Below are 133777 nucleotides of genomic sequence, written 5' to 3' on the forward strand. Positions count from 1 at the left end.
TGTCATTGCACATGTCACAGGTACAAGGCAACGAAATGCAGTTTGCATCCATCAAGAAGTGCTTTAGCCATGATATAGATATATTACAATATATATTAGCAATAATATAGGTATGTAAGTATATTACAGAAATGGGTCTATTATGATATGTTATAATGTACACGGTATGAAGGTATGTTATGAATATGCTATAACTATAAGTATGTACAGGCTATGAACAGGATATAAACATGAAAAACTATACAGAATATGAAATTAAAAAAACTATACAGAAATATGAGATATACAGCTATACACAAATGTGAAATATGCAGGTTATAAACAGTTGTAGAATTAAAAATTATCGTATTGTACAGAATGATGTGAGCTGCATCCACAGAAGAGAGGCCTGAGAGATGATTCCTGTTCAACCTTAAAATTCTATAGGAACCACAAGTACACTTAATATTCCAAAATTAAAATCTGGATTTCAAAGCGAGTCAGTGAAGACAATCAAATAAACTGTCATGACAAAACTCTGTTCAGACAGTGAATGGACTGATTCTTATATAGCGCCTTTTTACTCACCCATATTACTCAAAGTGCTCTATACAACATGTCACATTCACCCAATCAGGCCAGATGTAGCATGCCATCACATAAACAGTGCCATCTTACCATGCCAGAAGTCAGCCAGCAGTGCCGGCTTCACACTAGATCCAGGCAACACCCGTCTGCTATGTGGGATGACTTGTTCTTTTGGCGTTTTAGTTGTGGATTATGTTTGGGCTGTGTCTCTTGCCCTTTCAGTATAGTATTGTTTTCTTGTGCTTCTAAGTGTCCCTTTGTTTCTTTTTAGGTTATGTAGTATGGGTTAGGGATATTTTGTATGTTGTTTTTGTTTAATAAATCCGCCTTTTGGATTATTCCCTGATGTGCCTGAGTTCTGTTATTTAGTGTCACTTTGAAAGGCACACAGCCAGCATTGACATATAATTGTTCTTTCAATTTTTGATAAAGATTACAGTGAATTGAGATGTAACTTGGCCCAGAGATACCGTAGGTCGCCCAGAGTAAGACGGTGTTGAAAGTTGGACATCAACTATTATGGATGATTTTTAATGAATTTTTGAATATGATGCAATATTTAAGTAAGTGTATTGAATTCAATATACATGTCCTTTAATTTCTGAGGAATCTTACAGTAAATCTGGATGAAACTTGGCACACAGGTACAGTAGGTGTCCCAGAGAAGGAATCTGTTGAAAGTTGGACCTCAACTACTAAGGATGATTTTTAATGAATTTTTGAAATAGACATAATTGTAGTGTATTGACTGTATTGCATTGAATATAAGTTTCCTTTAATTTCTGAGGAATTCGACAGTAAATCTGGATGAAACTTGGGACACAGGTACAGTAGGCTTCCCAGAGAAGGAATCTGTTGAAAGTTGGACCTCAACTACTAAGGATGATTTTTAATGAATTTTTGAAATTTGACATAATTGTAGTCTATTGACTGTATTGCATTGAATATAAGTTTCCTTTAATTTCTGAGGAATTTTACAGTAAATCTGGATGAACCTTGGCACACAGGTACAGTAGGTGTCCCAGAGAAGGAATCTGTTGAAAGTTGGACCTCAACTACTAAGGATGATTTTTAATGAATTTTGAAATTTGACATAATTGTAGTGTATTGACTGTATTGCATTGAATATAAGTTTCCTTTAATTTCTGAGGAATTCTACAGTAAATCTGGATGAAACTTGGCACACAGGTACAGTAGGTGTCCCAGAGGAGGGATGTGTTGAAAGTTGGACCTCAACTACTAAGGATGATTTTTAATGATTTTTTGTAATAGACATAATTGTAGTGTATTGACTGTATTGCATTGAATATAAGTTTCCTTTAATTTCTGAGGAATTCGACAGTAAATCTGGATGAAACTTGGGACACAGGTACAGTAGGCTTCCCAGAGAAGGAATCTGTTGAAAGTTGGACCTCAACTACTAAGGATGATTTTTAATGAATTTTTGAAATTTGACATAATTGTAGTGTATTGACTGTATTGCATTGAATATAAGTTTCCTTTAATTTCTGAGGAATTTTACAGTAAATCTGGATGAACCTTGGCACACAGGTACAGTAGGTGTCCCAGAGAAGGAATCTGTTGAAAGTTGGACCTCAACTACTAAGGATGATTTTTAATGAATTTTGAAATTTGACATAATTGTAGTGTATTGACTGTATTGCATTGAATATAAGTTTCCTTTCATTTCTGAGGAATTCGACAGTAAATCTGGATGAAACTTGGGACACAGGTACAGTAGGCTTCCCAGAGAAGGAATCTGTTGAAAGTTGGACCTCAACTACTAAGGATGATTTTTAATGAATTTTTGAAATTTGACATAATTGTAGTGTATTGACTGTATTGCATTGAATATAAGTTTCCTTTAATTTCTGAGGAATTCTACAGTAAATCTGGATGAAACTTGGCACACAGGTACAGTAGGTGTCCCAGAGGAGGGATGTGTTGACAGTTGGACCTCAACTACTAAGGATGATTTTTAATGAATTTTTGTAATAGACATAATTGTAGTGTATTGACTGTATTGCATTGAATATAAATGCCCTTTAATTTCTGAGGAATTCGACAGTAAATCTGGATGAAACTTGGGACACAGGTACAGTAGGCTTCCCAGAGAAGGAATCTGTTGAAAGTTGGACCTCAACTACTAAGGATGATTTTTAATGAATTTTTGAAATTTGACATAATTGTAGTGTATTGACTGTATTGCATTGAATATAAGTTTCCTTTAATTTCTGAGGAATTTTACAGTAAATCTGGATGAACCTTGGCACACAGGTACAGTAGGTGTCCCAGAGAAGGAATCTGTTGAAAGTTGGACCTCAACTACTAAGGATGATTTTTAATGAATTTTGAAATTTGACATAATTGTAGTGTATTGACTGTATTGCATTGAATATAAGTTTCCTTTAATTTCTGAGGAATTCTACAGTAAATCTGGATGAAACTTGGCACACAGGTACAGTAGGTGTCCCAGAGGAGGGATGTGTTGAAAGTTGGACCTCAACTACTAAGGATGATTTTTAATGATTTTTTGTAATAGACATAATTGTAGTGTATTGACTGTATTGCATTGAATATAAGTTTCCTTTCATTTCTGAGGAATTCGACAGTAAATCTGGATGAAACTTGGGACACAGGTACAGTAGGCTTCCCAGAGAAGGAATCTGTTGAAAGTTGGACCTCAACTACTAAGGATGATTTTTAATGAATTTTTGAAATTTGACATAATTGTAGTGTATTGACTGTATTGCATTGAATATAAGTTTCCTTTAATTTCTGAGGAATTCTACAGTAAATCTGGATGAAACTTGGCACACAGGTACAGTAGGTGTCCCAGAGGAGGGATGTGTTGACAGTTGGACCTCAACTACTAAGGATGATTTTTAATGAATTTTTGTAATAGACATAATTGTAGTGTATTGACTGTATTGCATTGAATATAAATGTCCTTTAATTTCTGAGGAATTTTACAGTAAATCTGGATGAAACTTGGCACACAGGTACAGTAGGCTTCCCAGAGAAGGAATCTGTTGAAAGTTGGACCTCAACTACTAAGGATGATTTTTAATGAATTTTTGTAATTGACATAATTGTAGTGTATTGACTGTATTGCATTGAATATAAATGTCCTTTAATTTCTGAGGAATTTTACAGTAAATCTGGATGAAACTTGGCACACAGGTACAGTAGGCTTCCCAGAGAAGGAATCTGTTGAAAGTTGGACCTCAACTACTAAGGATGATTTTTAATGAATTTTTGAAATTTGACATAATTGTAGTGTATTGACTGTATTGCATTGAATATTAGTTTCCTTTAATTTCTGAGGAATTCTACAGTAAATCTGGATGAAACTTGGCACACAGGTACAGTAGGTGTCCCAGAGGAGGGATGTGTTGACAGTTGGACCTCAACTACTAAGGATGATTTTTAATGAATTTTTGTAATAGACATAATTGTAGTGTATTGACTGTATTGCATTGAATATAAATGCCCTTTAATTTCTGAGGAATTCTACAGTAAATCTGGATGAAACTTGGCACACAGGTACAGTAGGCTTCCCAGAGAAGGAATCTGTTGAAAGTTGGACCTCAACTACTAAGGATGATTTTTAATGAATCTTTGAAATTTGACATAATTGTAGTGTATTGAATGTATTGCATTGAATATAAGTTTCCTTTAATTTCTGAGGAATTCTACAGTAAATCTGGATGAAACTTGGGACACAGGTACAGTAGGCTTCCCAGAGAAGGAATCTGTTGAAAGTTGGACCTCAACTACTAAGGATGATTTTTAATGAATTTTTGAAATTTGACATAATTGTAGTGTATTGACTGTATTGCATTGAATATAAGTTTCCTTTAATTTCTGAGGAATTCTACAGTAAATCTGGATGAAACTTGGCACACAGGTACAGTAGGTGTCCCAGAGGAGGGATGTGTTGACAGTTGGACCTCAACTACTAAGGATGATTTTTAATGAATTTTTGTAATAGACATAATTGTAGTGTATTGACTGTATTGCATTGAATATAAATGTCCTTTAATTTCTGAGGAATTCTACAGTAAATCTGGATGAAACTTGGCACACAGGTACAGTAGGCTTCCCAGAGAAGGAATCTGTTGAAAGTTGGACCTCAACTACTAAGGATGATTTTTAATGAATTTTTGTAATAGACATAATTGTATTGACTGTATTGGGCTGTTCCATCGTAATGTGTGCGCGCGCGTGCGCGTGTGCGCGGGTCTAGGCTCTCAATCGGGATATAAAGCGAAAAGGCGCTACCGTAAAGACTGGTGTAAAAGCGCAAGGAAATTTATGCGGCGGATAAGAGGCGGCTGGCTTGACCGCGGCTCACAAATGACGGCTCACTTTACCGCGGTGATGTCACTGCTGGCTCACATGAGCTACCTCTGAGAACCCCACAGTTTACTCCCCAGCTGACTGGCGCGAAAGAGTCGTAAATCACCGGCATTGTAAAACTTTAAATTATACCAGGGCATGTTAAAAACAAAACACCAAACAGATGGACTGGATATTAAACGGTATCAAACGACTAAATGAACACAGGGTTACAATTACATTCTACCATCGTCACATCGAGAGTTTATTCATTAATCATCAGAGTTCAACAATGTTACATCCAGTTGAAAACAGCTTCACTAACGCCAGCAAAACAGGCTAACAGTAAATAACAGCACAAAAACAGCCGTGCTTATCGACAGCTCGACATATCCTCAACAACTCACCTCAGCATGGCTGCCATCGGTCACATTTTAACTCTCCGTTTTACAGCCTCTTCCAGAAAACGAACGCTTACGCGGTACACTAAACACATATACAGTATATTGATTTTATTTGGTTTTAGAGTTTAACGTGAAATCTTTTGCTGCTGAGCAGCAGAGCTCCAAAGCGTCCCCTGTAACCATGGTTACGCAGAGGCGTAACAGTGTTCCAACTGTGACGTCACAGAGGAGAACCTATGTCAGACTGATACCTGGATCAGCCTGCAACTTTTATTGGCACTTTTCTGTTGAGATCCGGAGCTCGACGCCCTGGCACCCCGGGATCAGATGAGCTGCTGTGTTTTTCACGAAGAAAAAATAATTAACATGGAATAACGTCAGTCTCAGATGGAAAAAACAAAGATGTAAGCAACAGAGGACAGCAGATTGAGGAGATTTCTTCAAACGGTAAGGAGCTTCTACCAAGTGATATCTGATAAGGTTAAAACTTCAAGCTTAAATCTAAAGTCCAGATCCATGCTAAACTTTTCTGATTACTCAGTGAATCTGTTCATATGTTGCTGTTTTAAGCAATCGGGTAATTTAATTGTGACAAATGTCTTAGACAAAAAATGCAGGATTAATTAAAGGCTATATATGACTGCTAGGTTAGGACGTGGTTAGGAGCAAATACTTAAGAGAGAGAGAGATATTTTGCTCTGATAGAAATCTTAATATTTATGGGAAAAATTTTCCTCCATTACATTGTTTGTGGCCAATACAATAAATTGTCTCCTGGCTTTCAGGTGCCCCTGAGCCAAATTTGCAAAAATACCAGATTTTACAGTCAAGGAACAAACTAGAGTAAAGAACAAATTGCCTATTAGACAGTAATTTGGAGCAGAGGGGCAACTTCCTGAAGCCATTAAATGATTTGAGAGTAAAGATCATGCATCATCATGGTACGAAAAATTATATCCAATGTGTAGCAAAGATACAAGAGGGAGACACTGAAGTGACAGAACACTGAAGTGACAAAAAAGAGAATTCAAATTTTACAGTTTTTGCAATTAAAGTGTGAAAAGTGTAGCATGCATTTCTATTCACCCCCCTGTTCTTCATAGAGCCACCTTTTGCTACAGTTACACCTGCAAGTCTTTCGGAGTATTTCTCTACCAGCTTTGCACATCTAGAGACTGAAATATTTGCCCATTCTTCATTGTAAAACAGCTCAAGCTCAGACAGATTGGACAGAAAGCGTGTCTGAACAGCAATTTTCAACTCTTGCCACAGATGCTCACTGGGATTTAGGTCTGAACTTTGACTGATCCTTCTAACACATGGATATTCTTTGATCTAAAGCATTCCATTGAAGCTCTAACTGTATATTTAGGGTCATTGTCTTGCTGGAAGGTAAATCTACATCCCAAGCTCAAGTCCTTTGCAGCCTCCAACAGGTTTTCTTCCAGAATTCCCATCTATTTAGCTCCATCCATCTTCCCATCATCTCTGACCAGCTTCTCTGTCCCTATAGAAGGAAAACATCCCCACAGCACGTACGTACGTTCAGGGTGATGAGCAGTGTTATTTTTCCCGCCACATGTAGCGCTTTTCATATAGACCAAAAAGTTTAACTTTGGTCTGATCAGAGTACCTTCTTCCACATGTTTGCTGTGTCCCATACATGGTTCCTGGCAAACTGCAGATGGGACTTTTTATGACTTTTGGTCAACCTGCCTTAAACTTATCTACAACTTTATCCCTGACCTGCCTGGTGAGTTCCTTGGTTTTCATGAAGCTGTTTGTTCATTAATGTTCTGTAACAAACTACTGAGGCCATCACAGAGCAGTTGTATTTATAATGAGACTAAATTACACACAGGTAAACTTGTCTAATTTGGTTGACTTCTAAAGGCAATTGATATCACTGGATTTTGTTTAGGGGTATCAGAGTACAGGGAACTGAATGCTAATCAACATGACACTTTTCACATTTTATTTGCTTAATATTCTGAAAACCATGTATCATTTTCACTTTACTGTTATGTGGTACTTTGTGTTGGTCTGTCACAGAAGATCTAAGAAAAATCCATTTACGTTTGTTGTTGTAAAGTGACAAAATGTGTGAAAGTTTTTCAAGGTACTGTAGGTCTACATTCTTCTTCTTCTATGGTAGAGCAGCCTGGGCAGAGTAAGACCCAGCTTTAAAATGCCACCATCTGTTAGCACAAATGACTGTAGAAAACATTAATTATTGCAATAGCACATATTTTTTTGGAGGGGGGCGGTGACAGAGATTGAAAATTTACTGATAAATGTCATGTGACAACCTATATATATGATGTCATTATGGGATAATGACATCACATATATTTAGAATCTTACCACCAGTTTGATCCTTTGATCCTTAAATCCATAAATAGGGGTGAAAAGTGACGACTTTTAATCCATTAATTGCAGCAATTATGTTTGCAAAATTGAAACATTCGCCAGAGAAGTATTTTGAAACATCTGGATCCTTTTTGGAGTAACTGTTTACAGATTCCAACATGTCTCAGAGAAAACAACCCTACAGATTTCTAAGGTAAGTTTTCTGTCTTTCTTTCTTTCTTTCTTTCTTTTCTTTCTTTTTTCTGACTCACACAGACTCAACCTCCACACGGCTGCCGTCTCCTGTAACCCTGCATGTTTCTAGGGTTTGTTTTCTTCTTTTTTTATGTTGTTCTTTCAGTTTTTGTCTTGAGATGAGGTTTGAAGTGTCTGTGGTGCAGCTGGTATGGTCTGTCTCGAGACAGTGCAGGCTGCACCCACCTGTAACAGGTGGAGACTCACCAGGACATTCAGAACTCACAAGTTTTGACTTTCTAAACTCTTTTGAAGAGGGTTTCTCTGAGAAGGGGAAGGCAGTGAGGACTGGGGAGCGGACACCCGTATAAAGGGTGGCCAGGCGGCCCGGTCCGGGTTTTTTCTTCTTTCTTTCACTCGCCTGGTGGGCGGTGCCACCCGATCACAAGGGCTGGCAAGGCTTTCGGAGCCTGGGGAGCGGACACCCGTATAAAGGGTGGCCAGGTGGCCAGGCGGCCCGGTCCGGGATTTTTCTTCTTTCTTTCACGCGCCTGGTGGGCGGTGCCACCCGATCACAAGGGCTGGCAAGGCTTTCGGAGTCAGAGGAGCGGACACCCGTATAAAGGGTGGCCAGGCGGCCCGGTCCGGGTTTTTTCTTCTTTCTTTTACGCGCCTGGTGGGAGGTGCCACCCGAACACAAGGGCTGGCAAGGCTTTCGGAGCCAGAGGAGCGGACACCCCTACAAAGGGTGGCCAGGCGGCCCGGTCCGGGTTTTTTCTTTTCTTTCACACGCCTGGTGGGCGGTGCCACCCGATCACAAGGGCTGGCAAGGCTTTCGGAGCCAGAGGAGCGGACACCCGTATAAAGGGTGGCCAGGCGGCCCGGTCGGGGTTTTTTCTTCTTTCTTTCACGCGCCTGGTGGGCGGTGCCACCCGATCACAAGGGCTGGCAAGGCTTTCGGAGCCAGAGGAGCGGACACCCGTATAAAGGGTGGCCAGGCGGCCCGCTCCGGGTTTTTTCTTCTGTCTTTCACACGCCTGGTGGGCGGTGCCACCCGATCACAAGGGCTGGCAAGGCTTTCAGAGCCAGAGGAGCGGACACCCGTATAAAGGGTTGCCAGGCGGCCCGGTCTGGGTTTTTTCTTCTTTCTTTCACACGCCTGGTGGGCGGTGCCACCCGATCACAAGGGCTGGCAAGGCTTTCGGAGCCTGGGGAGCGGACACCCGTATAAAGGGTGGCCAGGCGGCCCGGTCCGGGTTTTTTCTTCTGTCTTTCACACGCCTGGTGTGCGGTGCCACCCGATCACAAGGGCTGGCAAGGCATTCGGAGCCAGAGGAGCGGACACCCGTATAAAGGGTGGCCAGGCGGCCCGGTCCGGGTTTTTTCTTCTGTCTTTCACACGCCTGGTTGGCGGTGCCACCCGATCACAAGGGCTGGCAAGGCTTTCGGAGCCAGAGGAGCGGACACCCGTATAAAGGGTGGCCAGGCGGCCCGGTCCGGGTTTTTTCTTCTTTCTTTCACACGCCTGGTGGGCGGTGCCACCCGATCACAAGGGCTGGCAAGGCTTTCGGAGCCAGAGGAGCGGACACCCCTACAAAGGGTGGCCAGGCGGCCCGGTCCGGGTTTTTTCTTCTTTCTTTCACACGCCTGGTGGGCGGTGCCACCCGATCACAAGGGCTGGCAAGGCTTTCGGAGCCAGAGGAGCGGACACCCGAATAAAGGGTGGCCAGGCGGCCCGGTCCGGGTTTTTTCTTCTTTCTTTCACACGCCTGGTGGGCGGTGCCACCCGATCACAAGGGCTGGCAAGGCTTTCGGAGCCAGAGGAGCGGACACCCGTATAAACGGTGGCCAGGCGGCCCGGTCCGGGTTTTTTCTTCTTTCTTTCACTCGCCTGGTGGGCGGTGCCACCCGATCAAAAGGGCTGGCAAGGCTTTTGGAGCCAGAGGAGCGCACACCCCTACAAAGGGTGGCCAGGCGGCCCGGTCCGGGTTTTTTCTTCTTTCTTTCACGCGCCTGGTGGGCGGTGCCACCCGATCACAACGGCTGGCAGGGCTTTCGGAGCCAGAGGAGCGGACACCCGTATAAAGGGTGGCCAGGCGGCCCGGTCCGGGTTTTTTCTTCTTTCTTTCACACCCCTGGTGGGCGGTGCCACCCGATCAGAAGGGCTGGCAAGACTTTCGGAGCCAGAGGAGCGGACACCCGTATAAAGGGTGGCCAGGCGGCCCGGTCTGTGTTTTATCTTCTTTCTTTCACACGCCTGGTGGGCGGTGCCACCCGATCACAAGGGCTGGCAAGGCTTTCGGAGCCAGAGGAGCGGACACCCGTATAAAGGGTGGCCAGGCGGCCCGGTCCGTGTTTTATCTTCTTTCTTTCACACGCCTGGTGGGCGGTGCCACCCTATCACAAGGGCTGGCAAGGCTTTCGGAGCCAGAGGAGCGGACACCCGTATAAAGGGTGGCCAGGCGGCCCGGTCCGGGTTTTTTCTTCTTTCTTTCACACGCCTGGTGGGCGGTGCTACCCGATCACAATGGCTGGCAAGGCTTTCGGAGCCTGGGGAGCGGACACCCTTATAAAGGGTGGCCAGGCGGCCCGGTCCGGGTTTTTTCTTCTGTCTTTCACACGCCTGTGGGCAGTGCCACCCGATCACAAGGGCTGGCAAGGCTTTCGGAGCCAGAGGAGCGGACACCCTTATAAAGGGTGGCCAGGCGGCCCGGTCCGGGTTTTTTCTTCTGTCTTTCACACGCCTGTGGGCGGTGCCACCCGATCACAAGGGCTGGCAAGGCTTTCGGAGCCAGAGGAGCGCACACCCCTACAAAGAGTGGCCAGGCGGCCCCGTCTGGGTTTTTTCTTCTTTCTTTCACGCTCCTGGTGGGCGGTGCCACCCGATCACAAGGGCTGGATAGGCTTTCGGAGCCTGGGGAGCGGACACCCGTATAAAGGGTGGCCAGGCGGCCCGGTCGGGGTTTTTTCTTCTTTCTTTCACACGCCTGGTGGGCGGTGCCACCCGATCACAAGGGCTTGCAAGGCTTTTGGAGCCAGAGGAGCGGACCCCCCTACAAAGGGTGGCCAGGCGGCCCCGTCCGGGTTTTTTCTTCTTTCTTTCACGCGCCTGGTGGGCGGTGCCACCCGATCACAAGGGCTGGCAAGGCTTTCGGAGCGAGAGGAGCGGACACCCGTATAAAGGGTGGCCAGGTGGCCCGGTCCGGGTTTTTTCTTCTGTCTTCCACACGCCTGGTGGGCGGTGCCACCCGATCACAAGGGCTGGCAAGGCTTTCGGAGCCAGAGGAGCGGACACCCGTATAAAGGGTGGCCAGGCGGCCCGGTCCGGGTTTTTTCTTCTTTCTTTCACACGCCTGGTGGGCGGTGCCACCCGATCACAAGGGCTGGCAAGGCTTTCGGAGCCAGAGGAGTGGACACCCGTATAAAGGGTGGCCAGGCGGCAGGGTTCGGGTTTTTTCTTCTTTCTTTCACACGCCTGGTGGGCGGTGCCACCCGATCACAAGGGCTGGCAAGGCTTTCGGAGCCAGAGGAGCGGACACCCCTACAAAGGGTGGCCAGGCGGCCCGGTCCGGGTTTTTTCTTGTTTCTTTCACACGCATGGTCGGCGGTGCCACCCGATCACAAGGGCTGGCAAGGCTTTCGGAGCCAGAGGAGCGGACACCCGTATAAAGGGTGGCCAGGCGGCCCGGTCCGGGTTTTTTCTTCTTTCTTTCACACGCCTGGTGGGCGGTGCCACCCGATCACAAGGGCTGGCAAGGCTTTCGGAGCCAGAGGAGCGGACACCCGTATAAACGGTGGCCAGGCGGCCCGGTCCGGGTTTTTTCTTCTTTCTTTCACTCGCCTGGTGGGCGGTGCCACCCGATCACAAGGGCTGGCAAGGCTTTTGGAGCCAGAGGAGCGCACACCCCTACAAAGGGTGGCCAGGCGGCCCGGTCCGGGTTTTTTCTTCTTTCTTTCACGCTCCTGGTGGGCAGTGCCACCCGATCACAAGGGCTGGATAGGCTTTCGGAGCCTGGGGAGCGGACACCCGTATAAAGGGTAGCCAGGCGGCCCGGTCGGGGTTTTTTCTTCTTTCTTTCACACGCCTGGTGGGCGGTGCCACCCGATCACAAGGGCTTGCAAGGCTTTTGGAGCCAGAGGAGCGGACCCCCCCTACAAAGGGTGGTCAGGCGGCCCCGTCCGGGTTTTTTCTTCTTTCTTTCACGCGCCTGGTGGGCGGTGCCACCCGATCACAAGGGCTGGCAAGGCTTTCGGAGCGAGCGGAGCGGACACCCGTATAAAGGGTGGCCAGGCGGCCCGGTCCGGGTTTTTTCTTCTGTCTTCCACACGCCTGGTGGGCGGTGCCACCCGATCACAAGGGCTGGCAAGGCTTTCGGAGCCAGAGGAGCGGACACCCGTATAAAGGGTGGCCAGGCGGCCCGGTCCGGGTTTTTTCTTCTTTCTTTCACACGCCTGGTGGGCGGTGCCACCCGATCACAAGGGCTGGCAAGGCTTTCGGAGCCAGAGGAGCGGACACCCGTATAAAGGGTGGCCAGGCGGCCGGGTTCGGGTTTTTTCTTCTTTCTTTCACACGCCTGGTGGGCGGTGCCACCCGATCACAAGGGCTGGCAAGGCTTTCGGAGCCAGAGGAGCGGACACCCCTACAAAGGGTGGCCAGGCGGCCCGGTCCGGGTTTTTTCTTGTTTCTTTCACACGCCTGGTCGGCGGTGCCACCCGATCACAAGGGCTGGCAAGGCTTTCGGAGCCAGAGGAGCGGACACCCGTATAAAGGGTGGCCAGGCGGCCCGGTCCGGGTTTTTTCTTCTTTCTTTCACACGCCTGGTGGGCGGTGCCACCCGATCACAAGGGCTGGCAAGGCTTTCGGAGCCAGAGGAGCGGACACCCGTATAAACGGTGGCCAGGCGGCCCGGTCCGGGTTTTTTCTTCTTTCTTTCACTCGCCTGGTGGGCGGTGCCACCCGATCACAAGGGCTGGCAAGGCTTTTGGAGCCAGAGGAGCGCACACCCCTACAAAGGGTGGCCAGGCGGCCCGGTCCGGGTTTTTTCTTCTTTCTTTCACGCGCCTGGTGGGCGGTGCCACCCGATCACAACGGCTGGCAGGGCTTTCGGAGCCAGAGGAGCGGACACCCGTATAAAGGGTGGCCACGTGGCCCGGTCCGGGTTTTTTCTTCTTTCTTTCACACGCCTGGTGGGCGGTGCTACCCGATCACAATGGCTGGCAAGGCTTTCGGAGCCTGGGGAGCGGACACCCTTATAAAGGGTGGCCAGGCGGCCCGGTCCGGGTTTTTTCTTCTGTCTTTCACACGCCTGTGGGCAGTGCCACCCGATCACAAGGGCTGGCAAGGCTTTCGGAGCCAGAGGAGCGGACACCCTTATAAAGGGTGGCCAGGCGGCCCGGTCCGGGTTTTTTCTTCTGTCTTTCACACGCCTGTGGGCGGTGCCACCCGATCACAAGGGCTGGCAAGGCTTTCGGAGCCAGAGGAGCGCACACCCCTACAAAGAGTGGCCAGGCGGCCCCGTCTGGGTTTTTTCTTCTTTCTTTCACGCTCCTGGTGGGCGGTGCCACCCGATCACAAGGGCTGGATAGGCTTTCGGAGCCTGGGGAGCGGACACCCGTAGAAAGGGTGGCCAGGCGGCCCGGTCGGGGTTTTTTCTTCTTTCTTTCACACGCCTGGTGGGCGGTGCCACCCGATCACAAGGGCTTGCAAGGCTTTTGGAGCCAGAGGAGCGGACCCCCCTACAAAGGGTGGCCAGGCGGCCCGGTCCGGGTTTTTTCTTCTTTCTTTCACGCGCCTGGTGGGCGGTGCCACCCGATCACAAGGGCTGGCAAGGCTTTCGGAGCCAGAGGAGCGGACACCCGTATAAAGGGTGGCCAGGCGGCCCGGTCCGGGTTTTTTCTTCTGTCTTCCACACGCCTGGTGGGCGGTGCCACCCGATCACAAGGGCTGGCAAGGCTTTCGGAGCCAGAGGAGCGGACACCCGTATAAAGGGTGGCCAGGCGGCCCGGTCCGGGTTTTTTCTTCTTTCTTTCAAACGCCTGGTGGGCGGTGCCACCCGATCACAAGGGCTGGCAAGGCTTTCGGAGCCAGAGGAGCGGACACCCGTATAAAAAAGGGTGGCCAGGCGGCCGGGTCCGGGTTTTTTCTTCTTTCTTTCACTCGCCTGGTGGGCGGTGCCACCCGATCAAAAGGGCTGGCAAGGCTTTTGGAGCCAGAGGAGCGCACACCCCTACAAAGGGTGGCCAGGCGGCCCGGTCCGGGTTTTTTCTTCTTTCTTTCACGCGCCTGGTGGGCGGTGCCACCTGATCACAACGGCTGGCAAGGCTTTCGGAGCCAGAGGAGCGGACACCCGTATAAAGGGTGGCCAGGCGGCCCGGTCCGGGTTTTTTCTTCTTTCTTTCACGCGCCTGGTGGGCGGTGCCACCCGATCACAAGGCCTGGCAAGGCTTTTGGAGCCTGGGGAGCGGACACCCGTATAAAGGGTGGTCAGGCGGCCCGGTCCGGGATTTTTCTTCTTTCCTTCACACGCCTGGTGGGCGGTGCCACCCGATCACAAGGGCTGGCAAGGCTTTCGGAGCCTGGGGAGCGGACACCCGTATAAAGGGTGGTCAGGCGGCCCGGTCCGGGTTTTTTCTTCTTTCTTTCACACGCCTGGTGGGCGGTGCCACTCGATCACAAGGGCTGGCAAGGCTTTCGGAGCATGGGGAGCGGACACCCTTATAATGGGTGGCCAGGCGGCCCGGTCCGGGTTTTTTCTTCTGTCTTTCACACGCCTGTGGGCGGTGCCACCCGATCAGAAGGGCTGGCAAGGCTTTCGGAGCCAGAGGGGCGCACACCCCTACGAAGGGTGGCCAGGCGGCCCAGTCCGGGTTTTTTCTTCTTTCTTTCACGCTCCTGGTGGGCGGTGCCACCCGATCACAAGGGCTGGCAAGGTTTTCGGAGCCAGAGGAGCGGACACCCGTATAAAGGGTGGCCAGGCGGCCCGGTCCGTGTTTTATCTTCTTTCTTTCACACGCCTGGTGGGCGGTGCCACCCTATCACAAGGGCTGGCAAGGCTTTCGGAGCCAGAGGAGCGGACACCCGTATAAAGGGTGGCCAGGCGGCCCGGTCCGGGTTTTTTCTTCTTTCTTTCACACGCCTGGTGGGCGGTGCTACCCGATCACAATGGCTGGCAAGGCTTTCGGAGCCTGGGGAGCGTACACCCTTATAAAGGGTGGCCAGGCGGCCCGGTCCGGGTTTTTTCTTCTGTCTTTCAGACGCCTGTGGGCGGTGCCACCCGATCACAAGGGCTGGCAAGGCTTTCGGAGCCAGAGGAGCGCACACCCCTACAAAGAGTGGCCAGGCGGCCCCGTCTGGGTTTTTTCTTCTTTCTTTCACGCTCCTGGTGGGCGGTGCCACCCGATCACAAGGGCTGGATAGGCTTTCGGAGCCAGAGGAGCGGACACCCGTATAAAGGGTGGCCAGGCGGCCCGGTCCGTGTTTTATCTTCTTTCTTTCACACGCCTGGTGGGCGGTGCCACCCTATCACAAGGGCTGGCAAGGCTTTCGGAGCCAGAGGAGCGGACACCCGTATAAAGGGTGGCCAGGCGGCCCGGTCCGGGTTTTTTCTTCTTTCTTTCACGCGCCTGGTGGGCGGTGCCACCCGATCACAAGGCCTGGCAAGGCTTTCGGAGCCTGGGGAGCGGACACCCGTATAAAGGGTGGTCAGGCGGCCCGGTCCGGGATTTTTCTTCTTTCCTTCACGCTCCTGGTGGGCGGTGCCACCCGATCACAAGGGCTGGCAAGGTTTTCGGAGCCAGAGGAGCGGACACCCGTATAAAGGGTGGCCAGGCGGCCCGGTCCGTGTTTTATCTTCTTTCTTTCACACGCCTGGTGGGCGGTGCCACCCTATCACAAGGGCTGGCAAGGCTTTCGGAGCCAGAGGAGCGGACACCCGTATAAAGGGTGGCCAGGCGGCCCGGTCCGGGTTTTTTCTTCTTTCTTTCACGCGCCTGGTGGGCGGTGCCACCCGATCACAAGGCCTGGCAAGGCTTTCGGAGCCTGGGGAGCGGACACCCGTATAAAGGGTGGTCAGGCGGCCCGGTCCGGGATTTTTCTTCTTTCCTTCACGCTCCTGGTGGGCGGTGCCACCCGATCACAAGGGCTGGCAAGGTTTTCGGAGCCAGAGGAGCGGACACCCGTATAAAGGGTGGCCAGGCGGCCCGGTCCGTGTTTTATCTTCTTTCTTTCACACGCCTGGTGGGCGGTGCCACCCTATCACAAGGGCTGGCAAGGCTTTCGGAGCCAGAGGAGCGGACACCCGTATAAAGGGTGGCCAGGCGGCCCGGTCCGTGTTTTATCTTCTTTCTTTCACACGCCTGGTGGGCGGTGCCACCCTATCACAAGGGCTGGCAAGGCTTTCGGAGCCAGAGGAGCGGACACCCGTATAAAGGGTGGCCAGGCGGCCCGGTCCGGGTTTTTTCTTCTTTCTTTCACGCGCCTGGTGGGCGGTGCCACCCGATCACAAGGCCTGGCAAGGCTTTCGGAGCCTGGGGAGCGGACACCCGTATAAAGGGTGGTCAGGCGGCCCGGTCCGGGATTTTTCTTCTTTCCTTCACGCTCCTGGTGGGCGGTGCCACCCGATCACAAGGGCTGGCAAGGTTTTCGGAGCCAGAGGAGCGGACACCCGTATAAAGGGTGGCCAGGCGGCCCGGTCCGTGTTTTATCTTCTTTCTTTCACACGCCTGGTGGGCGGTGCCACCCTATCACAAGGGCTGGCAAGGCTTTCGGAGCCAGAGGAGCGGACACCCGTATAAAGGGTGGCCAGGCGGCCCGGTCCGGGTTTTTTCTTCTTTCTTTCACGCGCCTGGTGGGCGGTGCCACCCGATCACAAGGGCTGGCAAGGCTTTTGGAGCCAGAGGAGCGCACACCCCTACAAAGGGTGGCCAGGCGGCCCGGTCCGGGTTTTTTCTTCTTTCTTTCACGCGCCTGGTGGGCGGTGCCACCCGATCACAACGGCTGGCAAGGCTTTCGGAGCCAGAGGAGCGGACACCCTTATAAAGGGTGGCCACGTGGCCCGGTCCGGGTTTTTTCTTCTTTCTTTCACGCCCCTGGTGGGCGGTGCCACCCGATCACAAGGGCTGGCAAGGCTTTCGGAGCCAATGGAGCGGACACCCGTATAAAGGGTGGCCAGGCGGCCCGGTCCGTGTTTTATCTTCTTTCTTTCACACGCCTGGTGGGCGGTGCCACCCTATCACAAGGGCTGGCAAGGCTTTCGGAGCCAGAGGAGCGGACACCCGTATAAAGGGTGGCCAGGCGGCCCGGTCCGGGTTTTTTCTTCTTTCTTTCACGCGCCTGGTGGGCGGTGCCACCCGATCACAAGGCCTGGCAAGGCTTTTGGAGCCAATGGAGCAGACACCCGTATAAAGGGTGGCCAGGCGGCCCGGTCCGTGTTTTATCTTCTTTCTTTCACACGCCTGGTGGGCGGTGCCACCCTATCAGAAGGGCTGGCAAGGCTTTCGGAGCCAGAGGAGCGGACACCCGTATAAAGGGTGGCCAGGCGGCCCGGTCCGGGTTTTTTCTTCTTTCTTTCATGCGCCTGGTGGGCGGTGCCACCCGATCACAAGGCCTGGCAAGGCTTTTGGAGCCTGGGGAGCGGACACCCGTATAAAGGGTGGTCAGGCGGCCCGGTCCGGGATTTTTCTTCTTTCCTTCACACGCCTGGTGGGCGGTGCCATCCGATCACAAGGGCTGGCAAGGCTTTCGGAGCATGGGGAGCGGACACCCTTATAAAGGGTGGCCAGGCGGCCCGGTCCGGGTTTTTTCTTCTGTCTTTCACACGCCTGTGGGCGGTGCCACCCGATCACAAGGGCTGGCAAGGCTTTCGGAGCCAGAGGAGCGCACACCCCTACGAAGGGTGGCCAGGCAGCCCAGTCCGGGTTTTTTCTTCTTTCTTTCACGCTCCTGGTGGGCGGTGCCACCCGATCACAAGGGCTGGTAAGGTTTTCGGAGCCAGAGGAGCGGACACCCGTATAAAGGGTGGCCAGGCGGCCCGGTCCGGGTTTTTTCTTCTTTCTTTTACACGCCTGGTGGGCGGTGCCACCCGATCACAAGGGCTGGTAGGGCTTTCGGAGCCTGGGGAGCGGACTCCCGTATAAAGGGTGGCCAGGCGGCCCGGTCCGGGTTTTTTTCTTCTTTCTTTCACACGCCTGGTGGGCGGTGCCACCCGATCACAAGGGCTGGCAAGGCTTTCGGAGCCTGGGAAGCGGACACCCGTATAAAGGGTGGCCAGGCTGTCCGGTCCGGGTTTTTTCTTCTTTCTTTCAAACGCCTGGTCGGCGGTGCCACCTGATCACAAGGGTTGGCAAGGATTTCGGAGCCTGGGAGACGGACACACGTATACAGAAACAGAAACTGAGTGATACTCAGCACTTTATCATTGAACTCTGCAATGTCCAAAAGGCCTTTCATACAGTAAATGTGAACAAGAGCCGGGGTCCTCATAATATTAGTGGCCGCCTAATTAAATCTTGTGCTGAAGAACTCAGTCCTATATTTCAGGTTGTTTTTAATCAATTCTTGAAAACACAACATGTGCCCTCTCTTTGGAAAGAAGCAGTCGTGGTTCCTGTCCCTAAATCTAGTTGTCCAAAAATGCTAAACGACGTCAGGCCTGTTGCAGAGGATGGCTTTATCAATCCTTAAAAATGGTTCCCATCCTCTACGGGGTGAATTTCAGCTTCTTTCCTCAGGATGGAGGTTTCTATTTCCAAGATGCAGGACAAAGCGTTATAAAAACAGCTTTGTCCCTGTTGCTGTCACTGAATTAAATAAGAACTGTTTTTGATTCGAAACATTAAATTACTATATATGTGCCACAGTGAGGTTTATATTTTTCTAGGTATGTGTGTTTTTGAAGGGATGCCAAATGCTATCATTTTCCTGTAAAGCAAATTTACCTTGCCTATGGGTATAAATACCTTGACCTTGATAGAACAGAACTGCCTGTGATATTCTGGCCTGCTGTGTGGTGCATCTGTTATCTGGCCTTGCTGTACAATCACAACATGGTATTGCATTAACAGAATTCATTTGTGAAGGCAGTGGTGTATTAGTCATGTTCTTTATTTTTCTTTTTGGTCCAAGGACATTATGATGTGCACCATGCGATACACAGATGTCAAACATGCCAGCAGCGGTGCAGCCCTGATTTAAAGGACCTGATTAGGAGTGGATATTGGCCAGCATCTGTCAACATGTCTACTCTTTACACTTTAGACCCTTGAGCTCCTTCCAGGAATTAAAAGTATTTTCTCCATGATTCTCCAGGGAAGCTTTTGCAAAACGGTTGGAACGTTGTTGTCTGTTAAAGTGAAGTATTTCTTTGAAATTGTTTTTCAATAAGCAGATGCAAATATTTATTTCTCTGTTATATTTCTGTACATACAAACTGGGCATGCCAACAGCAATGCACTGCAGCACAGCTTTCTTGATGAGGAAGACCAGCTGTGCTGTGATGTCAGCTTCAGCTGCCCAGCATGCACACCTGAAATGTTGGCGGTTTCAGTTGATGGTAACAGAAATCTATATCACTTTCAGAAAAACGAAAGGTGCTCATTGTTGATGTTATTTGTTTTTGTGTTTTTATGCATATATTTCTATATACCTTCCATGGTTAGACTTTATTGCTTCTCTGATGTTGCTCTGATGACTTTTTTGATGGCATTTTTGTTGCTGAAGACAGCCTGCATTTGTCTGCATTTGTTGACACTTTACAGAAGGCAGTGAAAAATGTAGGCCTAGGTTGCCATCTTGTGGCAGACTGTTGTTACTACAACATATGAAATTGTGTTTCTATTGGAAATATAATTCAGCACCACTGAGCCGCTCTCTCTGTTACAAACTGAACCTGTTTTTTTAGACATATAAATCACTAAGCACAGTGAAGCTTTTGGTTTTGTAAAAGTGTTTCTTATTCAAAATGTATGTTGATTTTTATAAGGTTTAAGAGCAGTTAGCAGTGCATTCATGGACATCTTTAAACTATTAATTGAAAAATCTTTGGTCATGATGGCATGAACTAGAAACGTGAGCTCCAGGTGAGACTGCACAGAAGAACAAGTGTCCTTAAACTGCATCAACTGATGACGTCTTACAATTTTATTCTACTGTGTGTTTTTATCATTGAACGTTTATGTCTTTGTGTACACATACTAACACAAGCTACTGTGACTTAGAGAAGCTCAGCAACATTTTATTAAGTACACAAACAGTTCCAGGTGCTGGACTGTTTGAAGGCCCCACTTTGGATGTGAAGGACGTTCAGTTTTTTGTTGCAAAGTGTTTGCAAGAAATACACTATTATCACACCACAGTGAGCCAGTTGCATGAACAGCAGCCTAATCAGACTTCTGCAGAGTCTCAAAGTTTTTTTTGGAGTCTGCTTCTTGTGTCCAACAGGAAGAATTCTGTCCATAAACAAGGGATTTTAAAATGTACTATTTCTCAGTTTTTTCGTTTTACTTTTGTAAAGTAACCTAAAATTATTATTGCCTCAAAGCGATTTATACTCTGAGCTATGGATTTTTTTGTTTTTTAAATGTGTTTCTAAGCGGCCAACAAATTGTTAATGCATGGTTAAAGTGAATTGTTAATTTAGCGTTTCTGGTTTTACTATAAACAGACTGGGGTCGCTTGTGTTTTCTTTCTTCCTCAAATGATCAGATAAGAATTGATTAAAAGAAATAATGCAAAGGCATTTTGCTGTGTTCACAGAGGGTCTTGAGGGTCCGTGTAAACGGAAAGATGCTGGCGATGGTGTGTATGGATTTGAGTATTACCCCACCACACCTGGAACATGGGCATGCAAACAGTACAATAACTGGAATACTCCAACTTGCCAATGTGACTGATCATTCTATGCTCTGTTTAGTCCCATGGAGGCTAAGATTGGCACTGAGGCTGGCTAGCAGAAGGTGAGTGTTGTGGATAGGCGTAGCTTTGGGTCACGTGGTGTCGGTAATAGTAATAGTGATTGCTATATCACCTGTTCACGTCCCGAGGGAATTTTTGTGAATGAGTGGGTGATGGGGGAAGTCGACTTTTGCTGACCGCTCAAGCTTAAAATGTTTTTGATCACTGTTTTTCTACGGATTTTAAGGATTTGAAAAGAAATAAATAACTTTTTAATCTGGAACTTTGACTTACGTTTTGAACAGCGGGCGCGTCAACATTATTCCCCTATTCAGCTGCTCGGCGACTCAATATGGAACGCCAGGACTGCCATAATGAATTAATTAAATACACCATTAAATAATTAATTAAATGTGGCAATAATTAATTAAAATGGGAAATAATTAATTAAATAAATAGTTATGACACATGTAATTAATTAATTATTGACACATTTAATTAATTATTTATGTATTTCACAATTTAATTAATTATTGACACATTTAATTAATTATTTATGATATATTTATTTATTTCATTTTGGCAGTCCTGGCGCCTGGCTTTCATCTTGAATTAATTTTATCTGTCAACCTCACCCATCAAACTCAGGGGGTCCTACGTGTTTCACTCGCCAATTCTGAATTATAACTAACATTAAAAACATGTTTAAGGAGGAGAGAGAGCAAATAAATTCAATTAACAGCTGATCTTTGGGTTTTTGTTCAGTAATCAGTGTGACCTGCGTATAAACGCATAAAAGAAATAACGTTGGTGTTTCCGTCATGTAGTAACTGCTTTAACTGTACAAAGGTTGTTCGACACTATGAAACACACACAGACTTCATGATGTTCGGCTAATATTTTTATTGTGAATATTAATCATGAGGGTAAACTGACCTGTACACCACAGAGCGAGGTCAGCATGTCCACGATATCTTCAACTCTCTGAGTTAACCCAGAGTTTCCCAGCTGACTAATCTAACTGTCATCTACGAATAATTCACGGGTCATATCAATATGATTTTACAGAAAAGCATCCTTAATACTGCCAACTATTCCAGAGACGTGAAAATCTACAGCATAAAGAACACACAAATATAGCAGTCTAACGCAACACTGTAACAGAGATGAACCGTCAGTTTGTCACAGATCAAAGTGGAATGAAAGTGATTGGTTGAACAGGTGTGATCTGTGTTTTCTGCATTTTCATCAGCGTCAGAGACTCAGCAACAGATTAGAATAACAGTTATACATTTAATAAATCACCAAATGAACGCAAGAAACGAGCAAACCTGTTCGGACAGTTTGAGTTTGTGTTCCCTCAGCTGCAGACTGTTTAAATGTTTGAGAGGAAGATTAGATATAAAGCAATCGTCAAACATAGACTCAGTCTGCGTTCACATTGATATGAGGCCAGGACGGATAATGGCTGTGTCCTGTTTTAAGATCATACATGTAAAATTGTTGTCTGACCTCCGTCGATCCAGCCGCTCAGAGTTAACTGAAGTTAACTTGGATAAATTATAGTTAAGGAGTATCACAGATAACACCCACGTGAGCTGTGTGACTGTTCACCACTACACTGAAATCAGTAGGCTATTACTGAAATACACGTGCTATTTCATAAACTATGATGTAAAGTCCTACTAACATGTTTAGTTTTAAAGGACACCTTCCTGCCTTTAGTCTAATTCATGAGCAGTTTTAGTTTTCTTCTAACATCCAGAAGTCTGCACCATGTGTTTCATAGTTTGTAACAAACCTTTGACAGTTAAACATAACATGACCGAAAAAGCAAAAAAATAAATAAATGAATAAAAAGAGAGAGAGAAAAAAAAATCACACAAATTATATGTTAACCTCATTTATTTTTAGTTAAGTAAACTCTAAAAATTCTAACAGATCGCTGGTGCTTAGAACAACTATTAAAAAACAGATGATATAATATTTCTGTCCAGGTTGCAGTCTGCATGATGAACATGTAGTGTAATGAACCATTAAACGTCTGTAAAACGGTGCAGTTCTGAAACGTAACTTTAACCTCAGCCAAACCGATTTGCTCAGTTGTAAATAAAACAGCGAAGTAAACGTGACCCGACAGACAAAACCTGAGTGAATTAAGTCCAGCGTTTAAGAGCTAAAACTCAGGTGAGGTTTCTGTCTGCCGGTGATTGGACCTCAGCCGCTGATGAAGTGGGTTCGCCTATAAAGTGCTCTGTTGGGAAATAAGCTCCAGCAGCTCTGCGCTCGGGAAAAACTATATTTCCTTATCTTGTGCAGAAAAATGTGCTGACGTTGCGTAATATCGAGCACCGGCTGCCCAGTTAAACTGTGACTATCACCAGGTAATGTGGGCGTGTTTCTTGAATTAGCAGCAGGTGTTAAACAGCTGACAGGTGAGGAGGAGCAGGCACGTGCAGAGCGGGGGGGCTGGAGGGGCTTGAGCACCCGCCCCTTTCCTGATGGGTGCCCAAAGTGCCCTTTTGTTGAGGCAACTTTTAAAATTTTTTATTTATTTATTTATTTTTTAATGTATGTGTGCGTGCGGAGTCCTGTCTGTGCCCCTCAACAATAATATTTAACTATTAATCACAGTTTTGCTAAATAAAAGGATCTGGCTTGCATCAGTCACATGATCACATTTAACCAATGATCGCCCGTGATGGCAGAACGCGCTGGTTATGAGCCGGGAACAAGCTCACAAAGAGCACGCGCATTTTTTGCAGTCCGGAGCTGTAGGAGAAACACAAGTTAACTCAGAGACACAGACTGATGCGACAAAACCAGTAAGTAGGTGTACAGCGTACACTGTGGTGTATAGCACACAGGAGTGTTAGCTTATTACGGACACGTTGGTAAGTTGTCTTGTGGCAACTGACGCACTGAAACAAACGAGCGTGCTGTGTGTGCAACAGCGTGACAACATTACCTGTCCTTTTATTAACTGCACAGGTAGTGCTGGTCATAGCTGCTGGCTACCTGTGTAAGGCTGTCATGGGTCTGTAGCTCTGTCACCGTTTTAGGAAACATATTTAGTTTTAAAGTAAGTTTCCGGGCTTTTCCTGCCTTTCTGGGGGGATTATATTTCACTAAAAAACGGTCTAATATGCATGTCCACATAATTATGCAGTATTATAATTATAATATATTAAAAAACACACGCTGTATTTTAAAGAACATACATTAAGAAGCAAATTATATTAGATTTAGATTTTAAATAAGACAAAATTTGGATTTTACAGCAGTAAAATGATTGTATCGATTGTAGAGGAATTTCTTTCGCTAAGGTATTAATCACATTATTTCATTGTTTTAACATGTCTGACACTCATACTTAAGACAAATGGTAGGGGGTGTAGCAAAGATGTTGGGGAAACAGGAACTCCAGAGGACCAGTCTTTTGTCTCTTGAGGACTCTGGGAAGTAGCAAGGGAGTGTGAACTTTAAGGTGTGAAACAGCTGTGTACTGCCTTTGTTCCTGAAGAAGGTATTTAACTGAGAGGTTGACTTTGGCTCAGAGAGACTCTGCTGACCCTGCCCCGTGGTCATGCAGGGGCTTCACAAGCTTGTTTATATGTTGTGTGCATGGGAATAAAAGAATGTTAGCTACCGCTCACCGCTCGTCTGCAGACTTTATTTAAGTGGAAAAACTTCCACAACAAAATGGCGCTGCGAGCAGGGTGGTCCGTGTGGTCGCTGAACAACGGTTCCGTGGACGGGCTGATCACCCCTGAGGGAAAAGGTACCTTTGTCCTACCAGCTGTTGAAGCGAAGGAAATGGAGGAGTCACGGAGCCGTGTGTTTCAGTCACCACCGAGATCATCGATTTTGAGGGGACTTCTGCAGATGGGTGAGTTGTAGCTAACTTTGTATACAGTTATGAGGAGTTTTTTGTCTGGCCGAGGGGGGGAACGCTGGCTGACCCCGGAGTTCGAGTCTCCGGGAGGAAAAACCTGGTGGTTTGAGGCCCCAGGCTTGTGTTGGGTACGGCTCATCACAAGGACATTGGCTCGAGCACGTTGTTGGGGAGAAGCCGGCCCAGACCTGTGTTCGGTCGAAGTACGTCACAGGGACAGCAACTCGGGTACACTGTCGGGATCCATCTCTGTGTACTATAGTGCACGGAGTGGCGGTGTTCGTTCCTTGGTCCGTAGAAGGCAAGGGCCTCACGGGGGACGCCTCGTGTAGTAAAATGGGATCTAGATCCAGTAGATCGGCAGACGTTCCACCAGGCGGCCAGAGACAAAACTCAATACGTGACTGTGGTAAGAATTGAGTAAATGTGTGGTGTGTAAGATTGCAGAGAATGGTTGTGTGGGAAACGTTGATGTGTGTGTAAAAAAAAAAAAAAAAAAAAAAAAAAAAACAGTGAGAAACGGGGTTACAAAATGTTGAAAATGGGGAACAAAAAAAAAAAAAAAAAAAGAGAGGAGTGTAGAAATGTGTGTAAAAGTTGTTTTCAACTAGTGGGAGAGGGTGGTACTGCAGGCCACCAGCTCCCCTAGGGTGGACACACACAAAATTAGCAAAATTGTTGATAAAAATAAGCAAATAGGAAGAGGGTTTGGTGTTTTTCAACGTAGATCAACTACAATCTCTCTGGGTTTTTAAGAAAAGGGAATTCAGAACCAGAGAGGGGAGAGGTGTTGTTTTAAGCAATGAGAAGAATGATCAAAATGTCTCAGTGTGTCACTTGCAGGTGAAGAACAGACCTGGATCAATTTTCCACGTGCAGCAGTTGGAAGAAAATTATAGGTTAACACCATTAGAAACACTCAAGCCAAGCTTTGGCTAAATTGTTTTACAGCTTAACTTCCACGTGTTTGTCACCCTGAGAACACAAGCTCCAAGAATCTCTCCCTGAAGACAAGAAATGCAGTTCCAGAACAACGAGATGGATCTCAAGAGCTCACAGCAGCATCCTGAGCAGTGAAGAAAAGGTCCAGCAGCAGCAGCTGTGCAAGACAGCGACAGCAAGGAGAAAAATGGCATCATCATGACTGGATGGATGGATGTGCATTTCCAACGAGCTGCACCTTCACTGTGTGTGAATGGACTTTTGAAAAGACTGCCTGAGTTGGACATTTGCCACTTTCGGCGCAAAAATGGCAAAATGAGAGTGTTAAAGACACAGGACAAAGCTGAAAGACAACTGACTCTCACTGAACTGCTGCAAGGGGCAGAGATGAGATGAGACCACAGTCAAAGGAGAAGGGGACAACATGGAGGAAGGCTGTTGTAGTGTGGGAATGAAATTTGGGTTTAGGAAACTGGGAAGAAAAAACGACTGCCTTGCGTGGAGAATTGAAAAGTGTCTGGAGCACCGCAAAGAGGAGAGGTACACAAAAATTACACAAACAGAAAAATGCATTAATCCTACTAACACAAACACACATGCAATGAAGCTCATGAAGACCAAATAGCATTTTAAGCATTTCTGTTACCATCATCTTGTCCAGTTAGCTTAGTAGGTTAAGAAGTGATACATAGACTAGTGAACTAGTATTATTTTTGGGGAAGGATGATTGAATCAGCGGTGAACAGAATGCTGCGGGAGGGTCAGATGAGTGGGGACTAATAGATTATTGAGTTTCTGGTTTCTGATGTGTGAGGGAGGTCTTATCATGACACACATCTGGGTACATGGGGAAAACAAAACTCATTTTCTAATAGAATATTGCTGTTGTGTGAGGTGTGTGACTGGTGGATGAAAGTTTTGGATTTACTGATGCATTTTCCTTTGGTATCACTTTGAACCTGGCAATTAGTTGTTTTGATCTATCATTCTAAGAGAGTACGCTTAGACAACTTCTAAAAAGAGGCCTTCATATTTTTTGACTTTTAACAGTGCACTGAGATTTTTGTTTGGCAATTTTCTCTTTTTCAAGCAGGCCTGCAAGATCGGAATCGAAAGCGCTACACAACATGTTGATCAATCGCAAGTGAGCTTCTCAAATTAAAATGGGCTCGGGAGAAAGCCACTTATTTGGGACAATCAGAAAACAAGTCCCTGTCAAAAAGGATTCAGCGAGGTAATCCAGTCTAAATTCTTTCTTTTTCTTTTTTTGAAATGACGTCATTGCTGGCAGTAGAGACTTATTGCGACACAAGAGGTTCTGCTATCAGCAATAAACACGGGGATTGACTGGACTGACAAAAACTTGACTGACTTGACACCAATATGCAAGATTGCACCTCCACCCAGAGAGACAAAGGGTGGATGTATATATGTATGTTTCTTTGTTACAGGAGCAGAAAGGTGACAGCAACATCCTGGGTTGCATGGGCTTTTGAGCCATGCTGACTTAACCTTTTAATTGCCACTTTCTGTGTCTTTGTGAATTTACCAGCGGTGTGTTATTCATGACCTTGTATTGTTTACAGTGCAGAGGTCACTGTGAGAAAGTGTGCATACAGACGCGCTGCGCTAACATCAACATCACTTTTTCCACAGCAGAGGGCTAATCATATGATCTAATCACATGATTTACAGCAGGACACACCACTGGCTAATGTTTTTTCTTACAACAGGGCCTGGAGTGAAACTACTCTAGGGGAGAAGCCCTGAGAATTTTTAAGAGACAGTGCACAACTTTATTGTGTATGTCTAATGGTGATAAGCTAACATAGGGCAAAATAGGTTTTTCCGGGGAAGTTTTCATTTTTAAATTGCAGGAACCGTGACATGAGGGATATGGAAGGATTGACTGAGGCGCAGATGCAAACTGTGACTAGGAGACAACACTTCAAGAGGACCACTGAGAAGCAGGGACCATCTGCAGGACAACAGACAAACGACAGTGGGCTTCCAAAGGATTGTCATGAGGAGATTTTGAACAGCAAAATCTTAAAATAAAATGAAAGAGTTTCGCCGTTGACGCTGAGGAAGACAACTAAGGTGTACGACGTGCTCTGCCTTAAATCTACAGCTGCGTTGGAACAGAAATCGAGGGATGGAGAGAGCGTGCCAAGCTCCAAAAGTGACAGCGCAAGGAAGATCAGCGTTGGAATTATGACTCTGTAAATGGCACAGACACCAGGAGCCATAACTGTGACAGAGACTGACCACCTAATGCTGTTTCACTCTGCCATGCAAAGTACTTTGACACTCTGGAGAAGACCTTTCCTCTGTATCATTGTTGTTTCCATTTGCATGTGAGAGCTTAGATTGTGGGGAAGATTAAAGATGAACAAAGGGTGGTGGGAGAACAGTGAAGTGAGGATACACAGTGTGAAACTCCTTTAAGTGTACAATAATGTTGATGTGATATACAGAATGTCAGGAAAGAAATTCTGGTTTTAATGTGATTCTTGATTTTAGAATCAAAGGGTGGGATTGTAGAGGAATTTCTTTCGCTAAGGTATTAATCACATTATTTCATTGTTTTAACATGTCTGACACTCATACTTAAGACAAATGGTAGGGGGTGTAGCAAAGATGTTGGGGAAACAGGAACTCCAGAGGACCAGTCTTTTGTCTCTTGAGGACTCTGGGAAGTAGCAAGGGAGTGTGAACTTTAAGGTGTGAAACAGCTGTGTACTGCCTTTGTTCCTGAAGAAGGTATTTAACTGAGAGGTTGACTTTGGCTCAGAGAGACTCTGCTGACCCTGCCCCGTGGTCATGCAGGGGCTTCACAAGCTTGTTTATATGTTGTGTGCATGGGAATAAAAGAATGTTAGCTACCGCTCACCGCTCGTCTGCAGACTTTATTTAAGTGGAAAAACTTCCACAACACTCTACAGTTTAAAAATGTAATAAGCTTTGCCCCTGCACAGAGTGGATCGTGAAACAAATGGAATCATCATAAATACTTTATTTCATATTTATTACTTCCCCCTCCTCATTGCTTTATTATTGTAGCTCTAGTAATAAATAATAATGTAAGGATTCTGGATCAGCACCGTGATGCCCATAGTATATACAGTATTCTGAAGAAGGTCTAAAATGTCACTGTGTGTGCGTGCATGTGTGTGTTTTATTTAGATGGATAAAAAAAAAAAATATTACTCATGATATAACATTGTCCAGACATGGCTGGTAAGGACATGAGAAGGAAACAGTAGGAGCTGTGTGAGGCTGCTAAAGGCAGAGCTATAACATTTTTCTGTCATCATTTTATTATAGATTAAGTGCAAGAGTTGTTAGGTGTGGATAATTAGATTATAGTTTATTGCAATAGCAAGTTGTGCCTTGTTCTCAGATAGACAGCAAGTGGAGAGTGATATATGAAATGATGGGATGGAAGGAAGAAGAGAAGCAAAGAGTGATTCACAGGCAGAGCCTAAATTATTTCTCACAGTTTTCTGTTGCCTTATGGTTCCAAGTGCTGTCACCAATCTTTGCATTTTGTTATTATCTCATGACACTTGTTTAATCAGCTACCATCTCTCCTATGGACTTTTTAATGTCTACAGTCTCAGATCAGCACAGCCCTGCCCTCCAGCACTATCAGCAGCAACACCTCAACAGCAACATTGTACCCATCAGGTAAAACATCGGCTACGTTTGCTTTGCCTTGTCGCCACCTCACAACAGTGATATAGTATGATGCGATCCCATATTAGATTCTTGATGAATGTGTGTTGTTGTTATTCAGCCTGGTTCAATGTGCCCCTTTTTAACTTTGAGCACCCGCCCCTTTAAACGTCTCTGCACGGCCCTGAGGAGGAGGATGCATGCAGGTAAACTGAGGGCCTGTTGAGCTGATCGCTGGTGTCGTGAGAAAAATGTCAGCTCGTTCTTTATGTTACAGAAGCACAGAGACACAAGACCAGGTGGAAAGAGACGATCGTTCGGTGAAAATGAGAATCTGCGAATGCAACATGTGGAACACGGAGAGTGGAATATGTAAACAAACCGGTTAACGTAACCCCCTCGGTGCACTCTGCATGCTGACTGTTAGCAGAGCTACTGAAATCTCTGAAAACATCTGAGCACAAACATGTTCTATGTTGACAACCTGACCAGACATGTGAAGATTACAGCGCGACATTCGCGGCTAAAACACTGTTAAAAGTGTATTTGGTGACAGAAAAACGGGGTATTTTAAAACTACATCACCACCATTGCTGCCTGTGATTTGAAATGCATTCTGGGATACCTGGCTGCCCCAAGTCTACACAAGCAATCGATTATCTAGGATCGACCTGTTTTGACTTACTTTGCACGGCAACCAATCAAATGTTAGAGAAGCTGCATGGGCAGCGTTAACCCCGCCCCCTGAGTTTGATGGGTGAGGTTGACAGATAAAATTAATTCATGATGAGAGCCAGGCGCCAGGACTGCCAAAATGAAATAAATAAATATATCATTAAATAATTAATTAAATGTGTAAATAATTAATTAAAATGTGAAATAATTAATTAAATAAATAGTTATGACACATGTAATTAATTATTTAATGGTGTATTTAATTAATTCATTATGGCAGTCCTGGCATTCCATACTCCTACAGCCAGCCTTACAATTACATAAGCCTGATTAAGTTTGCAAACTCAACTAGCCAATCACCTCATTCAACCACTTCTAATCACTTTTACCAAAGCCAATAGCCACTTGCCTTACTGACGACTTGGCAACACTGCTTCAAGCTAGTGACAATGGCAGGCGGGGATACGCTTTAAATAGCAGAAGCTGCAGGCGCTTACTCCTGACGCCCCAAACTTTATTAGTTGTGCGTTGCCATGTAAATAGTTTGCATTTCATGTGTATGTACTTGCTAAGTACACGTGAAGAGATGTTGAATAAAAAAAACAAAACAAAACATACTTTTCTTTTCTGTTTTATTGAAACCACTTTACAGAAAGTACAATTGTTTACAATGAACAAAGAAGTAGGTACACTGTAAAATCTAATTAGTTCCCAGAACTCAAAAAAATTGAGTAAAGCTTAGCTAAAAATGACTAAATTAGGACAACTTATTTCTTTTGAGTACTCTGTACAAGCTCATTTGTTCCCAGAACTCAAGAAAATTGGATCAAGTTTACGTAAGATGACCAAGTTAGGGCAACTTACTCATTTTGAGTACTCTGTACAGCCTTGTTAGTTCCCAGAACTCAAAAAAATTGAGGAAACTCGTTGCCTCAAAAAAACTAAGTAAAGCTTACTTAAGATGACTGTTAGGACAACTTACACATTGCAAGTCTGCAGTATTAAGAATAACTTGATATTTCTGACTGTACAATTTTAATTGTTTACCTACTGACAAACATTTCAAGTTCAACTAAATGAAAAAACAATTTGTGGTAACCTGAATATGATTAAAAATAATTAACAACACTTTTTGTAATGATGTTAAAATCAGCCCAACTTTTATTTTCAAACACAACAAAGTATAACAGCCAACATACTGGACACTGTTCTGCTGAACAACAAACAATTATATTGCCATCACTGTTATAATCTTACAATGAAACAAAGTCTCAGAAGTAATTATTCTGAAAATAAGTTTAGGCCTACCTCAAGTTTGTTTTGTACTTACATTACTTATATAATCAAAATAAAATATGTATTGTTCTGTCACAAGTGCAGTCTCTGATTTAAACACATTTGTTTTTCATTCCAACACAGGAGCTGGAATGTTGTAATGTTTTAAGGATGCTTGTTTCCAGTCCAGGCATTACTGCCTGAATGATTGTCATGGATCGAGGTGATCCAAATGTAAGTGCAGAAGAAGGTCTTTAACTTCCCTTAAGTACAGTGGCAGTGGATGTGGGTTGGAGATGCAATGAGCTTGAACCTGCAGGCGACCATCTTCACTGACCACACCATCTGTGACGGAGGACTCATCTCTCCTGCTGTCCTGCAAGCAAACAATCATATTTTTGGGAACATGAACTTAATTGCTTTCTTAAAACATTTTTTTCTGCATTTGGTATAAAACAGACTCCAATTTACACAATCTCAGGCTCCCTCCCCACCAGAGAGGTGACATTCAACGTCCCACTGTCAGTCTGGATAGCCGTGACCCACACCCAACACACAATAATGCCATGAAAGCATCATTTTAAAAAGGGCTATGCAAACATGGCCAATAACTTTCATTCTAATGATGTGCAAAATGATTTGGGAACAAAACAGATGTTGCTGTTAGAAAACTTGCAGACTTCACTATATACAGTGTAGACCCTCTAAACTAAGTTTGTAATGTGATCTTTCAAGAAATGCAGACAAACTGTTGTTTGTTTACTTACACAGCATGTCTTGTAGAATTAACTGGAGTCACCAGCAACAGCATAGTGCAGTCATATCTCAAGTCTAATAACAGAAGACAGGAAAAGATCAGTAAAGAAACAACTTCCCCAAACCAAAGCAAATAAAACAATAAGTAAAAGAGGCTGTTCTAAAGTATGATTAAAGTTCAGCCTCATTAATATAAATGTCACTGACAGTTGCTAATATATTGGAAAAGCAAAATACTTACTGATGTCTTTCTGTCCAACAACAGGAGTGCTGGTCCCGAGCCTCAAAGACAGTAAGAAGCAAGCAGAGGGAGAAAAAGCAGAACAGTTTTCAGAAACTGATTTGATCCTTAATGGCTGTGCAATCATTGTAACATAGAGATTGCTTATGTTGTTAAATAAAGGCTAGATTTGACATTAATAGATGCCACAGATGTTCAAAAGCTGCCACAAAGCATGAACAACAAATGGACGTCTCCGAAAACGTTGGAGCATTTTTGCAAATATGTGATGTCGAGCAGATATTTGAACTTTACACAGCTACATTCTCGCCTGAAAATATCTTAAAAGTTTATTTTGTGACCCAGAAAAAGTAATAAGTTTTTTAGCCGCGCTCCTCCGCCATTGCTGCGTTTACAAGTATGTACAGGCTCCAATGACCACCATCCTCCTTTTCCCCAGACTACCCTTTCTGGGTCACAAAATAACCTTTTAAGATATTTTCAGGCGAGAATGTAGCTGTGTAATGCTCAAATATCTACTTAATTTATCAAAATATCACATATTTGCAAAAGTGCTTCCATGTTTTCGGAGAGCTCCGTTATCCACCAGCGCAATAGCTGACCGGTGTTCCAGATCTACTGGCGTTTAGATCAACTGGCGTTGGTCGAACAGATGTGTGGCAGTCTTGCGTTTCAGGAGCTGCTACCGACAAACCAGCAAAAAAACGCCAAATGTGTCATCTGTGACACTTGTGAGGTTATCTCAAACACACTCCGTCAGTCTTGATGCTGTTGAACAACAAAATGTTTAAAAATGTGGCGAGTTTACCTGGTGATGTCCTCACGCGCGACGCGATCACGAAAACAGCAAACAATTAACACCACGCAGATGTTGTTCACGGGACAGCAAGAGTAAACGATCGGGAGACTCAAGTCGTCGTTATCGTTCCCCTCGCACGTTTTATTTCTCCGGTTTCAGCGTTTTTGCTTCACAACTACAGCGAGCAGTTTACTTTGTGCACTAACATGGACTCGAGTCAACCAGCGCCACCTCTGGCCAAGTGCCACAACCTACAGCCAGATCAACCTGTGACACACATCTGCAGCACGTTTGAATTCGTTTCATGCACAACACATTTGTACCTTTAAATTTGTCTGTTTGTGTGTCATGCAAATAAACCTTTGAAAAGAATGAAATGACACTAATATGTCACTAGTGTTGTAACATCACATGTTGTTAGCGTAGTCTGTCTGTGTCTTTTCTCTGCAAACAAACATTTTAGAGTTGGTTGTTATATACAGTCTGTATAAGTGTGGTTAATCTAATAAACCCATAACTAATGATAATAATAATAATGACCCATAACTATCGTAAAACTTGTAGACCGGAAGTAGACACCTTTCGCGCATGCGGGGTACCGATCGGGTTTCCGGTACGGATCGGGTAGTGACACAGCCACTGGGGAGCGCCATATTGCGACCTCCACACAAACTGGAAACACGTGACCGCCACACTAACCGGTAACACGTAGCTTCAGTTAAATCGACTTTGACAGCTAAAATGAAATTGTGTTTTTTTTACTATTCATGCTGCTGATAAATAAAATTGGTTCCAAGTGTTTTTTTAACACTCTGGGTTTATTAAAAAAAATCACCATCCCTTCAGCTTGTTCGTGGCAAAAGTGTCCATGTGTTATGTTTTTGTTTCTTTGCTACTTTTTTTGCATAAAGGTTTTTTCATAAATATAAACTAGTCATTACTTTTTACATTTTTAATCCTTCAAACACCTTTTTCTAGTACAATGCACGTGTTTGAAGACAACCTCAAAACTCACCATTTCATATATCAGCAGTGCTACTGGAAATTATTGTACAGTCGTCCCTCACTATAACGCGGTTCACCTTTTGCGTTTCGCTGATTTTTTTCTTTTTTTCTTTTTTACAGTACATTGTGTTGTGCGTTCTGACTGCTGTAGACCAACCTAGTACAGTGTCTCCTGTACAGCAGCGGTCCGTTGAGTCGGTTTCCCTGGGTCTTTTCCCGTGTTGTGGTCGTGTGTCTTATTTTGAAAGAACTATTTACGCGTTACCATAGCGACCAGAGAGCATCAAGAAGCAGAGAGGAGGACTTTACTCGCAATGTTGTTGGCGTATTTCAGGAGGACGCTGCTCATAAAGTTACACAATTACACAGCCGAATTCGCGTTTATTATTATATTTTCAAAATACCACCGTTTTTGTCTTTGTTTGTATCATTTTATATTGTCTGACATTAAACTGGTCCGTGGTGCAAAAAAGGTTGTGCTGTACACTACAGAATGCGTTTAGCTCGTCGAATTTATATAAATCTGCCCACGAAACGTTTTGCACGGTTTCGTTTTATAATACTGGACTTATGTTTCTATGATGGGTTGAACTTTACGAGTGTTTAAACAAAAGAGAAAAGTGTGAAAATGTTCATGCATGTCTGAGGAAAGTGCATAAAGCATGTAGTGAGAGGTTTTACAGTCTTAAAACATTTTTAATAATTGTAAAAAAATAAAGTTGCCTACTTCATGTAGCGAATGTAACTCCCGCGATAAACGAGGGACTGCTGTATTATTAATAGTAGAGTCTGGGACATCTAATTGATTAACATCCACACTGATTATCATGCACTATTATTTTTGTTCAAGGACAGCAAAAACTATAAAACTCTCTCTCAGCTTGTTCGTTGCCAAAAATGGCCACTTTTGTGTATGTTCAAAAAATGCTGTAAAATGTGTATTTATTAAAACATTTATCTACTTTTACCGACTTGACTCTTTAAATTAGCTTCAGTCCTTTTCATCAAAACCAAAATTTTATCTACATTCTTTTTTTACTCTTTAAATGCCAGTTAGGTTATACATAGTACCAGTAACGTTTCAGATAAAAAGGTGATAAAGTCCTAATGGTTTCATAAATCTTCCTATTTATTTTTTTTCATACAAGCATCGGGGACAAGGCTGTCTTGCAATTGTTGAGGTTCACTAGTGTGCGCCCTATTTCTTCCAGGATCACTCTCTTTATAGGTTTTAGTGGACTCCTAGTACAGTGAAGTGGTTTCATGGGACAAAGGCTTGTATTCCAAGATCTGGGAGATTGTAGAAATGAGCAGTGATGCCCTTCCTACCATCTTTCCAGAAAAATAAGTGATCTGGAAGCTGTTAGGCTTACTTACAGCAGCACTTTCTGCACCTGCATAAAGTCCAGGACACATTTACTAACAGTGTTTGTTGCTGTATGTGCTGCAGCTTTGAATCTTTTATTAATATATATTTTGTTAATATTTTGGCTATGGTGTCTTGTTATGAAATGCACAAGAGTAAAGGTGTTAGCATGCGGTCAAAGCTAAGTTTGACTGGGAAACTCAAAGCTCGATAGTCTGTATCAACAAAAATTCACTGCAGCCTGTGTAATATTTGATGCGTCATACTTTATTCCAGTCTGTCTTGCAAATACATGTTTGCGTTGCAATGTCATGCACAAACACACACAATATTAGATCCTTAAGATCAAACCTGTGTCATTCTTTTGATCCACTGCAGTGTAGTAGTCACAAAAAAAGTAAGTGCAGATCAGAGGGTTAATTCGTAAAATGTCTAAAAATATTATTGATTTTTTTTACTATAAGTATGGACATAAAACAAGCTTATTATAAAATGTTGTTCACTTAATTGGAATTCTGTACACTGAAAAAAAACCCACAACAACACATAAAAACACAAACAAACAGCCAGTGCCTTCATCTGTCCATTAAGTGTCAAACATCGCATTGACCTGTAGTCTCTGCTCGTCAGCACATGTAAAAAGAGCTCCATGTCCTCTACAAACTGAAAAACAAAGAAGAAGAAGTCCCTCTACACAAAAACACTGCAGATGACAGGCCAGGCAAACATCTGTTGACCTGTTTGAATGCCTCCTCATCTTGAAGTTTTTTTGTAAGGAGACTAAGACCACAGTGAGGGCGTTTCATTTCCATGGACTTTCCACAAGCCACAGTTTCATTCAGCACAGAGGGAGGAGCACATGAATGTTCTACCCAAGATTCAGAAAATGGTTTAGATGCTGGAGTCAAGACATGGAGAGGGAGGCGGGGCTCCACAGAGAGTTCAGTGGGGAGCGGTCCTGAATGCTGACATGACAATAATTGCCTTGCCATATCCCCACGCTGTATGACTGTCATGTTGCAGACAGGGCAGTGAAAGTGCACCGGCATATCATTTTGTCTGTAAGAGAGAAAAAAGAAGAAGAAAAACAACAACATGTGATTTAAATGCAGTTGTATAGAATGCAATCAGTTTATCTAACAATCAGATTGTACATGTTAACAAAAATATCCAAGCCATCCTTAATAATGAAAGCAAAATGGTGTGGATCATAAGAGCTGTCAGGAAATGTGGTGAACAAGAAAGAAAATATTTAACAAAAACACACTTTTTTCTCTTGCTGATGAATGAACTGAACTGTACAATGTGAAAAGCAACATTTAAGTCAACAAAGAGACTGCAGAGGTGCTGAAAAGAAGGGCATATTTATAACTTTAACTATGAGGTATACTTAATACCAACAGACCTTTGAAAGGCAAAGCATTTTTAATGTGTCCATTTCTTTGCTCCTCAATCTTTGCCCTGACAGTAGGGCTGAAAGTGGGGCACAGAGGGCAGTGAAACAGCCAACACGTGGTGCATTCCTGCAATTCTGGCTTGGAGGCAGAATGTCGCAACTGATCTTTTTCACTGCACCCAGTTTTCAAAAATACCGACAAACTCCGCACTTACTTGAGTGAACTCCATGTCTGGCTGCTGGAATTCCACTTCCAGAAGTCTCTCTGCTCCCGTAAACCTTTTAAGCCTCCAAACAGGTACACGCAGCCCTGACAGGCTATAGCTGAGTGACTGTGTCTGGGGCCTGGGCCTAATGAGTCCTGCTGAGAGCCACTCAGCAGGGACCAAGACATGGTATCTGCCATTAACACACACACACAAACAAGTATCTATAATTAATGCTCATTTTGCAGCTCACATTGTGTTTGCATGTGTCACAATGCTGATGATGTTCACATGCTGCCCTCTAACTGAATATGGGTGAGATTTCACTCCTAGAAACGGTTCAGCTCAGTTTAATTGTCAATTTGTTTCTCCATCTCACAGCTATAAACTACATTCACACTGGTAAATATGAGCAGTTTATAAAATGATATTGACCAAGATGGAATCACAGCTAGAAGATGAGCTTGGCATCAAGTGGGACTAAAATGATGCAGTTTACTGAAACTATGATCTATCCAATTATATTAATACTCAAAGTTGCTTATAGAAAAATCATGCAGAACAAAAGCTACAATTAATCTTTTGATAGTAACTCTGGCAAATACCATAAAAGGTCAGCTGATTTTGAATGCGTGAGGTGGGAATTTTAAGATTTGGTTAGTTTTATATGGAAGGAGCTGACTGAATTTTCCCTTTTGGCAGTTTTAAACTCACTAAAGTCCAAACTCCAGAAATCCTGGGAGGTGCCTTTCATGTCAATGAATCCTCCGTACATGAGCATGGCAGAGCCGAGCACCGCGGCGCTGTGGCCCTTCCTGTTGGTCGGCATTTGGGTCTGCACACAGAAAGCGAGAGAAATACATTTAGAATAGATGGTAAGCTACTAACAAGCAGGCCAGTATTCCTACATAGATCTTCTTCTATGACCTTGATTGAACAGTCACAAAAAAATGCATTAAATTTGGGCTTCTTCAACCTAACCCTAACCTTTCTCTTCCTACTTTGGTGATCCTGTTCCTACTTAGCTATATCCATTCTGTGGGGAAACACTGCAAATCCATTAATTTGACCTTTAAAGTTCTAACAAATATGTGGGTAGTGTGTGACTTCTATTCCACTGATACAAGCTAAAACAAGCAAAGGATGGCAGGAACTGTGCACAGTGTTCACTGATGTGCTTCCGAGTGTTGTGACTGCGTGATACAAAACAAACGGCAGCACACGAGGACTGAGCGGTTAATTATTTCTGTTATAAGCTGATAATGAGATCTAACCATCTGATTGTTTTCTATAGACAGAGAACATGTTATCATTTAGATATGAAAAATGCTCGGTACCTCAAGCAAGCTCCTCTTTCCCTGCCACTGCACCCACTTCTGCTTTGCTGAAACACAAATGACACAAGAAAATTAAACTAAAAGAGCGACGTACAATAAAATGGATATGATATCTTTACAACATCTGTCAGCCTTACTCCAAGACAAAAAAAGTAAGTAAAGGCTAACATACAAAAAGGAGAGGCACTTCTGCGATGATTCTGAAATACACTGACACACACTGTTGTGCAGCCCAGTCTTATGAAATCTATTGTTACAGGGACACAAACTGTCCAGTTGGCCATAGTAGAGAGGCTTTAAAAGACGTGGTAAATGTTATATTTTAACCTAAACCAAGACAGTTTTAAACCTAATCCTGTCGTTTTTAATGCTTAAATGTAACCAGACAAAATAGTTTTAATAAATAACATATTTAAAAATACCACCAGCTACCTGTGCTACCTGTCCGCTTCCTAGCATAGGTGATTTTAAGAGAAGTTGACCCCTGACCTTGACCTTCAACTCAATTGAGATTCGAACTTGTCCGAGATGTTTTGTTAACTACACCTATGGTAGCAATTTGATCTTGATGCAAGGTGACTTACTTGTTGAATTATAACAGTCATAAGATTTTCAGAAAACTTTGCTTCTGACCTTGACCTTTAGGTCCAGGTCACTGAAATTCAAACTAGCCTTGAGATTTTTCATATATTGTAAGAATTTGACAAAGTTACATCGCTTAATTTTTGGGTTATTACATTCATAAGCATGTGTCAATACCCCATCAGCCTTTCACAGCTGAGGGATAAAAATGATACAAAAACTGTGAGTTGTATAGTCTCTGGCGTGAACTGCAAAACGCTTCATGCCACCACTAACCCCGCCTACCTCCAAATGTGGAAATGTTTTGCCTTTCAAAAAACTGCAAAATATTGAGAGCAGACTGATGCAAAGTGGTGTTCACGGACATAAAAGGTTGTGACTGTTTGATGAAAGTGGGTTGACTCTGAGTGTTTGTGTGGGTGTGATGAGCTCTGGCAGCTGAATGTTGGTGTTTATAAAATGACAAGAGTGGATATCCTGTCTTATGCCAAATAATTATTTTCAGTAACTAAAGGGATGACCTGCTGATCCTGAGACCCTTCTAATACTTAGAAAAACATCTTCAGGACCTTAACTTGCTTTGATCAGTGTGATCTGTCCTAACTTTCATTAAGATTGTGGTAACACCAGTGTTGTTTCTCCACTCCACAGCTATCGCTACATTGACCTATCCACCTATTTCACATGGGGATATTAACCTTGAAAGTTTACCCAGAATGCACTTTTTCAATGCTTGTCTCTGTTGCTCTATGTCAAAGAAATGAAACTGCTGCATTTTATGCAAGTCATGACAGATCCCATCATGCTGAACCAAAACTAGATTTTTCTTTACATTGTGACACTTGGAGTGGAACGAAAACTTCAAGAGCTTATACTTCTAGAAATATCCAAGTTCGGTAAAATGTAACAATTGTGTAAAACATTTGCTTTATTAAACATATTATAGTTATTATGAAAACAAAAGAACCAATTGATTTTGAGGGTGGGGGTTTCGGGGGCTTTTTACAGATGTGATATGATTTTATATATAATAAGTGGTGAGAATTGAAAAAAACTGTGCATTAGATGGAATTTAGGTTATGTTGGAACAAGCAGAATAACAACTGAGCTGAAGTGAAGAACACAGGAAGTGTTAGAGCAGGAAATGAACACAGCTGCAGTTTTCGTCCATTTGATAAATATGTGTTGGGGTAAATCAGCTTTTCTTATGTTGTTTCTATATGCCTTTAGAGTCACCTGGACTTTGTTCACATACGTAAAACATGTTACTTCAGTAACCTGTATTGCACATGACACCGCTGTTATGAGCATGGAGACCCTCTCAGGTTTCTCTCTCAGCTTTAGTGACACAGAGGAATGAAACGTTTTACAGGGATTAGGAGGATCGACATGCAGCAACATGTTTCACCTGCTGAGCCTGAGAATTGACTACAACAGCAGTGTGACTGGCTGCCAGTGCATGCTGCACTGTAGTGAAACTCACCAATGTCGAACACCCAGAGAGCACATCTGCATGTGGTGTATGCAGAGTCCAACAGGCCTCCAAACACGTACAGGAAACCCTGAAGAGTTCAGAGCTGTTAAACATACTCTGCATGCCCACCGCTGTCATAAGATGGTCTCTCTGCTTTATGTCCAGTGATTAAAGAAATTGAAGGTACCTTGTGAGCTACCATAGAATGTCCCTCTAGCTCCTCTGGTGCCGTTTCACTATTGCAGCTCAACTCGGTCCATTCATCAGACACTGAAATACTGAACACAGCAGTGCTGTTAACTGATGATTACAAAAAGAATATTATAGGAGGCTGTTTTATGAGAATGCAGCAAAAAACATCAACAAATGTTACATCTTTTTTCATGAATGACAGTGTGTACATAAACTTGAACGACTTGCAACACTTTCTACATCTGCACAAAGGCACTGCCCAAATACCATAGAAATAGTTGGTGCTATCTTCTAATAAAAGACTGCATATAAAAGATGGAGATTTGAAGCATTGTAGCCTTCACCAGGGTAGAGCTAGAGGTGATCATAACCATACCTGAAAGGATAGATCTTAGTGAAGATCAAAGTGTTAAGTCATAACATTTGTCTGTTGCTTTTGTGCTGTTTTAAGTAGTAGACTAATTGGTCATTTAAAGAGAGGTCTTTATGTAAATGAGTACCTGAACATGGTTTTTGGCTACTCTGCCTAATATGTAATTCTTAAAAAGAGGTCTTTCTAGTGGCTACTCTGCGACCAGCCACAAGGATATCGCTTCTAAGGAAGTATTCTGTCATCCGTCTTTCTATAGATCTGCATCTTTATATATGCATGGCTATTAATGGGTGGGGGCCCTTACCCACGTTGTATTTCCAGAAGTCCCTCAGGCATCTGTTCTCTCTGCCTCCCAGGACGTAGACGTTTGCATTGTAGCTGCAGCAGGCGTGCTTGTAGCGGTCGCACGGGGACAGGCTGCTTCTCAGGGGGAGCTGTTTCCACAAACAGGGGTTATTCTGACTCATACCTGGCAGCCCTCACTCTCACTGGAACATCTTCTAAAAGAAAGTAAATGTATACAGTCATGCGTTATATGGACCCACTATCATGGCTAAAAAGTGCCAAGAACAAATGTTACAGACTGGTCACACCTTTTTAGCTTCATTGTGCGATGATATGCAGGACTAAATATCCTTCTTTCTGTTAAAAGTTGACATTTTTTAAAATTAATTCTGCTCTCACTGCCGCTACAGATACTAGAGCCGCTGACTGACTCCACCTGGATGCTGTAAGTTATTAAACGGTGCAAAAAGATGAGTTTCATCTCCGTCCGTGTGAACAGGCCCTGATCAAAGTGGATAAAACAAAGGCTGCACTACAGGAGACAGGACAAAGGAAAAACCCAAGCAACAGCTGCTTCTGTATTCAGGAGGGCTGTGGCTGGAACTGACCCTGCAACCTTTTACTTTCTAAGCTAATGCGCAAACCACTACACAATAAATGCTTTAAAAACTATCTGTACCACCAGAACATGAGTGGATATTCCCGAGTTCATATCTTAAAAGAGCAGAGGGACTACACCAAGTTTTTTGGAGCACCGCTCCTCAAACAGAGCCAGAATTGAAGTGTAATAATAATAATATAACACGATAATATAATCATAATTTACTCAACTTTCCAAAAACTCTAGTACTTATAATCCTGCACGCAACTACACTAATTTAACTTTCATTTTAGAACCCATCAGAGCTTTTCCCTCATTTGCATCTTTTTTCCGACTGCCTGCAGAGTCCTGAGAAAGATAAAGAAAGATAACTTTTATTTACATGCACATTGTGGCATTGAAGGAATTTTATGCTGTTCTTCTTCCTTCTTCCTTGTTGAATGATAACCTTCTTAACAAATGAACACATTTTTTTCTCCTGAATTAATTTACTGAAGACATTTGGTTTGAGTGCGCATTAACTTTACTCATCAAGTGAATCCTGTTTGTTCTGCATTTACCCGATGGCCAGTGACTACAGCAGCCTTTGGAAAACTGTTCTGACGCACAAAACAACTGGATACCTTTTTTTTTTTCCCCTGTCCCGTTTGGTTCTTTTGCATCAGAATTATTGTCTAAAGGCAAAGAAAGATGCCCAACGGATTTACTTGACCAAATTGACCATCCTGCCATATTGGTCTGTTTGATTCACCTTTGCTTTTATTGTTTATTTTATTTTATTTTCACTTGCTACACACGGGACAGACATGACTGGGAGAAAGAAAAGGGAGAAGGAACGAGGGAAAGAAAAACAGCGGGGAAGAGGAATGGTGATAAAGGGCAAAAAACAAAAACCAACAAAACAAACAGACAAAAAATACATATATCGATCACCTGGATCACCTGTTGAGAAAGACAAAGAGAAAACAAGCAAAAAGGAGAGAGCAATATAATAAACAACATCATTGCGATGATCTATGTGAATATAACAGTAAATACTAAATATTAATTATTATTGTGCAGCATGTAGGATAAACAGCACACAGGAGGAGAAGTAGGAGCCAAAAAGGGTGTAGTTTGTATCTGTGAGCACCCGTGTGTACACCTGTGAGCATGAGTGCGCTTGTTTTTAAAAGGTTCCTTCGTGTAATGATCTGCTAGAGGGCGTGGGGAGCCATACCCCCGAATACCAACTGGATACCGTTTTAGTACCGACTGAGAGCACCCAGCATCTGAACAAGGAACAAAGCAGAAACCTTCAAACTGACACTCAAGTTTCTCATCTACAAAGAAAGCAGGCTAAATCCAGACTGAACCCCTACTGTGGGAAGCATTTATCCAGTATTTTCCTGCAGTTTTGAAATATGAAATTTCAAGCCTATAAGAAGTTTAATGTTACTCAGTTACAGTACTGAATTTGAATCAACCAGCCGTTTGGGGCCTTACTGGTTGGAGTTTGCATGTTCCTCCAGTGGCTTGCGTACTACAGCTTCTTGCCACAGTCCAAAGTGCTGCATGTGAGGTTAACTAGAGATTCAGAAGTGCATGTAGGGTTGGATGTGAGTATGAGTGGCCATCTGTCACTGTGTTCCCACATTTACTAGCTATTTTACTAATGAATAATCCTCCTCACTCTTATTTTGAAAGTCCAGTTGATGCTAACTAGATAGCCTCATGTTCTCCCTGACGGATGGCTTCTTCATATATTCTCTTGGAGGTGGAGTTACTCCCAGTATCCTGAAACATGCCAACACCCATAGCACTCTAGGGAAACAAAGCTTCTTTTCAAGAGTTTCACTTCCTGCTTAAATAAAAACTAATACAGCTATGGGAAACACTGCGCTCAGCATGTTCTCTCTGGCTTTAATAGATGGTGTCCTGGATGGCTGATGACACACATGATCTTTTGGCATTTCAAAAACGTATATTTAAATACTTGTTGTGGCAGAGACAGCGAAGCTAGAGTACTAAAGAGAACCAAAACAGGCACATTTAGAACATGGAAACTCAATACAGAAAAATTGCCTCGCCAGCCTGTGGATTCTAACCCAAGGCCACCTTCAAAAAGTTGAAAATATAAAAAAGACTAAAATGTAAAACATGAACTACTGGCTCATTTTAAATGTAATTTAGTTTTACAGCATAAAAAATATTAAGGGCTGTTCTTTTTCCAATGGACAATGAAATTACTGACTTTTGTTATTGTTGTTGTTATTATTTTATCGTTCGTCAGCTAATCGATCATTCCGTGAAATGTCAGAACACAGATGGATATAAGGTCGGTTTACTGTGTAATATACGCATAAACAAGCAGTGGTGCTTTAGTTATATCAGTTATATTACTACAAGTCACTAAACAGCACCAGTGACTCATTTAAGCGTGCTTTTACATCACATGTAAGCTGAGTTTTAATAGCTTTGCTCTTTCTCACTGTGAGCAGTAATTTTCCATCTCTAAGTGAGGAAGTATACTCAGTTTTACAAAGCCATTAGTTTTCCTCTGTTTGGACTTGGAGTCTGCCTTGACCGCTGTCTTATCAGGCTGTCACAAGAGCAAACAGCTCTGAGGTCACAACACCTTCATATACTGGTTAGAACATAACTGGATTATTAATGAGATTTTAATTTCAATTCAGAAAAAGAAAATATTCGGCCTGAAACAATGACTTTTTTGTTTTTAAGATCTCATTTTGTCCTCTATTACAAATCAAAGCACCTGTTCTGTTTTTAATATAGATTTTGATTTATGACGCTCTTTTTTAAAAATCTTATTTAACCTTTCCTGTATAAATAAACTCCTTCTTGATTGTAAATTTTACCTTATTAGATTTTATTTTACTGAACTTTTCTATTTTATTTGAGCTAATCTGTGATAGGCATTCTTTAATATTTTGGATACTATAAAACAGGAAGTTCCAGCTTTTGGCATAAATACAGTTTATTCTTAAATGTAACATTTTTACATTTTGTCTTCCAGTGATTCTAAATAAAACAGAATAATTAGGATAAAGTGATTACTCGTTTGTTTTCTGTTACAATTCAAATGCACCTCTGTTCAAGTGTTTTCTGAAAGCCAAAACTCGGCTCAGGCTGAGATGACAGTCAGAGAATCTGTGGTTTTCGAGGTCCAATTATGGAAAGCAATCATTTGCTATAATGAAGCAGCTCTAATTAAGGCTGTGCAAATAACTGTGTATTTTGATTTCAATTACAGGTCCAACAAATATTACAAGTTACTCTAAAAAGAAACTCTATGTCAGGGTTCCTGGGTCGGTGACCCAGTGCTTTCCGTTTTGTTCACGTTCAGTTTATTTCGTCACTTCCTGTTTGTTCCTGTCACCTCGTCTCGTGCCATTAGCCAGATTATGTTCAGCTGTGTACTCACCGGTCTCTCATTATCATCCTCATCAGTCTGTGTATTTAGGTCTTCTGTTTCCATTCGTTCTTTGTCGTGTCATTGATGATGTTCGTGTGATGTTGTCCTCCCCGTGTTCTCTCAGTCAGTCAGCCATTCAGTGTTCCAGCCAGTCAGTGTCCGTTCACCCTCTGTTCCTCCACTCCTTATAATAAACATCCACCAGTCTTCACCTACCTGTGAGTCCTGCGTTTGGGTTCCTTCTTCCTCGCCTCCACACAACGCCTGACAGAATGACACGACCCGTGCCACGAAGACACGATTGGGACCCAGCGGACTCGGACCTCAACGAGCGGCAGGTGGCAGCGCTTTACCGTTGGGCAGAGTTGGTCAGGGGAAAACAGCGGCTCTTCGCGGAGAGAGAGCACGTCTTCGAGGGGACTCGCCTGGCTCTGGGCGGGCCTCGGAGACGCCGCGTTCCCCCACCTGCTGCCTCACCTGCCCCGGAGCATTTGCCGCGGAGAGCGGACGTTTCATGCCGCGTTTCGGCCGCTCCCTCTCTCGCCGCTCCGCTCCTCGTTCACACACCCGCCGCCTCATTCGCCGGACCTCCACCTTCGCCACGACACCGCGGCTACGCCTCCCACCTCGGCTCAATGGAGGCTACCGCGCCAGAGGCTCAGCTGTTCACCTCGGCCGCTTCCTCTTCCCGGAGAAAGCGGCGCACACGCCGCCATAACACGGACTATTGTCAACAACTCCCGGTGGTGAGTTCCGGTAATTGTTTTCCACCCTCCTCATTTGACACTTCACCCAGATTAACTAAGGGACTCTACTCCGATTCATGGGGAGATTCCCTCCTGGATGATGTAGACTGGGAAGAGTTTTTCTGCTGTGCTCCCGCAAAGACTGTAAATCGTGGTGGCAGAAGAAACAGACCGAATGCTGATAAACCTGCCAGTAGCACACACCCGGTCACCATTTCCACACCCGTCACTCAGCCATTCCCCACCAGCACGGCAGCCCAGATCTGGCCTTCCTCTTCAGCCATTTCATCACCTCAGATGACTAGGGCCCGGCCTACACCCACACCAGTACCAGCTCCCACACCGGTGCCAGCTCCCAGGAGGAAGGCAGCTGCGACGCAGTCTACCTCCACATCCACTCTTGTTTCCCGGGTGGGGGTGACTGGTGTCCAGCCACCTCCCGTGCCTGTCCCAGCGCCCAGGCTGAGGGCAGCCTCAACCCAGCCTGACCTCCCTGGAGGCTTGGAAGAGCTAACCGGCCCAACTACTACTTCACCTCTTCATCCACCTCCTGATCCTACCTTTCACGCCCTCGCACTGTCCCTGGTTAGGCTAGCTGAAGTGTCCCCTGCTCAGGCACCAGCCTTATTAGCCCAGGCCGCAATCTTATCCCCCTCGGTAACTCTGTCATTAGCTCAACCATCAGCGTCGCCAACCTCTGTTCATCCCTTAGCTTTCCCACTCCAGTCAGTTCCCTCACCTGCTGTTCAGCCTTCACTCCAGTCAGTTCCCTCACCTGCTGTTCAGCCTTCACTCCAGTCAGTTCCCTCACCTGCTGTTCAGCCCGTCCTCCCGTCCCCTGTAGTCCAGTCTCCTCCAGTCCTCCCGTCCCCTGTAGTCCAGTCTCCTCCAGTCCTCTGTAGTCCAGTCTCCTCCCGTCCTCCAGTCCTCTGTAGTCCAGTCTCCTCCCGTCCTCCAGTCCTCTGTAGTCCAGTCTCCTCCCGTCCTCCAGTCCTCTGTAGTCCAGTCTCCTCCCGTCCTCCAGTCCTCTGTAGTCCAGTCTCCTCCCGTCCTCCAGTCCTCTGTAGTCCAGTCTCCTCCCGCCGTCCAGTCAGTCCAGTCGCCTCCCGTCCAGTCAGTCCAGTCGCCTCCCGTCCAGTCAGTTCAGTTCCCGGACCTGCAGCCACAGCACCCAGAGCCAGCTGTGAGCCCTCCTGCTCGCCAGCCAGGGGCCTCCGCGCCCGCTGGCCCGGCCGCTCTCCCGCCAGGGGCCTCCGCGCCCGCTGGCCCGGCCGCTCTCCCGCCAGGGGCCTCCGCGCCCGCTGGCCCGGCCGCTCTCCCGCCAGGGGCCTCCGCGCCCGCTGGCCCGGCCGCTCTCCCGCCAGGGGCCTCCGCGCCCGCTGGCCCGGCCGCTCTCCCGCCAGGGGCCTCCGCGCCCGCTGGCCCGGCCGCTCTCCCGCCAGGGGCCTCCGCGCCCGCTGGCCCTGCCTGTCTCCAGCCAGGGGCTTCCGTGCCCGCTGGCCCTAAAGCTGTGGCTCCGTCACCCCCGGCTCCCGTGCCGTCACCTGGTCCAGCCTCAGACTCAGCTTCAGCGTCTGCTTCGCCTGGGCCGGACTCAGCTTCAGCTTCAGCGTCTGCTTCGCCTGGGCCGGACTCAGCTTCAGCTTCAGCGTCTGCTTCGCCTGGGCCGGACTCAGCCTCAGACTCAGCTTCAGCGTCTGCTTCGCCTGGGCCGGACTCAGCCTCAGACCCAGCTTCAGCGTCAGCTTCTTCTTCGCCTGGGCCGGACTCAGCTTCAGCTTCAGCGTCTGCTTCGCCTGGGCCGGACTCAGCTTCAGCTTCAGCGTCTGCTTCGCCTGGGCCGGACTCAGCTTCAGCTTCAGCGTCTGCTTCGCCTGGGCCGGACTCAGCTTCAGCTTCAGCGTCTGCTTCGCCTGGGCCGGACTCAGCCTCAGCTTCAGCTTCAGCGTCTGCTTCGCCTGGGCCGGACTCAGCCTCAGACTCAGCTTCAGCGTCTGCTTCGCCTGGTCCAGCCTCAGACCCAGCTTCAGCGTCTGCTTCGCCTGGTCCAGCCTCAGACCCAGCTTCAGCGTCTGCTTCGCCTGGTCCAGCCTCAGACCCAGCTTCAGCGTCTGCTTCGCCTGGTCCAGCCTCAGACCCAGCTTCAGCGTCTGCTTCGCCTGGTCCAGCCTCAGACCCAGCTTCAGCGTCAGCTTCTGCTTCGCCTGGTCCAGCCTCAGACCCAGCTTCAGCGTCAGCTTCTTCTTCGCCTGGTCCAGCCTCAGACCCAGCTTCAGCGTCAGCTTCTTCTTCGCCTGGTCCAGCCTCAGACCCAGCTTCAGCTTCAGCTTCAGCTTCGCCGGGTCCGGCCTCAGCCGCGTCGCCAGCTTCAGCTTCGCCGGGTCCGGCCTCAGCCGCGTTGCCAGCCTCCGCTTCGCCTGGTCCGGCGGCTGCCGCGTCGCCAGCCTCCGCTTCGCCTGGTCCTGCGGCTGCCGCACCGTTGCCCCAGCCACGTTCTGGACGTCATCGCCGGCGCGGCCGCCCACCGGACCAGCTCAGCGGCCGCCGCCGCCTTCCTCGCGGCCGCCCACCGGACCAGCTCAGGGGCCGCCGCCGCCTTCCTCGCGGCCGCCCACCGGACCAGCTCAGGGGCCGCCGCCGCCTTCCTCGCGGCCGCCCACCGGACCAGCTCAGGGGCCGCCGCCGCCTTCCTCGCGGCCGCCCACCGGACCAGCTCAGGGGCCGCCGCCGCCTTCCTCGCGGCCGCCCACCGGACCAGCTCAGGGGCCGCCGCCGCCTTCCTCGCGGCCGCCCACCGGACCAGCTCAGCGGCCGCCACCGCCTTCCTCGCGGCCGCCCACCGGACCAGCTCAGCGGCCGCCGCCGCCTTCCTCGCGGCCGCCCACCGGACCAGCTCAGGGGCCGCCGCCGCCTTCCTCGCGGCCGCCCACCGGACCAGCTCAGGGGCCGCCGCCGCCTTCCTCGCGGCCGCCCACCGGACCAGCTCAGGGGCCGCCGCCGCCTTCCTCGCGGCCGCCCACCGGACCAGCTCAGGGGCCGCCGCCGCCTTCCTCGCGGCCGCCCACCGGACCAGCTCAGGGGCCGCCGCCGCCTTCCTCGCGGCCGCCCACCGGACCAGCTCAGGGGCCGCCGCCGCCTTCCTCGCGGCCGCCCACCGGACCAGCTCAGCGGCCGCCGCCGCCTTCCTCGCGGCCGCCCACCGGACCAGCTCAGCGGCCGCCGCCGCCGGCCACGCGGCCGCCCGCCTGAACTGTCTCGTCTCGGCCGCCGGCCACGCGGCCGCCCGCCTGAACTGTCTCGTCTCGGCCGCCGGCCACGCGGCCGCCCGCCTGAACTGTCTCGTCTCGGCCGCCGGCCACGCGGCCGCCCGCCTGAACTGTCTCGTCTCGGCCGCCGGCCACGCGGCCGCCCGCCTGAACTGTCTCGTCTCGGCCGCCGGCCACGCGGCCGCCCGCCTGAACTGTTTGTCTCTCTGTGGGCTCCGTCCCTCCGTCCTGGGCCCCCTCCGCCCGCCCTGTTCTGGTCTTTTTCCCTTTTGGCCGTCGGGTGCCGTCCTTTGAAGGGGGGGGTACTGTCAGGGTTCCTGGGTCGGTGACCCAGTGCTTTCCGTTTTGTTCACGTTCAGTTTATTTCGTCACTTCCTGTTTGTTCCTGTCACCTCGTCTCGTGCCATTAGCCAGATTATGTTCAGCTGTGTACTCACCGGTCTCTCATTATCATCCTCATCAGTCTGTGTATTTAGGTCTTCTGTTTCCATTCGTTCTTTGTCGTGTCATTGATGATGTTCGTGTGATGTTGTCCTCCCCGTGTTCTCTCAGTCAGTCAGCCATTCAGTGTTCCAGCCAGTCAGTGTCCGTTCACCCTCTGTTCCTCCACTCCTTATAATAAACATCCACCAGTCTTCACCTACCTGTGAGTCCTGCGTTTGGGTTCCTTCTTCCTCGCCTCCACACAACGCCTGACACTCTACTGTTGTTTTTAAACTATTTAACCAACTCTGAGACTTCAGATTCGTCGTAGGATTTTTTCAGTAAAGAGGTTTTCTCCTGCAGCTACTGAACCTCACTCAATCAACAAATACTGTTATTGCAGCAGGATGTGTAATCATGTTATTACAGAAATCTGAGTCGCAGAAAACTCAGGTTGCTGCAATGCTGCCCACTGGAATTTAAATAACGTTTGAGCACCATGATCAACTCCTGTGGTGAAAATAGCACAGCAAAACTGTTCCTATGTTGTTATGTTGGTTTCTGTCTTACATAGGTTATTTAAGTCTTATAGATTTCTCTGTGTTAATGAATTTATTCTCAATATGTGAAGATATCAGCCAAACAAATGAAACGGGATGGAGCTCTTAAAGAAACTGTAATGTTTCGAAACTGTGAGCATACTCTAACTAGCCCTAGCCCATCTGCTCCATTGACCCAATAAATCATCCAATCGCAGTCGAGTTTAACATGCACCTATTAAAGCACCAAGCTTGGGCCCCAAGCACATCTGGGGCCCAAAGACAAAACACAACAGTACTGATGAGAAAAAAACTTCAAGCATGAAGAAATGTTCATGTGCAACTATGAAAAATTCAGATGACCAGAATTTGTGACCATACGTGGACAGCTATCAGCTGAACAGGTAAACAAATCTGCGTCCTCTTTACATTTTTACCTTAAACCTGTAGCTCCACTAACTCAGTCTGCTGCTCACCTGCATAAACTCCGCTCTTTATAAAACACGCACACTTGCTGAAACAAAGTTGGAACAAGATAAAAGGAGATCTTTTTAAACTTAGCCACTTTAAGCTCCAATCTAAAATAAAAGCAAGAGAAAAAAATGTCCTCCTATTGTTTTGTGGTGCTAGATCATTCAGACCGCTCCATGTACATGTGTAATGATCAGGGAAAAATGATCTCTTCTATGCTGTAGCCCACGCAGCAGTACAAACTCAATACCGAAGTCCAGTTTCAGGTGAGCACAGCTGGGTCCAGTCCAGACAGTATGTGCAGTGAGGCCTGTGAATCACCTTGCTGAACTCTCCATGGCATCTCTCCAGATCCACTATCTCCATTAGTTTAGGAGTGTCCTCTATACCAGCGGTCCCCAACCCCCAGTCCACGGACTGGTACCAAACAACTTTGATACTTTGTTTGGTACTGGGCCACAAGAGTTGAGGCTCGGGTGTGAAATGTATGGTTTACAGGGTATTTATTGTTAACTCTGGTTTCCCTGGGTCTTTTCCCGTGTGTTATGAATAATTTTTTTTGGGTACCGGTACTCGTTTTATTTAGTTGTATTCATCCACGACACCTTAAAGGCCAGTCCATGAAAATATTGTCCGACATAAACTGGCTCGTGGCGCAAAAAAGGTTGGGGACCACTGCTCTATACAGTATAGAACAGTGCAAAAGATGGACAGAGGCACCTCTGGTGTAGGTTCATCAAGTTGTGTTATGAAGCATCAAACTGAAGAGCTTCGCAACCAATTCGTGACGAAATGACCAAAATTGATCAAATAAATATTTTATCCTCTGTCGCCTGATACAAAATCTGAAAAGTGCTTACAAAAGTCAGGGCTAGTTTCCCACAGACTTCTGTGGGACCGGGAGTCTATGGAAGCAACTGCAATCAAACTGGAAACCAGAGATCAGTAAAGTTAATGGCAGTTAAACTTTTCTTAGTCCTGACTGACTGAACTGACCACCAGTGAGTGCAAAGGATGTCATTGACTGACACACGAGGGGAGTAAATACACAAGTGTTGCCTAAGCAACCAGAGCCTGGTATCCTATCCGCTACCAACCACAGCCAGTGACAATGCTATGGGAAGGAAACAACCAAATCACTTCCTGTGTGGATGCTACTGTGTGGAGGCCACTTCAGGACTATACACAGAGTAACTGTTAGCGTGTTGCAAAAAAAAAAAGCTAATATACAACAAATAATTTGGATTTTTTTTTTAAAAAAAGGGTCAAATTAAAAAGTATTTAAAAAGAGTGCATGGCCTCTTTTTAAATACAGTAAGCTATTACTGCTTTACAAACATTCATCAGTACAGTGGAAGTGATCTGTGGAGTTACTGGACCAACAGTAGTGTCAGTATTGTATTCTGGTAGCTGACTTGTTAGGGAGGATGTTAATCAGAAATTCAGTAATATATTCTTTCCAAGGAAATGTACTTTATAGATGGTACCGAACTTAAAATACGAGGTAAAGATTTAAATCAACCAGTCTCTGACAATCCTCTGGGTAAATGTGTAATATATTACTTTTCCCAAGCTGGTGCAATCAGATAAAGCACACACAATGGAGCCTCTGTATTCCCATGAAGCCACATTAGTGATGTTTTCACTCCTATCAAATCTGAAATTCTTGGACAGTTACAGATAATAAGACATGAAGTTGTCTGGGTGACACCATTTACCAGGTTATCTAAGGCTACGCTAACTGCCTTCTTTCTTTATCTTAGGTGTATACTCAAGACAAAAAGTGTTTTCTAACCGTTTAACATTAGATAAGTAGCAACAGGCGCCTTTTTGTACAAGGCGGCTGTTAACGTGAAGTTGTCTGATGTGTACAACCGTTCCTAACGTGACTTTGGACACTTCAGTTTAATCAGGGGGAATGCGACCCGTGAACCCACAACTCGCTCACATCTCCAGCAGCGACTCCCCGCGTGCTTTCAGTAGTTTATGTAATCGAAGGAAAGCCACTTGGCTAAAGTAAGATACCTTACTGGTTTCCCACATATTAAACCCCGAGGAAAATCTATCAGAGCAATGATAACGGTATCGCTCGAGAAGAGGAAATGAGATCAACTTTTTTTTTTCGTCTGTTTGATCAAAACGGAACCAAAGCAGGTCCGAGCTTCAGTGCCGAAAAGCTTCTGAGCTCTAAAATAGTTATAAAAAGGTCACTTCATGTGAAAAAAAACCAGCCAGTTTTGGCGTTAAAATTATGTTTTACTTACGGACAGTCCTCCGCTGCAGTGTCTCTTCTTTTGGTCGTTGCTTTGCTGCTAATAGTGATGGGTCGTTCGCGAACGAAATGGCTCTTAGAGCCAACTCTTTGACGTGAACGACGCGAGCCGGCTCCTTATCGCGAGCCGTCACATGGGTTTTTTTTTTTTCTTTATCTCAGCCTCTCTCTCACACTTTTTTTCTGCTTCACTCAGGATCCGTGTGCTTTACGCTGGGCAGAGGGGGGAGGGGCGGTAGTTACACTCAGTAGCACAGGAACAGAGCGGGAGAGAGAGAGAGAGCCAGGGACAACAACGTCACATTAGAAAGGTATAGTAATCATCCACAACTATTTTCAGTTGCAGATGATAAAGGATTCAGAAAGTTTATTCATGCGGGTCCATATGACAGAGAATATGCATATTATTTTTGTTTTCATATTTTAATTTATATTTAATTGTGTTGTGGTTTGCAGTGTTTTGTCTTGTTTCACTTTAAATTTGTAAAAGGAAAAAGCTGAAAATTTAAATAGTTAAAAGTTGAAATGTGAATAGTTGATTTTTGTATTATATGATTTATTTATTACATTTTATGTGGAGTGAATAAATAAAAGTATATTTACGGTGGCCCCTAGAGACAAAGCACATACAAACAAATCACGTACGAACTCTGAAGCACGTACAAACTCCAAAACATGTAAAAACACGTACAAACTCCAAAGCACGTAAAAACTCCAAAACATGTAAAAACACGAACAAACTCCAAAGCACGTAAAAACTCCAAAACATGTAAAAACACGTACAAACTCCGAAGCACGTAAAAACTCAGAAGCACATAAAAACTCAAAACACATACAAAAGTCAGCAGAAGTGCTCCAGGATGCTAGGGCGCAGTGTTGAGCTTTTGTTACCTAGTGGCTACACAAGCCAGCAAGTACCAACGACCGGATTTGGTGTGTGGTAGTAACAGGTAAATGAACATTGTTTTTAAATTATTTGAATATATATGAGTGCCTGTGTATAAATACACAAACATGCTTTCAATTGTGTAATTTAAGTGATCTAGTAGCTCTGCTTTGGAAGTTCAGTTCATGCTAGAAATGTGTTTTGGAGTTTGTACGTGTTTTGTCTCTAGGGGCCACCGCATATATTTATATATAAACATATATAAATAAAACCACTTTTTTTTACGTTAGTAATTCCTTTTGTGCATAATTTAATATTATTGTTAATAATAAATTAATTAAAGCAACAAAACAACCTGAAGAGCCGGTTCGGAGCCTAAAGAGCCGGCTCTTTTTAGTGAGCCGAACCGAAAGAGCCGGATCTCTAGAAAGAGCCGGAAATCACATCACTAACTGCTAATGGGCTGCTGATGCGTTCGATTTCACCTCGTAAATTCCCACCACAGGATGGCAAAAAACAAATGTTCTGCGTATGATGAGGTATGAAACCTCGTTTTAGATACACATTACAATGTTATTTTCAAAAGCAACCTAATTAGGGGACTATGATGCATAAGAATAATTTTTAAAAAATCCGTTTTAATATAATACGCGTGCTCTTGCTCTCGCGTTAAAGTTGTCCCAGGAACAACATTTACGCGATGTCCCAGGAACAACATTTACGCGATGTCCCAGGGACAACATTTACGCGATGTCCCAGGGACAACATTTACGCGATGTCCCAGGGACAACATTTACGCGATGTCCCAGGGACAACATTTACGCGATGTCCCAGGGACAACATTTACGCGATGTCCCAGGGAAAACATTTACGCGATGTCCCAGGGAAAACATTTACACGATGTCCCAGGAACAGGGAAAACATTTACGCGATGTCCCAGGAACAACATTTACACGATGTCCCAGGAACAGGGAAAACATTTACGCGATGTCCCAGGGACAACATTTACGCGATGTCCCAGGGACAACATTTACGCGATGTCCCAGGGAAAACATTTACGCGATGTCCCAGGGAAAACATTTACACGATGTCCCAGGAACAACATTTACGCGATGTCCCAGGAACAACATTTACGCGATGTCCCAGGAACAACATTTACGCGATGTCCCAGGGAAAACATTTACGCGATGTCCCAGGGAAAACATTTACGCGATGTCCCAGGGAAAACATTTACACGATGTCCCAGGAACAACATTTACACGATGTCCCAGGAACAACATTTACACGATGTCCCAGGAACAGGGAAAACATTTACGCGATGTCCCAGGAACAACATTTACACGATGTCCCAGGAACAGGGAAAACATTTACGCGATGTCCCAGGAACAACATTTACACGATGTCCCAGGAACAGGGAAAACATTTACGCGATGTCCCAGGGAAAACATTTACGCGATGTCCCAGGAACAACATTTACGCGATGTCCCAGGAACAACATTTACACGATGTCCCAGGACAAATTTGTAAATTTCTGGATTACTGTTAATCTCCATAGAATCAAGAACTCATGTCCAGTTATGTGAGTTCTTGTGAGTCTTGTGAGTCACATTATGATTGTGACCTTGCACCAAGAGTACGTGCAGCTGTTCACATTTTACCACACTACGGTCAAAGACAAGCTTTAGTCTTTTTTTTTTAATGAGACAAAGGACATTGGAACAACTGCACAAAAACAATAACATGCAAATAATGTTTATTTATAACTACACAACTGAGAACAGAAATGTATTCAATAAAAACTGTTTGTGTTCATCATTTAAAAAAATGTCCAAGTAAATTAAATTAAACTGTAATTGCTTCATTAAACAAAGTCCCTTTGCAGTACAGCAGACTAATACATTAAAGTGTGAATATGTTGATTTCAAAGTCTGATGCTTGAGTATGGACAGAAAAACTGATCGCAGACTTTCAAAGACTGATTACATTCTTATTAACCATTTATGTATGACTATTAAATTATTATTTCAATCATTCACACTCGGTTTTTAGCTACTTCCTCACTCAACAACTAACCACAGGATTTACTAACCAATTTTAATAATAAAATAAAAATTAATAATAAATAACCGAAATAGTAATAATAAAAATCTGTTTAACTACTACTACTACTTTTATGGAGCTGTTACACAGTTAATTCATGCTAACAGCTTTACATTTACATGACTGGATCTCACATAGATTTCTCTTACGCTGTAACTACATCAGTATATCACATTTTGTTCTTTATTGTCATCACTGTGTTCTTGTTGCTATTGAAATAACATTAATATGAAATAAATCATGGCTGTCACCTTACAAAAAACCCCAAACACCCTGTTTACAATCACTGAAGCACTGATTAAGACACATGTCTAACAAAGTATAGGGAACGTGGTTCTAAATATTTAGATATGAATAAAAGTAAATAACACATAATTCAGCAGTTGGTCCCCACCACATTCCCACTTGAAGTTAGATACTGACTGTCCCGGGGAAGAAATTTGTGCAACCCTGTTCAGCTAAAACTTTTCCAAATGGTTTAGTGTGGTGCACATACAGCCTGCAGAGTGCAGTGTGTCTTCACAGTAGAGTCCGAATGCTGTGATCACTGATGCAGTTGTTATTGCTCATACCAACAGTCCAAAGTCTCTGGTTTTCAGGGCTGCAATATCACAGCTCAGTGCTTTTATCCTTCACATCCATGTTGACGTTCTCATCACCCTCAAAGCCACCATTTTCCCGTGGGCAGTGCTTTTGTTCTTCTAGATCAGCGTTCTGACCTTCCAAGTGCGGAGCGTCACTGTTTGCAGACGAACCGCCACCACAATACCTTTTGTAAAGCTGGAAGCCTGGACAGGAAACAAACCATAGATTCAGAACCAGTGAGCAAACACCTTTGGACAAAACCTTTGAAAGTGGAATAAACAGGACTTCAGTGACAAAGCATCTATGCAAGATGCCATAACAAGAAAATTTGAAGTCTTCTTTTCTGTTCAGTTTCAAGTATAAGTGAGCATCTACGATACACTGTAAACCAGTGGTTCTCAAATGTTTGGTGCCTAGGACTGATAGAATTCAAAATTTCAAGGTATTCTGCAGAAGATGCCCTCTATGTCATTTTAGACAATGTGAACTATAACTTTCATTCATTCCCTCACTGCACATTTTCACACAAAAACCTATTTTAATGCAAGCCTATTCTCACGTCTGTGACATTAAGTAGCACCATCTTCTCAAACACACAGGAATTGCTCATTTAAGCAAATGCTGTCCTTTGGATGTGTTCCGACATGCACTGGGGTATGGCATTAGTGGGATTGTGGAAAGTCCATTTTGTCACTGGTAAATGTGCAGGAGGTTTGTTTTAACCTGAAGTGAAAGGAATAAGTTGTTAGGAGGTGGTGGGTAGGTTTATTGTTGTTTTTTTGGTTTTGTTTTCCTTCTTGGCACAGGTAGGCGGGGCGGGGCTCGATGGCATTCCGGCACACCTGCGGCGCATCGGACGTCATTAGGGAGCGCTTTTATGGAGCTAAATCTCGGACGTCTGGTGTCGGAGTATTATCGTCTCATAAGTGGTAACGTGTCGGTGCTAGCTGAATCTGCTGATTCCACGCAATTGAGCTGCACGTTTCAGGATCCATCATCTGCCTGCTTCTCCTTTGTTTCAGTCAGTCCCGCTGCCTGTTCGCCTGCTTAGGTTTCTGTGTGTGGGCTGCGGTGGATCCGTGACGGAGAATTACTTCACACCCGGCTGTGACCACCGCTACATCTGTGTGTCAGTGTTGCAAGTAAGCTCTCCAACTCTCCTCGTCCACTTTTAGTTGAACTCTCGGCGATCGACGTACTCTAACTTTGTTTGTCCTTCGTTCTTAGGTAATTCCGGCGCGTCATCGGTCCGCCCGCATACCCCCCGGCTCCGTCTTATCCCGTCAGCGTTGCTCTCCGTGTACATTTTATTTGTCACTGTATATAGCCCCTTCCCTTGTAAATACTCCCTCATCTGTGTACATAAAACCTGCATCACTTCAACCCTGTGCTCGTGTGTTTTCTGCCACTAAATCCATTCGGGTAAGGTCCCCTTAACATAAGTAAGGGATGAAAAAAAAAAAAAACAGCAAGCAAAAAATACCACAAAACAAAAGATCTCCTAGGTGACATAAAAACTCATAAAGATGTTGCACTTCTCAAAGTTTTTCATAGCTGTTAGAGCATCAGTGCAGTAATGCTAAAGATGTCTGCATGCATGGGGAAACACAGGAAGCAGACCCGAGAAAGCGGTGTTGTACAATACCTCTTATTGAGAGTGCATTGTTCCTGCTTCTTCTGGTTCAAATCCACCACTGTTTTACAGAAGCCAGTATTTCTCTCAGGAGAATGTTTAGTTAATGCCTGCCAATAAACGCCACAGTTGGGCTAATGACCATTGACATCTCTGATCCAACTAAAGCCATAAGGTTTTGTACCTGACAGTTGGTTGCTACTGGATATTTCAGATATCAGTTGCCTAGGCAACCCTACCCATATGGAAAAGATATATATAAATCTTATAAAGTTTGTATCTGTCTTGTGTGAAACTTGTATGAAAAGCATACAAGAGTGAAAACAGATATAAGCTCCCTTGAAAAATTATATATTGAAACTTGTATGTTTTGGATACTTACTAAAACAATATATGAAAGTAATGAGAAAGTGGCCACTTTCATGAGTAAATCATATAAGTTTTTACTATTTCTTTTCCATATGGGTATAACATATATATTGTCCTCTCATGTCACTTATAATCCTCTCAACGTCTACTTGAGCTGTTATTTTACACACTGTTGCAGGAAGTTGTGAAAAGTCATTGCCATTCAGGAGTCTCAGGTTGTAAAGCTGCTGCTAGTTACTTCATGCGAGGAAATTTCTACAGGTAGCTTTTGTAGGTGATTTTGGGGGTGCTTTTCTTCATCTTCTCCGCCATTCTCCAATGCTCTCCTCAATCACAGCTTTAAATGTGTCAGTCAATAATATAGTCAAATTCAATTTCTTACATTACTTTTATTTCTGTTACAAAATGATGTTTGGTTTACACGAAGTCCCTGGCACACCTGGACACCTCTTGGGAAACACTTAATTAACCTTGACTGGTGCCCTTGAATTCTAAGCAGCATACCTGTTACGACCCGGCTCAAAGCCGCAACATAAAAAAGGAGACGAATACCAGAGTGTAGGTGAACAGAGGTTTTGTCTTAAAATGGAATATCAGGTCGGCTAAAATGGCTGGTGCCACCAAGGCAAAGACTAGTGAGCTCCCCGGGAAGCTTGCCTCAGGTATGCTTTTACCCACACCTGACTAGGTGTGGCCAATTAGCACCAGCTGAACACACTGAGCAGATTAGAGGCTGCAGAGGGACGTAACAATACCCCTTTATGTAATTTGCTTTCACAGTTAGATAATTTAATGGTCAAAGAAATAGTAATAAGACTGTGAGGTAAAGTCATCCATTTTCCCAATTTTCCCGAAAGAAACTGGTGGAAAAAATATTCAAACTATGTGCTGACATGGATATTACGATACTTTATAGCTGACACAGGCAAACCACTGAAACAACATGAAGCACGCTGCAATTCTGTTACTGGTTAAACTTGGGTTAAACATTTAATCCTTATATGGCACAACACCTGGCTCAAACTGTTGACTCGACACAGCAAAAAACACATCACAATGGAGGAAAAGAAGGAAAATAAGGAAGCTGCATTCACTGACCAAGAATTGAAAAAAAGTCCAGTGATGCAGGAGAAAATGGCCAATGTATATTTCATGTGTTTTAAGGTCTTACATCCCACAAAGACGAGTGCTGACACGAGCTGGAAGATGCTGTAGATGAGGGGGAAGGCAAACATCTTTTCCAGCTCCTCTGGGCTGAAGGACAGCTGGACGATAGTGCTGCACAACTGGCAATTCTGGAAACCTGTCTCCAGTGCAATGGTTCGACATCTGAACAAATAAAAGAACGATGACGAACCTCATCAATAAGTCAAATTTTAAATGTAGCGGTGTCAGAAACATTTTGGTGTCACCTCACCTGTACCACGGTTGACCCACAAAGCGAGCCAGGAAGAACCCAAGGCTGCATCCAATAAAGGGGTAGATGGTGCCAATTATCCACAGGGAGGGAGAAATGGTCCAGGACGACTGGTAGAGGACTCCTCCAACCACAGCTATAATAATAATGAGAACCAAGCCAGCAATGGATCCCACCTGTTCACAACATAAACACTCCATTAAAACCCAGTCCAGGTGATTCAACTGGTTGGGCACTATAGAATGGAAATATCACATCCCCCCAGTATGTATGATGGAAATGCTATTTCTAAAAAGAAACATGTCACACAGGCACAAGATGTTATAAGTGAAAACATTAAACCTGTAGAATTATATTCAATAAACTGTAGAGTATTCCTACCTTCACGATCTTTTTTGCCATCTCAGGCCACCTGTGCTTTACGTACATTCCCACACCGATCGGGATGATTAGGGCTACCAGTGTGATACCTGAGGATGCAAAAAAGTAGATTATAAAAAGGTTACCTTAGAGGCAGGAACAGCCTTCACAGTTACATCCTGATAATGCACATTATTGAGAGCACTTGTTTGAAATTCTTACAGGTGTTTCAGTTCTTTGAAAGCTTTCCTTACCGATTCTGTCATACGGGATGTTGATGGTGTCACTGGATGTCCATACGCTGGTGTAGATTAAAAGACAGAGAGGCATCATCCCCAAGGCCAGGAGAGAGGAGCAGGTTGTCATACTGATACTGAGGAGCGACGGATTTGGACACCGATGAGTTTCCTGCATTTGTCCCTAGCTGTGCTTATACACACTAACACAATCTGTTTTATTTAAATAGTGCATTAACATTGAATAAATGTAAATAAAACTCTAGACCAATAAAAACTTGTAATACATTAATTCTGTTGTGTTCTCCTGCCAGGTACCTACACAACAAGAAACTCTTCCTTAAAATAGCTTAAGAGTGTTCTGGGATCCAAAGAACATGAAAATGTTCTATTTAGTTTACATACACAGATGAAAAAAATAGCTTTAGTTCCTCTAAAAGCAGCACTTGGTGATAGTGTGGAAAAAAGAAGGTTCCTTTTTTAACAGGAAGAAACCTCCAGCCGAAAAAGGCTCAGTGAAGTCTGCTCTTTAACATAAAGGGAAAAGAAAAAAAAATAGCAATGAACCTGCCCAAGGTCTCACCTGAGGTCCATGTCTCCATCCAACCAGTAGCAGATGATGTTGGAGCTGGAGCCACCTGGACAGCAGCCCATGATGATGATGACCACTGCCTGCACAGCCTGGACCCTAAAAGCCAGTGACAAGGCAAAAGCTGTGAAAGGCATAATGCCAAACTGGCAGAGGAAGCCAATGATAATGCCCCATGGCTTCTTAATGTGGCCCCACAACTTTACAGCCCCCACTGTGCAGCCCATGGCGAACATGACCATGGCGAGCAAGATGGTGAGCACCGTGCTCATCACTACTCCCAGGATGGCATTGAAGTTACTGGGAGGAACAAGGCAGTCTGTGCCCGAGCAGGCTGTGGCAGCATTGTCACAGATAGCTGGCAGCATGGTGGTTGGCTTCAGCGTGGACATCGCAGAAGAAGAATATCAGCAGATACTAAAACTTGCACACACTTTGGGGCTTCTTAGAGTCCTTGAGGTGAGACAAGTCCAGTTTCTCCCCCTGTCCAGGAAGATGGATGTGACAAAGAGAAGGAGTGAGCTTGGAACACTCCCCTTTATGTCCACGGTTTCAAAGCCAAATGAAATTGGGCGGAAAGATAAAAAATTAACCAATAGTCTATGTTTTATACGGTCAGCATTCAAAACACATGCATATAAAAAATAAAATCACAATGAAATATGAAATGCCATTACACCATGGCTCCAGTTTTTACAGCCTTGTGGGTTTTAAAGTTTTAATGAACTCTCATGTCATCAAGCATCATCATGCAGGAAAAGTTTCAAAGAGGCAGCAGCCACAGAATACATGTCCTTTGCACAATTATATATGGCCCTCTTTGGTCTCTTAATCATTCTTTTAAACATGAGTAACCCAGAGCCCATAAAACAAAATAAAGGTGTACAGTGGTCCTTCGTTACTTATGTTCTAAAAAATAACCTGAGATAGGTAAAATCTGCAAAGTAGTCAGCTTTAAAAAAAAATGTATTATAGATGTTTTAAGCTGTAAAACCCCTCACTACACACTTTATACACTTTTCTCAGACAGGCATGAACATTTTCACACTTTTCTCTCTTGTTTAAACACCCTCAAAGTTCAAACCTTTGTAGAACAATAAGTCCAGTATTATAGAATGAAACCAAAGATCAAACCCTCTTTCAGGTGCAGAACGTGAATAGAGCAGCTGCCAGAGAATTCAACATCAATGAATCAAGTAGAGGAAGCAAGAAGAATGAGTTAAGTTTGACTTATCTGTTTTGTTTCGCTTAACGCGCCTTATAATCCGGTGTGCCTTATAATCCGTAAAATACGGTAACTTCTATCTTCCTTTAGCATGTCCGGAAGTCCAACTTTTTGTGCGATGGTTAGCATCTTCCTCTGCCTTTTGGGCGGTACCGCAGTTGCCTTTGACGGTTCAAAATGTTTCGTAGCCATTGTTGTGTTTGTTGGGGAGAAAACTTACAAACATACAGCACAGCACTGCAGAGTCACACTGTAGCGATCGAAAATGTATGTGAATTTGACAAGCTGAATGCATTCTGTTCTGTACAGGAGACTAGGCACGGAGGAGAAAGCTCGTCATTTCATGGTGACATAATCTTTAATTAACACCCCAAAGTCTGCATGATCAACCATTTTGAACATGAGTTAATTTTTAATCTGAAATGCTGTTAATATAAAAACAGCCTCCCTAATTTAAAAAAACAAAAACAAATCCACCACGTGAGTGTGTTTAAACCCAGCAGGAGATCCCAGGGCTGTTCCCTGATTAGTGGCCTTATTTTCCATATATTTTATCTTTTTCCTGGTTTATGTAATTTATGATTCGTTCACAGGGGTTTCGTTCAAATTAATGAGAACATGTTGTAACAGTCACAATGGTGTGGTTTCTCTTTATGAAAATGTAAGGTAAGGGTTAGTAACTTCATAAGTATGCACCAATGCCCTCCCTTTGCAGTATGAGAGCAACGTGCTTGCACGTGAGCATATGGACTGGACGGACCTTAAATCTTTCACCTCTTTAACTACTTGCAATGTTGTAGGAACACAGGTTGTGCTTCATGTATGATAAGCGGGCCTTGTAAGGTAGGTGTAGAGAATGTGCACTAAAGGACAAGCACTGTGGAATTCCCAGTACCAGTGTGGTCGTGAGTTTTTCTGACTGTCCTGTTAAGTGCTTCTACTGCTTCTCTTAACCACTGAGTACAACCTGTGTTGTTTTAGTTTATTAAAGTCTTTATCTCCTTCCTAATTCACTTTATGCAACTTTGCCATTACCTATCATTTATCATCTATCATTTATTTTTCAGACTAGTTTATGTAATTCATGATTACTTCACAGGGGTTTCCTTCAAATTAATCAGATCACGTGTTGTTTCATTTTATTAAAGTTTTCATTTTAAGCACTTGCTATGTAGTGTACTGTACATGAGTCATCACGAGTTTAGAAACCTAAAACACATCAACGCGATACCTTTTTCTATCCTCTCTGGATGCCCATATCAGTCCATAATGGTGATGCCAATATTTAACTTTGTGAACTAAATTAAATGTTTTACGTATAAACATAATACAGATTCTCGAGGAAGTAAACATTTCCATGCTAAATCTGGTGCATCTCATTTTAACACATGAAATGTCTGTCTGTGTGTTTGCTGCTTTATCCACCAACTCCCTCTGCACAATCAAGAGTTGAGCAACCAAACTTTGCACACAGGTACATTTTAGGCCTCTACAGGTTATTATCTATATGGTGGATTTACAAATCTGATTAATGTTGCCTTCACCCTCCACATCTCCTTGAGTTCTTTTCTCAGCTCTTGGTATTTCTCCAGCTTCTTGTGTTCCTTCTTTCTAATGTTGCTGTCATTTAGGATAGCTACATCTATCACTACAGCCATCTTAATCTGCTTATCCACCACTTCTGTGTCCAGTTGATTAGCCGTAATCAGTTTGTCTGTTTGTATCTGGAAGTCCAACAGGATCTTGGCTTGGTTATTCTCGACCACCCTACGGGGTGTGTCCTATTTTGACCACGGGACTTCTAGGCCATATTTGGCACAGATGTTCCTGTATACTAAGCTGCACATTGGGTTACGCCGCCCCATGTGTGCCCGGCAGGGCATACATAACATCCAACAAATATGCTTGTTTAGATAACAACAATAATAAAAATCTGTTTATCTTTATCTACTTTTATGGAGCTGTTACACAGTTAATTCATGCTAACAGCTTTATTGGTAACCATATTTTTTATATAAGAAATGTCACATTTTTCTTTAATGTTATAGCAATCTATTTACATTTTTTCTTGTATTTGTGTAACTTAAACTGATCTGTATACTTTTGGGTTTTCTTCATCCTACTTGATTTCTACTTCTTGTCCATTGCATTTATTTAACTGCCAACCCCTCTGCCAAAGCAAGTACAGTTGCACTCAGTTTTTTAAATTGGTGTTTCTTCAGATTATTTGTATGTACCACCACCTACATCTGAGTTATCCTTCTGCGGTAACTGTACCTCAGTGCCACTTCATCAGGCAGGGTCGTTTCAACCACACACTTTGAAAAAAACAACAACTCCACAGCACTTTTTACATGACTGGATCTCACATAGATTTTTCTTACGCTGTAACTACATCAGTATATTGCATTTTGTTCTTTATTGTCATCACTGTGTTCTTGTTGCTTTTGAAATAACAGTAATATTAAATAAATTATGACTGTCACATTACAAAAAAGAACAACAACAACAAAAAACCACCCTGTTTACAATCACTGAAGCACTGATTAAGAGACACTAATAATGTACAGGCAAAGAGGTTCTAAATATTTAGATATGAATAAAAGTAAATAACACATAATTCAGCAGTTGGTCCCCACCACCTTCCCACTTGAAGTTAGATACTGACTGTCCCAGATAAGAAATTTGTGCAACCATGTTCAGCTAAAACATTTCCAAATGGTTTAGTGTGGTGCACATACAGCCTGCAGAGTGCAGTGTGTCTTCACAGTAGAGTCCGAATGCTGTGATCACTGATGCAGTTGTTATTGCTCATACCAACAGTCCAAAGTCTCTGGTTTTCAGAGCTGCAATATCACAGCGCAGTGCTTTTATCCCTCACATCCCTGTTGTTGCTCTCATCGCCCTCAAAGCCACCATTTTCCCGTGGGCAGTACTTTTGTTCTTCTAGATCAGCGATCTGACCTTCCAAGTGCGGAGCGTCACTGTTTGCAGACGAACCGCCACCACAATACCTTTTGTAAAGCTGGAAGCCTGGACAGGAAACAAACCATAGATTCAGAACCAGTGAGCAAACACCTTTGGACAAAACCTTTGAAAGTGGAATAAACAGGACTTCAGTGACAAAGCATCTATGCAAGATGCCATAATAAGAAAATTTGAAGTCTTCTTTTCTGTTCAGTTTCAAAATTAGTGAGCATCTATGATAATCTGTAAACCACTGTTCTCAAATGTTTGGTGCCCAGGACTGAAAGAAAAGTGAAAATTTCAAGGTATTCTGCAGAAGATGGCCTCCATATCATTTTCAACAATGTGAACTCTAATTTCCATCCATCCCCTCACTGCACATTTTCACACATTAAAACCTATGTTTATTCAAGGCTGTTCTCACCTCTGTGACATTAAGTAGCACCATCAAACACACAGGCATTGCTAATTTAAGCAAAGTCTTTCCTTCGGATGTGTTCCGATTTGCACCGGGTTATGGCATTAGTGAGATTGTGTTAGGTCCATCACATCACTGGTAAATGTGCAGGATTACTATTTTTAGGGGGTTTGTTTTAACCCCTGTTTTAACCCTTTCTCTCTAAATTACTTAAAGTACTTGTAATTACCTAAACCCAACACAGAACCTTTTGGTTTGCAAACTAAAGAGAGTAGAATTGAAAGGAAAAGTGAGGGATGAAAAATAACAGCAAATAAAACATCCCACTAAACAAAAAAACTCCTGGGTGACATAAAAACTCATGAAGATGTTGCACTTAAAATTGTTCATAGATGTTAGAGCACCAGTGCATCAGTGCTAAAGACACAGATACACAACGCCCCACCATTGCTGCAGGTCAGCCAGCTGGCTGCTCAGTTGCCTCAGTGACACGCTTGCACCTAGCTGCGTGGCTGCGTTTCAGTTTCATCTAAGACAGAGACTGCGTTTCCAGACGATATTACATTTGTTGAGCACGATGGCATCTATGATCACTGCAGTGCCACTTGGACTGGTAAAGATGAGAGTGTTTCAATGCTGGACTCTCTCTCACCACCTGTGTGCATCGTGTCACCTCTGGAGGAGGCTGATGGTAACTGCATCGTGCATGCTAGTTCTCTATCCCTGGAGGGAGCCCAGGCTACTGCATCAGGGCTCTCAGATGGGAGGGTGTTGTTTCGCAAGGTGGTGTCCACAGATGCTTCCCTAAGGGGGTGGGGAGCGCTGTGCGAGGGTGCATCAGTGAGAGGGATCTGGTCCGCAGCCCTGTGTGAGCTTCACATCAACCACTTAGAGCTGTTAGCAGTGTTCTTAGCTCTCAAACATTTCCGTCCAGTCCTGGAGGGCCAGCATGTCTTATACAGGAAGGACAATTCAACAATAGTAGAAATAGAAATTTCTCTCATATAAGACTGCATCAGTTCTCACTTTGGCTTCAGCAAAGTAAGTGGGTGACCTACATGCGTTGCAGTGCATCCCTCCTGCACAGTGTTCTCTCCTGATGGCCATAAGGTCGTATTGCATCCGAATGCTGCCTATTTTCCCAAGGTCAAGCCTGCATCTTATAACTGAATGGAGTTTGAGTTGCTGAGCTTTTACTTCCCTCCTTTTGCATCTGAGGAGCAGAGGAGGATGCATTCTCTTTGTCCAGTGTGTGTGCTACGTACCCACATTGAGAGCACTCAGAATGTGTGTTTATGTTACAGCTGTTTGTTTACACAGAGCTCTACCTCTGGCTGGATTGGTGAAGCAGACAGAGGCTGTCCCACTGGATTATAGAAGCAAGCTCACTGATGTACAGCACCAAAGGTCTTGCTTTGCCCCAGGGAGTGAGAGCTCATTCCATCAGGGAATGGCAGCCCCTTTGGCCCTTTTTAAAGGGGTACCTGTAGCTGATATTTGTGTGGCAGCTAGTTGGGCATCACTGCTGCTGTCATAGGTGTTATGATACTTGATCTCTGACACAGATAAACCACCAGAGAAGCATGAAGCATGCTCCAACTCTGTTACTGGTTAAACTTGGGTTAAACATTTAATCCTTATATGGCACACACCTGGCTCAAACTGTTGACTCGACACAGCAAAAAAAACATCACAATGGAGGAAAATAAGGAAGCTGCATTCACTGACCAAGAACTTTAAAAAAGTCAAGCGATGCAGGAGAAAATGGCCAATGTATGTGTTGTTTGTTTTAAGGTCTTACATCCCACAAAGACGAGTGCTGACACGAGCTGGAAGATGCTGTAGATGAGGGGGAAGGCAAACACCTTTTCCAGCTCCTCTGGGCTGAAGGACAGCTGGACGATAGTGCTGCACAACTGGCAATTCTGGAAACCTGTCTCCAGTGCAATGGTTCGACATCTGAACAAATAAAGGAACGATGACGAACCTCATCAATAAGTCAAATTTTAAATGTAGCGGTGTCAGAAACATTTTGGTGTCACCTCACCTGTACCACGGTTGACCCACAAAGCGAGCCAGGAAGAACCCAAGGCTGCATCCAATAAAGGGGTAGATGGTGCCAATTATCCACAGGGAGGGAGAAATGGTCCAGGACGACTGGTAGAGGACTCCTCCAACCACAGCTATAATAATAATGAGAACCAAGCCAGCAATGGATCCCACCTGTTCACAACATAAACACTCCATTAAAACCCAGTCCAGGTGATTCAACTGGTTGGGCACTATAGAATGGAAATATCACATCCCCCCAGTATGTATGATGGAAATGCTATTTCTAAAAAGAAACATGTCACACAGGCACAAGATGTTATAAGTGAAAACATTAAACCTGTAGAATTATATTCAATAAACTGTAGAGCAGGGGTGTCAAACTCCAGGCCTAGAGGGCCGGTGTCCTGCAGGTTTAAGATATCACCCTGGGTCTACACATCTGATTCAAATGATTAGTTCATTACCAGGCAAATATGACACATCAATATTTCATTAGTGTTGTCACATCACATCCTGTAAGCAGAGTCTGCCTGTGTCTTTTCTCTGGAAATTAATATTTCCAGCCAATATAGGCAATCCATCAACATGGCTGGAGAGTTGGTAGTTATATACAGTCTGTATAAGTGTGGTTAATCTAATGAACATTTGTAAGGAGATAGCAGTTACTGTGAATTCACAGCAGTTACACAGTGATTAGTAATAAACAGCCAGTGAGAGTGAGTGGATTTAAGAAAGTCAGTGACTCAGGTGTGTCGCTTGTCATTTGTTTGTGAGACTGGAGGAGACGTAGAAATCTTTTGTTTTAAATCTTAGTTAGGAAGATTCCTGTTTTAAAACAAGCACCTTTTGTGTGAAATGCAAGAAGTACATCTGCAGAAAGCACACAGTTACATTCTGTCCATCATGTGGACAAAAATGTTGAGCATTGAAAAACTGAGAACGTTGGGCAAGTTCAAAAGAAATATGTTTGTAAGAGGGAAAAACCAAATTGTACCTAAAATAGTTATGGAAAGTCTAACTGTTGTATGTCTGTGTTCTACATGTTTATCTAATAAATAAAGTTGCTGTTGTTTTATTGCAGTTTCTTGACAATTCTGAGTGGATTTACACATTACGGGTCAAAATGACCCACAACAAAATCAATGTCATTTTTTTGTTCTTCAACATAATACAAGCGTTAATTTCCAAAACTTGCTTATGATCTTCAACTTGTAGCAGATCCACTATCACACAGCAGCTGCTGCCACCTGTGGCCAAATCCCACAGCCTACTACTAGATTAACTTGTGACACATCTGCACCTGCTGCTATGATCACATTGAGTAGAGGCTGAGTGGCTGCACTTGCCCCTGGTACATCCACATCTACCCACAAACATGTTGAAAGATGCAATCCCAGCAATGTGGATTGTCAACACTAAAAACAATCAGTAAGCAAAGACAACAGGGATCAATGTTTTCTGTTTATTTAGCACCCACAACATTTGTAGTCGCCTTCTGCACAGGGAAGTCCACACACACTGTGTGGTACCACTTTCCACAGAAGGTGCAATCTGCAAGATTAAATGAGATTGTCAGAGTCATTGTCTACGGTGGCCCCTAGAGACAAAGCACGTACAAACTCCAAAACACTTGCAAACTCCAAAACACTTGCAAACTCCAAAACACTTGCAAACTCCAAAACACATGCAAACTCCAAAACACTTGTAAACCCCAAAGCACATGCAAATTCCAAAACACAACGGAAGTGCTCCAGGACGCTAGGGGCAGTGTTGAGCTTTTGTTACCTAGTAACTACACAAGCCAGGATGTAATGACCGGATTTGGGGTCTGCAGCCTTAAAGTCCGCATTTTAAGGCCGATTACGTCACAGCGACACGACGAAGGCTGTCACAATTCAAAGGCTGCTCGAAATGCGGCCCTCAAATGCGTCCTTAATTTCTCTGAATTTTAAGAATGGGTCGCTGTAGCCTTCATGGCCCAACATATCCCAGATTTCATAGCTCGCCTGTGATGTGGATAATTTTGCCGAAAAAAACAGCTGAAGCGGAGCCGCCAAGAGTAAACTTTCAGAAGTAAGTACTGAATATTATGTCACTTATTTATGCGCAAATGTTTTTTATAATGAAGAACATTAAAACATTACTGTTGGCCACATGTCGGGAAAGTTATGTGACATTAGCGATGTTTGTACTAACTTGGTTTTAAAGCCTTTACTCCAAAATATACACCGTTCAATAGTTGACTTTAATCTTACAGAGAATGTGATGATTTTATGGATAATTAAAGTCAGTCATATATCCACAAACACAACAGGCTGAAAGTCAGTGATGCTGCTCGGTTTGCAGTCCTGAATATCATGGCACAAGCAGGATTCACTGCACTGTTAATGTTAGCTATGTTATATTGCTGCCACTGTTCGGTGGTGTCGAGCCAAACGGACTTTAACGTGTGTTTGAACGAGCTGACGGTTCACTCGTTAAGCTGAAAGAAAGGTGCTTTAATCACAGGAGTCACACATGTGTCCACTGTACCATCTGGGAACTCTTCTTGTTTCGTAATAACACAGTCCTCCTTCTTTTGTGCTGTTTTGTAGCAGTGTGTACACCTGAGACTGTCACCTGTGTGTCTGTCCTGCACTCTCTCTCTTTTTCTTTCTCTCTGATTGTGTAATAAAAGTATGAACATGTATTTATAAGTTACATTTGTGTTTGAATCCTGCAGCTTATCACGCATTTGATTTCCATGTGTGACAACTGCAAGTGTCCAGAGTGAGGACAGACTGAGGGACTCACTGCTGCACATCATCTGTGAGGCTTTGCACCCCTGATGATCCACCAGGACTCAGCAGTGTGTGAGGAAGAGGAGGAGGAAGAGCCAGCAGCAGCTGACAGATGGAGAGAATAGACAGACTGTTCCCTGTTTGTGAAGGACTGCTAGGAAAGTTTAACATAACTAATTGTCTGTCCTGAATCAGTCTTATTAGGTAATGTTCAAATAATTTTATCATTCCAGTGTTTGCAGTGTGGGAGAAAGTACTCAGGGCCTTCAAGTTACATACTATGAAAGGAAGAAACAAGTTTAATATTCAGAAACCTAAAGTATGTATCAGCAGCTGAATGGACCTAAAAATAAATGTTTGTTTCAGTTCTATGAAGCTTTGAGTATTTTGGATTAGTAGCAGTGCTGTGTTTGTTGCATCATATTGCTGTAATTGTTTATATGCTTTATATATTCTGAGGTAAGTTGATCTATAGTGTTACATCATATTCTATAATGATGCTATGTGTTTGTATACTTTCTGCCCAGTTTGACCCATTTAGCAGAAGTCAGCCTGTTTAAGGCTCTGATATCTATTCTGTATGACTTAAAGCAGTTATGACATGGTCTGATTTTCTCACCCAATAAAGGAATATTCAATATATCAGTCTACTCTTCATTTTATCAGAAACAGTTATCACAGCTCATATAATTTCTTTTTACACACGTATGTAAGCAATGAGCCAAATTTAGTAATGCCAACATACTGAAGGAACAACATTTCTCTCTTATATATGATACACCTATATATGCACTGTCAAAGATACTTGTCTTTGAGTGAAGATTTAAGGTGATAAGACCTATAAATAACTGCAACTTGAATCTGTACTGTGGCTCAGTATTTGACACAGAGTTCATGTTCACTGCTGTAATAGCTAATAATGATTAATATAATAACTATAATATTGGCCATATTATATTTACATTAGCAAAGTGATATGACTTTAGTCTCATGAACAACATTAGCTAATTGTTATTTACTAACTAATCTTAAATGACTGTTCAGTACAGAAATGAAGCCCAAAAACCATGTTTTACTGTCCTGTGGTCTCAACCTCAGATACTTATCAAATCACACAAAGCTCTTGTAGAAACAAACAAACAAATGAACAAAATATGTTTTCCTTCATTTCTATCAAACAAAGTTGTATGACACGTTTCCAGCGGTTAGTATCATGGTTGCTAGGCAACCTGGGAAGCGCGACAGAGACTAGACCGTCCCATACAGACAAACTTGCCGTTTATTTTGCAAATCAAGCTCAACACTGCCCCTAGCGTCCTGGAGCACTTCCGTTGTGTTTTGGAATTTGCATGTGCTTTGGGGTTTGCATGTGTTTTGGAGTTTGCAAGTGTTTTGGAGTTTGCATGTGTTTTGGAGTTTGAATGTGTTTTGGAGTTTGCATGTGTTTTGGAGTTTGCATGTGTTTTGGAGTTTGAATGTGTTTTGGAGTTTGCAAGTGTTTTGGAGTTTGCATGTGTTTTGGAGTTTGCAAGTGTTTTGGAGTTTGTACGTGCTTTGTCTCTAGGGGCCACCGTAATTGTCAGATTGTTTATTACTAATCACCTGCTGTACATTCACAGTAACTGCCATCTCCTTACAAATGTTTATTAGATTAACCACACTTATACAGACTGTATATAACAACCAACTCTAAAATGTTTGTTTGCAGAGAAAAGACACAGACAGACTACGCTAACAACATGTGATGTTACAACACTAGTGACATATTAGTGTCATTTCATTCATTTCAAAGGTTTATTTGTATGACGCACAAACAGACAAATTTGAAAGGTACAAATGTGCATGAAACAAATTCAAACGTGCTGCAGATGTGTGTCACAGGCTGATCTGGCTGTAGGCTGTGGCACTTGGCCAGAGGTGGCGCTGGTTGACTCGACTCCATGTTAGTGCACAAAGTAAACTGCTCGCTTTAGTTGTGAAGCAAAAACGCTGAAACCGGAGAAATAAAACATGCGAGGGGAACGATAACGACGACAAGAGTCTCCCGATCGTTTACTCTTGCTGTCCCGTGAACAACATCGGCGTGGTGTTAATTGTTTGCTGTTTTCGCGATCGCGTCGCGCATTTTAAACATTTTGTTGTTCAACAGCATCAAGACTGACGGAGTGTGTTTGAGATAACCTCACAAGTGTCACAGATGACACATTTGGCGTGTTTTTGCTGGTTTGTCGGTAGCAGCTCCTGAAACGCAAGACTGCCACACATCTGTTCGACCAACGCCAGTTGATCTAAACGCCAGTAGATCTGGAACACCGGTCAGCTATTGCGCTGGTGGATAACGGAGCTCTCCGAAAACGTAAAAGCACTTTTGCAAATATGTGATATTTTGATAAATTAAGTAGATATTTGAGCATTACACAGCTACATTCTCGCCTGAAAATATCTTAAAAGGTTATTTTGTGACCCAGAAAGGGTAGTCTGGGGAAAAGGAGGATGGTGGTCATTGGAGCCTGTACATACTTGTAAACGCAGCAATGGCGGAGGAGCGCGGCTAAAAAATTTATTACTTTTTCTGGGTCACAAAATAAACATTTAAGATATTTTCAGGCGAGAATGTAGCTGTGTAAAGTTCAAATATCTGCTCGATTTATCAAGACATCACATATTTGCAAAAATGCTCCATCGTTTTCGGAGACGTCCATTTGTTGTTCATGCTTTGTGGCAGCTTTTGAACATCTGTGGCATCTATTAATGTCAAATCTAGGCTTTATTTAACAACATAAGCAATCTCTATGTTACAATGATTGCACAGCCATTAAGGATCAAATCAGTTTCTGAAAACTGTTCTGCTTTTTCTCCCTCTGCTTGCTTCTTACTGTCTTTGAGGCTCGGGACCAGCACTCCTGTTGTTGGACAGAAAGACATCAGTAAGTATTTTGCTTTTCCAATATATCAGCAACTGTCAGTGACATTTATATTAATGAGGCTGAACTTTAATCATACTTTAGATCAGCCTGTTTTAGTTATTGTTTTATTTGTGCTTTGGTTTGGGGAAGTTGTTTCTTTACTGATCTTTTCCTGTCTTCTGTTATTAGACTTGAGATATGACTGCACTATGCTGTTGCTGGTGACTCCAGTTAATTCTACAAGACATGCTGTGTAAGTAAACAAACAACAGTTTGTCTGCATTTCTTGAAAGATCACATTACAAACTTAGTTTAGAGGGTCTACACTGTATATAGTGAAGTCTGCAAGTTTTCTAACAGCAAAATCTGTTTTGTGCCCAAATCATTTTGCACATCATTAGAATGAAAGTTATTGGCCATGTTTGCATAGCCCTTTTTAAAATGATGCTTTCATGGCATTATTGTGTGTTGGGTGTGGGTCACGGCTATCCAGACTGACAGTGGGACATTGAATGTCACCTCTCTGGTGGGGAGGGAGCCTGAGATTGTGTAAATTGGAGTCTGTTTTATACCAAATGCAGAAAAAAATGTTTTAAGAAAGCAATTAAGTTCATGTTCCAAAAAATGTGATTGTTTGCTTGCAGGACACCAGGAGAGATGAGTCCTCCGTCACAGATGGTGTGGTCAGTGAAGATGGTCGCCTGCAGGTTCAAGCTCATTGCATCTCCAACCCACATCCACTGCCACTGTACTGAAGGGAAGTTAAAGACTTTCTTTTGCACCTACATTTGGATCACCTCGATCCATGACAGTCATTCAGGCAGTAATGCCTGGACTGGAAACAAGCATCCTTAAAACAATACAACATTCCAGCTCCTGTGTTGGAATGAAAAACAAATGTGTTTAAATCAGAGACTGCACTTGTGACAGAACAATACATATTTTATTTTGATTATATAAGTAATGTAAGTACAAAACAAACTTGAGGTAGGCCTAAACTTATTTTCAGAATAATTACTTCTGAGACTTTGTTTCATTGTAAGATTATAACAGTGATGGCAATATAATTGTTTGTTGTTCAGCAGAACAGTGTCCAGTATGTTGGCTGTTATACTTTGTTGTGTTTGAAAATAAAAGTTGGGCTGATTTTAACATCATTACAAAAAGTGTTGTTAATTATTTTTAATCATATTCAGGTTACCACAAATTGTTTTTTCATTTAGTTGAACTTGAAATGTTTGTCAGTAGGTAAACAATTATAATTGTACAGTCAGAAATATCAAGTTATTCTTAATACTGCAGACTTGCAATGTGTAAGTTGTCCTAACAGTCATCTTAAGTAAGCTTTACTTAGTTTTTTTGAGGCAACGAGTTTCCTCAATTTTTTTGAGTTCTGGGAACTAACAAGGCTGTACAGTGTATTCAAAATGAGTAAGTTGCCCTAACTTGGTCATCTTACGTAAACTTGATCCAATTTTCTTGAGTTCTGGGAACAAATGAGCTTGTACAGAGTACTCAAAAGAAATAAGTTGTCCTAATTTAGTCATTTTTAGCTAAGCTTTACTCAATTTTTTTGAGGCAACGAGTTTCCTCAATCTTTTTTTTTTTTAAATTCTGGGAACTAATTAGATTTTACAGTGTGAAGGTTGAGTGAGTGACATCTGGAAGGACAGAGGGACACTGTTAAAGAACAGATGTTGCACATGTGTGTCTGAAGCTTCACTTACTGTGTGTGTGGCTGACAGGATGGAAATGTTCCACTGCTGCAGTCAGAGCACTCAGTGTCTGTGGAGGCTGTTCCTATGACAACAACAACATCACATCAACATCTGTGGATCAGTGTGACAGACTGACACCTTCTGCCCTCAGACCAAAGACACAAACCAAGAAGCTTTGCTGTGCACACAAACAGCAACACAAAGACTCAATCAGGACCTGCTGATAGTTCAGCGTTTGTCTGTGATATCTCTCACACTGAGTCCAAACATGGCTCTGTTTGGGCTGCTCAGTGCACACACAAACCTGGGGGGGCCACCCGGCCCATCAGCCATCAAATCTGCCCCTCACTGATGCAGTGAGACGTTATAGTCATCAATCTAATTCTAATGAATAATAAACCAGTGTCATATAATCCTGTTTGTAGTTATGTTCATGTACATTTGTGTTTCTACATGAGACACTTTGCACCTTTACTGTGGATAAAAAGCATCAAGCTGCAGGAAGTGGAGGTGAAAATGAGCCTGAATGTTCACAGCGGACATTTCTACATGATTCAATTCAATTCAATTTTATTTATATAGCGCCAAATCACAACAAAAGTCGCCTCAAGGCGCTTCATACATACAGAGAAAAGCCCAACAATCATATGACCCCCTATGAGCAGCACTTTGGCGACAGTGGGAAGGAAAAACTCCCTTTTAACAGGAAGAAAATGGCCCCGCCCCTCCGAGGGCGGGGCCATCTGCTGTGATTGGTTGGGGTGAGAGAAGGAAGACAGGATAAAGACATGCTGTGGAAGAGAGACAGAGGTTAATAACAGATATGATTCAATACAGAGAGGTCTGTTAACACATAGTGAGTGAGAAAGGTGACTGGAAAGGAAAAACTCAATGCATCATGGGAATCCCCGGCAGCCTACGTCTATTGCAGCATAACTAAGGGAGGATTCAGGGTCACCTGGTCCAGCCCTAACTATATGCTTTAGCAAAAAGGAAAGTTTGAAGCCTAATCTTGAAAGTAGAGATAGTGTCTGTCTCCTGAATCCAAACTGGAAGCTGGTTCCACAGAAGAGGGGCCTGAAAACTGAAGGCTCTCCCTCCCATTCTACTTTTAAATACTCTAGGAACAACAAGTAGGCCTGCAGAGCAGGAGCGAAGTGCTCTAATAGGGTGATATGGTACTACAAGGTCATTAAGATAAGATGGGGCCTGATTATTTAAGACCTTAAATGCAGTTAAATGCTGCTGTTTCTTCATGTGTGTGTTGCTGTTTGAATCCAACAAACAGTAAATGTGGTCAGCTTCATTCAGAAATAGAAAGCTAACATATTTGCTGATGTGCTGTCCGGGTTCACAGCTGCTGTGTCTCTGTGCTCTCTCACAGCTGTGTCCTACAGAGGAAACACAGTCCAATCCCTCCAGTGGTTCAGACTGGATCTGATGTTACTGTACACGCTGTCTTTACCTTCAGACCAGAACCTGCCAACAGAAAAAGACTCAACATGTTTCATGTGTTTGTCAGTGTTTCATTTATGATTTCTGACTGAAAACAGCTCGGCTCATTATGAGCTGATCTTTAGGAAATATGAAACATGATTATCTTTCATTAGTTATTAGCTTCACAATCAATTCTGCTTTTCAGCCCCCAAACATTTCCAGTTGCTGTTAAACAGAGCAGGAATTCCTCACACTTCCTTTCCAAACATCCTGCTTTTAGTTTGGATGCTGACATCATTTGACTTTGGAAACAAAAACTACCAGGGTCACATGATCAGTCTGGCTCTAAGGTGGAACTGATGCACAAGCTGAGTTGATGTTAGTCTGAGACCTCTCAGTCCGTTCTGTACTGGGTTACAGGGACTTCTTTCCTGACTCAGCCAAGTCCTTCACTCGTGTCTCTGCAGCTGTTCGGCCTCTTTAGACACATCTTTCACCAATTTTCTTTCCAAAGTCTTTGAAATCTTTGCTTCCTGCCTCTGCCAGGCCTGCTCTGTACTAGAGCCCTGCACGGGACTGTTGTTAAATCCCACTGCTGCTGAATTTCTCACCATTACTGCCCACTCTCACAGTCCATCTTTATCACTCCCCACTGCTCCCCAAATATTGTGTCAAACCTACCCCCACCCTCAGACTCATTGATATCCATTGTTTTAACGTGATGCCAGAACTACTGCCACCACCATGCTTCACAGTGTGTGAATATGTGTGTGTGAATGGGTGGATGACTGGATGTGTAAAGCGCTTTGGGGTCCTAAGGGAGTAGTAAAGCGCTATACAAATACAGACCATTTACCACCATGCTTCACTGTGTGGAAGCTGGTCTTTGGGGTGTGGCCTCAAAAACAAAGAACTAGTGGGACACGTCCACCCGAACGGTAAAACACAACTGTGGTCTTTGCCTTCCAGGATGGCAAAGTTTAACTGAACTAAAACGCCAGATAGTTGCTTTGCTATTGATGCACTAATCAGCATTTATTTAGTGCTGTCAGAAGGGCGTAGAGTATGACAGCCACATGTGAGCACACCTCTCCTAACCCTCCTGTTTTTGGCATCATGCTATCTCAGCTTTTAAAGGGGAAAGTACTGACTCTGGTCATTTTGGTGTTTCTGAAATAATTCCATTATTGTGTGTTCATTTGTGCTTTCTAAATAAAACTAGTGTCTTTAGTGTCTGTGAAGGTTCTCAGTCATCCAGGTCATTGTAGTCTAAGGAGCTTGGAAAGAAAAGCGTCTGGACTTCTTTAAGTTGTTTGAAGACGTTTCACCTCTCACAGTTCCTGCTCACAGCCAATCGGGTCATTCATGTGACTTTCATTCTCCGAGCAGATATTGTAGCAGATCCAGGCTGCACAGACCCTTCAGGTCAAAAAGCTCAACATGTTCCTTTATCGCCGGATTGGAGAAATCCTGTAGGTGATGAAGGCCATCTTGATGTTGACGAGGAGGGCGAGAAAAACTAGTTTTTTCCTGCAGATGGCGATCTTGCACCGTGTTCAGAGAGCTGACACTTTGATGATGCTGGTCTACTCAACTTACTTTTAGCCTGGGTTGGACTCTATATGAGCAGCTTCCACTTTGGTTTCACTGTTAAATACACTTAATAATAATAATAATAATAATAATAATAATAATAATAATAATAAACTAATAAAATATTTATAAAGCACACTTAAAAACCAAGGGTATGCCAAGGTGCTTAACAAGTAACATAGAAAATAGGAGGATAATAGAAATAGGACCAAAGCAAGTACTAAGTATGCGAGCAGGTAGCTGTCACTGCTACACAGGAAAGCAACAGGTACAGAGCAAACAAGAAAATGAGCATAAAAGTGCATAATATAAAATCATGAAAGAAATATTAACTAGAGGGAAAGGCAAGATTGAATAAGTGGGTTTTTAGTCGTGATTTGAACAGTGCAATGGAATCAGAGGCGCGGATATCAAGAGGAAGGTTATTCCACAGTCCCGGGGCAGCTGGAGCAAACGCACGGTCAACCCGAGACTTCAGCCGAGATCTGGGTTGGGTCAGAAGTAGTTGAGTGGCAGATCTGAGTGCTCTAGCAGGAGTCTGTGGTTTGAGAAGTTCACTAAGATAACTCAGCGTTAAGTTATTAATAGTTTTGAACGTAAGGAGTAATATTTTAAATTGAATATGGTACTTTATGGGCAGCCAGTGTAAACTAGCTAGAACAGGTGTAATAGGGCAAAATTTCCTGGTACCAGTCACGAGGCGGGCTGCTGCATTTTGGACTGTTTGCAGTGTAAGAAGAAGAGAAGAGGGGAGACCGTAGTACAAGGAGTTACAATAATCCAACCTGGAGGTCACAAAAGCGTGAATAAGCTTCTCCAGGTCCTCATGTGGAGCATAATGCCGGCTTTAGAGATAAGGCGCAGTTGGTGGAAGCTAGATCTCACTACAGCAGACACTTGCTTATCGAGTTTGAGTGAGCTATCCAGCAGCACACCCAAGTTACTGACATAGTCACAGGAAGAGCTAGCAAAGGAACCCAGGGCAGCACAGAGTTGGGCACGAGGGATTTTACTGTTGAATACCACAATCTCAGTCTTCTTATCGTTTAAAACAAGAGAATTACTCAGGAACCATTCTTTGACCTCCCGCATGCATTCTTGAAAGTAGTGCAGGGACACAGCAAGGTTGTCAGTAAGTTCAAAATAGATCTGTAGATCACTTGTTTGATTTCACTTGTAAAAGTTGAAGAATAAATATTTTATTGCAAAATTATTTGTTGATACATTTTTTGAGGGTCAAATATCTTGTTTGATTTGAGGAATGAACTGTTAAGGTGGAAACAATGAATCAGGTTAAAATACTTTAAATCAGTCAGGATGTATAATGTAATTTAACATGTTGATAATGGTTGTAGTGGGCTTGTAATGTAAATGTGGTCTGATTAAATGTGACATTAATGCTGACGCTGCATAAACCTGATAAAACAGTTGTATTAGTGGGTCTGTGTGATCAGCATCAGTGGGTTAAGGTGAGGCCTTGACTAGCAGAACGTCATGTTGGTGACAACACATGAGCCAACATCAGACTCCGAGCGCTACGATGCTAAAGATCAGAAGATCCAGTGTGACATCATCGTTACCTGGCAACAGCAGCCCTCATCTTTATTGGAGGATATTTACACCAGCAACACTGTTTAGTTTGATATGACGGATTAACAACATGCTGTGATATCCAGTTCATCTGTAATAGATACTGGATCTAATCAGTCAGCAGATATTTGATCACCTTATTTATAACTATACTAGAAACAAACACAACTGTGTTGGTGATTCATGCAAACTTGCATGGCAGCCTTTGAAGGTTTTGTAGTATTGAGAACAAAGAGGTCGTGTTAGGGCTGAAAACCTGACTTGTTCTCCTCTGCAGGTCATCAAATGCACCACAGAAGTTTGTATTTGCACAGCCTGTATATGTTTGATGGCTTTATTATTCTCTGTTCAAAGACAATAACTGTGGAAAATGTCTCATGTAGTATCAGCTTCATTTAAAATGACTGAAAACATTTAGAGAACATGTGCTGCTGTTTGTCCTACATTTCAACACTGAATGAACCCTGAAAACGTGATGGCAGCTGGCAGATGGGAGCTCACATGAAATATCGGCTGTATGAAGACTGGAAATATAGATGATACAAACATGCAGCCAAACATTTGTGGACATGGATAAACTATCTGATCCAAAAAGCAGGAAGTGACACAGCTAGAAAATGAAAGTGTGTAAGAGCTGAAGTCAAATGTAATGCAGAGTTGAATCTGCACTTGGATCATCTGTGAAAGGTCCACATGTAGGGATCACATGAGTCCTGATGTTTGTCAGTGCAGCTTGATAACTCCATCTACTGTGGCTACATATACTGGGCTGGTAGCTCCATAGTGTTGGAAAGAAACTATTAAATGTGCAAACTTTAAAACCAGAGGCTCTTCTAACACAGGAGCCATGTTGAGTTTACAGCTGACCAGTCTGAAATGGAATGAAGCCAATTGACAGCCAGCAGGTCTAAACAGGAACGCACCCATTTGTATGCAATGATGTGGCTGCAGCTGACACAGGATTGGTTCAAACTAAACATCAGAAGCATTTCACAGAGTTCACAAAGAAACTCACGTTTTTATCTTTGAAGATCATCATAAAATAGAATTGATGGTCCAGTAGAAACAGCAGGAGGTTTGAGCCCTTCTGATGCAGCAGAAACAGGATTTGGAGGAAGATGTTAATAGATTAGAAAGAATTGTACACTGTAAATCAATGCAAGTCTTTCTAGATAGAAAGATCTTTAATAATCCCTCAGGTAGGTTCCTCTGGGACAGTCACAGATAGAGACTCCAATTCTGACGTCCTTTGAAAGCCTGACTTTGAATTTTCATCACTCGTCATGCACACAGATGTTAATTCTACATATTCCTAGTACTGAACTCTAAATCAATATGAAGAAAATGCTCCTACTAATCTGCATATATGTTGATATCAAATCCTTTTCCAGCACATGGATAAATCTCTATAAATATTTCAGTCTGATCAGAATGGGCACAGTGTTGTTATTGCAGCTCCCTGATGTTTGAAAAGCTAAATGTCCATTTTAAAGTGGTCGTGTGTAGGATTGTGTTTCCTTCCTTTGTGCAGTTCTTACAGTAAACATGTTTGAATGTTTCCTGTTCCCCTGATGCTTCTTCCTGTTGGATAAAGTTGGTTTGAATAACATGTTCTTATAGGTTTCAATGAACTTCAAACTGTGATCCACTTACAAAACTGTCTCATTTTATTGGAACGATCCACATTTACATCCATTCACGGTACATTTGACATCTGAACACGTTTGTACACATGATGAAAGGACAGATGGTGTTTGTGTGTCCTTCTTAAACTCAGTGTGAATGTTTCATCATGTAGAACTACTTAGAACAAAGTCTTTGGGAACATTTGGAGAACACGTTTAGGAAAGTAACATCCTGGTAGAACATTTTCTTAAAGCAAAGCAGAGCTGCAACATGACTGTGAGGATTCATAATAATAAAGTCAGAATACTTTATTATTATGAAGACTAAAGTGCACCTTAATGCTGCCAATGAATACACATGTTCTTTGTGAAAGCATGTGTGAGCACAGCTGACATGCACTACACTGACCCCACTCGCCCCATTTCTTCATCCACTTCTTGCTCTTGTGCTTGAAATGAGACGCAGACGCAGCAAAAGTCAGAGGCTCTAAAATCCACAAAAAGGGGGCTTGTTAGATCAGGATGTTGGATGTGATCCATAGAAAACATGGATAATACACCACTTTATTTGAAGACATCTGTAGCACTGCCTCAGTTCTGGATGTTTCCACAGACTCCTCTGTGCACCTAAACAAAAGGTCAAAGGTCCCCCGGCTTCTGCTCCGCGGCTGCTGAGTGACCCCTCATCTGGGGCTCTCCTCAGCCCTTTCTGGGACAGTGGTGCAGCTGCCCCTCTGTTGGTCTTCCTTGGTCTCTTGTGTTCTGGGGGCCTCTGGATGTCTGGAGTCATGATCTCCTCCATACCTGCTTCATGCCCTGGAGGACGGGGCTGTGGCCCCCCACACCCTCTAGCAGATAAATAAATATATTTCCTTTCTCAGTATCCTGATAATCTGACAGCTGTTCTGAGGCCATCTCATTGTTAAACCATCACATTTCCCTGAGCAGGTCCTCCTCCTGTTAATCCCACAGTTCAAACTGGCTGCACCTCAAGTGCACGCCAAGAGAATGAAGCTAATCCAAAACACTGCCTCATCTGTTTTTACTTGACTATAAGTTCTGTTATGATGTTTCCTGTTTGTGGAGGGCTGCAGAGCCATGTCTCAGCTTCACACTGATGTGAAGATGATGATGTTTCTCCTCTTCTGTTGCTCAGATCAAAGACTGATGGCGGCTGATTCACCAAATCTCAAAGTGATGTCTTTCAAGTGTCGTCTGTCCTTGATCTTGTTGCCAAAAACTCTAAAAACAGGACGACAGCAGAGTCAGTGAACGTCACTCAGAGAAAAACTAGAAACTGTTCACAGTGAATCACAGCCATCAAACCCCGGATTACTCTGCAGGGACACACAACCAGCGCCGTGATGCTGCTGTCTCTAAACTTTAAATGAAACTTTCAATTTTAATCTTCAGGATTTTGGTTTAAACAAATTCACAATCTTACAAAAACACAGCTGAATGATCACATTATTTTAGAGCAGAGGTCTGAAATCTGTGAAAAAGCCTTTTGAGTCACAGGATCAGATATTACAGCAGTAATCTGATTACCTTCAGGTGTGCTTTTATTTGAGATACATGGGAGTGATATTTATCTAACTTCTTTCAGTAAATGTAACAATAATATCTATAATAATAATAATAATCTAATAGTTTAATAGTTAATATTTAATGGTGAAATTATACGAGTATTTTTATTATGTAATAACCTCATATACAATATAATGTGTGTCTGAAGGGAGGAACGTCCTTTACTCTCGTATATAAACTTTAAAGATATCTTTACTGAGTTTCATTCATATAAATCTACTAATAAATATTATCTATTAAGTTACTCAGCAGAATGTAAAATTATTAAAATGCGCCGTCTTTTCCCAAACTGAGGACTTGAGGTTATCAAAATCATTCCTGTGCAGACGCTTTTTAACAAATTCACGTAGTGACGAGTATTTTTCTAACAGTATTTTTGGTGAGAGAACAAAGTTTTCAGAGTCAGTAAACAGCCACACTGTCTCGTCTTCTTAATTATACTGAACTAATAAAGAAATCAGATGCTAATGTGCTTCATGTGATAAATACAGATCCTCCCAGATGAAAGTCACTGTGAGCTCTGTTAACTTTGGAGCTCACTCAACTCACAGATTGAATGGAGGACCTGATGGAGGTCAGGTGGAGTAACATGTTGGTGGAGGCATTGGTCAGTTTATTGTGACTCAGACTGTAAAAACAAAGAAAAGTTAGAAAATCACAAGAGTTCCTCTGGGTGAAGAAGAAATCAGACTGTGATCAGAAACTCACTCCAGGACTTGGACTTTGTGCAGCTGTGGGATCAGTGTGTGCAGCAGCTGGTCAGTGAGCTCACAGTGACTCAGGTCCAGCTCTGTCAGACCTTCAGATGAGTCCAGCAGCCGAGCCAAAGAGCTGCAGGTCCACTGATCCAGTGTGCTGTGACTTATAACCTATTAATAACTTTTAAAGTTATTAATAGGTTATTAATGTGTTATTAAATAGAAACAGACATTTTGCATTTTGCAGCTCTGAATCCTGCTTAATACACAGAAACTACCTGAGGTTTCTGAGTGGTAACAACTTAGAAATGACCACATTATTACATTCTTGTTTCTGCCTTGTTACCCTACTATTACCACTTTATTACCGAGCTGTAATAGAAAGTGCAACTGAAATAATAGTGTACAAACATGTTTTTGGCTTTAAATTAAATTTACTAAAGTTGATCGACAGAAAAATGCAGCTAGTGGTCAGACGTACAGATCAGGTACGAGCCAAAGATGGATTTTAATGAAATAAATACAGACTGAAGTTTCTCACCTGAGCCGGACTCTGTCCAGAACAAGAAGCAGCAGGTCCAGACCCAAGTCGTCCACCTCACAGTCTCTGAGGTGTCTCCTGGCTGCTGTGACCCAGGACGGTGGAGAGGGCCCAGCAGTCAGCAGCCGTCAGTCTCAAAGCTTCTCTCTGCTCCTCCTGTTCCAGGTCCATAAAGGAGGAGCAGGACAGATCCAGCCTGTGCTGCAGAGCCCTCTGCAGGCCTGCTGATGCCCACAGCTGGGCTGTAGCACAGCAGTGGACCAACCTCAGCAGCAAAGTCCTGTCAACACTTTAGAAAAGATACAAACCAGATTCACACCTGGTGCTTACATTCAATCTGTACTGAATCCTGACATTTTATACAGGAGTCCATCATCTGAACTGTAACCACATTTACTTACATGGAGTTAACTCTAGTTAACTTGCCTCTTCCTGCTAACTTTAGTTAACCTGCCCAGCCTGACTTTACACCCACAGTAATGAGGTCTGATCACAGCACAAGTCTGACCACCTAAAAATGTGTCCTTTCCATTCAGATCCTGATTAGCACGACAGGCCTGATGTTTGATTTCAAAGAAACATCTGTGAAGTCGACCTTTCAAACTGTCAAAGCGCAGAAATGTAAAAATACACATCATTTTCCACGACCAGTGAAGCCAGTTATCCAAATACAGATCACATGTATATCATGTATGCACTAAGCAGGCATTAAACCATTACCTCAGTGATGACGAGTGGTTATGTTGTTAGGTTAAACCGTCAGTAATGTCTGACCTGAGCTGAGACACTTGTCCAGAGCAAACAGGAGAGACTCTGAGCTCTCTGCTGGTATGGAGGTCCACAGCAGGTTGAGTTTGACTCCATCACTGTGATGCAGGATGAAGAGCAGAGCTGAAAAGTCCACCGAGTCCAGCTGTGTGCAGGTCAGATTGATCACATGACGCAGTGACCTCAGTAAAGCTGCTACACTGTGACTGCTGTGAGCTTCATGGATGTGTCTGATGGCAGATAACACAAAGCTGGGACTGGACCTGAAAGCATTCAGAGTGTTAACGCTGGCATGATGGACAACTCCAGTCAGAGGATATTATTAAGATAAAACACCAACCTTTGAAACACAATCCTGTCCAGGAAGGGCAGCAGATGGGAGATGTTTTCCTCTAAACAGCTGACCTTTGTCAGGTTGACTGTGATGGTCTGACCCGATGAGTGCTGTAAGAGAAAGTAAAGAACCTCCCAGGTCAGACAGCAGGAAGTCAGGTCTCCACCTACTTTACTGAAGAAACTCTGAGTCAGCTCCAGGTCCTGGACTTCATGAAGGAGGGCAGGAAGCTGCTGCAGGTTCTCATTCTTCACTCTGGAGAAGAATCACAGTAACATTCAAGAATACATTTGTTAAACACAGAAGAATCTGCTACTTTAAACACGATGTGACTTCAGACAGATTACCTGATACTCAGTGGGCCACGATGAAGCAGCAGCGCAGTGAGATGCTGAGGTGGGATGCAGAGCTCTGACAGGTCTAAGTGTCTGACTGTCCAGACCCTCAGCAGAGACGCAACACTACTGACAACTCTGAGCAACACTCTGTCTGACAGGAAGAAGCTTTTAGTGATGGAAAGCGTTTCAATGACCAACGACTGAGAAACTCTGTCTGCTCTAACCCATCGAAGCAGCAGCAACACCACATCAGTGCGTAACCTGAGAGAGAAACAGAATATGCTGATGAAGTGAAGCAGAGTGAAGTTACAGAGGTTTGATTAGAGACATAGCTAAGAGTTAAGTAAATTTGCATAATTTTAAAAAGTTTAATTTTGTTCAGTATTGAACAGCAGACAATAGGCTTTTTTGTTGGAGGTCATTTTTGAAAAAGAGAGAAGAGAGAGAGACTGCTGGTTCAGTCAGTTTTGGTCAGAGTGACAAAACCAGCAGCATCAGAGTCTGTGAGATGTTGACTTTCAGCAGTGACGGCCTCTCTGTGGGCTAACGATCCACGCTTTGTGTTTACGTCTTTGTGTGGAATCTGTTCTCCTTTGCTTTTTTAGCTGTTTGGTGGTTAGCTTTAAACTGTGATTCTGGCGTATTAGGCCAAATTCATTCATATTTAAAAATCAATTCAGGATTTAATAAATCGATATCGTGTTATTCAAGCTAAAATCTATGTGAATTGGGGAAATCCTCATTTTTAAACCCAGCCCTTATTTAAATACAAGCATATCAGGAAAAGATAAAGAAACAAGTGAAAACATAAAATGAGAAACATCTGACTGCATTTCAGTGAAGTTGGATACTCACAGTAGGGCTGCCACAAACGATTATTTTGATTGTCGACTAGTCACCGATTATTTTTGCGATTAGTTGACTAATCAGATCATCATCCATTGGACAAAACTGGTTTTGATTTTCTAAAATATATTTTTTGATTTTTCAAAAACATATTTACATATAATTGTTACAAAGTTTTGGCTGTCTCACCATGTTTTGGTACAATCTGCCAGGTGTAACATTTTTTAACAACTTATGTTTTTGCTGGAGAAGTGCAAGGTTTTTCTCAACACCGTCAAATACAAAGAAATGCAAAAATATATATTTTAAATTAAGTTGTTTCATTTTGACTATTAGCAGCTTCTCTGTTCTACTGTTTATGCACATATGTTTTCAGAGTAATTATACCACATTTAAAAATAAGATTGTTTTGGCTTTTTATTATTAGAGTTACAGTCATACATATTTTCAGAAGCTTTTATTTAATCTGTATAAGAAACAGTCATATTAAGCAGCATGCAAATTACACATTTATTGAGAAAATTACGTATTTTTATTGGAAGATCATGAGGGAGGAAAATATATGGTTCTTCAAAACAGAAAAATAAACAAAAAATCCATATTATGGTTGACAAGGTGCTGACGGTGGTGACACACGAGTAGAAAACAGGATATTATTTCTTTCAAAATGACCATTAAACCTTAACAACCTTTGTAATATCACAAAACACTTCATAACAATTCTGTTTTTGCACACGTCAAGTTCTGCATTTTAATAGTTCACCAGCAAGCAGCTGCCTGCTCCTTGATTCCTAAAGTTCTCTGTGGTTGTGTTTAGACGCTGCTGGACTTTCTCTCCTTTTGACTCTCTGTGCTTGTTTCCAAAACCTTCTCTTCTGACTTTTTTCTCTTTTTTTCAGATCACTGATGTTCTTTATTTCTCCATCTTTCCCTTTATGAGAAACTCTTTCTTCAACTTTTGTAGGGTTACTGAAGTTGGACTAGCTGGTATATAATGATGTGCTAGGTGATCGCTGGTGACACAGCTATGTTAGCATAATATAAACACAGTGAAGCTGGAGGATGAACACTAAACAAGCCCCTAAAACAGTTCCCACCTGCTTCTGGACAATGGATTTTTAAATTACTGGTAATCTGTTGTACCATTTAAAATAAATATATATGTATAAAAAATGCAAAATCATACTTTTGTTGTATAAACATTGCCTTGGTTTGTCTTTTAGTCAGTTGGGTTACCACTTGTATTCATATTTTTAACCCCAAAATTGGGTTTTATCTGGCGGACATGTTTTGTCCCTTATCTCAAGAATCACTGACAGTTTATTGCACCAGCATGCATCTGCTGTTATATAACTATCATTAGCTTACAGCTTTAAGTTTTTAAGGTATGAGCTAACTAAATATAAAGGCAAGATGATAGTTTATTACTGTCATGGTTCTGGGTCGGTGAGTGTTTTTGATTTTTGTACCCTTATTTTTGATATTATGAATTATGACAGTTTGTGTTTTGGTTTCCCAGTGTTTATTCTGTGCTCCCTCTGTTTTCCGTCGTCCCTGCCTGTGTAGTGTAGTCAGGTCTCTGTGTTAAGCCCGCGTCTCTGAGTCTGTGTCTTTGCGTGTGTGTTTCCTGTTTTATTTTGAAGTTCCGTGTCTGATCTCAGTGTGTTCACTTTACGCTTCCTTGTCTCGTTAGTTCTGATTTCCCCCAGCTGTGCTCCCCTTCTGTGTCTCATTCCCCTCGTTACTTCCCAGTGTATTTAAACCCTGTGTTTCTCTGAGTCAGTGTTGCATTGTCTCTCTTGCTGTGTGGATCTCCCTGTGAGTTTTAGTTTGTTGTTTCCAAGTTTCGTTTAGTTGGCGTCTGTATGCTTTTTCCCTGCCAGCTAGTGATGGCCAGATGAAGCTTTCTGAAACACTGAAGCTTGTATTGAAAAACGGTTCATTACTCGAAGCTTTTCAACACAGTCCTCTCTGGTGACACCTGGTGGCCAAAAATATGAAGAGCAGCTTGAATCCACAAAATAAAACTCTACAGAGTGGACTTCTGTCTGATATTGGGCTGCCGTTGTGTTGCTTTAAACATGTATTTTTGGGGGGTTAAAAAAAATGTTGTTTATTTGTTTAATACATAATTTTGACCAGTAAACTCTCCTTGTTCAAACATGCACCATGGTGTGGTCTTTCTTTGCTTGTGACTTCTTGATGTTGGTAAGTACAATAATTGAAAAATACCACATTACATATAATGTACATATAATAATGTACAACACATTATGGAGTATGCTTCTGCTGTGAGGTCCTGCCTCCATGCACTTGTGGTCAGTGGTTCGCTATCTGTCACCATCCAAACACCACAAATCCCTCGAATGATTCACCTCCTTATAAACCATTGAATCAGACACCAAAGCCGTTAGGCTCTAAATGAAGCTTCGGACGTCACTGATCACGTGATTCTGGCCAAACGAATCAAGCTTCGACACAGCGCTTCTGAAGCAGTGTGTTGATTTTTTGACACACGCACCGAAGCGTCAGCTTCAAGCGGACCATCACTACAGCTGTGTAAACTTTATAACTTTATAACTGTGTATAACTTTAATCTCAGCCAACCCGATTTACTCAGGAACAAATAAAATACTAAAAAAAAGCCAAACAATAACATTTTAAGTTATCTAAGTGACTTATATATCATGTTTAACCTGAGTAGCAAAAGATGGCGGTGGGTTTGAAAATGATTACGGGAGTGCAGTGGTCTCACCGGCTCTAGTGAGCCTTGAACCCCGGCTAGCTATCGAACTAGCCAAGGTGGGTAACAGACATCTCCGAAAACGTCAGAGTGCTTCTGAAAATATGTGGTGTCTTGATAAACTGAGCAGATATTTGAAGCTTGCACAGCTACAATGTCGCCATTAAAATAAGTTAAAGTTTATTTTGTGACCCAGAAAGAGTAATATTAAAACTAGTTGCTGCCATTGTTGGAAACTGATGTGGGCCACGCTACAAATTCTGGGATAGGTTGGGCCATGAAGTATACACCCGACCCATCCTTCAGATCTGGGGAAAGGATGCATTTGTCAGAGTCTTCGAATTTGAACAGTCTTCGTTGTATCACTGTAACGTAATTGGCCTTCTAATGCGGGCACAGGAGGATGTGGTTCCTGAATTTGTACACAGCTATGATACCGGACACAGTTTCTTTGGGGTTTAATGGCAGCTGGCATCCTTGTACATGCAGTGCAGCCACCTTCTGTTTCAGTCTTTTATTACACTCTTAAATCCTACTACTTATTCCTGCGTCTTTAGGGATGTTTTTTTTTTTCTTCTGCCTGTCCCATTTGGTTCTTTAGCCGTCAGAATTGTTGTCTGAAGACCAACAAGGATACCCAATGGATTTATTTTGCCAAATGGATCATCATGGCATTGCCGTATTGGTCCATTTGATCGACCTTTGTTTTTATTATTTATTTTATTTTATTTTCAGTTGTTACAGACGGGGCAGACATGACTGAGGGATAGGAAAGGGAGAAAGAAAGAGGAAGGAAAAGAAAAACAGAAGGGAAGAGGTGTAACCGAACTGTTTGTGATATTTCACTGACAGCACTTTAAAGTCTAAAGGACGTCTTATTTTGTTGAATCCTGCTGTTGAGGGGACGAATCGAGCGTGTGCAGTTTGGGAAATGGCAAATATGATATTGGACCATTTTAATCCTGCACACATTTGTTTGATTTGATTTCTCATTGGGGTTTTTTGGGGACGGGTGGAGAAAGAAACACAGCAAAGACCGTTTAGAGGCAGAATAACACAAGTCAAGACAGGATGTTTAAAAAAGCCCACAGGTGTGGAGTGGAGCTTGTTGTTGGTGTGTGAAGAAACTGTGAGTTTGTTTCCTCCTTTAACAGTTTGTCTTTAGGAACTTTACTGTTTGTTCAGCTCATGTTTGATTTCTTCACACAACAAACTGTGTGTGATTTCTCCATTAAAGTCAGTGTGTAATGTTTTCCTGGCTAACATCAGCTGTGTGTCTTGAGCTGGGAGAGAAAGTTGGTTCTTTCTTTTCATGTAAACAGCCGGAGATAGAGAGAGGAAAACATGTGATGAAACTAGTGCATTACAAACTGTTGGCTCTGCTCAATCATACTGTTTATGGTGGAACAGGTTTCACTGGCTTAAACTGGGACTCAGACTTAGTTAGTTGTTGGTTCATCACTCAAACCGTTTAAACATCATCACACATCAGTCATCAAGTTTCTGTTCAATAGAAATCTCTCTGCCTGGGCGGAGCTCATTACGGGCTCTTGCTACGCACCTGTGTGATTGTCTCCACCTGCTGCTGATCTGGCTGATTTCCCCAGCTGCTATTTAAGGCAGTGGCACAAAGCAGCTCACTGCTGGAATGTTGAACCTTCTGAGTTCGTGCTCTCGGCTTCATCAAAATAATTTTCTGTGTGTACTTTGCTGTGGAACTAACATTGATTTCTGTGTGTAGATATCCCCCTTCTGGACCAAATCACGGACCCTTCCTGGGTGTGGCAGCGTGAGTGGAGCTTTGGAGTGAGTCTGTGCGAAGGAGGAAGCCTGTGTGTGGATTACCCCCTCTTTCCCTGGAGCCCTGGACCCCCTCCCAGCTCACTGTACATATATATAGCACTGAGGTGATCCCTATTGTAAATAAATTACCTCCTTTTGTTCACAAAGAAAGAACTGTCTGCGCGTGAGTCCATCCAGTAACCATGACATGAACAAAATCCCTCACAAACTTTTTGATTTGGACTTGAAATCAGTTTGTGCTCATGTAAATGTGTTCATATATATTCATGAAGTGACCATTGTGTGTGTGCACACTTTCTCTTGGTCCCACTCTTCAGTCGCAGTTAACGTCTAGCTCAGGGGTGTCAATCTCAATCGCACAGGGGGCCAAAACTCAAGGCACACTTTAGGTCGGGGGCCAAACAAGATAAACATTTATTGAACACACTAAAACAATGTTCTTTAAACATAAATATGAATAAAAACAGACAAGAATATTATTCCAGATTAAATAAACTTAAAAAAATAAACTTTAACTTTAAATATTTTGCTCTTCATAAAAATATATCCTGTCAAAATTATGCAAGTTAGAAATATGAACATGCTGCCAAAACCCCAGAAAAAATAAATGAAAGCAAACACAAGGTTGGAGCCGCATGTAGAGGAGCTGGGTGTTGCTGCAGGAGTGGAGCTAATAAACTCTTCGGGCCGTTCAGTGTCGTAGTTTGCCTGAGTGCATCATTACACTGCAGCTCCATCTGAATCTGCACAGGTGCAGCTCAGCAAAGTCTGCTGACTTGGTTCAACATGACTGCAACAGGGAAAGTGAGGCAGGCTGCACTGGATTTGTGAAACGCCTTCACAGCATCAAACATGTCCATGAACTGACAGGTTTCCTTGCTGAGCTCAAAAACTCTGTTGAGAACTTTCCCCCAACTCAGCCAGCGGACCTCTGTGATAAGGAATGTCGGCAAACTCTGAATCTATTTCCCACATAAAAGACTGAAACTGACGGTGATATAAACTTTTAGCTCAGATAAGATTTACGGTCTGCGTTACGGTGATCATTACATGCTCCATGTTTAGGACTTTACCACACAGCCTTTCCTGGTGTGTGATGCAGTGATCTGCTGATAACTCACCGGTACAGTTTTCCTGCATCTTTACTCGCATCCTGCTGACTAGTCCGCTTTTTTCACCGCACAGCACCGGCGCTCCATCTGTTGTAAGTCCAACAAGTTTGTCCCAGTTTCATGTCGTTACACTTTGACATATGTTTTAAAAAAATGTCTTTTCCTGTCGTTGTCCCCTGCATCGATTTAATGTCCAATATTTCCTCTCCAGGCATGAAGCTGGCCAGCTGTGCAATGTCCATCATGTCTATACTTTCATCCACAGAGAGTATGCAATAAAGTTTTTGCTTCTTTCACACAACTGTGTTCTTAAATCAGTGAACCCGATCAGCAATCGTATTTCTGCTCAGGCTCACATTTGCCAAACTCTGCGTTTTGTCTGGACACAAGACGTCCACAGCTTCATCCTGCAGCTCTTCAGAGTGGTACCGGCTGATTTGGCTCCTCTGCTACAATAAAACTTGCTTTCACAACAGCTTCACTTTGTGGTTTTGCTCTGGTGACAAATGTCTGCTGAAATGTCAGATTCTTCTTTAGCTCTTCTACTTCCTGTAGTTTCTGCGTTTAGGTTTTTCAGCTTATCCTGACATTTTGTCTCGTAGTGCCGTCTTAAATTTAATTCTCTCTCTCTCCTTGTGCTCATGACCTCTCATTCTCTGTTTCCTGCTCTGCTGTCTTTGACAGGTTTGAGCCTGTGACTCTGTCCTTTTTAAAGGAGACTGTTGGTCATCGTAAGCCTGCAGGGTCTCCAAATGATGCTGTCCCTCCTCAACTTTTAAAAGAGGTGTTACCTACAGTTGGTCCTTTGGTTCTTGAGCTGGTAAACCATAGTCTGATGTCAGGTGTTGTCCCTAAAGATTGTAAACATGCAGTAGTCAAACCCCTGATTAAAAAACTGCTCTTGATCCTACGGTTCTTGCAAATTACAGACCTATCTCCAAACTACCTTTTATTTCCAAGATTCTTGAAAAGGTAGTTTACAGCCAAATAACGGCCTTCCTGGAAAAGCAAAATGTTTTAGAGGTTTTCCAATCTGGTTTTAAACCCTTTCATAGCACTGAATCAGCCCTTTTAAAAGTTTTTAATGACATATTTTTAGCGACTGATGCTGGGGACTGTGTTGTTCTTGTGCTTTTACATTTGACAGCTGCGTTTGATACCATGGATTATGCCATTTTATTCTCTCGTTTGGAGCACTGGGTGGGCATTAGGGGCACAGCACTGGAGTGTTTCAGGTCCTACTTGGCGGGGCGAACTTTTTGTGTCAGCCTCGGTGACTATGTGTCGTCCTCCGCTCCCCTCTTGTGTGGTGTCCCACAGGGCTCAGTTCTAGGCCCCCTCCTCTTCTCTTTATATCTGCTTCCTCTTGGTTCTGTGCTGAGAAAACACGGCATTCCTTTCCACTTGTATGCTGATGACTGTCAGATCTATGTCCCTCTAAAGAAAAAAGGCAGATACCTTACACAGCCATTACTTCAGTGTCTCGATGACATTAAGGTTTGGATGTCTGTTAGCTTTTTAAAATTCAGTGATAAAAAGACAGAGGTGATGGTTTTTGGTAGCCCCACTGAGACCCCCAATGTGTATGTAGATTCCCTGGCCCAGTATGTTAAGCCAACTGTCACAAACCCGGGGGTCAAAGTGTGATCTGAAGTTTGATAATCAAATTAAGGCAGTGGTAAAATCTTCTTTCAGCTCAGGCAGCTGCAAAAATAAAGCCAATTCTTTCACGGCAGCACTTTGAGACAGTGATCCACGCCTTTGTTAGCACTCGGCTGGATTACTGTAATGACCTTTATATTGGGGTCAGCATGTCATATATCAGTCATCTACAGAGGAGGCAAAATGCCGCAGCTCGTCTTTTAACTGGCACTCGAAAGTTTGAGCACATTTCCCCTGTTTTAGCTTCACGTCACTGGCTGCCCATTTCTTTTAGGATTCATTTTAAAATTATTTTATTTGCTTTTAAAGCTCTCCATGGCCTCGCTCCATCTTATCTCTCTGAGCTGCTACAGCCTCATACACCCACCCGCTCTCTCAGGTCAGCTGATCAGCTGCTCCTGCATGTACCCAGGACTGGGCGTAAACTTCGTGTTCGTGCTTTTGCTGTAGCAGCTCCCAAACTGTGGAACGAGCTTCCTTTAGAGATTAGACAGGCCAGTTCTTTATCTGTTTTTAAGTCACTCTTGAAAACCCACCTCTTTACCCTGGCCTTTGACACCACGTGAGATGTTGGTTTTTATTTTTATTTTTATTTCAGTTGTTTTTAGGTGATTCAATGCTGTTTTATCTTGTTTTTGTTTTAATAAAGGGCTGTTTTAATTTTATGTTTTATGTGTTTTATTTATTTATTTTGCTGTTTTCTGTTATTCTATTGTTTTAACTTATTTTCTGTACAGCACTTTGTTCCTGTGCTGGGTATTTTAAAGTGCTTCATAAATAAAAAATTGGATTAAATTCCTTCATTACAGCCACATTAGCTCCACTAATAAGACACACGGGTTTACCAGCAATGTCTGTAAATATATATTCAGTCACCCACTGGCGCTGAAAGGCTCTGCTTTCAGAATCAACTTCTCTCTCCACCATTGTGAGCGGTGAGCTTCACTATAACAGAAGTTTGACGTGATTGACGGAATGTTCCCAGTTAGCCTAGCGTTCAGCAAGGAGGCTGCAGCGTTGCATTATGGGATCAGTAGTTTGTATATTATTAGCACCTCATATCGCCGGGCCATGCATAACAATAATAGTACATCTATATAAAATGATCTCGCAGGCCGGATATAAATGTACGCCGGGCCGGATGGGGCCCGCGGGCCTTGACTTTGACACATGTGGTCTAGCTGTTTGGCTCCTCCATCACAGCCAATGAGCCATCAGAATTTGTTCTGAGGAACAAAAGAGGAAAAAGGTTTTGTTGAAGCTTCAAATCCAAAGAATCCAAATACAAAGCTTAGTATTGAGAAAAGTGAAGTGGGAAATGACTAGAAAACAAAGTGAATTTGTACACACTACCATTGAAAGAACAGAGTTTAGTTTTGCTCAGATCTGCTGTGGATTATCATCATTCATGTTCCTATAATACATGTAGAGCTGCAGACACATCACAGCATTCAGCTCCAATAGAGGAAGTTTATAACTAAAGTAACAGACATATTCAAGCACAACATGAAACTCTCCTTGTTTTTGTAGAGAAGCTGATCAGGCTGTTTCTTTATTCCCTGAGACCAGCTGCACTGGATCATCACCAGCTTGGATCCTTTTTCACTCAGTCAAGTCTTTCCTTTTATTGGCCGTTCCTCTGAAAACCAAAGTGTGTGATTACAGCTGAAATAAGGGAGATTTTTCCACTTTAAAGTGCTTCAATTAGGGATATTAGACTTTAATCAACATATAGTTATGATTTCATCACATTAGCTCAAAGGGCTCACAACAATATTCCATGAATGTAACCTTATTGTGTTACTGACATATTGGATTTCTATATGGTGTGTTTGATAAATGATGTATCACACTGTGAGATGTCCTGCAAAACAAACTAACACACTAACTTTGTGTTCTTCAAATACTGAGGAGTTTTTCTTGGGTTACCAGGTTTGCTTGTGTTGGCTTTTTTATATGAGAGGGAAGACGAATATGCTCCAGTGAGAGGTTTTCACACTTTATGATCAAACAGAATTTCAGATGAGTTTTCCACTGCTCCATGGACCTCCATCTCTCTGGCCCAGAGACAAAGGCTGCCTGTCATCCAGGCAGACCATCTTCAGAGAAGACAGCTTCTCTTTGTTTCTGTCTGTTAGTATCTGAGTGTAGCAGTCCAAATCCAAAACTATACTACGATCCACATCTGTGGGCAACAAAAAACAAATATGTGACACAAACCACGAGGCAGCTGTGCAATTTAAAATAATGGGGCTACATGAGCCTTAAAGTGTTTAGTAAAGCGCTGTGTTGGACTGGTGCTCATGGCCAGAGTTGAGTTACATCAAGTGTAGCAGAGATTTGTTGCATTTCAGATGATAATGCTTAGATTGATTCACTCAGTTCAATCTATATACCAACATTCTCCTGTCTAATATAAAGATTTGATAGTGTGCTGTCAGCGTAGGGGATGGAAATCAGCCAAGGCACCTGTGAAACATCTGTTTCCATCTTGTTGAGTTCAGCTGTTTAAATGAACAAAGAGCAGCAGGTCAGCTGATCACAGCCTGTACTGAAGCTCACATTAGAAATCCTTGTGAGCTGTGATTCTGTTCTCCATGCTGAGCCACTACAAAAGCTCTGAGGGTTTCCTCCAACTTCCAAACACTTTACCATTTAAGCAACAGGAAAGAGTTCTGTTTAAATTCTCTTTCACTGCTTGTGTCCTATAGAACGGATTCAAGGGAACAACTAGAATTTACATTACAACAACATTTGGATTCTCATCTAATTATATTATATTATATTATTAATGTTAAGGTTCAGTTTGCATACAATTACAATAGGTTACAATTGTCCTACAATGAGCTGCTTTTACTTTCTTACTTTCAGTACATTTCAGAGCCTTTTCTTTACTTTACTCTGAAACTGGAAACTTTCCTGTTTTTAAACACACGTTTGAAATTTGATGGCAGTGAGACGTTTGAATAACAATGTTCAACCGTCCCAGTCACAGAGGAAGTCTCCTGGAGGTGGTCCTGCTGTACAAGAGCCTGGTATCAAACCAGTGCTCCCAGCAGTCCTCGAACTGGGGACTCTCTTAGAGGAGCGCCGGGTGAGCGTGAACCTCGGCCTTCCTCAGCTACTACACTGCTGTCAGACAGGAAACCTGATGTTGCTGATGTCTGACGGCGGCGTGAGTCGTATACAGGAGCCGGCTTGTTTCCGGGAAGCTGCTCACCACCTCGAAAACATGCGTCACGGTAGAAAATCATCCTCCCTGTTTGGATATTTACATCATTTCATTCACACAACAACATCTTCAATAACAGAGTCTGAATGAAGCTCAGGTGTTGATGCTGCTCACTGATTGGACGGTTGGTTTCAGCTCTGCTCTATGTGTGACTGGATCTATAGACTGGAAACAGAGAAACTCACTGTGACTACAAACAGTTTTGTTCCAAAAACAGTCAACAGTCTGGGTGTGTCTGTATTAGATGTATTAGATGTCTGTTCACACTGGCAGATAAAACAAGGTTTCATGTTAACAACTGAACTTTAGTCTGAACCGGCTTGAAGTTAAACACACTGATACAGGACCAGAAGCTGCAGCTGCAGCGAACATTAAATTATAAAACCAAGGCTTTGTCAGTAAAGTCTGTACAATGGTCAGGATTCATTAAAAATGTCAGATTTTTCTTATTTCCAGAAATCTTGTGATATCTTGTTTGCATTGTTTCTTCTCCATTTACGATGTGTTTATGCCTTTTGTCCTGTGTTCATATCTTCATTTCTTCACCCCCAACTCATCATGGCAGATGGCTGTCCCTCCCTGGTTCAGATCAAGATTTCTTCCTCTTAAATGGGAGTTTGTCCTTCCCACTGTCGTGAGATCACTTGCTCATAAGAGCAGAGATCCTTTTCAAGTAACGAGTGATGTAATAGGATTACTTTATTGGAGAGGTAATCAGTAATTAGTAACTAATTACTTTTTCACATAACTTGACTACCACTGCATAAGAGGCTGTCTGATTGCTGGGTTTTTCTCTGTATGTATTGTTGAGAATAGATTCCTTAATGTACAACGTTAAAGAGAATATAGTTGTGATTGCTTGCAACATTATAATATTGTGGTAATGGGTGTAAGGATACAAAATAGAAAATAGGCCTGGGATGGGAACAAAGAACTGAGGTGCAGGGCAGAAGGACAATCAACCCCCACCCCCAGGACAGTAGCAAGAGTTACTGAGGGTGAGGGGCAGACAAAGGGCAAACGGACACTACCTTAAAAGGAGGTGGGGGTCAGGGTGTCAGCACCCTTGGCCACTGTACTAGTGTATTTCCATTGTGGGGGTGTTTACTGTAGGGGGGAGGAGACCAGAGGTTATAACTCTAACTGTTGTGTGGAGTTCTTTGGATCAGCCTTTAGCATAGGACTGCATAGGAATGCAGTGTGCTGATCTCCAGATGCATCTGTAAGAATAATGGGTAATAAAAGGATTGTGTAAAACATGGAAACATCTCAGCGTGATCTCTACCAGGACCAAAAGAATCGCAGAGACCGGCGTTGTCTCAGCAGTATTATTGTAGGAACTACCTTACAAGATAAAGTGTCTTGAGGCGACTGTTGTTGTTGTTCGGCGCTGTATAAATAAAAATGAATAAAACTGAAACACCAGATAAACCAAAGAATTTATTGTTGCATGGTGTCTGGAGCAGGTGGCACTACTCCAAATTATTTATGAAACACTTCTTTCATGTGGACACACAGCTGAAACCCTGGATTAACTTAATGGGTTGAAAGCTATCTTCGGTGACAGTTTATTTTCATCACTGGCGTTTTGGTAAGCAAATACGGTTACTGGAAAAATACCCCGGATATGTAGCTGACTGGCTGTGCTGAATGTAGGAAGTTTAACAGGATCTAGACGGCAAACAGGGAAACTCCCTGGCGTTGAATGTTTGCATTGTTCATATTCCAAAGAAAACAATGTCAGAGCTGAGCTCCAATCAGTGTGTTCTGATCTCATCAAATATCCTTCAGTTCATGAACAAACATTCTATTTTCACTTTTAGGGTATACACAGAGGATTATTTGGTGTCAGTCGGACTGCTCACAAAAACACTGCTGATTGCTTTCATCTGAATTCATCTAATCACTGTGAGTATGACTTTATGTATTTGACAGAAAATGAGAAAAGTTAATGTTTATTAGTTAACCTTACATGTAAATGCTACTTTCTCTAACCCCCTACTTTTTTAGAATCTGTTTTTCATTGTTTCTCTGCTCTGTGTGTTTGGAGCACTGACTGTGGAAATGTGAGTAATGTCACAGATGCTCAAACACATTGAGCATCCATTTTTAAAATGTGTTTTTAAAAGATTAAAGGCATGAAATTAGAAAGGGAAGTTTAAGGGGGGAAAAAGCTGCACAGCCCTTTGAAGGAAATTTTTTTAAATAAGGTCTGTCTTCCTGGAAGTGTCTGACAGGATGGAGCACGGGGACAGTAACATGATCAGTGGACACTATGATGGCATTTGTATCATGTTTATTGCAGTCTTCAGCTATGTGTTCACTGATGGACAAACAGAGACGCTCCCACAAACAGAAACACGTTCTTCTCTCTCTTTTTCTTCTTCAGTTTGCAGACACCATGGGTACTCAGCAGTCCACCATTCATATTACAAACAAGACCCAGGGCTACATCCTTCGTAACCCCAGGTGACTACACCTTTGTTCTTCTGTGTTTACTGTGGTGGTTTCTAAAGTGGGCGGGATTTATATGTAACCCTACAGTAAGTTTCCACAAATTAAAGATCTATACTGCATGAATCTTAAAGCATATTGTTTTGGTTTTATTTTACAAACTCATCCATTTTGACCTTTCGTACTGGTGAGTGCTGCTGAACTCAAAAGCTGATGAATTAAAAACAAAAGAAATGCACATAAAATGAAACAGAATTGGCTCAGCAGCATCACACCTGTGTTTGTGTGCAGTGACCACACAGGAAGCTGTAACAAAGACACTTAACACATCTGCATGTTACAGTAATACCCCTGTCCATGTTTCTTACTCTAAAGACATTGATTCACCTGACTCATGATGAGGAGTATGGATCCTGTTTGAATAAAAATATTAATTCATGTTTTCTTTTTTCTGACTAGTCTGCATCTTGTTAGCGGACGTTGCCAGATTCCTTTGCCAAGAAAACTTGAGCCTTCTGAATCTGGCAAAGCTCTGTTCTCTGGCAGCACCTGGAGTGGAGTCTTCACCTACGATCTCTACGATACAGCTACAGACAGAGCTGATAAGAAAATAGCCGTCATGTTCTCTTTTGGCTACAGCCGGTACAGCTTGTACTCTAACTGGTTTGCAGTCGGAGTCTTTGACAGGGAAACAAACTGTGATTATGATCTTTTTAAGAAGATGTATTACCGTCATGACACAGGGTTTGTCAGAGAAAAAAAAGCTGATGGTCGTGATCTGACATACACAGATGATGATGTTGTCGTTACATTGGGCATGACAAACTCCAGTGTTGCAACACTGAAAGTTGAACAAATCTAATTATTAAAATGAGAGGCTTAAATGAGAGGTTTTATTGTTCTTAGGGCAGATCTAGCAAAATGGCATGGTCACCCTTCATTAATATTATCTGGATTTACTCACCCTAAGGCTGATGATCAGGATATCAGATGGTTAAGGGCCCCAGGGCTTCCCTTTCTTCTACAGAAAATGATCCTTATAACATCTAGAGCAAAGATATGCCAGTAACACACAACACTGTTGTAAAAAGGACATCGGATTAAGGCTGCAGCTGTTTGAGATTGTGAACCAGCTTCACAGTACAGAAAACTCAAGTTAACCCTGAAGTTACCTGAATAAGCCAAAATCCTCTGGAGTTAAAACCTTTAGTACTTTAAAAATTAGCTTTGACATTGAATCATTAAAGATCAGCTAAAGCATGCACAACATGGTCACATAGACGGGATATATGAGTTGGATAACTGGTCAAATCAGACTGAACCTCTCCACCAAATATTTTTAAAATCCTTACTAAACTGTAAGGGTGTAGTGCAAGATTTTAGGCATTTAATAATCTGTTATTGTTTCTGCTGGAAATACTTTCTAAGAAATACTGATGTTATGTTTCCTGTGATAACTTTAAACAAACAAATGCTTCTTTGTTTGTTTGTTATTTTACCCTGAACATCAATGAAGAAATAAACCAGACTTTAATGAAACCCGTCTCTTTGCTTTATTCACTGACATTTCTTCCACTTTATTGATCTGGTTTCATTTTGTGAAAAATGTGTAATTCCTTCAACAATACAAATCTAATTTTGACACACATGTTCACAGTATTGCTATATAGAAAGAGCAGTCTTGGTCTTCCTTGGTCTCTTGTGTTCTGGGGGCCTGTAACAAGGCGGCCCTTAGCGGCTGGAAACACAGTGAGGTGAACCAAGACAAGTGTAGTGGAACAAAGTATTTATTTTCTATGCAGCTCTCCTTACAACAATTTGTCGAGCTTCTTCACAGCACAAAAAATCCACACTCTAATGACAACTGGCAGCCTTAAATACGTTCAGCTGTCACAGACTTAACCATTATTCCACTCTCAGGTAAGTTATTAAATCCCAACCTTCCACCACAGTATACAATATCAATAAGAATAAATAAATACACAAATACATTTCACATTTACATATTAATAAATATTTCACACTTTAATATTACACCAAACCCAATATTATAAAAACCCAAAAACCCAAGCACAAAAAGATTCACCACACTCTCTTTACCCATGGTCTCTCCCGGAACCTTTAAATGGTGTCTGGACCCCCGGGGAAACATTTGCCCAAACACCCTGAAGAGGACACAGGCAAGAAAGGTGAGTAATCATTATCTTACACTTATTTGCATTACTTTTATCCCTAGATTTCACACACACATTTGCATTTGTTTTCCTTACTGGTAAACCTTAATCACAATTTCAATCACCATTCTTTTCTCCTGACAGACAACCACCACATTCCTTGATGAGGAGCAGCTGTGCAGGATCTGAAATAAGGCTACCAACTGATTTTAAAATTCCCAATAAATAGTCAATAAATATTTAAAACTTCTTGTGTGCAAATGTTTTACTGTGCAAATCCATGCTTAAAGTGCAATGCTAAATAAAGTGCTTGATAAGGTGCTTTTAATAAAGTGAAAGGTGTGCTCTAAAGTGCTATACAGATAATATAATATAAATAAATGTAGTAAGGGAGTCCTCTTCCTTACATTTCCTCCTCCCTCTCTTAAGCGCGAAGTGCTTCAGTCCTCTGTCATCCTAGATAAACAGTCAGCAACCACATTTGACTTCCCAGGCCTATACTGGACCGTAAAGTCATAAGGCTGCAGAGACAGGTACCATCCTGCAATGCGGGCGTTCGCATCCCTCATGCGGTTCAACCACTGGAGAGCACGATGATCAGTCTCTAGAGTGAAGTGACGTCCCAGAAGATAATACCTCAAGGCCTCAATAGCCCATTTCATGGCCAAGCACTCTTTCTCCACCGTCGAATACCTCGTCTCCCTGTCGAGTAGTTTCCGACTCAGAAACACCACAGGCCTTCTTTCACCCTCCACCTCTTGCTGAAGGACAGCACCAAGGCCAACTCCTGAAGCATCAGTTTGCAAGATGAATGGTTTGTTGAAGTCTGGACTGTGTAGAACTGGATGTGTGCAAACTGCTCCCTTGAGGTCTCTGAATGCTTGCTCACAGTCTTCTGTCCAACGCACTTTGTTGGGGGCTGAGCCTTTTGTGAGGTCATTCAGTACAGTGGATCGCTCTGCAAAAGAAGGTATGAATTTCCTGTACCAGCCTACTAGACCCAGAAAACCTCTCACCTTCCTTTTTGTTGTTGGAACTGGGAAGGACTGAATTGCTTCAATCTTTCCAACCTGCGGCTTTATCTTCCCAGAGCCAACCACAAAGCCCAAGTACTCCACTTCTCTCTTAGCTATGGAGCACTTCTTGGGGTTAATAGTCAGTCCAGCCATTCTGATGGAGTGTAGCACCTTCTGTAGGTGAGTGACATGCTCTTCCCAGGACTGGCTGTACACCACCACGTCATCCAGATATGCTGCAGAGAATGCTGACACATCTCTCAGTACATGGTCCATTAATCGTTGGAATGTCGCTGGTGCACCTTGAAGCCCAAATGGCATGACTTTAAATTGGTACATACCAAAAGGAGTTTTGAAGGCTGTCAGCTCTTTCGCTTCTGGTGCCAAAGCCACTTGCCAGTATCCTTTACACAGATCGAGTGTTGTAATGTACTTTGCTGATCCAACTCTCTCCAGCAGGTCATCCACCCTGGGCATTGGGTAGGGATCAAACTTGGATACTGCATTCAAATATCTGAAATCAATACAGAATCTCAGGGTGTCATCTTTCTTTGGTACCAAAACAATCGGGCTGCACCACTCACTACTTGACACCTCAATGATTCCCAGGTCCAACATCAGTTTTATTTCTTTCTGCAGCACTGGCACCAACCGTTCTGGAATTCTGTAGCTCTTTTGTCGAACGGGTGCATCCTCCTTCACCCGTATCTTGTGCTGAACCAGTGATGTGAAGCCTGGTGTTTCTCGAAAGAGCTGTGGGTCCACGAGTGGTTTTATATCAGCCTGCTCAGTAGGAGACAAATGAGAAAGGTCAACTGAAGCACAAACTTGAATGTTAGTTGGAAAGAACTTCTCAGTCACCTCCTCATCCTGAACTGAACGCACCAGTAACTGATAAACCGGCTCTTGTCGGCTGTGGAATTCCTTCAACACGTTCATGTGAAATGTCTGATATTTTTTAACTCTTTCTGGCATATTCAGCTCGTAAGTGACTTTACTCACTTGTCTGACGATCTCGTATGGTCCATGCCATTTTGACAGCAGCTTGTTATCGCTGGTGGGAAGCAATAACAGTACTTTCTGACCTGGAAGGAAGACCCTATCCTTGGCCTTCTGATCATACCAAGTCTTTTGATGTTTTTGTGCAGCTTTCATGTTGTCTTGCATCAATGATGCCATTTTCTCCAATCTCTCTCTCATGTTAATTACGTATGCTGCAATGTTTTCACCCTCTGCTTTGGGGTCCTCCCAGCAGTCCTTAAGCAGATCCAGGGGGCCTCTCACTTGGCGACCGTACAAAAGTTCAAAAGGCGAGAAGCCAGTAGAAACCTGCGGGACCTCCCGGTAGGCGAACAGAAGGTATGGCAGCCATTGATCCCAGTCAGCACCTGTGTCAGAGACAAACTTGCGCAGCATACGTTTGAGAGTCTGGTTGTATCTCTCCACTAGCCCGTCCGTTTGGGGGTGATACGGGGTGGTCTTAAGTCCCTTTATTCCTAACAGCTTATAAACCTGCTGCAACAACTTGGATAGAAAGTTCGTTCCACAATCAGTCAGAATTTCTCTTGGTATGCCTACCCTAGAGAAAAGCTGCAGAAGACAATTAGCAATGTGACGAGCTTTAATTGATCTGAGTGGGAAGGCCTCAGGAAACCGTGTTGCATAGTCACATATGACTAATATGTAGCGATGACCTGTGGAACTCCTCTCTAAAGGGCCCACGATATCCATGCCTAGCCTCTCAAACGGTGTTTCAATAATTGGCAGTGGTTGCAACTGGGCTCGCGCTACTCCTTTGCCTGAGGTCAACTGACATTTTTCACAGGAACGGCAAAACTCAGAGACCTGGACATACATCCCTGGCCAAACAAAATGGCTGCTGATCCTATTCAGTGTTTTGTGAAAAGCCATATGACCTGCCCATGGAATTGAATGACCCAAATCCATAACTTTGTTCCTGAACTGTTGTGGGAGTGCCACAGCTTCGCACTTCCCCTTTCTCTGGTACAAGATGCCTCCTTTAATTAGGTAAACAGTGTCTGCAAGACAGCTTACCTGACCTTGACTAGCCCCCTCTACCTCTGTTACCTTCTCAAACCAGGGTTTTAGAGTAGGGTCGCTTCTTTGGATTGCACCTAAATCTGAGGGAACATCAAACTCAAGTTGGTTACTTGGCTTAGGAAACAATGCTGTACCTTTTTCCCCTGAGCCTTTGAACTTTTCTATTCTTTTCTGAGCCCTAGACTTCCTAATCTTCCCTGGCTCTGTTTCAAGAGACTCCTCAAAAAAGGGTAGCTCTTGCATCATTTCCTTTGCACTTTGTGCTCTTGTGACTACATGACAGGGTTTAAATGGCTCAACTGTCATATCTAGAGGAAGTGAGCTTCCAGATTCATTACCAAAGCCTTGAATGTCTTTCTCAGCACTCACTTGAGGGTCATAATCTGACTGATGTAATAGATCAAAAAGAGTGGGGATGTCATTACCAAGTATCACTGAATATGGCAAACTGGGGACCACAGCTACCACTAACAAGTAGGTTTGACCTCCCACTGTCAGGTAAACCTCAACAGTGGGGTACCTGTGTTCGTCTCCATGCACACAACTTATTGTAGCCCCAACCCCACTTAGCTTTTCTCCTGAAATTATGCTAGAGTGTAAAAGAGTCTGGAAGCACCCAGAGTCAAGCAAAGCTTCCTCTTTACACCCATTAATTAAAACAGGGACAGTACAAGCTTTCTTTTCTACCGGCTCTGTGACTGGTCTTGGAACTGCACACAAAAAAGATGGTTTTGACTTAAGGGCAGGGCAAAATTGTTGTGTATGGCCAAAGTTATGACAGTGATAACATTTAATATCCTGAACTGAAGACTTAAAGGATTTCTTCACATTGTGAGGTCTATGAGAAGGGAGCTGCCTAGAACTAGGAAAATTTCTAGCCTGTACTTGACCAGAACCCTGTTCACCCCCAATGGACTTACTTGGTTGGGCGTAGTGGGTCTCCCGGCTGAAGTAGGTGTTCTTGCTTCCTTTTCTGGCTGAAGTGAAAACCTCTGCGAGGCTAGCTGCTTCCTTTGCCGTCTTCGGGTCATGCTCACGTATCCAGATCTCCAGCTCTGGATTAACCATTCTCAAAAACTGCTCCAGAATTATCTGCTCAGATATTTCTTCTACAGTTGATTTTTCAGGTTTAATCCACCTCGAAAACAGGTCTTTCAGTCTTACATAGAGTTCACGTGGCGTCTCACCTGGTTCAACTTTCAGAGATCTGAAGCGGCGTCTGTAGGTGTCAGCAGTGATCTCATATTTTGCCAGAATTGCCTCTTTCACCTTATCATAATTCTCAGAGTCTGTTAAATCCATAAGAACGTAGGCTGTGCGGGCTTTACCTGTCAACAGGGGAACCAGACGAATAGCCCACTCATCTCTGTGCCATCGACACACGTTTGCCATTCTTTCAAACGTTGTCAGAAAATGTTCAATGTCATCTTCTGTTGACAGAGGAAAAAGTTTTGGTTCAATTAAAGACCTGGACCCACTGGCCACTGGAATGTCTTCACCATTGAATCCAAGTTCTTGTTCTTCAGATGTTGTAGGGGGCACTGGCGCCTCTGGTGGATCAGGCTTTTCAATTACAGCGTTAACTTGTTGCTGGATTTGTTGAAATTGATGCTGCATGCCTTTCCACCTTTGCTCCTGACGTGACAAATCCTTCTCCCACTTTTGGTCTCTGGCTGCTTGAGACCGCATAAGAGATTTCACCAACCCTGTCAGTTCCTCCAATTTGTCCTCAGGGCTTGTTGCTGCCATGGCCTGTAGCTCAGATGAAGCTCCAACTCCTTCATCAGGCTGCTCCTCTTGGCCTGGTTTTCTTCCACCTCTTGTCATCATCTTCTCACTGTGGCATGAGTGACACACTTCTGACACCACTTGTAACAAGGCGGCCCTTAGCGGCTGGAAACACAGTGAGGTGGACCAAGACAAGTGTAGTGGAACAAAGTATTTATTTTCTATGCAGCTCTCCTTACAACAATTTGTCGAGCTTCTTCACAGCCCAAAAAATCCACACTCTAATGACAACTGGCAGCCTTAAATACGTTCAGCTGTCACAGACTTAACCATTATTCCACTCTCAGGTAAGTTATTAAATCCCAACCTTCCACCACAGTATACAATATCAATAAGAATAAATAAATACACAAATACATTTCACATTTACATATTAATAAATATTTCACACTTTAATATTACACCAAACCCAATATTATAAAAACCCAAAAACCCAAGCACAAAAAGATTCACCACACTCTCTTTACCCATGGTCTCTCCCGGAACCTTTAAATGGTGTCTGGACCCCCAGGGAAACATTTGCCCAAACACCCTGAAGAGGACACAGGCAAGAAAGGTGAGTAATCATTATCTTACACTTATTTGCATTACTTTTATCCCTAGATTTCACACACACATTTGCATTTGTTTTCCTTACTGGTAAACCTTAATCACAATTTCAATCACCATTCTTTTCTCCTGACAGACAACCACCACATTCCTTGATGAGGAGCAGCTGTGCAGGATCTGAAATAAGGCTACCAACTGATTTTAAAATTCCCAATAAATAGTCAATAAATATTTAAACTTCTTGTGTGCAAATGTTTTACTGTGCAAATCCATGCTTAAAGTGCAACGCTAAATAAAGTGCTTGATAAGGTGCTTTTAATAAAGTGAAAGGTGTGCTCTAAAGTGCTATACAGATAATATAATATAAATAAATGTAGTAAGGGAGTCCTCTTCCTTACAGGGCCTCTGGATGGCTGGAGCCTTGATCTCCTCCATACCTGCTTCATGCGCTGGAGGACGGAGCTGTGGCCCCCCCACACCCTCTAGCAGATCATTACATGAAGGAACCTTTTAAAAACAAACGCGTTCATGCTCACAGGTGAACACACAGGTGATCACACACACAAACTACACCCTTTTTGGCTCCTACCTCAAAGCACACGGTGCTGTCGATCCTACGTGCTGCACAATAATGTTTAATATTTAGTATTTACTCTTATAGTCACGATGATGATGTTTATTATATTGCTCTCTTTTTTTTCTTGTTTTCTCTCTCTTTTTTCTTTCTCAACAGGTGATCCAGGTGATTGATATATATCTGTAACAACTTTTTTTCCACTAGGATTGTGAATCTTCATCAACAGTTTCCCACTTCTTGTGATATGGTCAATTGTTCTACCTGCACTTTTTTTCCTACTCAACTGTCATCCTCTCAATCCAAATTTGAACTTCCTACAATAATTCAGCTATGTTCCATGATCACTAAATTAAGATCATCATCGTGTATACTTGATCCACTGCCCACTAATCTTGTTAAACTTTTACTCCCCTCTCTTGGCTCATTGATCACTAATATCGTTATCAGACATCAGATTTCAAAGAGGAATAAATTTGGATACCATCGGCATAAAAGTAGAATGGGAGGGAGAGCCTTCAGTTTTCAGGCCCCTCTTCTGTGGAACCAGCTTCCAGTTTGGATTCGGGAGACAGACACTATCTCTACTTTTAAGATTAGGCTTCAAACTTTCCTTTTTGCTAAAGCATATAGTTAGGGCTGGACCAGGTGACCCTGAATCCTCCCTTAGTTATGCTGCAATAGACGTAGGCTGCCGGGGGATTCCCATGATGCATTGAGTTTTTCCTTTCCAGTCACCTTTCTCACTCACTATGTGTTAACAGACCTCTCTGTGTTGAATCATATCTGTTATTAACCTCTGTCTCTCTTCCACAGCATGTCTTTATCCTGTCTTCCTTCTCTCACCCCAACCAATCACAGCAGATGGCCCCGCCCCTCCCTGAGCCTGGTTCTGCTGGAGGTTTCTTCCTGTTAAAAGGGAGTTTTTCCTTCCCACTGTCGCCAAAGTGCTGCTCATAGGGGGTCATATGATTGTTGGGTTTTTCTCTGTATCTTTGAAGCGCCTTGAGGCGACTTTTGTTGTGATTTGGCGCTATATAAATAAAATTGAATTGAATTGAATTGAATGATCTTTATTGTTACCAAGGGATCTGACAGCATACAGAATGAAGCAGATGTTTCTTCCAGTGTAGTAAGTGGATGAATGTCTGCTGTGATGCTGTATGTGTTGGTAGGTTTGGCATACGAGAGTTTGTGGTCGTCAGCCCTGGAACCAACTGTGAGGCCGTCATCAGTGAGTCGAAATGCAACCTGCTTCTAAGCTCCATCTCCATCTCTCTGGCCAACAGTGGCTGGTAAGTTACGGTCATCGTGCATTAGTGCCTCCTGACGGTGTGATGTGTGTTCATGTTTGACTTTTAAGTGTGCAGCTGAAGGAGTGAGTTTGTCCTTTAAGTGAGCGTGTGGTGGATCCAGTGAGCGTCCTGAAGCTTGTGTTTTGATGCAAACCTTTGTTCTCCCTCTCGGTACCACTTTCACAAACTTGATCTTCACTTTCGCTGTTTTGCTGATGAACCCAGCGACATCGCTCCTGCAGACCTGGCTCCTCCCTCCTTCTTCCCTCACAGAATGTCTAACCAATTAAAATCCTGGTTTACCTCTGTCATGTCAAGGAATGTTATTTTACTGTCACTGTGTTATTATTCACATGTACGGTCACTATTTCATCATTACTTCATTAGTCTGCATCACTTATCATTATCATTATCAGGTTAACATCAATATTATCACGTATCATTTATCATTTAGTAAACCTGCCAGAGCACGCAGAAGAAGCACATTCTAGATGCAATACTATCATGCAGAGCATCAGCATTGTGGTAGGTCCGCAGTAAAGTCAGATAAGGACACTGAACTTTCGTTGGCCTGGACCTATAATAAATCACACTTTCACACTCGAGTACACAGTTGATATGTTCCCAAACACCGATGACGGGAAACATCTGGTTTCAAGTCTGGGAAAAGGTTGTTGTTGTTCTGATAAGGTGACTTCCAGGAATTGTTCTGACGTCATAAAGGCTATAAAGCTTTCTGTAAACGGGCAGAAAGAAGAAGACCAGCTTCCCGCACTGTATAATAAGTGTGTGTTTAATAAATCACTTTTTGGACACCCCCTAGGACTCTGTCTGCGCTTATTTTTCCTTCCCAAATCAAAAAGAACCTTACACCTCTAATTTTCTCCAGCTCAATGAGGATAAAACTGAAATCCTTCTTATTGACACCAAATCCAACCTTTTGAAGGCGAACCATTTCTCTCACCATCGATAACTCCACAGTTTTCTCTTCTCCTCAGGTTTAGAGCTTTGGTGTCATCCTAGACAGTTCACTCTCCTATAAATCTCCCATCAATAATCTCACCTGTTCTCCCTGTTTCCATCTACGTAACATTAACAGATTACGTCCTTCTCTCTCCACCCAGTCTACATCCATTCTTGTCCACAGTCTCGTTACCTCCCATATTGACTACTGCAACTCTCTTCTACATGGTCTCCCCCAAAAATCCCTCCATAAGCTTCATCTAGTTCAGAACTCTGCTGCTCGCATTATCACCAGAACCCCTCCTACATCACCTGTTCTTCAGGAACTTCACTGGCTCACAGTGAAATTCTGAATAGTATACAAACTTCTGCTCACCTTCAAAGCCCTTCATAACCTCGCTCCTCCTCACCTGTCTGACCTGTTCAGCACCACCTTTTCTGCCTGCTAACTTCGATCTTCTTCTATCCAGCTCTCTGTGCCTTCCTTCTGCCTCAGCACCATGTGAAGCAGAGCTTTCAGCTGCTCTGCCCCCAGGCTGTGGAGCTCTCTACCCCCAGTTATAAGAAACACTGGTTCTCCCCCAGTTTAAATCCCAACTCAAAACCCATCTGTTCAAATCTGCATGTTCACTGTGAACCTGTTTTATTTTATTTTATCTCTTACTTTTGTTTTTATTGTTCTTCATTGTGTCAGTGTTCTGTTATGTGTTTTTATCTATTGTACAGTGTCTTTAAAGGTGCTTTATAAATACAATTTATTATTATTATCATTATTATTATTATTATTATTATCATTATTATTATTATCATTATTATTATTATTATCATTATTATTATTATTATTCTGCTGGAAGAAGAGTTTTACTGCAGATTTAGATTTGCTTTTATTTTTATATTTTTACAAATGCAGTTTAATGAACACAATATTTTATATTATTTCACTTTCAATCTGAAAAATGTTAGAAATGCCTTCAAATGTACATGGTCTCGTCAGCTTAGCCGTTCACTGGATTCAAACCCCCAACCTTCTGATCCCGGGGCAGCCACTCTACCTACTGACCTCACACACGTTTACATCGTTGAACAAGTCTGTGCTACAGAGCACGCTGTATATACAGCGTATACCTGTTATCAGGTTGCACTCCCTTCATCGTGGAACTTCACCTGCCTGCCTCCCTGCCAGGTCCGTTTGCGTTTAGGTCAAAAATCCTTGCAACAGTACACATACAGAAGGTGAAAAGCTGGATTTATGCACACAGCGCTGCTGCTGTCTTCAGCAGGAGCAAATAGAAAATTGTACTGAGTAGTCAGTATAAGCTTTTAGTGATATAAGTTTACTGATGATAGAATACTGCATGATGACCTTTTTCTTGTTTAGAACTGATTGTTCTTTATGAAACGTGTTCGGATATTTGTATCTGAATCTTTCTACAGCGATAGTAAGAAGTTGAACAAGCTGTTCTGACCTTGCACACACACACACACACAATCACATACGCACATGCTCATGTCACTGAACAAATGTATTCATTTCTCTTGTATAAATAAAGAACGCAGACGGTGACAGAGCACAAGTCCGTGAGTGTCTCTTACGTGTAGGAGCGCTCTGTCACTTGTCCTCGCGAGTAAAGACAACTGCAGTGTTTGTGTTTTCTAACTCAAGTGTCTCAGCTGAAGAATTGCGGGGTGATTTAAAGAAATCCCCTGTCATTTAAATTGGTCCTTCGAGCTTAGCGATGGAAACAACAGACACGTTTCTGTGACTCCAATGAGGTCTGACCGCTGTATCTTGAAGTCGTGGGAAGCCAGCACCGAAGTCTGTTGACAGCCCTCTCCAGGTAGAGGTGAAAGACATGGGACGTGAAATTCGGGTCCAGGCCGGTGCTTTAATTCCACGACGCTGGGATTCAGCCAGACGACCTGACAACCAGCAAAAGACGACTGAGGGTGAGAAAACACTGTTTGGTCTTAACCCTTTAAGACCTACCATAGAACCAAGTCCGCCAGAGCTTATATTATATTTTTACATGTTGTGGAGCCATTTTTGGGAGCATTTCAAGTTGCTATACATCAATACAACCATTACAGCCTAAATTTTAATAATATGTATGAATTAAGTCCATAGTAATTACATAAATTGCAAAAAAGTGCAATAAACTACAAAAAAATTGAAAATCGTTTTTGTTTTTTTAACATATATTTCTAGTTAGAGAAATTTAAGAGGCTTATCCCTCAAAACTGTAATTACAAAAAAGTTGCACAAAGTAGTTTCCCACCACAGGAAATTTATTTTGAGTGCCTTCATGTGTGGGTTCCCTCCGGGTACTCCGGCTTCCTCCCACCGTCCAAAGACATGCAGCTTGTGGGGATAGGTTAATTGGATAATCCAAACTGTCACTAGGTGTGAATGTGCGAGTGAATGTGAGTGCGAATGATTGTCTGTCCCTGTGTGTTGGCCCTGTGACAGACTGGCGACCTATCCAGGGTGTACCCTGTCTCTCGCCCTATGACAGCTGGGATAGGCTCCAGCGCCCCCCGCGACCCTGAAAAGGATAAGCGGAAGCGAATGGATGGATGGATGGATGCCTTCATAGTTTTATTTTTGAAATACACCAATTTTTATACACTGCAGGAAAAACGAAAATAAATATTATAGTGCAAATTTGCAAAAAAGCAGCATATGCATCAAAGCATCCCAGAAACGACACAGAAAGTCATAAAGTCAAAGATAACTTTTAAAAACACCAGTATAGGCTCATTGAGGCCCGGGCAGTAAAAAAACTACATTTCTGCAAAATGACGTCACTTCCGGTTTCGGGCAGGTCATGGCGGACATGCGATAGTTCGCGCTGACGTCTAATCCAATGTAGGAAGTGTTATGAACAGCTGATCGGATCGGCAAAGCGTGTTTCTGGAATATTATGTTTTTGTTGCTGCAAGTGCTTTTTATGCAGTTTTTGCAAAGCTATATGTGGAAGGAAACTGTGACCGAGGACAAGCTGATGGCATAAGATGTAAGTACAACTCCTCCGGTTTCATATGCAAAAAAATTATTGCGCTAGCTCACGTGGTTGCAGAGCTACCGGGATTTAAAAATAGTTACGCAAAACAGAGCATGCCCGCTCTGACCAGTTTTAAAGGGTTAAACCGCCGGAAAGGTTTAGAAGAATGCGCAAAATAGGTTAGAAGTAGCCGGAATTACTTCGAGAAATGCGCAAAACAGGTGGAAGTAGCCGCAATTACTTCGTAATACGCGTAAAATAGGTTGAGTTCGCCGAAAGGAACTCTGTTTAGATTGGTTCTAGAGGTAGCCGTGAAATACCTCGTGACAAAATAGGTTTAAATTCGCCAAAAAGGAACTGTGTTTAGACTGGTTTTAGAAGTGGCCGTGAAATACTTCGTGACAAATTAGCTAACTCATGGAATGCTGTTATTTAAGGTGGGAAATCAAAATTTGGGAAACATAATAAAAACACACACACACAACCAGAGAAATGTATGAGAAAGGCACGTGTTAGAGAAATGCCTTGTTTGAGAAAAAAACGCACACACACGCAATCAGTGGATCTGCGTTCGACTACTCCGCCTAGGTTGCACTGTCGAGCGCAGATCCACTGAGCGCAGCGCAAGCTAGCAAGACAGAAGCTAAGCTCGTTGCAACATGACAACTGCCTCAACGCAACCCGAAACCTCCCCCACCCTCATTCGGATCTGGCGTTTGGAACTATCTTGACCCTGAAGGTAAGCGCGTCATGGACTAAAGTAAAACAGTATGTCAGATGTGCCACGCAATGCTCAATTACATTGGTGGGAACTATTGCGTTAGCGCAGTTAGCTCATTAACGTGTTAGCCGTCCAGCCCCACGCACGGGGCGATCCACGGTAGCTCGTTAACGGAGATTTGCCGCGTTATGGCGTTAACCTCATTTCAACGATATTAACGCTGACAGCACTAGTGGAAACACAACGAATATGACTGCACATTTACTCCGACATCATCCTCGTGCAAAGACAAGTGGAAGCAAACAAAAACAACAAGCAGCATGCTACAAACTTTACCCGAGTCATTTAGACAGCCGTTAGCACATGATTCTCCTTATGGGGACCTGATATGTTTAATATGCTGCTGAGAATATAGCCCAGAAGAAGCGTATAGTAGAGCTTTTATTTTGGAAAGAGACATTTCTCTGTAATAAACTCTCTTTTCCAAAGATGAGGGATTTCTCCATCAGATAGATTTATTTTTTTATTACTTTAAACATTAACATTAAATTTAAAAACTGTATTTTTGAGTTAAAATATATATTTATAATTTTAATAAATGACAAATTAAAAAGCCATGAACATTTTTTTGTATCGAAAAAATATCGAACCGTGACACCAAAGTATCGAACCGAACCGTGAATTTTGTGTATCGTTGCACCCCTAATGTTTAGTATACACATTCAGTAATATGCATACACTCTTATAGTGTACATATATTTATTCATATAACTCTCAGATTTAGCCATTCTTATATTTTGCTTGTTCTTAGGGTATTGCATTTTTGCACACCTCTGTTGCTTGTGAAGCCTGCACACAAGAAGTTCACTCACATGTACCGTACCAGTGTACCTGCACATGTGATGTGACAATAAAAGTGATTTGATTTGATTTATATTTAAAAATTTAAGGTAATGATTTGGGTTAATATGAATGCTTTAACAATGTCAACGTGTGTCATAAAGTACTGAATGCAAATCTTGCACAGTTCCTCCTTATTTTAAGTAAGAAATTGGAATTGAATTACCATTGTCACTATTCAAAGGAGCTTGCAAAGAAAAGCGTCTGGACTTCTTTAAGTTACTTGAAGACGTTTCACCTCTCATCCGAGGGGCTTCTTCAGTTCTAAGGTCAAATGGTGGAGAGTCCCAGATATAACCCTAGTGGGAGTGTCCCCCCACAGAGGGACAAAAGGACCCCCTGATGATCCTCTAATCGCCTGAGCCAAGGTGTGGAACTGGGTGTGGGTCCCAATCAGCCAGAGTTTCGGGTGATTTCATTGTGAAACCTGGCCCCACCTTATCATGCGAATTCCTGAGGTCAGATGGCCCAGGGTGTGAGTGGGCCTTAAGGCGTCTGGGAAGGGATCTCCCTCTGTGGGGGGACACTCCCACTAGGGTTATATCTGGGACTCTCCACCATTTGACCTTAGAACTGAAGAAGCCCCTCGGATGAGAGGTGAAACGTCTTCAAGTAACTTAAAGAAGTCCAGACGCTTTTCTTTGCAAGCTCCTTTGACTACGATGACCTGGATGACTGAGAACCTTCACAGACACATTGTCACTATTGTTTAAAGTGCAAAATCTCGAGCATATTATGTGTACGTCAGCAGTATATTAAATCCTATATGCTATTTATGTGTATGCTGAAGTATGGAAGAGGATCTGCTCTATGATGATCGTCTGGGATCATGTGACACGTGTCCAAATCAGAGGCCACGTATATTTATAGCTGACATTGGTGGCTATGAGTTCAAGGCCACTCTCAATGCCACTCACATCTCACAGGAGACTGGTGTTACCAATATAAACCATCTCCATAATGAGATTTTGGGGCTGCATGCCTTTCATCTATAATCAAGTTTGATAAATATGCTCGTCTTGTAAGAGTCACATGACTGATGGGTTTTTACTTTCATTTTCCTCGTATTACGACATATCAGATTTGATCTTCTTTTTGTTTGTTGTCAGTCAGTTATTTTTCATACACACACACACAAACACACACACACACATATATAGTTAGATTTTTTCCAGATTATTCTTGATTTCAGTTGTACTAAAATTGTCAAATACATGTAACCATTTTTGTTTGCCTTCTCGAACAAATAAAAAGCATGGTGACGCTAAATAAGAAAAAAGTAAATCTGCTAACACAACAAGAAACTTTCACATTATAATATTTGTTCAACAAATTAAGAATATTGTACTTCATGTCAAGTGCGTTCGTCTGGATATGTACAGAAAAACAAAATTAGAAATTTCTGGGGAAAATATTTTTAAATTCAGCACTTGGTCATTTTAAAATTAGTCTGAATAAAGTTATATACACTCAAATTTATAATGTGATGAGCATGACAAGTTTTGGTTGTAATGAATTACAAGAAGTACTCAGATTACATTTTTACACTTTTCATGGCAGCTGCCTTACTCACACGGGGTCACTACAGCAGGTGGCTGATGTTTGCTTTTGGTTTCCATCAGATGCTTTTCCTGAGGAATTTGTGTCTCCATTGTAAAATATTACACTATGAATCCACTATGAGTAACAGAAGTTCATTGATTTGCAAATCAAGCAAAGGCTTTGATAATGTTTTCAATCTTAATTACTCCTAAATGTTTTAAAAATCATTGCCACAAACTCAAAAGAACTAAATAAAGATACATGTGCTGTTTTACTGCAACTCATTTTCAGATAGCTGACACTAATAAAGGATGTTGTGTCGCTGTGTGTATCTGCATCTCAGCTGCATTATTTTTGATTATAAAGAATATATTTTAGTGAGTGACAATAATTGTCTCCCAGTTATCATTGGAAGAAGCATATGTAGCTCTACAACACTGGTGGTGAGTCACATTGATGAGGAGGAAGCGTCATGGCTCCAAACTAGCAGCAAACTAGCTTTTAGTTCAGCTAAAGCTAGTCAGAGCTGATACTGTTGATAGCAGCAAAGTAACAGAGCACAAATTACATGCAGAGGTAGATGTTCATTAGGCTACATGTTGACAGTAACATAACACTAAGATGTCACAGTATAATGTGTCCATTCAAAAATCCTGGCTTTCCCAAAAAGCATATAAATCAATCAAATTCCACTCAAGGGATCTAAGGAATCCAACAGTAAATGCTTTAGAGAATCAAGTGTATTTTCTCCCGATGGCGATAGTGCTCTCCCAGTATAAATTCCCACTGAAGACGAGAATACGCACTCGATATCACAGATAAAACATTAAAAGCTAATTACGACACACACATAGAGGAGACAGGGATGGGCGTGACATACAGGTGCAAAACCACCATGTATGATCTTCTGTCATTATTTGACTCATTTTAAAGATTGTATCCAAATAATCAAGCATGTGAATAAAAGAGAGAGAGGTCAGTGCATAGGACTAAGTACTATGTACAGCTTCTTATTAATGGCAAAAAAGTGAAATTGATCTGAAAATCTAGAATTATCCTTTCAAGTGAATCTATTAATCTTATTAATCATTAATCACTCTCATTGCTACATTCATCTGGACTTTTGCCTGACAGTTCAAGCTTCACCTGTTTAGTCTCATACTGAGTCTTGATGCAGGTACTGGACTCAGCTTCAGCTCCTCTCTCTTTATGGCTGCTCTCTGTTTATACCAAATTTATTGTCTGATTGACTTTGTGACTCTGGATTTGACTTTAAATCAGTGCAGAAGAAACGTGTCACTCAGTGCCAGCAGGAGTGAAATCTGCTGATGCGAATCAAGAGGTACAAGGTTTTGTGTCAGAACCATGATGGAGCCTGGAGTGACTGGAGCCTTCCTTTGGACTTCCCCCAGCTGTTACACATCATTTTAATGTTTATATGGTTAAATATTATCTGTAATCTTGGAGTCATTTTTGACCAGGATATGTGCTTCAAAGTGCACATTGAACAAATACGTAGGACAGCTTTCTTACATTTGTGTAATATCTCTAAAATTAGAAACATCCTGCCTCAGAGTGATGCTGAAAAGCTTGTTTTTGCAATTATTACTTAAAGCTTCAGTTACTTCTCTTGTAATTTATTATTATCAGCTTGGCTTAAAAACTGTCTGATGATCCATTCACAAAGAATAAATCACATGTTCTAAATCCTGCTCCATTATATATACATCATATCCTGTCACCTGTCAATCTGTAAATTAAGACGACTCCACTTTTACCTGATTATCATGGAATGTAATCAGATTTACATTTGCAACCCCTGACCTACGTGCTTGAATTACACCCACGCCATCTCAAAGCTGAACGTAGCTACGGTAACATCATCAGCTGGTTTCTGACGTCTCATTTTGAAGCCTCGAGATTTTCACCATCACTTGTTTCAACCAACCGGATGAACGTAAATACAGCGTTAACGTCAAAGTGCTGCGGTTTAAATGGTATAGATCGGGGTAACCGTGGTTCAGGGGGTTGGGAAGCTCATCTTGTAACCGGAAGGTTGCCGGTTTGATCCCCCCTCTGTCTGTCTTTGTCGTTGTGTCCTTGGGCACATGACTCACCTACCGGTGATAAGGGGCCGATGGTGCGATATGGCAGCCTCGCTTCTGTCAGTCTGCCCCAGGGCAGCCACAGCTGCACAAGATATTGGAAAAACACTGAAGGACACTGCAAGAAACTTTAAGCATTTTTCTCGGGCCTATTTTTGTGCGCGGGAGACTGTGAAACGAAGGAGGAGTTGCTGTCTTTGCAAGCCATGCACGGCACTACTAAAGGTGAGGATTTGTTTGAACAAGTTGCTGTGGCCATGAACAAATTTGAAAGGTCGAGCGGGCTCGCCATTGATGGAGCACCCGCAATGGTTAGCACGCAGAAAGGATTGACTGCATTCGTCAAAAACAAACGAGGCGTCTGAGTGTGGATGCAAGTGATTTAGTTGTATGCCACTGCATCATACATCAAAGAGCACATTCCCTGAAGCTTGACACTGTGGTGCAAACTGCCGTGTCCACCACAAACAAAAGCAGAGGGCTGAACAACCGTTACTCAGCGAGCTCGAGTCAGAGTACAGCCATCTGGTTTATCACTGTGAAGTGCGATGGCTGAGCTGTGCAAACATGCTTGCACAGTTTTATACTGTGGCAGAGGTGTGGTCCCTGGCTGCAGGGGAGGGGTGGAGCGGTGAGCTCAGGGGGGTGGCATCTGTTCCCTGATTGGATAGTTAAATTTGTGATTGACATGACATTGACCAATCAGATGAAAGGAAGAAAAATAGTGTCAAAATTCATACTTGTAACTTGAAACTTGAGTGCAGAGTTTCACACGTATTTTTTAAGTCCACACATATGGGATCAGAACGATGCCACCTTGAAAGGAAACTGAAAAAAATATTGTAACTGAAATAAATGTACTGAAAAATCTTGTATTGAAACTGGAAAAAGGAAAAGTACGAGCTGTCACGGAGCAGAAACGGGAGCTGGAAGCATGTAAATATAATAATAACCACTGCAGCCAAGAAGAGAGCCTGTAAGGTTTTACTTTACATGTAAAGTCAATGGGAAAAGCGCGATGACACGCGATTGCGTGTCACGCAAAAATTTGGAAGCAGATTTGCGTCGTGAAAACGCATGTCAGTGTACCCCATCTGGCACGTTTGACTCGCGAATAAAACCACGCGCGTCAGTTTTTGTGTTGCATTTTGTGCATACGCGTGTTTCGCGTCTACTGCTTGAGTTGGAAAAATATGAACTCCAGTGTCAAATCGCGCCGCGACAACCAATCAGGAGCCTGGTGACGTGGCTGTGACCTAGGTCAAAGGGGCAGATCCAGCCAAAGCCCTTCATTCTTCATTCAGTATGGAGGAAAAGCTCATCACTGCCGTGGACCCTAGCAATCAGCAGTTTTCTGATGAGGCAGCAGCTCTCCAGGGCAGAAACAATGTTGTTATTTTTCTCCTCCTTCTCCCTGAGGCTCTTCCACTCCAAGCTGGGTCCTTTTTATTCCTGTCTCTCTGTAAATAGTTACATTTTATATATTTATGTTTAATGTTTTTGTTACTGAATTTATATATTTTTTACAATAAACATTTGTAATGACTAATGTCTCAGTTCTACTACACAGCAAATATTATACTAATGACAAAACATACTAATACAGTGGGATGTAAAAGTTTGGGCAACCTTGTGAAAAGTCATCATTTTCCTGTACAAATCGTTGGTTGTTACAATAAAAATTGTCAGTTAAATATATCATACAGGAGACACACACAGTGATATTTGAGAAGTGAAATGCAGTTCACTGGATTTACAGAAAGTGTGCAATAACTGTTTAAATCAAGCAGGTGCATAAATTGGCAACACAAAAAAAGAGAAATGAAATGAATATTTAGTGTATATCAATGTGTGTGTCTCCTATATGATATATGCAAGTGACATTTTTTACTGTTACAGCGATTCATACAGGAAAATAATGACTATTAATAAGGTTGCCCAAACGTTTGCACCACACTGTATACAGGAACATAGTTAAGACAAGTTACTTAAGAGAGTAAAGAGAGGTTAGTTTATTTTGGAGTAGAGCTCCATTTATTAAGAAAAATTTAAAAAGACAGGAACGCTCTTTAGAGGTTTGTGGGTGGCTCTTTAAAGAGCCGTTGTGGGGAAGTCACTCGGACTTCAAACAGGCTACTCCTTTGGTTGCCAAGACACAGCTCCCTCCGCCGAGAAGTGGGCCATGAACTTCTCCCTCACCAGGACAGCCTCTCTGGAGGAGTTGTTTGCTGCTACACGACCCAGGCCTTGCAACGGCTCCACCACAGCAGGTGCCACACCCCTCACAGCAGGTGCCACACCCCTCACAGCAGGTGCTCCTCTCTCGTCCAAACAGCGCAGAAAATTGTGGAGAACACACGATGCCTTCACGCACTTCTCTGCAATTTCAGGACGGAGCTCCATGGAGCGCAGATACAACCTCCACTGTGAGGGAGAGAGGGAAGTTCCAGCACTCCTGGAATCCCTCTGCGATGGACCGCCAGTCTGCAGTTGAAGGCACAGCCATGAAATCATCCACTAGACAGTCCCAGATGGCCGTCGCTACCTGGGGGGTGATCTGGCTCACCGTGGACACACCGACTCGAAAACTGAATGCGATGGTCCTGAAGGAGTCCCCGGTGACAAGGAACCTTGTCACAAAGGCGCGAAATGGCAACCTCGCTTCTGTCAGTCTGCCCCAGGGCAGCTGTGGTTACAACTGCAGCTGCCTCCACCAATGTGTGAATGTGAGAGTGAATGAATAGTGGAATTGTAAAGCGCTTTGGGTGCCTTGAAAAGCGCTATAGAAATGTAATCCATTAAAACACGCTGCTGTTTGCACATATTTAATAATCAGCTCTGCACAGGAGCAGAAGCAGAGTCCAGCCTGTTGCTCTTACAGTATAATACTCATATAAAAGTACAGTAACCGTGGTTAGTCAGTGAGCAGCCTGGTGCGTTTCTCCTGATTTCTTTAGTCAGGGTAAATTCATTCACCTGCACGGGTTAGCTAAACTTTACAAAACAAGTTTCCCCTACAGCCGAGAGCTCACCTAAGGACCTAAGTTATGGATTAGCTTACAAACACATTTAACTTACCGAAAATATTACGGTGGGGCCTCAGGTCCTCCTTGGTAGTCCAATTTACTGAAGAACACCTCAGGCTGTCACTTTGAAATAGCCGGTAATGTAAACGCTGGACCTCTCAGCATCTGCCATTCCTGAACAGACACGTGCAAGTTTGTCCGTGACCGCAGCCGCGTTGTACATTTATTTCAGTTACAATATTTTTTTCGGTTTCATTTCAAGGCGGCATCGTTCTGATCCCATACACACACAAATCTTTTTTACGCACACACAAATCCTGATTTACAAGTACAACATATTTATGACCACAATTTGAGCCCATATACTCTCTCTACCACAGCTGTCTTTGAACTTGCCTGGGCCAGGTCTGAGTCAGCTTTGCTACTCCAGCCAGGTCACATGACACAGGGGTGTGGTCTGATGTCAGCAGGCAGGTCAGTGGAGCCCTCTGGTGATGGATTTATGCCAGTGAAACAGGAGGAGGCCTGAGAACAGACAGCAGGCTTAACTAGCAGGACAAAGTAGCATGTAGTACTTAAAGGAGTCATCACAGCCAATCAGCTCTCAGGAAAATGGAACATCACATAAATATTTCTCTTCTTTGATTTTCATCAATGTATTTCCTTTGATAGATTTTCTGTCAATACTTCTGCTTGATTAGAAGCTCATAGTTCCTGTCACTCTACAATAAAACAATGTAAAGGCTGCCCTCTCTGCCCTCCCACTAGCAGACCTAACTGACACAAGTAAACTGTGCTACGATGCCCTACATGGACTGAGGTTCTTGGCCACATACATATAGATTTGTGTGGCTGTAGAAATCCTGCCATGAAGCTCCCAGCGCACATTTTTGATGCTTCTGTCTGTGGCAGAGGAGGTTTGGAGCTCTGCAGAGCCTTGGTGGCTTTTACTGACTATACACCCCTACCCAGTTATTATGAACTAACAGCACAACGGTTTGTGCTTTTTTCTATAATACACATGTATGATTTAGATTTGTACTTATGTGGCAGCTGTTCACTGACCTGACAAAGTTATTTTCCATGAAAACTAAAAGTGGTAAAATTCTCAGAAAATTAATGAGACGTGTAATTTGACATGTTGTTGTTTTGTGTGTTCGTCTGTGTGAAGTTTTGATGTGTATCTGAAAAACACAATTTTGAAAACACTGGGAAAAGACCTCAAGACATGTTTTCCTTTACTTTCTATGAAACAAAAATTCCCACCAAGGCTTTTCAGTGTGAAATTCAGTGTATAGAAAATACCTGTGCCAGGTTGTCTCCATCTAGTGGTGAACATGGCCTCACCACTACATCAGGTGAGCTTTTCACTGTGCACAGTGACACAAAAGTCATTTAACAATTTAAAAAAAAGCAATGTTACAGATTCAGTAAGAACTGAAGTTTATCATAATCCTTCAAGTTTCACTCAGTAACAGCAGCTTTTTAATATTATTGACTATATTTTAGAGTCACATTTATATGAAATGTCAAACAATCACAGAGTGACACTGAACTAAACAATCAATGCAATGTGAGTTGTTCTTGTTTGTTCTTTATATTGGATTTATTGTAAGCAGCGGGAGTAAAAGCTAAAGAAGAAATAGTAAAGATATGAATGAATCTCTGCTCTTACAGCTTTTATTGTGCCGTGATGTCTCCTTTGAAACTGTCCTCTTGCTCGTCTTTTGGATGCTCTCCTCTTCTTCACCTTTCCTGTTCCTTTCACCAAACTGCTGCACTCTTGTTCTCTGCTGTCGCCTCCTGTTCTGGTTATAATTAGAATGCAGTCAGCATGTGCCAAACAAACTCCCCCAAATCTATCATGTTTGATATGATGATGACGTTTTTAACATCTTATTTATGCACTTGTTGGGTGGGAAAGAGTAAACAAAGATGGGGCATAGAAGCAGAACTGAGCCCTACGTGTGGAGGGACAGTAACTGCGTGTGTATATGTGAGCATTTAAACACTGCAGAGAGTCAAATTAACAGTAACATAGCGCACAATAATAATAATAATAATGGATTGCATTTATATAGCGCTTTTCAAGGCACCCAAAGCGCTTTACAATGCCACTATTCATTCACTCTCACATTCACACAGTTCATTCATACAGTTGTAGCAGCTGTACGGCTGCCCTGGGGCAGACTGACGGAAGCGAGGCTGCCATATCGCGCCATCAGCCGCTCTGGCCAACACCAGTAGGCGGGAGGGTGAAGTGTCTTGCCCAAGGACACAACGACCAGGACAGAGAGCCCGGGGATCGATCCGCTTCCCAACCCCCTGAGCCACGGTCGCCCACAATGTGACAACAAACGTATAAAACACAAATTCTTACCTAGCAGGAGAATAAATAATGAGTATTTTAAGGCTACTCCGTGTACAGATGTCACTGCTGGCTCACATAAGCTAGCACATAAGACCCGCCACAGTTTACGCCCCAGTCGCGAAAGAGTCGTAAATCAGCGGCATTGTAAAACTTAAAATGACTCCAGGGCATGTTATAAGAAAACACCCAATAGATGGACTGGAAATTAAACGGTATCAAACGACTAAATGAACACAGGGTTACAATTACATGCTCACATCGTCACATCGAGAGTTTATTCATTAATCATCAGAGTTCAACAATGTTACATCCAGTTGAAAACAGCTTCACTAACGCCAGCAAAACAGGCTAACAGTATATAACAGCACAAAAACAGCCGTGCTTATCGACAGCTCGACATATCCTCAACAACTCACCTCAGTATGGCTGCCATCGGTCACCTTTTTACCCCGTTTTACAACCTCTTCCAGAAATTGAACGCACTATACACATATGCAGTATATTTATTTTACTTGGTTTTAGAGTTGGAGTATTTATATATTGATCTGAAATATTTTGCTGCTGAGCAGCAGAGCTCCAAAGCGTCCCCCTGTAACCATGGTTACGCAGATGCGTTCCGATTGGCACGTCACAGAAGAGAACCTGTTTCAAACGGATACCTGGATCAACCTGGAATCAGTTTGAAAAGTGCCAACTTTTATTGGCACTTTTCTGCTGAGATCCGGAGCTCGAGGCCCTGGCACCCCGGGATAAGATGAGTTGCTGTGTTTTTCACGGAGAAAAACGAATTAACATGATAATTAACTAATTATCATGACATGATAAACATGTCAGTGAGAGATGGAAAAAAAGATGCAAGCAGAAGAGGACAGCAGATTGAGAAGAGATTTCTTCAAACGGTAAGGAGCTTCAACCAAGTGATATCTGATAAGGTTAAAACTTCAAGCTTAAATCTGATGTCCAGATTCATGCTAAACTTTTCTGATTACTCGGTGAATCTGTTCATGTTTTGAATCGGGTAATTCCATGGTGAGAAATGTCTTTGACAAAAAAAATGCAGGATTAATTAATAGCTGTATATGACTGCTAGGTTAGGACGTGGTCAATACTTAAGAGAGAGAGAGATTTTGCTCTGATAGAAATCTTTATTAATATTTATTGGAAATCTTTTCCTCCATGAGATTGTTTGTGGGCAAAGTCAATAAATTGTCTCCTGGCTTTCAGGTCCCCCTGAGCCAAATTTACAGTTTTTGCAATTAAGAAAAGAAAAAAAAAGATTTAAGGTGAAACAAATTTTTTCAAGTCATGGAATGATGACATTATCACTCATTCCATATTGTTCCTAAAGTTCGCAGTCTTTTTTTACTTAAAAGTTAAAGCAGAGCTTGTTTTTTTTTTAGCTTCTTTGATAATGTAACTCTGCATATGTGTACATGCATGTGCACTGATGTGTGCATGGGGGGTGATCTGACATTACAGACCCTTGAAAAAGTAGTCATAGTCCTTGAACTTTTGCACATGTTGTCACCTTACAACCACAAACAAAAGATGTTTTTTATTGACAGTTTCAATGGTAGATTAAGGTGTGAAACAGCTGTGTAGTGCCTTTTGTTTCTGAAGAAGGTATTTAACTGAGAGCCATGTTAGGCTGGTGAGACTCTGCTGACTGTCTGCCCCGCGGTCATGTAGGCTCTCCACAAGCTTGGTTTTCTGTTCTTTGTGTGGTTGGATTAAAGAATGTTAGGTACCGCTCAACACTCATCTGCAGGGTTTATTTAAATGGAAAACTTCCACAACAGTGTGCAAGCATTTCCATGTTTGGATTTTTTGCATTTTGTTGATTTGTAGGAGTTTGTCTCTGGATGTGTGCAAATGTATGTGCATTCATGTGTTCTTGCGTGGAGATCTGAGGTTGGCTGGTAGGGTGGACATCTGTGCATAATCACATGTGTGTGCAAATATTTCCATCTTTGGATTTCTTGGAATTTGGATTCTTTGTAGGAGTTTATCTGTGGATGTGTCCAAAAATATGTGCATTCACGTGTGCCTGCATGGAGATCTGAGGTTGGCTGGTAGGGTGGACCTCTGCGCATAATCACATGTGTGTGCAAACATTTCCATGTTTGGATATCTTGGAATTTGGTGTTCTTTAGGGAAGTTTATCTGTGGATGTGTGCAAATGTATGTGCATTCATGTGTGCCTGCATGGAGATCTGAGGTTGGCTCTTAGGGTGGACCTCTGCGCATAATCACATGTGTGTGCAAACATTTCCATGTCTGGATATCTTGGAATTTGGTTGATTTGTAGGAGATTATCTGTGGATGTGTGCAAATGTATGTGCATTCATGTGTCCTTGCGTGGAGATCTGAGGTTGGCTGGTAGGGTGGACCTCTGTGCATAATCACATGTGTGTGCAAACATTTCCATGTTTGGATTTCTTGGATTTTGGATTCTTTGTAGGAGTTTATCTGTGGATGTGTCCAAAAATATGTGCATTCACGTGTGCCTGCATGGAGATCTGAGGTTGGCTGGTAGGGTGGACCTCTGCGCGTAATCACATGTGTGTGCAAACATTTCCATGTTTGGATATCTTGGAATTTGGTGTTCTTTAGGGGAGTTTATCTCTGGATGTGTGCAAATGTATGTGCATTCATGTGTGCCTGCGTGGAGATCTGAGGTTGGCTGGTAGGGTGGACCTCTGCGCATAATCACATGTGTGTGCAAACATTTCCATGTTTGGATTTCTTGGAATTTGGTTGATTTGTAGGAGTTTATCTGTGGATGTGTGCAAATGTATGTGCATTCATGTGTGCCTGCGTGGAGATCTGAGGTTGGCTGGTAGGGTGGACATCTGCGCATTATCACATGTGTGTGCAAACATTTCCATGTTTGGATTTCTTGGAATTTGGTGTTCTTTAGGGGAGTTTATCTCTGGATGTGTGCAAATGTATGTGCATTCATGTGTGCCTGCGTGGAGATCTGAGGTTGGCTGGTAGGGTGGACCTCTGCGCATAATCACATGTGTGTGCAAACATTTCCATGTTTAGATTTCTTCGAATTTGGTGTTCTTTAGGGGAGTTTATCTCTGGATGTGTGCAAATGTATGTGCATTCATGTGTGCCTGCGTGGAGATCTGAGGTTGGCTGGTACGGGGGACCTCTGCGCATAATCACATGTGTGTGCAAACATTTCCATGTTTGGATTTCTTGGAATTTGTTTGATTTGTAGGAGTTTATCTGTGGATGTGTGCAAATGTATGTGCATTCATGTCTCCTTGCGTGGAGATCTGAGGTTGGCTGGTAGGGTGGACCTCTGCGCATAATCACATGTGTGTGCAAACATTTCCATGTTTGGATATCTTGTAATTTGGTTGATTTGTAGGAATTTATCTGTGGATGTGTGCAAATGTATGTGCATTCATGTGTGCCTGCATGGAGATCTGAGGTTGGCTGGTAGGGTGGACCTCTGCGCATAATCACATGTGTGTGCAAACATTTCCATGTTTAGATATCTTGGAATTTGGTGTTATTTAGGGGAGTTTATCTGTGGATGTGTGGAAATGTATGTGCATTCATGTGTGCCTGCGTGGAGATCTGAGGTTGGCTGGTAGGGTGGACCTCTGCGCATAATCACATGTGTGTGCAAACATTTCCATGTTTGGATTTCTTGGAATTTGGATTCTTTGTAGGAGTTTATCTGTGGATGTGTCCAAAAATATGTGCATTCACGTGTGCCTGCATGGAGATCTGAGGTTGGCTGGTAGGGTGGACCTCTGCGCATAATCACATGTGTGTGCAAACATTTCCATGTCTGGATATCTTGGAATTTGGTTGATTTGTAGGAGATTATCTGTGGATGTGTGCAAATGTATGTGCATTCATGTGTCCTTGCGTGGAGATCTGAGGTTGGCTGGTAGGGTGGACCTCTGCGCATAATCACATGTGCGTGCAAACATTTCCATGTTTGGATATCTTGGAATTTGGTGGTCTTTAGGGGAGTTTATCTCTGGATGTGTGCAAATGTATGTGCATTCATGTGTGCCTGCGTGGAGATCTGAGGTTGGCTGGTAGGGTGGACCTCTGCGCATAATCACATGTGTGTGCAAACATTTCCATGTTTTGATTTCTTGGAATTTGGTTGATTTGTAGGAGTTTATCTGTGGATGTGTGCAATTGTATGTGCATTCATGTGTGACTGCGTGGAGATCTGAGGTTGGCTGGTAGGGTGGACCTCTGCGCATAATCACATGTGTGTGCAAACATTTCCATGTTTAGATTTCTTGGAATTTGGTGTTCTTTAGGGGAGTTTATCTCTGGATGTGTGCAAATGTATGTGCATTCATGTGTGCCTGCGTGGAGATCTGAGGTTGGCTGGTAGGGTGGACCTCTGCGCATAATCACATGTGTGTGCAAACATTTCCATGTTTTAATATCTTGGAATTTGTTTGATTTGTAGGAGTTTATCTGTGGATGTGTGCAAATGTATGTGCATTCATGTGTCCTTGCGTGGAGATCTGAGGTTGGCTGGTAGGGTGGACCTCTGCGCATAATCACATGTGTGTGCAAACATTTCCATGTTTGGATATCTTGGAATTTGGTTGATTTTTAGGAATTTATCTGTGGATGTGTGCAAATGTATGTGCATTCATGTGTGCCTGCATGGAGATCTGAGGTTGGCTGGTAGGGTGGACCTCTGCGCATAATCACATGTGTGTGCAAACATTTCCATGTTTGGATATCTTGGAATTTGGTGTTTTTTAGGGGAGTTTATCTCTGGATGTGTGCAAATGTATGTGCATTCATGTGTGCCTGCGTGGAGATCTGAGGTTGGCTGGTAGGGTGGACCTCTGCGCATAATCACATGTGTGTGCAAACATTTCCATGTTTGGATTTCTTGGAATTTGGTTGATTTGTAGGAGTTTATCTCTGGATGTGTGCAAATGTATGTGCATTCATGTGTGCCTGCGTGGAGATCTGAGGTTGGCTGGTAGGGTGGACCTCTGCGCATAATCACATGTGTGTGCAAACATTTCCATGTTTGGATATCTTGGAATTTGGTGTTCTTTAGGGGAGTTTATCTGTGGATGTGTGCAAATGTATGTGCATTCATGTGTGCCTGCGTGGAGATCTGAGGTTGGCTGGTAGGGTGGACCTCTGCGCATAATCACATGTGTGTGCAAACATTTCCATGTTTGGATATCTTGGAATTTGGTGTTCTTTAGGGGAGCTTGTCTCTGGATGTGTGAAAATGTATGTGCATTCATGTGTGCCTGCGTGGAGATCTGAGGTTGGATGGTAGGGTGGACCTCTTCGCATAATCACATGTGTGTGCAAACATTTCCATGTCTGGATATCTTGGAATTTGGTTGATTTTTAGGAGTTTATCTGTGGATGTGTGCAAATGTATGTGCATTCATGTGTCCTTGCATGGAGATCTGAGGTTGGCTGGTAGGGTGGACCTCTGCGCATAATCACATGTGTGTGCAAACATTTCCATGTTTGGATTTCTTGGAATTTGGATTCTTTGTAGGAGTTTATCTGTGGATGTGTCCAAAAATATGTGCATTCACGTGTGCCTGCATGGAGATCTGAGGTTGGCTGGTAGGGTGGACCTCTGCGCATAATCACATGTGTGTGCAAACATTTCCATGTCTGGATATCTTGGAATTTGGTTGATTTGTAGGAGATTATCTGTGGATGTGTGCAAATGTATGTGCATTCATGTGTCCTTGCGTGGAGATCTGAGGTTGGCTGGTAGGGTGGACCTCTGCGCATAATCACATGTGTGTGCAAACATTTCCATGTTTGGATATCTTGGAATTTGGTGTTTTTTAGGGGAGTTTATCTCTGGATGTGTGCAAATGTATGTGCATTCATGTGTGCCTGCGTGGAGATCTGAGGTTGGCTGGTAGGGTGGACCTCTGCGCATAATCACATGTGTGTGCAAACATTTCCATGTTTGGATTTCTTGGAATTTGGTTGATTTGTAGGAGTTTATCTCTGGATGTGTGCAAATGTATGTGCATTCATGTGTGCCTGCGTGGAGATCTGAGGTTGGCTGGTAGGGTGGACCTCTGCGCATAATCACATGTGTGTGCAAACATTTCCATGTTTGGATATCTTGGAATTTGGTGTTCTTTAGGGGAGCTTGTCTCTGGATGTGTGAAAATGTATGTGCATTCATGTGTGCCTGCGTGGAGATCTGAGGTTGGATGGTAGGGTGGACCTCTTCGCATAATCACATGTGTGTGCAAACATTTCCATGTCTGGATATCTTGGAATTTGGTTGATTTGTAGGAGTTTATCTGTGGATGTGTGCAAATGTATGTGCATTCATGTGTCCTTGCATGGAGATCTGAGGTTGGCTGGTAGGGTGGACCTCTGCGCATAATCACATGTGTGTGCAAACATTTCCATGTTTGGATTTCTTGGAATTTGGATTCTTTGTAGGAGTTTATCTGTGGATGTGTCCAAAAATATGTGCATTCACGTGTGCCTGCATGGAGATCTGAGGTTGGCTGCTAGGGTGGACCTCTGCGCATAATCACATGTGTGTGCAAACATTTCCATGTCTGGATATCTTGGAATTTGGTTGATTTGTAGGAGATTATCTGTGGATGTGTGCAAATGTATGTGCATTCATGTGTCCTTGCGTGGAGATCTGAGGTTGGCTGGTAGGGTGGACCTCTGCGCATAATCACATGTGTGTGCAAACATTTCCATGTTTGGATATCTTGGAATTTGGTGTTTTTTAGGGGAGTTTATCTCTGGATGTGTGCAAATGTATGTGCATTCATGTGTGCCTGCGTGGAGATCTGAGGTTGGCTGGTAGGGTGGACCTCTGCGCATAATCACATGTGTGTGCAAACATTTCCATGTTTGGATTTCTTGGAATTTGGTTGATTTGTAGGAGTTTATCTCTGGATGTGTGCAAATGTATGTGCATTCATGTGTGCCTGCGTGGAGATCTGAGGTTGGCTGGTAGGGTGGACCTCTGCGCATAATCACATGTGTGTGCAAAAATCTCCATGTTTAGATTTCTTGGAATTTTGGTGTTCTTTAGGGGAGTTTATCTCTGGATGTGTGGAAATGTATGTGCATTCATGTGTGCCTGCGTGGAGATCTGACGTTGGCTCGTAGGGTGGACCTCTGCGCATAATCACATGTGTGTGCAAACATTTCCATGTTTGGATTTCTTGGAATTTGTTTGATTTGTAGGAGTTTGTCTGTGGATGTGTGCAAATGTATGTGCATTCATGTCTCCTTGCGTTGAGATCTGAGGTTGGCTGGTAGGTGGACCTCTGCGCATAATCACATGTGTGTGCAAACATTTCCATGTTTGGATATCTTGGAATTTGGTTGATTTGTAGGAGTTTATCTTTGGATGTGTGCAAATGTATGTGCATTCATGTGTGCCTGCATGGAGATCTGAGGTTGGCTGGTAGGGTGGACCTCTGCGCATAATCACATGTGTGTGCAAACATTTCCATGTTTGGATATCTTGGAATTTGGTGTTCTTTAGGGGAGTTTATCTGTGGATGTGTGCAAATGTATGTGCATTCATGTGTGCCTGCGTGGAGATCTGAGGTTGGCTGGTAGGGTGGACCTCTGCGCATAATCACATGTGTGTGCAAACATTTCCATCTTTGGATATCTTGGAATTTGGTGTTCTTTAGGGGAGCTTGTCTCTGGATGTGTGAAAATGTATGTGCATTCATGTGTGCCTGCGTGGAGATCTGAGGTTGGATGGTAGGGTGGACCTCTTCGCATAATCACATGTTTGTGCAAACATTTCCATGTCTGGATATCTTGGAATTTGGTTGATTTGTAGGAGTTTATCTGTGGATGTGTGCAAATGTATGTGCATTCATGTGTCCTTGCATGGAGATCTGAGGTTGGCTGGTAGGGTGGACCTCTGCGCATAATCACATGTGTGTGCAAACATTTCCATGTTTGGATTTCTTGGAATTTGGTGTTCTTTGTAGGAGTTTATCTGTGGATGTGTCCAAAAATATGTGCATTCACGTGTGCCTGCATGGAGATCTGAGGTTGGCTGGTAGGGTGGACCTCTGCGCATAATCACATGTGTGTGCAAACATTTCCATGTCTGGATATCTTGGAATTTGGTTGATTTGTAGGAGATTATCTGTGGATGTGTGCAAATGTATGTGCATTCATGTGTCCTTGCGTGGAGATCTGAGGTTTGCTGGTAGGGTGGACCTCTGCGCATAATCACATGTGTGTGCAAACATTTCCATGTTTGGATATCTTGGAATTTGGTGTTCTTTAGGGGAGTTTATCTCTGGATGTGTGCAAATGTATGTGCATTCATGTGTGCCTGCGTGGAGATCTGAGGTTGGCTGGTAGGGTGGACCTCTGCGCATAATCACATGTGTGTGCAAACATTTCCATGTTTGGATTTCTTGGAATTTGGTTGATTTGTAGGAGTTTATCTGTGGATGTGTCCAAATGTATGTGCATTCATGTGTGCCTGCGTGGAGATCTGAGGTTGGCTGGTAGGGTGGACCTCTGCGCATAATCACATGTGTGTGCAAAAATCTCCATGTTTAGATTTCTTGGAATTTGGTGTTCTTTAGGGGAGTTTATCTCTGGATGTGTGCAAATGTATGTGCATTCATGTGTGCCTGCGTGGAGATCTGACGTTGGCTGGTAGGGTGGACCTCTGCGCATAATCACATGTGTGTGCAAACATTTCCATGTTTGGATTTCTTGGAATTTGTTTGATTTGTAGGAGTTTATCTGTGGATGTGTGCAAATGTATGTGCATTCATGTCTCCTTGCATGGAGATCTGAGGTTGGCTGGTAGGGTGGACCTCTGCGCATAATCACATGTGTGTGCAAACATTTCCATGTTTGGATATCTTGGAATTTGGTGTTCTTTAGGGGAGTTTATCTCTGGATGTGTGCAAATGTATGTGCATTCATGTGTGCCTGCGTGGAGATCTGAGGTTGGCTGGTAGGGTGGACCTCTGCGCATAATCACATGTGTGTGCAAACATTTCCATGTTTGGATATCTTGGAATTTGGTGTTCTTTAGGGGAGTTTATCTGTGGATGTGTGCAAATGTATGTGCATTCATGTGTGCCTGCGTGGAGATCTGAGGTTGGCTGGTAGGGTGGACCTCTGCGCATAATCACATGTGTGTGCAAACATTTCCATGTTTGGATATCTTGGAATTTGGTGTTCTTTAGGGAGTTTATCTGTGGATGTGTGCAAATGTATGTGCATTCATGTGTGCCTGCGTGGAGATCTGAGGTTGGCTGGTAGGGTGGACCTCTGCGCATAATCACATGTGTGTGCAAACATTTCCATGTCTGGATATCTTGGAATTTGGTTGATTTGTAGGAGTTTATCTGTGGATGTGTGCAAATGTATGTGCATTCATGTGTCCTTGCATGGAGATCTGAGGTTGGCTGGTAGGGTGGACCTCTGCGCATAATCACATGTGTGTGCAAACATTTCCATCTTTGGATTTCTTGGAATTTGGATTCTTTGTAGGAGTTTATCTGTGGATGTGTCCAAAAATATGTGCATTCACGTGTGCCTTCATGGAGATCTGAGGTTGGCTGGTAGGGTGGACCTCTGCGCATAATCACATGTGTGTGCAAACATTTCCATGTCTGGATATCTTGGAATTTGGTTGATTTGTAGGAGATTATCTGTGGATGTGTGCAAATGTATGTGCATTCATGTGTCCTTTTTGTGGAGATCTGAGGTTGGCTGGTAGGGTGGACCTCTGCGCATAATCACATGTGTGTGCAAACATTTCCATGTTTGGATATCTTGGAATTTGGTGTTCTTTAGGGGAGTTTATCTCTGGATGTGTGCAAATGTATGTGCATTCATGTGTGCCTGCGTGGAGATCTGAGGTTGGCTGGTAGGGTGGACCTCTGCGCATAATTACATGTGTGTGCAAACATTTCCATGTTTGGATTTCTTGGAATTTGGTTGATTTGTAGGAGTTTATCTGTGGATGTGTGCAAATGTATGTGCATTCATGTGTCCTTTTTGTGGAGATCTGAGGTTGGCTGGTAGGGTGGACCTCTGCGCATAATCACATGTGTGTGCAAACATTTCCATCTTTGGATTTCTTGGAATTTGGTTGATTTG

The 133777-nt window shown here is 43.1% G+C and overlaps 2 protein-coding genes, 5 long non-coding RNA genes and 1 pseudogene across 25 annotated transcripts; 3 read left to right on the forward strand and 5 right to left on the reverse strand.

Moving 5' to 3' along the window:
- Nucleotides 1–30741: 30741 nt before the first annotated feature.
- LOC146490364 (uncharacterized) lies at nucleotides 30742–32457 on the reverse strand. The gene is made up of 3 exons (XR_014872808.1): nucleotides 32208–32457; nucleotides 31978–32041; nucleotides 30742–31586 (listed from the first exon to the last, which is right to left on the reverse strand). It is a non-coding gene; the product is annotated as an uncharacterized LOC146490364 (long non-coding RNA).
- A 3370-nt stretch (nucleotides 32458–35827) lies between these two features.
- On the reverse strand, nucleotides 35828–53388 carry LOC146490365 (kelch domain-containing protein 10-like). 4 transcript variants are annotated; one of them, XM_085153287.1, is made up of 8 exons: nucleotides 52948–53388; nucleotides 41242–41434; nucleotides 40560–40642; nucleotides 40382–40460; nucleotides 38317–38363; nucleotides 37694–37814; nucleotides 36989–37172; nucleotides 35829–36436 (listed from the first exon to the last, which is right to left on the reverse strand). In XM_085153287.1, the coding sequence occupies exons 2-8, from the start codon at nucleotides 41402–41404 to the stop codon at nucleotides 36034–36036; spliced, it is 1080 nt and encodes a 359-aa protein (XP_085009413.1). In that variant the 5' UTR covers nucleotides 41405–41434; nucleotides 52948–53388; the 3' UTR covers nucleotides 35829–36033. The 4 variants fall into 4 exon arrangements, with proteins under 4 accessions (XP_085009414.1, XP_085009413.1, XP_085009412.1 ...); XM_085153286.1 differs by having other exon boundaries at nucleotides 35830–36436; nucleotides 41242–41437; nucleotides 52948–53382; XM_085153288.1 differs by lacking the exon at nucleotides 52948–53388 and having other exon boundaries at nucleotides 35828–36436; nucleotides 41246–41352.
- A 2609-nt stretch (nucleotides 53389–55997) lies between these two features.
- On the reverse strand, nucleotides 55998–63587 carry LOC146490366 (ileal sodium/bile acid cotransporter-like). 3 transcript variants are annotated; one of them, XM_085153291.1, is made up of 6 exons: nucleotides 61125–63585; nucleotides 60560–60678; nucleotides 60327–60415; nucleotides 59946–60121; nucleotides 59700–59857; nucleotides 55998–56729 (listed from the first exon to the last, which is right to left on the reverse strand). In XM_085153291.1, the coding sequence occupies exons 1-6, from the start codon at nucleotides 61520–61522 to the stop codon at nucleotides 56551–56553; spliced, it is 1119 nt and encodes a 372-aa protein (XP_085009417.1). In that variant the 5' UTR covers nucleotides 61523–63585; the 3' UTR covers nucleotides 55998–56550. The 3 variants fall into 3 exon arrangements, 2 of the variants coding, with proteins under 2 accessions (XP_085009417.1, XP_085009416.1); XR_014872809.1 differs by lacking the exon at nucleotides 55998–56729 and adding an exon at nucleotides 57993–59032 and having other exon boundaries at nucleotides 59284–59857; nucleotides 61125–63587; XM_085153290.1 differs by lacking the exon at nucleotides 55998–56729 and having other exon boundaries at nucleotides 57993–59857; nucleotides 61125–63587.
- Nucleotides 63588–72700: 9113 nt separating this feature from the next.
- On the forward strand, nucleotides 72701–74967 carry LOC146490367 (uncharacterized). Its single transcript, XR_014872807.1, has 3 exons — nucleotides 72701–73499; nucleotides 73668–73731; nucleotides 74123–74967. It is a non-coding gene; the product is annotated as an uncharacterized LOC146490367 (long non-coding RNA).
- A 6829-nt stretch (nucleotides 74968–81796) lies between these two features.
- On the reverse strand, nucleotides 81797–86024 carry LOC146490368 (uncharacterized; annotated as a pseudogene). The gene is made up of 6 exons (XR_014872784.1): nucleotides 85717–86024; nucleotides 85376–85624; nucleotides 85042–85298; nucleotides 83737–84556; nucleotides 83578–83656; nucleotides 81797–82683 (listed from the first exon to the last, which is right to left on the reverse strand). The product of XR_014872784.1 is annotated as an uncharacterized LOC146490368 (transcript).
- A 10932-nt stretch (nucleotides 86025–96956) lies between these two features.
- Nucleotides 96957–100156, forward strand: LOC146490369 (uncharacterized). The gene is made up of 3 exons (XR_014872799.1): nucleotides 96957–99013; nucleotides 99495–99648; nucleotides 100019–100156. It is a non-coding gene; the product is annotated as an uncharacterized LOC146490369 (long non-coding RNA).
- A 15028-nt stretch (nucleotides 100157–115184) lies between these two features.
- Nucleotides 115185–124311, reverse strand: LOC146490370 (uncharacterized). 6 transcript variants are annotated; one of them, XR_014872786.1, is made up of 5 exons: nucleotides 124063–124311; nucleotides 122951–123078; nucleotides 122581–122645; nucleotides 121672–121800; nucleotides 115185–121440 (listed from the first exon to the last, which is right to left on the reverse strand). It is a non-coding gene; the product is annotated as an uncharacterized LOC146490370 (long non-coding RNA). The 6 variants fall into 6 exon arrangements; XR_014872785.1 differs by having other exon boundaries at nucleotides 115185–121449; XR_014872789.1 differs by lacking the exon at nucleotides 122581–122645 and having other exon boundaries at nucleotides 115185–121449; nucleotides 122951–123083; nucleotides 124063–124260.
- A 433-nt stretch (nucleotides 124312–124744) lies between these two features.
- On the forward strand, nucleotides 124745–133692 carry LOC146490371 (uncharacterized). Of its 8 annotated transcripts, XR_014872793.1 has the most exons (7): nucleotides 124745–125557; nucleotides 125711–126017; nucleotides 126171–126785; nucleotides 127399–130632; nucleotides 130940–131387; nucleotides 131695–132154; nucleotides 132462–133176. It is a non-coding gene; the product is annotated as an uncharacterized LOC146490371 (long non-coding RNA). The 8 variants fall into 8 exon arrangements; XR_014872792.1 differs by lacking the exon at nucleotides 124745–125557 and having other exon boundaries at nucleotides 125595–126017; nucleotides 132462–133175; XR_014872795.1 differs by lacking the exons at nucleotides 124745–125557; nucleotides 126171–126785 and having other exon boundaries at nucleotides 125595–126017; nucleotides 132462–133175.
- Nucleotides 133693–133777: the final 85 nt, after the last annotated feature.

Source organism: Neolamprologus multifasciatus, unplaced genomic scaffold (assembly GCF_963576455.1).
Source record: "Neolamprologus multifasciatus unplaced genomic scaffold, fNeoMul1.2 scaffold_10, whole genome shotgun sequence".
Taxonomy (NCBI): Eukaryota; Metazoa; Chordata; class Actinopteri; order Cichliformes; family Cichlidae; genus Neolamprologus; species Neolamprologus multifasciatus.

Bases quoted from the DNA above. Each gene is read 5' to 3' on its own strand.
- LOC146490365 (XM_085153287.1), bottom strand. From the start codon at position 41,404: ATGAGTCAGAATAACCCCTGTTTGTGGAAACAGCTCCCCCTGAGAAGC. The intron at 40,643-41,241 runs GTAAGGGCCCCC...TCAGTATTTCAG, and splicing joins CTTCTGGAAATACAACGTGG to TGTCTGATGAATGGACCGAG. The intron at 37,173-37,693 runs GTGAGTTTAAAA...TGTTAATGGCAG, and splicing joins TTTCTGGAGTTTGGACTTTA to ATACCATGTCTTGGTCCCTG.
- LOC146490366 (XM_085153290.1), bottom strand. From the start codon at position 61,522: ATGTCCACGCTGAAGCCAACCACCATGCTGCCAGCTATCTGTGACAAT. The intron at 60,679-61,124 runs GTGAGACCTTGG...GTCGCTCCTCAG, and splicing joins GATGGAGACATGGACCTCAG to TATCAGTATGACAACCTGCT. The intron at 60,122-60,326 runs GTAGGAATACTC...TGTTGTGAACAG, and splicing joins TGGCAAAAAAGATCGTGAAG to GTGGGATCCATTGCTGGCTT.